The sequence below is a fragment of the Arvicanthis niloticus genome, chromosome X, assembly GCF_011762505.2.
Source record: "Arvicanthis niloticus isolate mArvNil1 chromosome X, mArvNil1.pat.X, whole genome shotgun sequence".
NCBI classification, from domain to species: Eukaryota; Metazoa; Chordata; class Mammalia; order Rodentia; family Muridae; genus Arvicanthis; species Arvicanthis niloticus.
The window spans coordinates 80,624,373-80,756,140 of NC_047679.1; the positions used below are offsets into that span (position 1 = coordinate 80,624,373).

Sequence of the window (131,768 nt, forward strand, 5' to 3'; positions counted from 1 at the left end):
TCACAGAGGATGTCAATCCATGGAGCTGTCTCTTCTCAGGCATTCTTTTTGTCATATATTAATTTCTATGTTCCAACTAAACTATTATAGGATCTTAAGGTTAGGATTTCTATTATACTTTTATTGGATTCCTCCGGGGCTGGTATAAATGTGTATGTTTCCTGACATCTGATTCCTCTCATCAACCAGCTTCTCTATTTTCAGTCTTAAGACTCTCTGGCACTCTAGGTCACTAAATCCTCTGGTCTCTTATTTCCCTGTTCCTTTGCCCTACTGGAAGAAACTAACAGAGTGTCCTTGTTTCTAACATTCTTTGATCCATCAGTGTATTAGTTACTGCTGTGATAAGATACCCAACAAAAACAGATTACGGGAGGAAGGATTTATTTGGGCTTACACTCCTAGGGGATGCAGTCCATCCTGACAGCAAGAGCAGGAGGCAGCTATATAACAACCACAGTCAGGAAGCAGAGAGCGACGAGTGTGCATGCTCAGCTCACTTTCTCCTTTTTATTCAGTCCAGGACCCCAATCCATAGAATGCTACCACCCACAGGAGGCAGGTCTTTGCATCCCATTAACTTCAGATAAGTCCTCACAGACACACCCAGACACTTGTCTTCTTGGTGATTCTAGATCCTTGACAACCAAGATTAGCTATCACAGTCAATTTCTTTGGGCAACTCTGCTCTTCTTAGGACAAGGGACATTGAAAATGCTGACAGTAATTAGACTTCTGAGGCCCAGAAGCCTTGTCCCCACTGAAAGCACAGATCTCTCAAGAGCTAGTTAAGTGAAATGAAGCCCATAGGTAGTCCTCTGACTTCTAGGTACTATTCAAGAGTCAATTTCCACCCTCTGTAAAGCACCAGAATTGTACAAAAGGGGGAGGCTGAAACTCTGACTCCTTACACACACCCAGTCCACAATTCAGCATGAAGAAAGACTGAGTCTAAAAGTCACCTTGTCTAAAAATTCTTGGCATCTTTACAGCATTTAAAACCCCTCAAACCATGTGATGCTTGGGAACTGTGTTGAACACGCCAAGCCACTGGAGCCAGAAGATTGCTCATAGGCCTTCCAGGAGTGGTGCTTATAAGGACACAAGGGAAGAAGAGAGGAAAGAAAGTAAGTAATCAGCAGCAGGTGGCTGATAGAGCACTCACAGAGTACCAATCTCCAGAAGGAAATGGCTAGAGAAGATCAATAGCTAGAATGGAAGGATGGCTTCCTTCTATAGAATGCTCATTTTCAGCTGCAGCATCCTTAAAAGATATCTAAGGCAAAAATCAATCATGTATCCTCTAGGACTTCTTTCCTTCCCTCCCTTCTTCCTCCTTCCTTCCTTCCTTCCTTCCTTCCTCCCTCCCTCCCACCCACCCCTCTCTCTTTTTTCTTATATACTCTTTAAGTATTAAGATTTTGGCTTTTCAGTTTGTAGCCCACTCCCTCATTAGTATCACCCACAGATAGGATCTGAGTCTGAATCGAAAACATGGGTGTGTTCACTCTACAACCTCACCCCTGGCATTTTACTTTTTAAAAAAAAATCTACTTAAAATGGAAAAAAATGTAGTTAAAGTGAGCATCTAAATTAGCTTTGAAGAGAAAGAAGTGCTCTCACAAAATGTGGAATGGAAATAAGGATGGTGTTGCCAGGCAGCTGGCAACATTGCCTGGTGCAGGTAAGAGAGGAGGAAGTACATAATGGATATTACTTATTTTTAAAATAATAACTTTAAAATATAATTCACATACCATATAATACAGCTATGTAAAGTACACAGTTCAGTGGTCTTAGTTCAAAGCCATTTATTCATTATAATAATCTAGTTCCAGAACATTACTTCACTCCCCCAAAGAAGCCAATATCCATTAAACACCCATTCCACATTTACCTTCTCCTAGATGAAGCAACTACTAATGTACTTTCCATCTCAATATATTTTCCTATTCTAGACTATATTCATCCATTTCTTTTGCCAATAGTACTATATCACAGATTCAGTGAATTATGAAGAAAATGAATTTATTTTGGCTATTAGTTCTGATTGAACGGAGATGGGTCATTTCTGATAATGGCTTCCTTGCCAGTAGTATTCCCAGGTGGCACAGGTGACAGCACTGGAAGACACAGTGAATGCTCATGTGTTTGTGTGTCCTCCTTCCTTCTTATAAGCAACCAGGAATCCATCCTGGAGCCTGAACTCTAATATCTAACCCAAATCACTCACTCCCTGGAGACTCTAAAACACCATAATTAGATTGTTTCCAGGCTCTTCATACCTCATGACAGGGATTAATTTCAATACATGAAAACCTAGAAGGCACTCGAATTACAGCCAAATCAAAGCATGGGCATGTCACAGACTTGTACAATACATGTGACCTTTTATGGCTTCTTTTACTTAGCATGGTATGCTCAAGCTTCATTCATATTGTAGCATGTATCAGCCTATCGGCATTCCTTCCAGATGAGTAACATTCCATTGTACAAATATGCCGCCAAGAAATAGGGTCAACTGGAGTTGCTGGTAGGTCTGAAATTCAGGTCAGGGTAGCAGTCTAAAAAATAGGGAAGAGTTAATGTTGTAATATCCAGTGCAAAGGTTTGAAGCTCAAACACAACCCTGGGATTCTTTGGGAGATGCTGGCTTCTCTTCTTCAGGTCTTTTATGAATTTGATAAGATCCAGTCACAATATGGAGGGTAAAAAGCTTTGTTCAACTGCCAAGATTAAACGTTAATAGCAACTGAAAAAAAAATTCACAGTAATATCTACACAGATGTTTGACCAATCAACTGGTTATCATAGCCTGTCCAAGTTGCCATGTAAAACCAACTCTTGGGCAGTTGAGATGGCCTTGCATGTAAATGCCATTCATCATGCACATCTGAAGACTTGAGTTTGATGTGCAGATCCTACAGTGAAAGGAAAGAACAATTTCCCCAAAACTGTCCTCATGATGCAAATCTACATGTTCTCACACACACAGAGGACAGGGACACACACAAGTGCTTGCACACACAGAGAGATGTGTGGGGGAAGGGGGAGAGAGGGGGAAGGGAGAGAGAGAGAGAGAGAGAGAGAGAGAGAGAGAGAGAGAGAGAGAAAGTGGGAGGAGATAAATAAAAATTTAAAATGGTCACAGGACATAGAATTGTCTCCATTCTCTTGGCTCTCATGAATAAAACAATTAGAAACATTTGTGTACAAGTTTTTGAATGGATGTAAGTTTCCTTTTTAAATTTTGTGTATATGGGTTCTTTCCCTTCATGTATGTCTGTGTAAAATGTGCATGCCTGGTGCCGTTGAAGGCAAGAAGTGGGCATTGGATCCCCTGAAACTAGAACTACAGATGATTGTGAGCCATTATGCGGGTGCTGGGGATCAAGCCCAGGTCTTCTGGAAGAGCAACAGTGTTGGGAGCCGACTTTAGCAGAAAGCGGCTAGATCAACTTTGCAGCCATCTGGAACCATATACCCTGACGAAAGATTTGGTTTTCAATAGCCTACAACAGCTGAAGCACACTCTGATATCCCACATATTTTGTGTTGCTGTTTACTGGCCCCAGCTGCAAGGTGCACGTGGTGGCCACGCCTGCAAGGTATTGCAGTTCACGTGCTGTCCACGTGCTATCTACACCATACATGCTTATAAGGCGCATGTGCTATCCACGCCTGCAAGGCATTGCGGTGCATGTGCTGTCCACGCTATAGACGCCTGTAAGGCTTACATCATATCAACACCTGCAAGGCACGTGGCAAAAGCCTATAAATAGCTCAGAATTCCCTTCAATAAATGAGACTTGATCAGAATCTCTGTCTTGTCTCCATTCTTCGCGTCTCTTCCCCTTTATCCCCACTCTCTCTCTCGCTAGACCCTGACCCTCGGACCGGAACGGGCAGTACGGGCTGCGACACAACAGGTTCTCCTAACTACTGAGATATTTCCCCAACTATGATTTGTGGGGTTTTTTTTATTTGCGTGTGACGGTATGTGTTTGTGTGCACATATGGGTGTGTGTGTGCATGCATGCATGTGGAGGCCAGAGGTTGACATCCAGTGTCTTCCTCATATCATTTTCCATTTATTTCTTAAGATAGTGTATGCTACTAAACCTGAAGCACACTGATTGCCTAGACTGGCTGATCAGCAAGCCCCAAGATTCCTCTTGTCTCTGTCTTCCCAGCTACATGCTACCAACCCCAGCTTTTTATCTGGTTGCTGGGGACTTCAGGTCCCCATGCTTTCATAGCATGTACATTAACCATTGAACCATCCTCCTCACCCTGAATGCACTTTCAACTCATTAGCAACAATGTGTAATCTTTTCAAGAAACTTCCAGATGTTTCCAAAGTGGTTTCATCATTTTATATTTCCATCAACTGTATATAAGAATCCCAATTTCTCCCTGTCTCTAACAACTATTATCAATATTTATTATAGCCATTCTACTAGATTTTAATTCACATTTATTTGGTAACTAGCTTCCTTGATTGAGTGATCAACTGATTGTGGAAGAGCATTTGACTATCAGTTACCGATATTCACACAATTATTTCAATAAACTTTTTTGAAGGTTCAAAATGTTTGTGCACAGTGGCACATACCTATATTCTCAGCATTTTGGAGGCTGAAGCAAAAAAAAAAAAAAAAAAAAACTGGATTTCAGGCCAGCCTGAGATGTATAGTGAGTTCCAAACCACTCTGGGATATGTAACACGTTTCTGTCCAAAAATGATACTTTATGGGTCAGCAAGGTAGCTCAGTGGGTAAAGGCACTGGCTGTCAACCCTGCAATATGAATTTGATCTCCAGCATAGACACAGTAGAAGGAGAGAACAGATTCCCTCAAGTTCTCTGGCCTCTAGTCCCAGGAGCTTGGTACCTAAACACTCAGACACCCAGACACACAAGCATATACTCTATTTATTTTTTTACAACTATTTATAATTAACAATGAACAAGACAAAGATCTTAAGGAGTCCATAGTGTATAGAGAGTATATAGAGTGAGCACTTGTCCTCTTCAGGAGCTTGTTGTCTACAATCCGAATTCCATTACTTATGGGAGAAGCTCGACAGATCCTGATGCAAAGCAACGCCCTTTTGCAATCAGGACACGTATGTGATTTAGATAATCCACTGATACATTCCTTGAATTGGGAGCTAGTGACCTACAGCGATAATCCATGGGCGCCTCCTGGAATTGGGAGCCAGTGACCTATGACAAACAAGCACCTTTGTTTGAGACTCTTATGAAAATGTACCTTCTAGTTGTCCAAATTCAGGGTGTGCAGTTAGCCATGGCCCTAGTTGCTATGGTCAAAGTTTGCTATCTTGCTCTGACACCACACTGCCCCCCTTCAATAAGCGAGCAAACAAGTCCAGTTCTTAGAAATATAGGACTGTTCCAAAGGTGACTTTGGTTATAGGACTCTGAATCAACATAGGTCAATAATTTGATTAGACTTGCACATCAGTCTAATACTCTTTCTATCCAACAGTCTTTCCCTCCCTCCTTCATAAAACTAAGACTTACAGTTGCAGTCCCAACAGCTTTCTCAAACACCTCTAGGGTGCCACCCTATTTTCTGTCATAGGGTTTTCTACCAACAAATCTGTTATATATCTCATCCATCCGGGTATCCACTAGTCAGAGGACCCGAGTGTAACAGCAGATGTGGTAGTAGCCGTGGCTATTATGATGTTGGTTTTGTAGCTTGGAGTCTCATTCTCCAGCACAACCCGTGATTCTGTGACCTACTTAATACACTTTCAATACATGTTTTTCGCTCCCAAGTAGTTATCAATTTCTGTTGCTAACAACCAAGAACCTTGTAGATTCTACAGGAAAAGCTCAAAAGCGTCATGTTATAACACAGCATGGATAAGAGTTGGGAGAGAAGCCCAGAATCTGGGAATGTAATCTGGTCTCTTGAGGGGAGAAGAGGATTTATTTCACTGTACAGTTTACAGTCCTTCACCAAAGCAACTCAAGGCAAGAACCTGGAGGCAAGAACTGAAGGAAAGGCCATGGATGGATGCTGCTTACTGGCTCAGGGTCAAATACAGACACCTTTCTTATACACCCCAGGACTACCTGCCTAGGGGTGGTGCCACCCCTACTGCTCTGGGCTCTCCTACATTAATTATTCATGAACAATGTCCTACACAATTGCCTACAGGGAATCTGATAGCTGCAATTTCTCAGCTGAGGTCTCCTGTCACAAATAACTGTTGGTTGTGTGAAGATGAGAAAAATAAAAAATATAAAAATTACCACATTTCTGAAAACAACACCAAAAACATCATTTTGTTTCTTTTTAAAACAAATATTATAAGCAGCATTGACTGAAAGCTATGCATGGAGGGTGAAGTTTATAAAATTCATAGCCAAAACTGACCATAGATTAATACACTCAGTGAGAAGAATAATTCACTCACTGTTTAGTAGGTAATTATTCGTTAAATTAAGTGAAACAGTATACTTTGAAATACAACACATTAAAGCAAAAAAAAAAAAACCCTTAACATTCAGATATAATGTACTGAGTAGGCAAATTTAACATAGCTTTTGTTCAATGTATTTGATTGGTTCTATTATCCAAGTTGAAATAAGCTGAGGAGTTCTTTAACTATAAATGGTATTAATACCAACCTTGGCTGAGAACAGACTCTGTGCCCAGTGCTACTGTAGAACTAATGTAATACTTGCACCCTTGTCACCTAGGAGCTATGGTGGGTTCCACTTTTAGACGAGGAACTGAAAGTACAGAAAATTTAATAGATTCATCTCAACTAGTAGAGACAAGATTCAGAACCCAGGAAGTCAGGTTCTGGTACCTGGGTCCCAGTCACTTCAAACAGAAAATGGTATTTAAAATGCTAATGTGGCTTGCAGAGAAATTTGAGTAGTTGGTTTGACAATTCCAAGGCTACTAGCCAGAAAAAGAAATACAGCTTGAGAAGTACAGAGCTGAAGTCAAGCCTAACCTCTTTCCTTCCTTTCAGACTGCACACCTCCCCACGTTACTATGCTTCTTCCAACAGCAATTCTATTGGCCTGTGTCTAACTTGCTCCCAACCCCAACTACCTTTTAGCATCAATGCTCTACTTTAGAATGACCGTTATACTGAAATGTCTCGGTGTATGGGTGTGTCTACCTCCAAGGATTTGCTCACCTCTTCCAACCTGTCTGAAAAAGTTTTCTGCCCTGTTTTCTCCTATATCCCAACTAGATCCATCCCTGTAAGTCAAACCTACATTTCTGCCATTCGGTAAGATTCAAATTCTCTATCCTTTTTTTTTTTTTTTTTCAGAACAGCTAAGCTTTTACTGTCTGCTGCCAATTCTTTTGGTATCTAAACTGATCTCAAGAGTACACGCTTTATTTCCCTAATTAGCCTCAAGGATTTCCCAGGAGCGGTGCGAGCTGTGCTCTCCATTATGACAGCAACTGTCCGCGTGTGGCTACGTAAAATTAAACTAAGTACAATTCAGTAAAACGGAAATCGCAATTCCTCGATCACATTAGTCCCACTTGAAGTGCTCAGCAGCCACATGTGTCGTTCAGACAGTGCGGGTACAGACCATCTCCACATCATAGAAAATTCTAGTGGACAAGAGCAGAGAGACAGTCTGCTCCAGCTCTCACAGGCGCACGTACCCTTGCTGTACTCTCCCTGTAAATATTGTTTCCTCTGAACTTAAACAAGCATTCTGAGCACAAAAAGTAAGGGATTTTCTTAAATGGTGATTCCTATTCCTATAGCCAACAAGGAGTTCAGAGGATAAATCTCAAAGGTAAACATCACTTCATATGTCTAATCGAATCTGAAAAGCTTTGCCTTTTCTCAGTTCTCATCCTTCCTGACCCCTCTGCTACCTTCAGCATTATGTAGAATAGGCTTGTATCTTCTCAAAAAGTCATCTTTTTTTTGCTTCACCAGCACTGTAACCACAAAAACAATGGCCACTGATTTACTTATTACATATCCCCTGTGTCAAGTACCGTCCAAAGTCCTTTAGATGCCTTAACCAGCATATTACGAAAAAACTATTACTATAAATCCAAAAGGTTTTGAAATCTGAAACTTTTTGAACATCAGAAGCATTTAGGATTTTGAAACACTTTGAATTTCAGATTTCAAGATTGGAGATGTTTACATCATAAAGTCTAGGTCTATGAAACTATTGCAAAATTGGGAAAACTATGAAATGTGGTCTCAAATATTTCAGAAGAGAGATACTCTCCCTGCATTATCTCCATTTCATAGATGAGGTATCTGAAGTTCAAAGAAGTTCATTTGGTTTGTTCAAAGTCACTGCAATAACAGAACCAGGACTACTACCCAAACCTCTTCCAAAGTTCTTCAAGTGAGTCACTACAAGATCAAATCAATGAAAGCAGGCAGGTGGGTTATAAAAAGCAACACCAAAGAATAGAAGCATCCTATGCAAAACTGTCTGCTCATTTCACCCTTTCAGACCTTTCCAGTAGATTTTTTAATTGTCTTAACAGTTGGGGGAAACCAAAGACAATTACCAAGTAATTGAACAATAAATAGCCACAGTGGGTCTAGGAAAGGAAATATCACACCTTCCATTGTCCAGAATTACGTTTTCTCCTGTAGGCCCTTTACACTAAAACGTGTCCAGATCAACTCGGGGTGGTGATCCAAACAAACACTCCATCAATGGTCCCCTTTAATTACACAAGAGACTGTCTGTATCTCTTTGGTTCTGTTTTGGGCTCTGTATCTGCAACTGTGGCCAAGACCTAGTCAGACGTGACTGAGATGTGCTGGAGGAGTTGGTGCTCAGGCTAAAGCCTTCACCTAGTTACTGCTGTCTCACATTATCCTGCTTTGTTGATATCCTTAAGCAGGTCACACTCAGTATTCTCAGCCAGGAGACAGGAAGTTAGGATGTGGGGGAAAGAAACCATTTATAGTAACCGAGTCCTTTACTTTCCTATAAAAAAAGATTAAATTTTTAAATCCATTCAACTCCCCAGGCTTCTATAATGTGTTCTGAGAGTTGTAAGCCTTAGCTACTGGAGAGAGTTAATGACTGCACACACTGGGTAGCCAAGCTTATACTTACAGGTGAATACAAAGAACTGGCCCCTTGTCCTAGTTCTGCAATGCTCTCTCTGTCTCTCTGTCTCTCTTTCTATGTGTGGTGGTAGTGATGGTGGTGATGGTGGTGGTGGGGTGTGTGTGTATAGATGAGATGGCTCAGTGGATCAAGTCTTATGATCCGAGTTCAATTCCCAGAACTCTTAAAAAGTCAGCTGCACTCAGACAGATGCAGCCAAACTGTTGATGGAGCTTGGGGACACTTACAGAAGAATAGGAGAAAAGATTGTAGGTCCCTAAGGAGAACTCCACAGGAAGACTAACAAAGTCAACTAAACTGGACCCTTGGGGCTCTCAGAGGTTGAACCACCAACCAAAGAACATACATGGGCTGGACCTAGGCCTCCCTGCTCATACATGTAATATGTGCAGCTTGATCTTCATGTGGGTTCTGAACAACTAGAACCTGGAGTAGGGGCTATCCCAAAAGCTGTTGCCTGTACATGGGATATGTCCTTCTAGTTGAGCTGCCTTGTCTGGCTTCAATGGGAGAGGATGCGCCTAGCCTCAACGAGGCTTGAAGAAACAGGGTGGGAGAGGATGCCCAGGGCATGCATCTCACACACACACACACACACACACACACACACACACACGCTCAGAGGAGAAGTGGAGGGGCAAGGAGGAAAGGATTGTGGGATTGGGTGACCCAGAGCAGGGCAGTGAATGGAATATAAAATGACTAAATTAAAAAAAATAATTAAATATAAAAAAGTCAACTGCAGTGAGTGATGCACAGGAGTAATCCCAGGATCCCTACAGTGAGAGTGAGATAGGAAGTGCACAGAGGAGAATCACCTGTATGCTCACAGGCCAACCAGCCTGAAGTATGCAGTGCAGCAGAAGAAAGAAGAGAGGCCTTGCCCAAACAAGATAAAAAGGAGAGAAACACTATGGAGGCTTTAGCCTGAGCACCAACTCCTCCAGCACATCTCAGTCACATCTGACTAGGTCTTGGCCACAGTTGCAGATACAGAGCCCAAAACAGAACCAAAGAGATACAGACAGTCTCTTGTGTAATTAAAGGGGACCATTGATGGAGTGTTTGTTTGGATCACCACCCCGAGTTGATCTGGACACGTTTTAGTGTAAAGGGCCTACAGGAGAAAACGTAATTCTGGACAATGGAAGGTGTGATATTTCCTTTCCTAGACCCACTGTGGCTATTTATTGTTCAATTACTTGGTAATTGTCTTTGGTTTCCCCCAACTGTTAAGACAATTAAACATCTACTGGAAAGGTCTGAAAGGGTGAAATGAGCAGACAGTTTTTCAAAGGATGTTTCTGTTCTTTGGTGTTGCCTCTCATGGTCTCAAGCACTTCAGATGAGAGCTATTCAACTTGTTATCTCCATTTTACAGGTGAGGTATCTGAAGCTCAAAGAAGTTAATTTGATTTGTTCAAAATCACAGAAATAATGGAACTAGAGCTACCAGACAAATCTCTTTGAAGGCTCTTCTTGTGAGTCACTACAAGATCAAAACAACAACAACAAAAACCAGGCAGTTAAGAGCACTTGTAGCTCTTGCAAAGGACCTGGGTTCAATTCCTATTACCCACATCATGTTTGTAACCCTAGTCCCAAGGAATTCAATGCCTTCTTTCGGTTTTTGCAGGCACCAGGCACAAATATACATACAAACTAACCCCTCATATACATAAAATAATAAAATCAGCAAATATAAAAAATGTTAAAAATAGAAATAGGTGGGGCCAGCCAAACTCTTCTTTCTACAACAGATGTAGTGCTGGCTACTTCCTCCTTTAGGTTTCTCTAGCTTCCTCACTTACTGTTTCTTCCTTTTCAAGGTTTTCTTTTATTGTAGTGTGTGTGTGTTGTGTATATAGATGCACCACAGTATGAGTGTGGCAGTCAGGGGCAAATTGCTGGAGTTAGTCCTTTCCTTCCACTGTGTGGGTTCCAGGAATTGAACTCGAGTCCTCAGAGTTGGAGGCAGAATAGAGTTACCTGCTAAACCATCTTGCTGGCCCTTTGAAGATTTTTAATTTTTTTTTAAGTTTTTTTATTTTATTTTATGTGTATGTGTATCTTTATGTCTGGTGTGCATTTGTCTGCTGCCCAGGGAGACTAAAGAGGACATCAGATCCCAATGAACAACCGGTACAGTCAGGATGTGAACTACCATGTAGGTGCTGAGAACTGAACTCAAGTTCTCTCTGCAAGGACAGCCAGTGCTCTTAACCACTAGAGCCATTAGATTTGTGTTTTGTTTTGTTTTGCATCCAGGGTAGGGGTGGACAGAGTCATTGTATATCTCAGTCTGGCCTCAAATCCACATAACTGAGTCTAGCTTTGAACTAACTAATTTCCCTGCCTCCTCCTCCTAAGTGCTGAATTTATAGGCACTATACCATCTTACTCCTGACCCCCTTTAAATGTCCTTGTCTCAAACGAGCAATAGTTTCTTCAGATTCAGGCTTGATGGCCACACAATGAACATGAAAGATCACAGAATGGAGTGGGTATTGTGGTATATACCTGTCATTCTAGCACTTGAAAGGTGGGGGCAGAAGGGTCAAGAGTTCAAAATTTATCCCCAGCAACATATTAATAGCAAGTTAAAGGGCAATCTAATATACATAAACCTGTCTCAAAAATAAAGATGCATTCTTTATAGGGTTGCTGAGGAGACCATGGGAAATACTGAACATAAAGCATGCAAAACACAACACATGGAGACAGTCGGGAATAAATGGTAGTTATTAGTATTCTGTAAACTGACACTTCTGCACATCCCTGGTTATCTGAAGACTACAGTTCTTGTCTTATCTGATGATTATCTGAAAGCTTTTCAAGAGCCAAGATTAATCAGAGAGAGAGAGACAGCCTGAATTATATTTAGTCATATTCTGTTAGGCTTATTTCATCGTATTCTAATTCTTTGAGAATTAAGACTTCATCTACATCAGACAGGGTCCTGCCAGGAGACAGATGGCATGCTCAAATTAGCATAATTAGTAAAAAGTTTAATGAAAGGATTATCTACAAAGGTGTTGGCAGAATAGTAAAACAGACAGAGAAGAGGGGAGAGAGAGAGAGGGAGAGAGAGAGAGAGAGAGAGAGAGAGAGAGAGAGAGAGAGAGAGAGAACAAGAACTTGGGGCTTTTTCTATTGTTTATCCAAAAGGAAAAAAAAGAGCAGTCACCATTTTAAGAAAAAGAAGTACATGGAGTAATGAGAATTCCCATGAGGAGAGATATGCCATTTATTTCCGGTGCAATAGCCAGCCAGAGGCAATCCTGCCAGGAGAAAGGCAAGAATGAACAGGATGACCACTGTTCCTTCCTTCTGATGTCCTGCCAGGGATTCCATTGCTCAGGCCTACAAGAAGCCAGAAAGGGAAAGAAACTCACAGGTTCATAGCTTCACTTTCCAAGATACAGAGCAGTATATGAAAGGGTTGGAAAGGGTAATCAAAAAAAAAATTTATGATACATATATGCTCAACCCAAATATGTTCAAACCAGAATATTGCATCCCGCTCTGACCAATCAAGAGAGAATGGACTACTATTTTCTATTAAGCTAAACTTGACTAGTTTATCATTATACAAGGAGCAGGGAATCTGCCCTTTGGAAATTCTGTAATAATGCAAAACTCAAGGTACCATGATGTAACTGGTTTGGGTATACTTATCATACCAACTAGATATACTTTTTTCCAGTTATGTGTGATATAGTGTGTGTGCATGCTTGTGTAAGTGAAGGCATGTCTATATGTGTCACACCATGTGTGTGGAGGTCATAGGACAACCTTGGGTACTGGTCTTTGCCTTCTACCTTATTTGAGACAGGGAGTCTTCATTGCTCACCACTTTGTAAGCAAGGCTACTGGAGATTCTCTTGGCTCCATCTTCCATTTCCCCATAAAATTATAGGGGTTACAAATAGGTGTACTACTATGTCAACCTTGGGATCCAAACTCAGGTCCTCATGCTTGTACATCAAGTGCCTTACCTGCTGAGCCATCTTCCCAGCCCTCAGCCACTCTTGATGGCAGGAACTTTCTAGTATTCCTCATCTTCATATTGTCTTCACTTCCCTTTTCTTATTGACAAGGCCAAATATTTTCAATGTGTTGCATTTTTAAAAGTTTTGTTTTTCTTTTTATTTCCATTATATTTTGCCTGCATGTATGTGTACCAGGTGCATGCAAAGCTCTCAAATGCCAGAACGCATCAGATACCCTTGAACTGTTATTGTCCAGTCATCAGCTGTCATCTGGGTGCTGGGATTTGAACCCAGGACCTCTGCAAGACAACACATTATCATTAATAACTATGCAAGGCATAACTGAAGAATGATTATATAGAAATAACAGCAGGGGACCTAGCCACTTATTTGTCCATGAGAGCTTCTCAGAGAAAGCCTAGATCCCTGTGGACTTCTCTGGCCTTAGGTGAAAATACATAGGTTTAAAGGACAGCTGTGTCTCCCTTCTATACACTTGACATTTTAAAAACCACTCTTCCAAACATACCTTCAGTTAAATAAAAATCAAAACAAATATTACAGACTGTTTTGAAAAGATCAGCAAGGAAATCAACATCCACCCAAATCATGATATGTAGCAAATATGATACTCATAAGAGTTGTTGTGTAAAAAATCACTTGAATATATTGAAATATATTTTGACTTGTTACATTAACTACCTTGATTGACAATAAATGAACTAAAAGATCAATTCACAAATACAGCAAGTGAGGCTAGAGAGATTGATCAATGCTTAAGACCACTGGCTGCTCTTTCAAAGGATCTAGGTTCAATTCCCAGTATCCACATAGTATCTCAAAACTCTCTATTAACTACAGTTCTAGGGGATCTGTTGCTCTATTCTGGCCTCAGTGAGTATCAGCCACAAAAGTGGTACACAGATGCAAGCAAAACACCATCCACATTAAAAGAAAAAAAGAACCCGTAAGGAAATTGTGTTCTATTTAGGTAAATGAGCAGAAACTGGGTGCTCTAGCAGATCAGAAAAGCTTTTTGATAATAGATTAAACATTACAGGAAAATCTGTCCCTTCTCTGCAGTGTCAACTGTGCCAGATACCTATGTCTAGTCCCAGTTGACAATGATCAGACAAGAGGAGTATGCCTTGGACCTCCTACACAGATATGGTATCTTCAAGATCAAAGGAAGTAAAGTGTAAAGCAAGATACAGGGTATGATACTAGTTGGCACTTCACTTTTTCCTACGGTTGTTTCATTTGGACCAGTCAGAAAGAAGCAGAATAAGCTAAGCATCCATTTTTATATTTTTTTCTATTTTTCTACTTAGTATTTGGAAGGTTCCTAGCAAGGAGCTAAACTTCTACATAACACACACACACACACACACACACACACACACACACACACACAGAGAGAGAGAGGGGGGGGAGGGGAAGGGGAGGCATTAGGGTAGAATGAGAGGCAACACTGCTTTTTCTAACCACAAAGACTAAAAGTATGGTTTGGGTTTTTCAAGACAGTTTCTCTGTATAGCCCTAGCTGTCCTGGAACTCACTCTGTAGGCTAGTCTAGCCTTGAAGTCAGAGATTAGTTTGTCTCTTCCTTTTTAGTGCTGGGATTAATGGTGTGTACCACCACCACAGGCTTTTTACAGGACGGTATCAGTAAGAAGTAGGAGAGAAAAATTTTCACATTGCCTATTGAAATAAGAAAGGATGAAATATTAATTCATTTTTGCAAGAGTCAACAGACTCCAACAGAGAATTCTGTATCAACCCTAACACAGACCTGTCCAACACATCTAAACATCTGCAAATAGAAGCCAAGTGTGGCTGCACACATAGTTAGTCCCAATATATAGCAGGCAAAAGTTGGTTAGTCTTTGTGAGTTCAAAGCTAGCCTGATCTACATAGTGTGTTTCAGGCCAGCCAAGACTACAAAGTGAGACCCTGGCTCAGAAGAAGAGAGAAAGATGAAAAGACAGGAGGACGAAATAAAATTCAGAATCTCATGACGATACCTCCAACATACGAAATGCAACAGAAAATATTCATTATATAAAAAAGAATGTAACTCTCACTTCTGTGAGTTTGAAGCCAGTCTGGTCTACAAAGTGATGTCCAGGACAGACAAGGCTATGTAGTGAGACCTTGTCTAAAAAAAAAAAAAAGGAAAGTTACTGAGTAGTGTCTTAGTTACTTTTCTATTGCTATGATAAAGACCATGACCAAAGTAGCTTAGAGAGGAAATGGTTTATATCATCTTACGTTTCCATATCATAGTCCATCACTGAAAGAAGTCAGTGCAGGAACACAAGGTAAGAAACTGGAGGCAAAAGCTGAAACAGAAGCCACAGAGAAACTGCTTTCTGGCTTGCTTCCCATGGTTTTCTCAGCTTGAATTCTTACACCATCCAGGGTCACCTGCCTAGGGCTGGCAGTCCACAGTGGGATAGACCCTCCCACATAAATCATTAATCTAGAAAAGACGTACCTATAAGATTCCTGTCCTATGGAGGCATTTTCTCAATTGAGAATCCTTCTTCCCAAATTACTCTAGCTTGTATCAAGTTAACATAGAACTAGCCAGCACGGTGGGATTACAGTGGAATCAATCTCTCTCTCTCTCTCTCTCTCTCTCTCTCTCTCTCTCTCTCTCTCTCTCTCTCTCTCTCCCCCACATCTCCCCCACAGTCCAGCTATGTAGCAAAGCTGCCATTGAACACTGAGCCTCCTGAGTGCTACAATTACCAACACGAATTAGCATATGTGACTCCAAAATGAATTCTTAAAAGGAATGGTTCAAGGGTATAGTTCCAAGGTGAGATGGTAATTTACAAATTTGCTATACTTTAATAAGCATTCAAAGGACATTAAAAAAATCGTTGCACTAATTGCCTATGTGAATAAAAACATTTAAATAAATTATGGCACTAGAATCCAACATAAATGTATATTCTTTGCAGAGAATAAAGTAGATTGACATTAGTTGACTCTGTGTTTCAAATGTTTCTTTGCTAGATTATAGGAAACATAATGAATGAACAGGAAAATGAATTAATAGCACATACCTGGGTATGTGTTTGTATGCAGTGGTTTATTATATGAACATGCATGAAAGTTGAAAAAAATATAAGGGTTTAGTGTGTTCAGATTTTGCGATTGTTTGGGAGAAACAGTGAACTGCTGGACAAGCCACGGGAAAAGATGAAAGGACAATGAAAACCTTGAAAACATATATATTTTGAATCTACTGTAATGCTTGGGTTTAAGGATATGTATTATCCTTGTACTTTATAAAAATTTATCATGAAGGTATAAGTAGAAAAATAATAAATCACTTCTGTTGTGTGAAAGGGGGAAAATGAGACATTTCCTCCAATTGATTCTATGAATGAGAAGAGTTTGGTTAACAGAGGGAATGATGTCAAGGATAAAGAGAGGAAGAACATACAGAATCCAGAAAGAGGAGACCAGACAGCTGGAATGGATAAAGAAGGAGAAAGGTGATGAAGGGCAAAAATGGAAATAGCTCTCATGTGTTGGGAGCCGACTTTAGCAGAAAGCGGCTAGATCAACTTTGCAGCCATCTGGAACCATATACCCTGATGAAAGACTTGGTTGTCAAAAGCCTATAACAGCTGAAGCACACTCTGATAAATATATTGTTTATCCCACATAGCTTGTTTTGCTGTTTAGTGACCTCAGCTGTATGGTGCACGTGGTAAAGTGTTTTCACCTGTGTTCTCCTGCTTGTGTATATAAATACCTCAGAATTCCCTTCAATAAGAGAGACATGAGAAAATAGAAGAGAGACTGAATCACACCCTGTCTTGTCTCCATTCTTCGCGTCTCTTGCCCCAAGAGCCACACTCTCTCTTGACCAGAGCACTTAGCCCCCAAAGCATTGACCAAAGTGTTGAGGCAAAGTGTTGAGGCAGAGTGTGGGCCTCAACACTCATGGCTCCAACCTCAGCACTATTTTTGAGGAGAGGAAACCAAAGCTTGCTTCATCACAAGGTAAGTCAGGCAGCCCTTGGAACAAACAACAGCTTGACAGTTCCAGCCATAACAAGTGCCAATAGTTCTCATACACTTTCAATCTGGTAGCGTGATGTGGTCTGACAGTGACATCTGTTACATGGCCGAGTGGTGCTCAAAAAGAAATCCACTGTGTTGCTTTTTTTCATCCTGGGATACTTAAGCTGGACATGTCTGTGAAAGGTTTGCCAGACAGGAGAAGACTCACCCTGGTTTTGGGTGGCATAAGCCTATGGGCAGGGATCCAAGACTCAAAAGGGAGACAAAGCCCCAGTGAGCATCACTACTCACTCATCACTGTGTTTCTGACTGCCAATACAGTCTTAGGCGCTGATGCTTTTCTCATCGTGGCTATTTCCTGCATCTGGGAGCCAAAATAAATCCTCCAGAAGTTGAATTTCTCTCATTTTTATTTTTTAACCACTCTTCCTACATTTCTATAATTCACACAATTTTCTTTATTTTCTAATTGGACTTTAAAAACCACATTGTTCATGTTTTTCTCTTTCTCACATTATTTTTCTTCCTTTTTCTAGTTTATTCTTCTCTAATACAATACATCCTGACTGAAGCTTTCCCTACCTTTCCTCCCAGCTCCCCCACCCCCAACAGCCCCTCTCCCATAGATCCATTCCTCCTCCATTTTCCTTCAGAAAAGACCAGGTCTCGAAGGAACATCAAATGAACATGGCACAAGATATAATAAGACCAGGCACAAACCCTCACATCAAGGCTGGACAAGGCAGCCCAGTAGGAGGAAAAGGTTCCCCAAAGCAGACAAAAGTGTCAGAGACAATACCAGTCCCATAATCAGGAGTCCCCCCAACCAAAACACCAAGCCAACAACCATAACATATATGCAGAGGATCTAGCACAATCCCATGCAGGTTCTGTGATTGCTGCTTCAGTCTCTGATCCCCTATGAGCCCTGCTTAGTTGATACTTCAGGCCATTAGTTGATTCTCCTGGTGTCCTCAACCTGCCTGGCTCCCAGAATTCTTCTTCCTTGTCTTCCAATTTCTTCTTCTTCTTTTCAATTACATTTTTAAGAGGGTAGGAGGACACAAGCATGCTGCCTTCCACGATGTGGGTTCTGGGGCTTAAATTCAGGATCTCGGGCTTGGCAGAAGGCACTTTTACCCACTGAGCTTTCTTACAGGCCTTCTTAACCTTTGGCTTTCTTTCTTTCTTTTCTCTTCTCCTGTCTCTTTCTTCATTTCCTATTTATTTTAACTTTATACTTTATTGTATATTACTCCACTTTATATTTATCTGAGGGAATAAATATTCAGAATAGATAAAGAACTAAAAAATATTAAAGACTGAAGTAACAATAGACAAGTGAACTAAACAGGCAATCCTCAAAAGTAGTACATATGGCCAGTAAATATATAAAACATGTTCAACAATTTTTTGAGACAGGATCTCATTATACAGTTCTCAGTCTGGCTGGCTTGGAACCCACTATATAAACCTAGCTGGCCTCCAATTCACAGAGATTTGCCTTCCTCTGCCTCCCTAGTTCTGGGATCAAAGGCCTGAAACACCACATCCAACCCTAGTCAACATTTTCTGATATCAAGGAGATGTATGCTATGATTGGGATAAACAGAATTATTCATTTGCATGAGATACCATGATTGGTACAATAAAGGCCCTTTTTTACATAAGGGACTGTGACTGATGTAAGTATGGAACTTTCCCATGATTGGTTCAAACATCTTTTGTAGGCTTAGATTTTTTTCAAAACCTACTTTAATAAGGGTTCTTGAATGCTTCAGCTGCCCTTCTAGACCACCACCCACCAGAGGTAATGGGACAAAAAGGTTAATAGGAAACAGGGTTTGTGGACCTATTTAGAAATAGTTCTTTGGGGCTATTCAGCAGTCCAGTTCACTAGTCAATCACTACTAACAAATCAGCAACAGCAGTTTGATGCAGAAGAAACCAAGAGGCTCTGCCAATCAGCCAGTGTCCACAGAAGCTGCAAGGACCTACTGGAAAGTCACGAGAAGTTCTTTAGCTAGTTACTCTCTATGAAATCAGGACAAGGGAAGATCAGCAACTGGATGTAAGGCTCTTATATTGATAAGAGCATCCTCAGCAAAACTAGTGAGGCAGAGCAAGATGATCCAATTCCAGAGCCTCCTCCCACTGTCTGTGGATTCTTTCTAAACATCATATGTCTTCTCACCTGCGTCTGCGTCAGCAAAACATCCTCTTACCAGTGTCTGCTTCAGCAAAACATTCTTTCACGTGTCTGCTACAACACATCATCTACAGCAGGGATTATTGTGATGGATATAAATGCAATCCTCCATTTTTACAAAGGACTCTGTCATCACTGGACAAATACAGATATTAATTTGGATGGCTACTATGATTGCTGCTAGTGTGTTCCCTCATTTGCACAAGGAACTATGTCACGCTCTGTGCAAATAAAAGCCTTCATTTGCATCAGGAACTGCTTTGATTAGTGCAAATAATATATCTCATTTGCTTGAGGGACCATGCTATGATTGACTTAAGCACATACCTTCATTTGAATGAGGGGTTGCTGTGATTGGGTCAAGCATGGTCCTTCATATGCATGTGGGTCTACTGTATATGTGTGTCTCAGTACAGAACCTTTGTTATAGCCACACCCATTTCCAATCACATAAGCAAACTGTTTGTCTCCCTTTCTGACCTACCTGGGAGACACCCTCTTATCCTGTCCCACAGCACTAATGCCAAACTAAAGACTTCTCAAAAAAGGTCTTTTCTTACCCCCCTCTGACTTTCATCCTTACTATACTGAGCTCAGTTGATAACATAAAGAAAGGAAGACAGCAACAGTGGTGAAGGCAGCAAAAGCCATGGCCCTAGCAGCAGCAAACACAGGCGCAGGAGTGAGATGAAGCACCAGGGAGCTGAAGAGAGTGGCTAGAGTCTAAATAACGGGGAACAGAAGCAATAGAAAAAAATAAGAGCTATGGAGACTGCCAACTTGAAGCTGCCAATGGCTTAGGGACCCCAGCCCCTGAGGCCTGTATAAAAGCTATGACATAAAAGTACCAGCTGTTGCTGATGCTTGTACTGTCTGATGCCACTAACTGCTGCTAGAGTCACATGATTACACTAGCTACCAGGACCACTGATACTGAAAGCCCAGAGTAGTTGCCCTCTATCAAGTTTTTGTTGCTGTGATAAATACTGTGACTTAAAAGCAACTCAAAGAAGGGGTAGAGTCCATAATGGCAGGGAATACACAGCATGAGAACAGGAGAAATAAGCAGAGAGATCACATATTCATACACATCCACACACACACTCACATACTCACATGCGCATGTGCTCACATGCATATGCACACACACACACACACACACACACACACACACAGCAGAGAGAGAACAATAAGTGGGATGAGGTTATAGGCCTTCAAAGCCTGTCCCCAGTAAATACTTCGAGTAAGAAGGCTCTGTCTCCTCTAGGTTCCGTGTAACCTCCCCAAACATTGCCACCAACTGTTCAAAATATGTGAGTCAATGGGGGACATTTCTTTAAAGTATTTTAAACCATTTTTTGAGAATTTAATACAATGTATTTTGATCATAATATTCTTCTTGCAATAAACAAACCCACCTCTTCCACTCCATGCTGGGATTTTGTCTGACTTGAGATTTCACGGGTCTGTACACCCTGTCAGAATCACTGGAAGTTCATAAGGCAGCTGGTCTGTTCTGGTTGGGAAAGTTTGTTTCTCTGTAGCCATTCACTGCCTCTGGCTCTTACAATGTTTCCACCTCTTCTTCCACGAACATCTCTGTGTCATGGAGGGAGAAATGTGTTACAGATATCCTACTTAGAGATGAACACTGCAGTCTCTTGTTCTTTGCATGTTGACCAGTTTGTAGATCTCTGTGTTAACTACTGTCTACTGAGGACAATCTTCTTTGATTAGGACCATTAGGGGATGTTTTAATGCTAAGCCCTTTTAACAGAATAATGGTAGTTGGCTCTCCTACTAGAGCCCATGTCCTATCTAGAAACAGGCTCTTGACCCTGATAATGGTGCCAGGTATAGGTTCAATCTCATGGAGTGGGCCTGAAATTCAGAGAGTGATCTGATACTCCTATATGATTTGTACCATTATTATACCAGTAGACATATCTTGCTAAGATATTTATCATTGTTCATAAGGTTTGCAGCTATCTAAGACTGAAGACTACTTTTCTTTTCCAACAGGATGCTTAGCACCTTCCAGTACTATGAAAGCAATTCAGTAGGGATGAAGCTTCTAGGTCAGCTTGATTTTTCTAGATTTTATCACTCAAGTATGTGGTGTCTTTATATACATACACACACATACAGACACATGTTTTTAAATATGTTTTGCTTGTATATATGGGTCTGTTGTCTGGGGAAGCCAGAAGAAGGTGTTAAATCACCTACAACTGGGGTTGTAGATGGTTGTGAGCCAACAAGTGAATACCTGGAACTGAACTTGAGTCTCTGTATAAGTGACCTTAACCACTGAGCCATCTCTGTAGTCCCAGAAATAGTTTTACAATCACATTATGGAGTGCAATCAAGAGTGGCAGCAATAGCCCGTAATGTGTGGAGATCTATGGGAGCCCACTGGTCAACAACTTAGAAGCAATCCATTCCTAGTTCTGGGGTTGTTATTTGCTAGCATGTGGTGTCTAGCTGTGATATAGTGAGGGACATTTCTTTATGAAACCACCATAGCTTCAAACTTAAGTGACTATAACCGTAACTATTTAGTTCTAAAACAGCAAGCAATATTAATTTTATAACATCAAGTGATAGACCTCTACTTCTCAGAGTGACAAATTTCCAGGACCAAAGCAATTTTTGAAGAAAAGGGTTTGTTTGGCTTACATAGCACTGTTCATCATTGAAAGAAATCAGGACAGGAACTCAAACAAGATGGGACCCTCAAGACAGGAGCTGATGCAGAGGTCATGGAGGAGTGCTTCTTACTGGCTTGCTGCCCGTGGCTTGCTGGCTGCTTTTTAAATAAAACCCAGGTCCACCAGCCTAGGGGTGGCACAACCCACAATGACCTTGGCTCTCCCCCATCGATCACTAGTTAAGAAAGTGCCCTACAGTCAGATCTTATGAAGGCAATTTCTCAGTTAAGGTTCCCTCCTTTCAGATGACTCTAGTTTGTGTCAAGTTGACATAAAACTAGCCATCCCACCAAGGAAGACTAAATATGAAAATCTATAGACAGATGAAATACAGAGAGGCCCAGAGCAGAGGCACCTTCTTTAGAACCTTGAATCCACACAGTCCGTGTAATACATAACCTAATACACAGACTCTGAAGCCAGACTGCCTAGGTTTGAATTTTGGCCTTCGCACTGGCTAGAGAACCTTTGTCGATCTATCTAAGCTTTGTGAACCTCATCTCTTAACAGTAAGAATGACAGTCATGTTGCACTAAGGATTAAATGAATTAACATAAACTACTTAAATAAGCCCAGTAAATTCTATATGTACTTTTAAAAAGAAATAAACTCTATAATAAATAAACGTTCATTTAGTAATTATCTATAATCACAGAAGGAATGGGCATGTGTTTGGTTGCTAAGAACTAGGAAGTGGTTACCATAGACATGCTAGAACCTTGACAGCCATTGTTAGAACATTGCCTACCCTTTAAGTGAACATGTGGGCTGGGTTAATCTATCCAGAAGGCTAAAAATCTCAACAAATCATTCTGAAACTCAACACGGCAACCATTTTTTTCAGTCAGAAAAACATCTTGTTATCAGATAAAGAGTTAACCACCTCCAGGTAAGCCAAATACATAAAGATCTTCACTTTACAGGCACCTACAGGCACAACTTTAGTGATTTTGCTCCTGGCTATCCAGTAGACGCCCTGGACATAATAGTATCAGTGATTTTCTGATAGCTCAGGTCTCTCTCAACGTCTGTCAGATTCCTGACCCAATATTACAAACTCTGAAGCCAGACTGACTAGATTTGAATTGTGGTTATCCCACCTACCTCCTGAGCTCTTAAAGGAAGAACTTCTATGGTGGCAATTTGGACAGAGACTAAGATCAAGATAAGAAGCTCTGCAAATGGTTAAGATACATGAATAGAATCCAGATGTTTTTTTTTAAATCAAATAAAAATAGAAAGGACATTAGGGGGTAGTGGGAAAGGTGAGGGGAAAAGATGAGAGGATTGTGATGAATGAGTATAAAAAAGCTCTTTATATACGTATATTAAAGTATACTGATGAAACTCGTCATCTTGTACAATTAATATGCACTAACAAAATGGATTTCAAAGGAAATCGACATGAAGCTATTACCAGCCTTATCTCAAAGGGAGATAGCTACCACGGAATGAAGACATCTAGGCTCTGTCCTTTTACTCTCTTGCTCTTATTAGCGTCATGGGCAAGAGTAAAAGTAGCTTTTAATCACAGCTCATACATATGGTTTGTTTTGGTTTGTTTTGTTTTGGTTTGGTTTGGTTTTGGTCTGATGCAAGCCAGAGCCATTCTCCAGTAAACCTTCAGGAAAGCCAATTTCCCCAAACAGTGACCTATACTTAAAGACAAGCTATGGGCTGTGAGTCTTTGTTTGAAAATATCAATGCTCCAAAATAGGGGATGACTGGATGACTGTGCAGAGCAATGCTAAGTCATCCATTAATAACTGACATACAGACTGCTCAACAAACAGTGACACACAGCCCATGTAGGTACAGAATGACATCTTTTCTTAACCCCACTGGTTCTTCCTGCAACCCTGGGCTCCAACAAAATAAACTACTAGAGAAATGTAAATCAAAATCAGAACGAGATTGCATTCCATGCTTGCTAGAATAGTTACAGACATCAAGATAGCAATAAGCTTTGCTGCACAGGTGGAGAAACTAGAACTCCCCAGCATTTGCTGGTGTCAGTGTAACATGTCATGGCCACCTTGCAAAACAATATAGTAGTTCTTTGAATGCTTCAACACAGGGGCAGTGTATGACTCAAACATTTCTCCCAGGGGCATACCCAAAAGAAATGAACACACACTCACACACTTACCCACACACATTTATAGAAGCATTATTTCGAAGGCAGTAAGTAGAAACAACTCAAATGTCCATTAGCTGATAAGTAAATGAATAAAATGTGATATACCTACTATTTTTTAGGTCACAAGAAGGAATGAAACCAGGGGTGATAGCACATGCCTTTAATCCCAACATTCAGAAGGCAGAGACTCTGTAAGTTCAAGGCTATCCTGGTCTAAGTAGTAAGTTCCAGGCCAGCCAGAGCGATGAACTAACAGCCTATCTCAAAAAAAAAAAAAAAAAAAAGGAGGATGGATTCATAATGCTACGTCATGGAATCTTGAAGCAGCTGCCTAAATTGTCTTTTACTTAAGCCATCATTTTCAAGTCAAACTGCACATTAAACTTTCTTGAGAAACACATGAAACTCCCTTGGAGTCTTTGACAGTGAGGATCTAGATTGGAGCTTAATATCTATTGCTCTACTCTACGTGATGTCTGAGGTCCCTTACAGCTTTTAGGAACTGGATGAAATCCATGAAAAATGAGTCAATACCACCTGTACCTTTGAAGCCTAGGCAACAAGAGAACCAAGTCCAATAGAGAAGCGTTACTTAGCAGAGGTCCTCCAATGGATCTTTAAACTAAGGTGGTTCTTTTCCAGTGTACCATCCCACCTTTCCCCAAGACCAAATGAAGATATTCCTAGTAGAGACAAACTATAGATAAAGGGATAGGGTCCATCTGATTGTTTCTGTGTAACAAGTCACTCTATTTTGTAGGAAGCTACACATTAGCACAGAACCATCACTGGATCTCCTCTATAGCATTTGCATCATTAGGCTGGGCCGAATGATACAATGGAATCACAGTCACAGCCTTTCTGTTTATCAGCATCTGTACAATGCCAAACTGACTTAATTCCCAGTTGATGTGATTTGTCGTGGATTTTTGTCCTTTAGCATTTAAGAACCAAGCTGAATCATGTTCCGACTTTTGAGTGCCTGCTGGTCTCGTCAAAAGGCCACAGAAGGAAAACAAAGGTAACTTTACAAGCACTTTTCAACACCCAATCTGGAATTACTTCGCACATATCTGCCTCAAGTTTCACAAGGGACAAATGATCATGATGCATTTGGGAAGTAATTAAACAGCACATACAAGATTGGGAACAGAGCTGAGAGAGGATGAGCATTCTGTATATTGAATGTATCAGGGATTCTTGGAGGATTTAGGAGGGGTTGCCACACCACTACTGCCACCATGATGGGGCTTTTTATGATGCATGAATTGAGACTATTGCAAGCAAAGCTTCAAACACAAAGAATAGAATTCTAAAAAATTATGTGAGGTTGTAGCTTTGACACATTTTTCTTTTCCACTTCCAGGAATGTGACTATCATTGTCATTGGCTTGGACAACTCTGGCAAAAGTCATCTTGTAGAGGCCTTTCAAAGATGTGAGAACAAAGAACAATAGTTTCTGGTGTGGGTCTGCCAGTATTCATTCCATCTTAGCCATACTTCCTGGCCCTCAGTTTCTCTCTTGTAAAGATAAATATCCCAGTCTCCTCATTAGGCATTAATAAGCTGTTTATATAGTGTGTGTCACTTGCTCCTTTTGTAAGATGTTCCAATTGAGAGTCCTCATGTGATGTCAATTATGAATGAGCTACAATATGTAAAACATTGGCATCAACCTTGAAGGATCGAGTGTTTGGAATGCTGTCTAGTTTCAGAGCTCAATGCATGTGTAATTTGGCCTAGATAAGAGACAAGTGTAGAATAATAAAGAAGTGTAATAACACAAAACTCTGTGACAGCTGATATTGGAAGTTAGAGCTTGAGAAATGTTGTCAGTTCAAGTATGGCACCACATCTCCAGCTTAACGTGCCTCAGCGAGTTGAACATGATTCAACTTGGTTCCTAAATACTGAAGGACAAAAATCAAATGACAAATCACATCAATTGCGAATGAAGTCCCTCCACATTTCCAGAAGCAGTCACACAGCATTGTGGCAATCTGCTATACTAATTGAAAAGCCCCAACTAGCTTTTAATCAATCAGAGATCAGCATAGAGTCTGGCCTACCATCCATGTCTATTGAATCAGTACAGGAGTGTGGTGACATGGCTGCATTTTTATATAACCTGCCAACCCTCAGCAAAGTATGGTTGCCTCAGAAAATGGTTGCCCTGACACCTGTGCCCATAGTCTCCTACCTGAAGTTTTGTCAGTTTCCTTGGACAACAGTGGCCTTTTGGCTGATCTGCTTATTTCTACTTGTTTCTCTAATTATTAGAGAGATGTAAAAGTCTAATCGTGACACTCCCCTGTTTGGTATTGCTCCATGTCTTCCCATCATTTTTGAAGCAAAATTTACCCACCTTAGCAGCATACAAGGTCCAGTGTGGACCTCCGACTCCTCCCTCAGCTTCATTTCCCAAGTCCTCATATACGGTACTCTAGCTAGAACAGAGCAAATGCTTTGCCATTCCTCTGTCACAGCACTGTACTTCACAGGGCTGCATTTCCTGCATTTTAGCCCCTCCATCATCCTCTTTGCCAAGTCCCTCCATTCACAGCCTGGCCACACGACAGCTCTCCTTTACTCACTCCAAGGGATGTGAGCCACATCCCTTGCTCACACCCACTAACATACACTTAGCCCAAGAGCCTTGCACAACTCCAACCCCACCACTAACCTTGGAATCCCATGAGAAGAAATAGATTCTTTCCTCTCTGAGTCTGTGCTGTCAATAGCGTCCATAATGAGCCTGGAAATTTAAGTCCTCCACCATTCTCCTGAGCCTGTATGTTGCTTCAGGTCCCAAGAGCACCTCCAAGTGCATTTCAGTCAACACTTCAGCCTAGTATGCTCCCTTAGATGCAACACACTTGACTCCCTGTGTCTCCCAGCTCAGGTAGACAGTAGCAATCAGAAGTAAACAGTTATAGGGACATCAAAGAACCAGGCAAGACAAGTCCCAAGATTACCAAAAAGAATGGGAAGAGTTTATGAGAGCTCCACCTGCCTCAGCCCTGGATTCCCATGCAGTCTGGGCAGGTCCTGGGAACCCATAATGTGAGAACTCCCCAGGCATTTTTGATGGCCTGCCAGCTGTGGGAAGCTCTCATCTGAAACTAACCACAAGCTATTCATCTGAGACTGGTGTCTGTTTTCCATTCTAACTCCTTGAGCATAGTGGATGAAGCTTGTTTTGCATTACTTGCCTTGTGCTCAGTGCATAACTTGAGGCTGCCTCATAAATGCATTGGTTTACTACGGTAGTGACTTCATTCTCAGTGACATTCTGATGGGCACTGATGTCACATTCTGAAGAATGTCTAGGGCCACCTCTGTTCGTGCAGGTTCACTTAGCGTCAATCTAGTAGCTTCCTCTCTGCTCAAAATTGAATAGCTCACTTTTCTTGTTCCTGCACTGTTTGTTTTAAGATGAATGCCACAAACATAATTGTCTAAGAAAGAAATTCCAGGCTATGGATAGGAACTTGTATGGACATTTAAAGATACCAGCTACAAAATAGTTTATGGCATCATCATTGATGATACCATCAATATCATGATGCCATGATCACATGGGGCAAGAAACCCAAACATGAGCAAAGACATGTGCCCTAAATATGAACACTGAGATCTGTGAGTCTCAGATCTCACTATACATTCTATCCATTTGGATACTTAAAAAATTATTTTATATATATGTGTGGTTTGCCTGAATGTATGTATGTGAACCATGTGCATGTCATGCAGTGCCCACAGAAGTCAGAAGAAGGGAACATATCCCCTGGAAGTGAAATTACAGACAGCTTTGAGCTGCCATCGGGGTGCAGGAACCCAAGTCCATCTAGAAAAGCAACAAGTGCTCTTAACTGCTGAACCGTTTGTCTAGGCTCAGCCTGCGTGCTTTAAAAACAGTGTTTGAGGACCATTCCTATGTAATCCAAATCCCAGAGAATGGAGACTAAGCAGTTTGAAAGCCTCAGAAGGTAAATTTGGAGAACAATGAGGCAGTGATCAAAGTCACCCAGGAAGCCTTCAGGCCTCTTAACCCAGCATCAGGAAGTTCAGATATCTGAGTTAGGTGCTCCTCATTCCCATCAGAGGATGCTGAGCTACAACCACACCTAAGTTTCCTAGTTCTCAGGAACAGTGATTCCCAAGCGTTAAAGTGCAGAAGAATCACTTCAGGATCATGCTAACCATAGCCAATTTGTTACAAATGGTACAGATGCTTCCATCCCAGGCTTAGAAATCCTGAGATCTAGAGTTATTTTGGTCCAGGGTAGGAGATAATAAGCATATCCATGAAATTCCGAAGCACACTACCCCCAAACCATATTTTATGAAACACTCAGCCAGGGATATGGAGATGAATGAGAGTTGGAACTTTCTCTCAGGGTGTTCATAAATGAAGAGAAAATAAGATAAATCTAAATTGACAAGGAACTACTTCTTGTGGCATCTAGTGTCATCAGCAACAGACTGAATTATTGAAGAAATTAGTTTTAAGTAAGAAAAAAAACATGAGAATGGTGTTATGTTCTGATTGAAAAAAAATAACAAAACTTTCTGAGATGAAAAAAAAACCCAAGATTTTTAAAGTACCATTTAGAATTTTAACCTAATCACTTCTTTTTTACTTTAATTGTTAAATTTTGAGGTTATAAGTACATCATTTTCCTCTCATTTTTTTCTACCTCCAAACCCTCCCATACAATCAATCCCATTTGCCTTTTTTCATTGATTGTTTTTATATACATATATTTAAACATATTCCTAGTTACAGTCTATATGCTCAGTCTGTATGTTACTTGTATGCATATTTTCAGTTGTGACTGCAATATATGTGCTTTCTGAAAGCTATAATTAAAAAGATCATTGACTAACATGAAAACTGAAATGTTATGAAACCACATTAAAGTATAGTTGCCATATTATACACACATACAGATATAGGTGTCTATTTATAACAATATATAAACAAGCTTTTCCAAAAGTCTGAAAGCATATTAGTAATTTAACCTAAGGATTTATTTTGGTAATGCTACGGAAAATGTCACAAACATATCTAAGACTACAAATAAGAAATTATTGATCCTCTCTCTCTCTCTCTCTCTCTCTCTCTCTCTCTCTCTCTCTCTCATTTTTAAAATTCATTTTATATCCCAATCACAGCCTTCCCTCCCTGCTCTCCTCCCAGTCCTGTCTCCCATTACAAATCCCCCTCCCATTACTCCTTCCTCTTTTCCTCAGAGAAGGGGAAGCTCCCCAGTGGGTACTACTTCACCCTGGACATCTATTTATAGTACGCCTAAACACATCCTCTCCTGCTGAGGCCCAACCAGGAAGTATAATTAGGGGAAGGGGATCCAATAGCAGGCAACAGAACCAGAGGCAGCTCCCACTTCAATTGTTAGGGGACCCACGTGAAGACCAAGCTGCACATCTGCTGCAAATGTGCACGGGGCCTAGGTCCAGCCCCTGCAGGTCTTTGGTTTGTGGTTCAGTCTTTTTGAATCTCCATGAGCCCAGATTAGTTGACTCTTGTGGTCTTCTTGTGGAGTCCCTATCCCTGACTCAGGCTCCCTCAATCCTATTCCCCACTATTCCAAAGCCCCCCCCCCACCAAGCTCCATCTGTGGGTGTCTGCATCAGTTTCAATCAGCTGCTGGATGAAGCCTCTCAGGAGACAGTTATGCTAGGTTCCTGTTTTCAAGCATAGCAGAGCATCATTAATAGTGTCAGGAGTTGGCTCTCTCCCATGAAATGGGTCTCAAGTTGGAGCAGTCATTGGTTGGCCATTCCCTCAGTATCTGCTCCATCTTTATCCTGTGAATTTTCTAGGCAGGACAAATTTTGAGTTGAAAGTTTTGTGGCTGGGTTGATGTCCCCCTCCCTCCACTGGAAGATCCACTTGGCTAAAGGAGGTGGCACTTCAGTTTCCATATCCCCCCGCCCATAGACTCCCTGGAACCTCCCCCATTCCAGGTCTCCAGCTAATCCCAGAGATGACCCCCACCAATTGCCATTCTCCCAGCCCTCTCCCACAATCCCTCTTCCCACACCTGAGTCCCTATCGCCATACCCCTCCTTACTCTCCTCCATCCACTTCCCTCCCTTCACCCACCTCCAGTGACTATTTTGTTTCCCCTTCGGAATAAGATTTATACATCATCCATTAACCCCTGCTTGTTACTTAGTGTCTCTGGGTCTGTAAATTGTATAGTGTGCTTATCCTGTACGTTATGGCTAATGTCCACTTATAAGTGAGTACATATCATGTATGTCTTTCTGGGTTTGGGTTCCTTCACTCAGGGTATTTTCTAGTTCCATCTCTTTGCCTGCAAATTTTATGACATCTTCGTTTTTAATAGCTGAATAGTGTCCTATCATGTAGATGTAGCACATTTCTTTATCCATTGTTTATCCATTCTTCAGCTGAAGAACATCTAGGTTGTTTCCATTTTCTGGTTGTTATGAATAAAGTTGCTATAAACATAGTGGAGCAAGTGGTCTAGTAGGGCATCTTTTAGACATATGCCCCGGGTCTTGGGGTAGAACTATTCCCAATCTTCTGAGAAACTGCCACACTGATTTCCAAGGTGGTTGTGCAAGTTTGCACTCCCACCTGCAATGGAGGAGTGTTCCCTTGCTTCACATCCTGGCCAGCATGTGCCATTCTGACTGTTATAAAATGGAATCTCAGAATCATTTTGATTTGCATTTCCCTGATGACTAAGGACTTTGGACATTTTTTTAAGTGACTCTCAGGCATTCGAGATTCCTCTGCTGATACTTCTCTGTTTAGCTCTCTACCCCATTTTTAATTGGGTTACTTGGTTTGTTGATGTGTAATTTCTTGAGTTCTTTATTAGTCCCCTGTCAGGTATAGGATTGGTGAAGATTTTTTTTCTATTCTGTAGACTGCTATTTTGTCCTATTGGTAGTGTCTTAGCCTTGAAATATCTCTTCAGTTTCACGAGGTCTTATTTATCAATTGTTGATGTTAGTGCCTGAGCTATTGGGAATCTGTTCAGAAATTTGTCTCCTGTGCCAATGAGTTCAAGGCATTTTCTCTTTTATTAGATTTAGTATGTCTAGTTTTAAGTTGAGGTCTTTGATCCACTTGGACTTGAGTATTGTACAGGGTGATTGATATGGGTCTATTTGCAATCTTCTACATGCAGACATCCAGTTGGACCAGCACCAGTTGTTCAAGAGGCTTCCATTTTCCATTGTATGGTTTTGGCTTTTTTGTCAAATATCAAGTGTCCATGAGTGTGTAAGTTTATTTCTGGGTCTTCAATTCTATTCTATTTATCAATCTGTCTGTTTTTATGTTAATACCATGCATTTTTTATTTCTATTGTCCAAGTACAGCTTGAAATTAGGGATGGTTTGATACCTCCAGAAGTTCTTTTATTGTATAAGATTGTTTCACCTCTCCTGTTTTTTCTGTGTGAAATTGACAATTTCTCTTTCAAGGTCTGTAAGAATTGAGTTGGAATTTTGGTGCAGATTGCATTGAATCTGTATATTGCTTTTGGTAAGATGGCCATCTTCGCTATGTTAATCCTACCGATCCACGAGCAAGGAAGATCTTTCCAACTTCTGATATCTTCCTCAGTTTCTTTCTCCAGGGACTTGAAATTCTTGTCCTACAGGTCTTTCACTTCCTTGGTTAGAGTTACACCAAGACATTTTATATTATGTTTTGTTATTGTAAAGGATGTTGTTCCCCTAATTGATTCTTTATGTTGTTCTCTTTGTTTCTAATTTATTGATTTCAGCCCTGGAGTTTGATTATTTCCTGCCATCAACTCCTCCTGGGTATGTTTGCTTTTTTCTAGAGCTTTCAGGTGTACATTTAAATTGCTAGTATGAAAACTCTTTAATTTCTTTATGAAGATACTTAGTGCTATATGAACTTTCCTCTTAGCACTGCTTTCATTGTCTACCATAAGTTTGGGTATGTTGTTTGTTTGGGTAAGTTTGTTTTCATTGAACTCTAGAAAGTCTTTAATTTCTTTACTTCTTCCCTAGCCCAGTGATCATTGAGTAGAGAGTTGTTCAGTTTCCATGAGTTTGTAGCTTTTTTTCTTGGTTCTGTTGTTAATGTCCAGCTTTAATCCATGGTGGTCTGATAAGATACAAGGAGTTATTTCAATTTTCTTGTATCTGTTGAAGCTTGCTTTGTGACTGACTATATGGTCAGTTTGGGGAAAAGTTCTATGAGGTACTGAGAAGAACATATATTCTTTTGTGTTTGGGTGAAAGGCTCTGTAGATATATCTGTTAGATCCATTTGGTTCATAACCTCTGTTAGTTTCATTATTTCTGTTTAGTTTCTGTCTCAATGACCTGTTCATTGGTCAGAGTGGGGTGTTGAAGTCTCTATTAATGTGTGAGATTTGATGTGTGATTTAAGCTTCAGCAATGTTTCTTTTATGAATGTGTGTGCCCTTGCATTTGAGGCTTATATGTTCAGAACGGAGATGTCATCTTTGTAGATTTTTTGATGAGTATGAAGTGTTCTTCCCCATCTCTTTTAATTAATCTTGGTTGAAAATCAATTGCATTAAATTTTAGAATGGCTACTCCAGTTTGTTTGGGTCCATTTACTTGGAAAACTTGTTTCCAGCCCTTAACTCTGAAGTCCATCTTTGTTACTGAGGTATGTTTCTTGTATACAGCAGAATGATGGATTCTGTTTTCACATCCAATTTGTTAGCCTGTGTTTTTTAATTTGGAAATTGAGTCCATTGATGTTGGGAAATATTAATGACCAATGGTTGTTAATTCCTGTTATTTTTATGGTGGTGGTAGCGTGTGTGTGTGTGTGTGTGTGTGTGTGTGTGTGTGCATGCTTCCTTCATTTTGTTTTTGCTGGTGTAGAATTATTTATTTCCTGTGGGGTTTGTGTGTGTGTGTAGTTAACCTTCAAGTATTTTCTATAGGGCTGGATTTGTAAGTAGATACTGTTTAAATTTGTTTTCTTGAAATATCTTGTTTTCTCCATCTATGCTGATTGAGAGTTTTGCTTGGCTGGATTTGTGACTAGATACTGTTTAAATTTGTTTTTTTTTTTTTTCTTGAAATATCTTGTTTTCTCCATCTAGGCTGATTGAAAGTTTTGCTTGGTATAGGAGTCTAAGTTGGCACCTGTGGTTTTTTAGAGGTTGCAGGATATCTGTCCAGGCCCTTCTAGCTTTAGAGTCTCAGTAATTCTTATAGGTCTCTGTGTGTTACCTGGCCTTTTTTCCTTGCCAGTTTTAATATTCTTTCTTTGTTCTGTACATTTAATGTTTTGATTAATATTTGGTGGGAGGATTTTCTTTCTTTCTTTCTTTCTTTTTTTTTTTTTTTTTTTTTTTTTTTTTTTTTTTTTTGGTTTTTTGAGACAGGGTTTCTCTCTATAGCCCTGGCTGTCCTGGAACTCACTCTGTAGACCAGGCTGGCCTCGACCTCAGAAATCTGCCTGCCTCTGCCTCCCAAGTGCTGGGATTAAAGGCGTGTGCGCCACCACTGCCTGGCAAGGATTTTTTTTTCTGGTCCAATCTAATTGGTGTTTTGGAAGCTTCTTGTATGTTTATAGGCATCTCTTTCTTTATGTTGAGTAAGTTTTCTTCTATGATTTTGTTGAAAATATTTTCTGGACCTTCTAGCTGGGACTCTTCACCTTCTTCTATTCCTATTATTCTTAGGTTAGGCCTTTTCATAATATACCAGATTTACTGAATGTTTTGTGTCAGTAATTTTTTAGATTTAATATTTTCTTTGCTGTATCAATTTATTCTATTGTATCTTGTACACCTGAGATTCTCTCCTCCACCTCTTGTATTCGGTTGGTGATGCTTGTGTCTGTTCTATTTCCAGGATTCCCTCAGTTTGCATTTTCTTTATTGTGTCTATTTCCATTTTCAGGTTTTGAACATTTTTATTATTTCCTTCACCTGTTTAATTGTATTTTCCTGTATTTCTTTGAGGGATTTATTCATTTCTTCTTTAAAGGCATCTGTCATCTTTATAAGGATTGGGTTGTGTTGGGATATCCAGGGCTTGCTATAGTGGAATAGCTTTGCACTGAAGACACCATGTTTGCCTCCGCTCTTGTTATTTGCATTCTTAGGCTGGCCTTTAGCCATCTGGTTGTTCCTGGATGTTCCTGGTGCTGGTATTGGGTATCAGGTATTGGGAAGGAGGGCATAATCTGGATGTTCCCCCTTCTGCAGGCCTCCAGCGGGAAGCCTTACACTGGATGTTCTTGGTGTAGCATGCCTGAATATTCTTTGTGTGGTGGGCCTAGTGGGGGCCAGTAGAGTGGCAGCCAGACAATGTAGCTCAGGGGACAGCACACAAATAGCTCTGAAACTTCTGATTCTATTCTGAGTACTGCTAGTGTCAAAAATCTATGAAATTATTAACTACTAATGTGAGCAAAAACTTAGACCATAATGATCAGTTCAACAAACTGGAAAACATATAAAGACTGTTATTGTAAGATGCATTTCTATTATGGGCTGAATTAGGTAACTAGTTCCTTACAGAATATTATGTCCTGGGCAAAGCTTTTTCATGGGAAATGTGTCTGCATCTGGCAGGGTTTCTTGGAAGAGACACTTCATGTCCTCATTCATAGTAATAGCACTTACTAAACCCCCCACTGTAAGGTAATGGGTAAGCACAAAAATAGGTCAATGACTACTTCAACAGTGTGCTGAGAGAGTGCAGTGAGAGGTGGGCAGGTCAGAGAAGGCCTTCTGAGGAATGTGCTGGTTGGGCCTTAAAGAAACAGTAAAAGAGAAAGAACTAGCATTTATTCATCAAACATTTATCAAGTGCTTATGTGCCAGTATCTGTGTTCAGCTTCATGAATATAATGCATAGAATTAAGATTTCACCTTCCTGTTATAGCATATAACTCAGTTAAGTAAGCAATACAATTTATGACTTTAATATGTGGTATAGTAATGGTAAACACAGGGATGGTGACACTTTATACAGACTAAGGATGGTGTGAGGGAAGTTTTTCTACAATAAACAAGATCTAAATTGATATTTTATTTTATTTTTTTAAAAAAGGTAAGGACCAAGCACAGAATGGTAGAAAGAATGGCAGTTTGTGAATAGCTCAGGAAAAGATAGTCTATAACATGTATGTAGGCTGGGATATCTTGAATAGAAACCAGGTCTACTGTGGCTACCATTCAGTTTACTCACTAAAGGCATAAAGCCAGGAAGTAGTGATTTAGAAAAAAGCATTTTGTTAGGCATGGTGGTATATGCCTTTAATCCCAGCACTCAGGAGGCAGAGGCAGGCAAATCTTGCTGAGCTCCAGGACAGCCTGGTCTACAGAGTGATTTCCAGGACAGCCAGGACTACACAGTAAGTGAGACCCTGTCTAACACACACACACACACACACACACACACACACACACACACACACCCCTAAGAATCAGAACGATGCACCCATAAATATGAGCAGGCTTGCAGGCTGTTTTAGTAGGATTTTTGAGAACAGGTTCTGCAAAAGGATGAACAAATTTACCTAACTACATTTTGCCACACTGTGGTTATTTCTCCTCTCCTTCCATTTGTAGTAATTCCTAGCAAGATGCACAGTGAAATGAGACCAACCCAAACAACACTTCTACTAGATGATTACCAAGTATCTGTCTATGACCTAACTGGAGACCTAAAGGGCCGTGAAAAATGGCCGAGCTACTATGCTGAGGCGCATGGGCTTGTTTTTGTTGTGGATTCTAGCGACATAGCACGCATACAGGAAGTGAAGATCATCTTAACTCGCATAATGTTTGACAAAAGGGTATCAGGGAAGCCCATCTTAATGTAAGTTTCTGCCTTCGGGGCCTGCTTTCCATTAACCAATTTGTGCCATGGCAAAGGTGACCATGAAAAGAGATGAAGGGCATCTTTTGTCCTTTGATGAAGGTTCTAGACCATTAGGCTCAATGAGCTGAAAAGCCTCAGTTCACTGGTGACTGTTTTTAAGAGCCCCTTTCTACCACACAGGCATGTGGGACATGATACCTAATTGTATAAATGAACTCTGGATCTTCAGCAAAGAGAAATAATATCTAGATCTCCCATCCCCAACCCTGGACTCTTCCTGAAGCCTCTAACTCAACTTGCCGGGGTTTGAGTCTCTGATCCTGAAACTTGATGGCCGAGAGCAAACCCTCTTTTGTACAATCAGTTCCAATGCATTCCTCCCCCAGTTGGTTGCTCAAGACTATGTAACTGGTACTCATTTCTGAGGTGGGGATGATTCCAGTAGCCTGTCACTCCTCCCCCTTCCAACTTCCCGTTTTGCCATGCTTATTTCTCATTAGCGACCCTAACTAGAATATGAACAGAGTTTCAGAGATATAAAAACTCTACATCTGTTCATATCCCAATTAGTGGTTGTAGTTAAAGTATGACTTATGATATAGAGGAAGTGGGAAATGGCCCCTGAGGGTTATCTTGTATTCAAATGATTTGCACCATTTTTTTCTTCCATTGAAAGTTGGCTAAGAAACTGCCTAGCTCATCTCACTGGGTAAGCTCAGGTCCTGGACCTATAGCAGTTAACACTGCAGTTAGTGCTACCCTACTCCATTTTTTGTTTTTGGTTTGTTTGCTTTTTGTTTATTTATATTCTTTTTGTTTATTTGTTTGAGACACGGTCTCACAACGTAGACCAGGCTGGCCTGTAACTCACAGAGATTCACCTGCCTCCCAATGCTGGCACTAACATCATGTACCACGATGCTGGGCCTTTCCCTTCCCTTTGACTTTACATTGGCTTCACTCTTCTTATCCCTACACCCTGTTCTAGCCTGGCAAACAAACAAGACAGGAAGGATGCCCTTTTGCCTGGTGATATCATTGAGTATCTATTTCTGGAAAGGCTGGTGAATGAGACTAAATCCTTGTGCCGAGTGGTAAGTGTCAGCATCTCATTTTGTTTCTATAAGTCCTGGATTATATAACCAGGGCCCTGTCTGTCAGCTTGGGGGGGGGGTGTCAAAGTTCCTCTCCCTGACAGGCAATATCTGCAGTGATTATTTCTAACTTGAGAATGACAACAAATATTATTCTCTGCCTTCAAAGCAGCTCTGTAAGAATTTAATAGCCCCATCTTATACATGAGAAAGCTAAGCGGCCAGATGATCTAAGTAAACTTGCTTGAGGTCACACAGTGAAGGCACTATACTCATTTTATTAAAGGGCCTCAGATTTTATGCTCTTCATCTGCTCTCTCAGATGTGAGAATGCTGAGTGTCTCCTTGAAGGAGAGAACATACTTAGGCACCGCACAACCACCTCTGCTATTTTAATGATCAGGCCTTTAGGCATCAATAGTCCAGGGATCCAGGTCTGAGGCCTCTTTTCTATTTCTTTTTTATTTAAAGATGTATTTATTTATTTTATGTATATGAATACACCATTGTTCTTTTCAGACACACCAGAAGAGGGCATCAGATCCCATTACAGATGGTTGTGAGCCACCATGTGGTTTGCTGGGAATTGAACTCGGGACCTCTGGAAGAGCAGTCGGTGCTCTTAACCGCTGAGCCATCTCTCCAGCCCTTCTTTTCTATTTCTTATAGGAGCCATGTTCAACCATAAAAAACCTTCCAAAGAGGCACCAACAGCCAATAGTTATAGGGCTGCGATGGCTATTAGCTGCCATTAGCGATCAATATAATGGGCTGTATACTCGACAACAAACACCCAGTGTGAGCATCTCAACCTCCAAGAACATCCGAGGCTGTGGAGAAAGATGCTCATCAGACAGGTACTGAGCTCATTTCATTAGCTTTCCTGATAAGAACAGAAGTGGGAGTCAGTCTTCAACATAACCCACGAGTTCTGAGAGCTTTGTACTCTGGGCAGCAAGTCCTTCAGAATCTGATGGCCCAAGTGGGGCTATGGCAGTGCCCACCAACATTGCAAGGACACTACTAGTCCTGGCACAACATCAGTAGTCACTTTAGTGGGATAAATGGCATATAGGTTTAAAAAAAAGGCAAAGTCAATCAACCAATCAACATTAGGGCTTCTTGAAAATCGGATTTCTAGTTCAAGGCCAGCCTGGTCTACAGAGTGAGTTCCAGGACAGCCAAGGCTATACAGAGAAACCCTGTCTCGAAAAATCAAAAAAAAAAAAAAAAATCGGATTTCTATTCTCTGAGTTGCCATGTGGAAGACAGAGGGAACAGGAGTCCCTTGAGCACTCTGTCTTAGTTAGGGTTTTATTACTTTGAAGGGACACCATGAACAAGGCAACTTTTATAAAGCCAAACATTTTTAAATTAATTATTTAATTCATTTTTACAGCCCAATCACTGCCCATCCCCGTCCCCCCCTCACAAAGTCCATTCCCTATATCCCTTCCCTTCTTCTTTGAGAGGGTGCCCCCCATATACTCCCATCCAGGCTCATCAAGTCTCTGTAGGGTTAGGCACATTCTGTCAAAGCTGGCTTACACTTTCAGGGGTTTAGTCCATTCTCATCAAGGCAGGAAGCATGGCAGCATGCAGGTAGACATGCTGCTGGAGGAGAATAGAATTCTACTCCTAGATCCAAAGGGCAGTCAAGAAGAGACTGGCTTCTGCAGGTTGCAGAATGGTCTCTTCTGCACTGGGTGGAGTTTGAGCCTTGGAGGACCCCTCAAAGCCCATCCCTACCGTGACACACTTCCTCCAAGGAGGTTACACTTCCTCCAACAAGGCCATACCTCCTAATAGTGTCACTCCCTGGGTCAAGAATTCAAACACATGTGTCTAGAGGGGTCCATACCTATTCAAACAACCATACACCCTATTGACAAGATTCTAAAGATGAATATTACACAGCTGCTGCAAATTCCCAGCCTCCAGTTCTCCGATCTACCTAGTCATGGTATGATAGGAGCAGACAGAAATGTAAAAATAAATAAATAAAAGAGAAGGAAGGTGATGAGGGTTCTAAGGAGTCAAAGGCCCAAATGTCTTCTTGCTATTTTGCTACTTTCCCTGACCAAAGCCATAAGGAACTGGAGAGGGCAGTGGCTGCACTGGGTAGAGAAGCTTGCAGGGTAGGGATACAGCTCAGTGGCAGAGCACTTGCCTCATGCATGAAAAGCCCTGACTTCATTTACCAGTGCCAAAACAAGAAGAAAAAAATCTTGAAATATGTCTGTTTCTACTACTGAGTTTTTTCTTCCAAAACGTTCTTAGCTTTCCTAACAGAGTGAGTATGGTCAGACACAACAGCAGACATCATTTTGACAAAAGACAACACATGGAGCATAGACAGCATGTGGAGCAAAGACATTTTGAGAAAAGACAGCATTTTGAGTCAAGACAGCACTTAATACAACGCTCACTGGATGCTAGGCCACTAAAACCAATTCTACAGGTAAATGGCTTTTTAAACACCATTGCCCGTGATCAGTAATTGAATTCTTGAGAATTAATTGACAATTTCCCTCTTTCTTCCTGGAATACAGAAAGATGGTTTTCGAATAAGGCCCAAAAAGAATATGTCAGTAACATTTGCTCTAGACGTAATCATGGAGGAAGGTGAATGTTCTCGGAAGACTGGAGCTCCAAATATCAGTAAGCCTTGCAATAGTCAATGTTACGACACAAAGACTCCAGCTCCTTCTGTTGATGCCAATCTTTTCAAAGGTAATATTGAATCATCATTACAGAAAAAAAGTTATATAGACCTTCCTTTATATTTTCTACAATAGCATTTCTATTTGAGAAGTAAATTCATTTCTCATACTATGGTCTGTTGTTGGGAGAAGTATGGGACAAAGTTGGAGGCCATCTTCTGACAGGCCAGCAAAGATGCCCTAGCATTAGTTGACACAAGATCTTTCTATGGCTATAGTGATAACTTAAAGGTTATGCTTGCCAATGGTGGAAGTACAAATTGGTATAACCTTTAGGGAATATATGTTGCCTGTCTCTCTCTTCCCCTCCTTTTCTCAATATTATTAAGAACTTTTAAAATGGAGCTATAGAGATGGCTGGGTGATTAAGAGCACTTGTTATTCATGTAGAAAACACAGGTTCCGGTTTTGGCAGCCTCCTGATGGCTCACAATCACCTGTAACTCCAACCCCATGGGATCCTATGCCCTCTTCTTACTTCACAAGTGTGAATGTGGTAAACACACACACACACACACACACACACACACACACGGGAAAGATGCACACACATTAAAATAAATCTAAAATGGAAGCCCTCTACACTACTAATCTCATTTCTTAGCTATGTACAAAGATAATGACAGAAATACACAAAATTGTAATAAAAAGTATTTAAATTATAATATTCAGTAGAAAGAGTTAAATGTTGCAAACAATGTAAATGTCCAATGACAGGGATAGCCAAATAAATTATTACGCATCTACACTATGGATACAATAACACTGCCAATGATAGGAAACTGGGGAAATGACTTAGTGCTTAACATGTATTCTAAGGAAGCATGAAAAACCAAGTTTGGATACTGTGCATCCACATAAAACCTGGATTTGTTGGTATACAACTAGCACTGGGGTTGGTAACCCTAGCACTGGGACAGGGGTAATAGAGAAAGGAACATCTACATTCCTTAGGCTACCCAGCCTAGCCAATCAGTGAGAGACCCTGTCTCAAAAGACAAACAAACAAGAACCAACCAATCAACCAATCAAACAAACAAACAAAAACCAAAAACTTAGAGTCTACCCCTAGCCTCCTCATACACATAAACACAAATACACCCATATACACATACACTATACACACACATACAAAAAGTTACATGCTAATGATGATTTCCATTTACTGACATGGAAAGTCTTCCATTACTTGTAATATTATACTGACTGTCAACTGTCAATAATCACATCACCTTTGGCTGAGTTCCTATGCATATATTGAGGGATATACATGTGGCCAAAGCCACTAATGAGAAAACAGGCACAGCATTTAGGGTAAAGGGTGAGGATGAAAGTTGAGTGCAAGGAATCTAGTAGAAAATAAAGCTGGTGGTACATGCTTTTAATCCCTGCACTTGGGAGGCAGAGGTAGGCGGATTTCTGAGTTCGAGGCTAGCCTGGTCTACAGAGTGAGTTCCAGGACAGCCAGGGCTACACAGAGAAATTCTGTCTTAAAAAAAAAAGAAAGAAAAGAAAGCATGATTTTCTAGGTGTCAGTTACTGCCCCTAAATCTTTATCCAAAATTAAAACTCATTTTCAAAACATCATTTTTCATTTAACCTTAGCTCGTAGGCCCAAAAAGAGAATAGAAACCTGGGACACTGAAGAAATGTTATTGGAAGATCCTCGTGGAGAAGCCTTCCGTTCCTGCGGTTAGTAGTCCTTAAATAGTCAAAAAATGTACATGGTTAGAATGGAGGGTGAGTGTCCTGGAGGGCCCTTGGAAACTAGCCAGCACCCTCCTACCCCAAGTGGGAAAGAATAGAAACCTGGTATTGGCTTCACTTGTAAAATGGGCTGTTTTCTTTCTCTGATTAGACTTAACAGACTACTAAAGAGTAAACAGAGGGACAGCAAAATAATCATTCCCTCCAAGACCTTATAGTAACTGGGCACATCTCCAGAAGCAGCAGGAACACCCAATGTTTGTTTTTCATTGGATAACGCCTCTACAGCCCACGTACAAGTTCACCTATTGTAACATCACATCCCTGAGAACCATTGTTTCTGCACACCAGTGTGGTAGCCAGTAAATTCATCTGTACTCACCAAGAGCCTCAGGAAGTTAGGTGCTGTCCACCTGAGCAAAGAAGAGCAAAGACTTCCCATTTGTACTGAGATGCTCCTGACAAAGCTTACGGATAAAAGGTCATGCACAACTGAAGTTGAGCCTTAGATGAACAAGGTTACTTTAGAATCACACACTTCTCTTTAAGGTTCTTGGGTATAAAGGGACTGGCAAAATAAATAAGAATGATACTTTACTCAATCATTTTCTTTTTGTTTTGTTTGGTTGGTTTGGTTTGGTTTGGTTTGGTTTGGTTTGGTTTGGTTTGGTTTGGTTTGTTTGTCACACCTCCAAGACCAGGTCTGTTTTAAAGACATAGCTACTGTCTGGGAAACCACATTACTTTGCTAGCATTTCAGAAACCGCAACTGCTGCCTCTTAACATATGTGTGGACCCCTACTTCACTGCGGGGTGCTGTGGCTGGGATCACGGTGGTCCCTTACAATTATGGTTATTTCATCTTCATGATGGGCTCCATTTATCGAGCGCTTTCTGAATACCAAGCACAGTGCTAACTCTTTCCCATCTATTGTTACATTTTTAACTTTCCTGGGCACATATTATACTTGGCATCATTCCCAGATAAGGATACTGTAAAGAGCAGAGCAAGGAATGGAATCCAAACCTGCATAGCTAGAGCTACTTTGGGCCAAAAAACTCCACATGTGCCTTTCTTCAAATCCCTCTAGAAAGAGAGAACTATAGGCAGGAAATAATGCTGAAGTACATTCATGTGTATGTGAGGAGAATTCAATTAACCAGAAGTCTGCCAATAGTGCCAGCAGGAGTTGATGGAACACTTCCGCTTTGTCAGATGCTGGGCTAACTCCTTTACATATATTATTGCCTCTCATCTTCAGAAGCTTATGATGTCTGTTCTATTATTACCATCTCGCAGAGGCAGAAAGTGATGTTCAGAGGGGTTAGAGAATCTGTCCCTGGGCACTCACTAGGAGGTAGCAGAACCAGTTTTTAAACTAAAATCCAAGTCCATGGGGGCTGTAAAGATGACTCAGCAGATAAGAGGACTTGATGTACAAGCGTGGAGACTTGAATTTTCATCCCAGCACCTGTGTCAAACAAAGCAGAGTCTGAACATGCATGTACCTGTATGCCCAGCACTTTAAGGGGCAGAGACAGGAGGATCACTGAGACTTGCTGGCTGCTTGTAATGTTCCAGGTTCAGTGAGAGAATGTCTCAAGAGTAATACAGAGCAGAACTCCCTGGATCTTCTTCTGACATCTATATGTATGCACACACACACACACACACACACACACGTGCACATGTATCAAAGACAAATACACCACATACACACTCATAAATAAATAAATACCCCAACTCCATATCCCATGCTCCTAATTACCCTAGACTGCTTCACTAAGCAGTATAAGCCAATCAATCCAAACTTTTCAACTAAAAACTTGTCTTAAAACCCTGCCTAAAAAATGCTGCTGCTGCTGCTGCTGCTTCTTCTTCTTCTTCTTCTTCTTCTTCTTCTTCTTCTTCTTCTTCTTCTTCTTCTTCTTCTTCTTCTTCTTCTTCTTCTTCCTCCTCCTCCTCCTCCTCCTCCTCCTCCTCCTCCTCCTTCTTCTTTTTCTCCTTCTCCTCTTTGTGTAGCTCTGGCTGTCTTGGAACTCTCTATGTAGATCAGGCTGGCCTCAAACTCACACAGATGTCCCTCTCCTGGCTTCCAAGAGTGCTGGGATCAAGGCTGCTTTCTTATATCCGAAGGAACCACTTTAAATGCCTTATAGGTCTTTGATATGCTTCTAAGCTCAGCTAATTAGCTGTGACACTGAAAAGCATTTTACAGAACCTCTAGTCAAACCTATATCATACAGATGAAAAAATAACTGCCCAAAATGGTAATGACTGGAAACTGCAAGCTGTTGAGTATCCAAGGAAAAATGTTGCAACCGGCTCTGCTCTACCTGGCTTGAGACAAAAGACTTAACAAGCCTGAATAGTTACTATGTTGAGGCCTGCTCCACTCTGCCTGGCTTCAAACTGCCACTCTGGTCTTCTGGTCAGGGTCTAGAGGGAGAGTGAGGACAAGAAAAGACGCAAGGAATGGAGACAAGACAGACGTTCTGATCAAGTCTCTGATCAAGTCTCTCTATTTGAAGGGAAATCTAGGGTATTTATACACTTTTGTCACGCCCCTTGTAGGTGAGTGGATATGACGTAAGCCTTGGAGGCGTGGCTAGCATGTGGATAGCTGCTTTCTGCTAAAGGTTGGCTCCCAAAAGCAAGCAATGTTTCATAAATTCCCATCTTCTGTGTGTCTAAGACTGCATCCTCCCTAGGCCATTTCAATCTTTTCACTCTACCCACCTTGCCTGTTAAAGAGTTCTGGAGTCCAGCAGTTTCAGCCTGAGAAGCAACAAATGCCTCCATTGAAGAAGTATTAGTGCTGGGGCTGCATGGGAGTAGAGCACAAGGCAACAGGCTTGATGCTCAGCACAAAAGAAAAGTGTCTCATAAGACAGGAGACTGCAATTCAGTAAATCATGCTTTTTTTCTTTGGTTGGTTGGTTTGGTTTGGGTTTTTGAGACAGGGTTTCTATGTATACCTCTGGCTGTCCTGGAACTTGATCTGTAAACCAGGCTGACCTCAAACTCTGAGATCTGCCTGCTTTTGTCTCCTGAGTACTAGGATTAAAGGTTTGAGCCACCACAGCCAGCTGATAACACCATGCTCTTTAAGAGAACTGACCATCTATACACATTTCTTCATGGCATGTCTTTTTGGGCAGGAATCTGTTCTTAGCCAACAGAGAAAGGTAAATACAGTAAGTAAGCCTATGAAGGTAGAGAAGGTCCAGGACCACCCCACTAGTACTGTTTCCATGGAGATTCTAAATTCAGTCAAGTTGACAATGATGATTAACTGTTACATCCTGTTAGCGATAGCTTAAGCACATGGCCTTGGCTCACAATTCAAATTCCACATAGCTCATGTACTTAGTTCTTCCCAGGGATCTCCCTAGGCTTTAAGACTACAGAAATTACTGTGGCTAAGTAGGGAGAGCCCTTTGATCTAAATGGTTTTCAATTCTGCACTCCAGCTCCCGATAACTATGCATGACAGCATCACACAGAATTAGGCATGAGAGTGTATGCTTATAATCCTAGCGCTCTGGAGGTAAAGAGAGGAAGGTCAGAAGTTCAAGGACATTTGTGGCTGCAGAGCAAGTTTGATACCAGTCAGGCTACAAGAACTCCTATCAAGCCAGGCGGTGGTGGCGCACGCCTTTAATCCCAGCACTTGGGAGGCAGAGGCAGGCGGATTTCTGAGTTCGAGGCCAGCCTGGTCTACAAAGTGAGTTCCAGGACAGCCAGGGCTACACAGGGAAACCCTGTCTTGAAAAACCAAAAAAAGAAAAAAAGAAAAAAAAAGAAAAAAAAAGAAAAAAAGAAAAAAAAAGAACTCCTATCAAAACAACAACAAAGATAGAGAACAAGGAAATTGAAATTGAAGTGATAGTTTAGGGTGGGATAACAAATCTTTTCAAGGCAGTTGCTGCTGGGCTGACATAATAATGAGATATAGAAAACACCATTTTCTTCAGGAGAATCCTGCACACCATCTATTGTTCTTGTCCTGAAGATGCCATGGCCATGGCTAGGTTAAGGAGTCAAACTGAGGCTCACTGTTTTATCACTCAACCCCACAAACCTTTCATCTTTATCAGAAGACCAAATATTAAGATTTCTGCCCAAAAGAGGTATGAAGAAAGACAGCCATCACTCAACCTTTTGGAATTTCGAATGGTCCCTTCAGCTCACTACATCTTCACAAATGTGCCTAGAGCTGTGGCCATGGCATCCCTGTTCACTACACCCCTCCAGCTGTAATAACCCATCCCTCACTCCTCTTCACATTGCTCACACTTCAGACTCTGTAGGGGACACCAGTGGCACTGTGATCCCAGGAGAGCGGGGAAGCAGCAGATATTTTATGCTGTTCTTATGTTAGAATTAGATCTGGGTCAGAATTTGTGGAAGCTGAGAGCTTACACTACTGCCTCTGCACCCAGGAGGAGTCCGGCTCAGGTCCAGGCAGCCTGGGGAGGCTCCTCCGTGGAGTGGGCAGGGCAACGTTATCAAAGCACCCAGACTGTGCTGTGTGCTGATGACTCAAGAGTCCCACTGGATCCCACGCTCATGCTAGTTGCCACTTCCAGGAACTAAAATAAACCTTTAGTGCTAAGAGACAGCAGGCCTTTGGGTCTGTTCATGAAAATAAGCCCAGCCCTAAGAATCGGTATGCTATTTCACACAATGGAATGCTGCACAGCCATTAAGCATACAATTATGTGCACTGCAGGGATGGAAATCAGAATGTGAAATGATGTTAAGTGAAAACAACAGATGACAGAGAAAGCATGGCGATTGCAACTATGGAAAACATATGTGTGTGTGTGTGTGTGTGTGTGTGTGTGTGTGTGTGTGTGTGTGTGTGAGAGAGAGAGAGAGAGACAGAGAGAGGGGGAGGGGGAGGAGAGGGGGAGGGAGGGGAGGGGGGAGAGAGAGGGGGAGAGAGGGGGAGAGACAGAGGGGGAGAGAGAGAGAGGAGAAGAGGGGGGAAGAGAGGGGAGAGAGGGAGGAGAGAGAGGGGGAGAGGGGAGAGAGGGGGAAGGGGGAAAAGAGGGGGGAAGGAGAGGGGGGAAGAGAGGGGGGAAAGAAGGAGGAAGATGGGGGAGAGAGGGGGAGAGGGGGAGGAGAGGGGGAGGAGAGGAGAGGGCGGGAGAAGAAGAGAGGGCGGGAGGAGGAGAGGAGAGGGGGAAGGAGGAGAGGAGAGGGGGGAAGAGGAGAGGAGGGGGAGAGGAGGAGAGGAGGGGGAGAGGAGGAAAGGAGGGGGGAGGAGGAGAGGAGGGGGGAGGAGGAGAGGAGGAGAGGAAAGGGGGGAAGGAGGAGAAGAGGGGGAGGAGGAGAGGAGGGGGAGGAGGAGAGGAGAGGGGGGAAGGAGAGAGGAGGGGGAGGAGGAGAGGAGGGGGAGGAGGAGAGGGGGAGGAGGAGAGGGGGAGGGGGAGGAGGAGAGGAGGGGGAGGAGGAGAGGGGGAGGAGGAGAGGGGGGAGGAGAGAAGAGGGGGAGGAGGAGAGGAGAGGGGGAGGAGGAGAGAAGAGGGGGGAGGAGAGGAGAGGGGGAGGAGGAGAGGAGAGGGGGGAGGAGGAGAGAGGAGATGGGGGAGGAGGAGAGGGGAAGGAGAGGGGGAAGGAGGAGAGAGGGAGGAGAGAGGGGGAAGGAGAGAGAGGGGGAGGAGAGGAAGGAGAGGGGGAAAGGGAGGAGAGGGGGAGAGGGAGGAGAGGGGGAGAGGGGGGAGAGAGGGAGAAAGGGGGAGAGAGGGAGGGAGAGAAAGAAAGAGAGAGAGAGAGAGAGAGAGAGAGAGAGAGAGAGAGAGAGAATGTCTCTAAAGAGCTTCAGAAAGGAATGGGCGCTATAATTCTGTTAGAGTCCATGGCCTTTTCCATAACACATTTATCTTTCTTACTATTTTTTATTGAAACGGCCGCACTATTCAGCCCAGACTGGCCTAGAACATATTCTTCTGCCTCTGATATAAAGCACATGCACCTGCATGCTAGTCTCCCAAACATTTTGGGGGAGAAAGGGTATGTCCTGGCTAGTTTTATGTCAACTTGACACAAGCTAATGTCATCTGAGAGGAGGGAGCCTCAATGAAGAAAATACCTCCACAGAACTGAGTTGTAGGCAGGTCTGTAGGGTATTTTCTGAATTAGTGATTGATGAGGGAGAGCCCAACCCATTGTCGGTGGTACCATCCTTGGACTGGTGGTCCTGGGTTCTATAAGAAAGCAGGCTGAGCAAGCCATGAGGAGCAAGCCAGTAAGCAGCATCCCTTCATGTACTTCTGCATTAGCTCCTGCCTCTAGGTTCAAGCCCTACTTTGGTTCCTGTCCTGAATTTCTTCAGTGATGGAGTATACCATGGAAGTGTAAGCCAAATAAATCTTTTTTCCCCATCTTGAAATTAATCATGGTGTTTTATTGAAGCAATAGAAACCCTAACTAAGACAAAGGGTCTCATTATAGCTCAGGTTTGCCTTAGGCTCACCACATTGACAAGGATAACCTTGAACTTCTAACCCTCCTGTCTCTACTTCCCAAGTGCTGGGATTAAAAGCATGTATTTTTGTGTCTGTTTTACACAGTACTGGGGATGTAACCCACAGCTTCCATTCTTGTCATATGTGGTTCAGAGACACCTGCTTTTTAGCTTGCATAGTAGTAAACTCCATATATGATTTGATTCAGAATGTAGAGAATCGAATGCCAGTGTGAAAAATTCCTTCCAAACCTCAAGTCAACCAATTTCATGACCAGAATCTATACACATCTGGATCTCTGTTAAGTCAAGCTACTGTGTTTTGAAACACAACCACTCATTCTGAAAGAAAGGAAACCCACTCTCAGTTCAGCAGGTACTTATTTGTAAGACATTGCTATCTGCCTGGTAGCTATGTTGTGAGCTGCTCACATCCAGCACTTGGAATCAGTCAATCTTTATCTACCATGCATCTGGGTATCAAGTTGAGTAAATTTCTCTCTCAGTATAATGTGGATAGACCTTGTTTTTCTAGAACAGGCTTTCAGTCAATACTTAGTTTTTGTTTTGCTTAAAAAAAAAAATAAATGGGAGAGTTGTTTGAAGGAGGGTATAGATTAAGACAGAGTTTTGCTATGGAGCCCAGGTTGAACCTGAGCTCTTGCCTCTCCAGTGCTGGGATAGCAAGTGTGTGACAATGTGCCCAGCTGTTTATGGTGTTTTGTTTTGTTAACTTTGTATACTGAAACAGGCTTTAGATATACTGGAGTTTCCATTATAGTACAAGAGTTGATAAGAGACCTTTCAACCTACATAGCTCTAATGGTTGCCTCTTATCTACTTCCAGTACACTGACCAAAATTATCATATTATCATCCAATGAGTACAACACTAGTTACTAAAGAGTTACTCAGGTTTCACCAGTCTTTCCCACTAATGCCTCTTTTCCATTCAGTATGTAATCTAGCATCATATACAGTACAGTGTTTAACCTTCCTCATCTCCAAAACAAACTTTCTCTTGGAGGCCAAATGAGGGCAAGGTAGTATATGTTCTGAACAATATGGTGCTGAGCTCTTGAATCCAAAAGGAAATTCCATCATATGTGTCTGAAAGTCCTGAATCCAAGGTACCTCATCAGGGTTAGTGTCAAAAAAGAAAAGAAGGGCTAGTGTCAAAAAAAAGAGAGAAGGAGGAAGAAAAAGAAGAGAAGGAGGAGAAGGAGGAGGAGAAAAAGAAGTCTTCCATTAGCACTTCTTACAACTATACGAAAGGATTTGACAAGTAGGTTATATTTAGCTAGCAACATTCTGAAGGTGACAAAGTGAGAGGGATGGCCTTCCCTGTCTCTCTGCTTCATTTCTGCTCAAGCTGCATTTTAAGTTTTCACTAGAAACTGTAATATTTAAGTATAACAGAAATGCTGAGAAACAAACACCCACACCAACGGGGAAGGAATGCTGCTATGTGTGGTTTTGTGTGCCCGAAATTAAGTACCAGCTTTCAATGGTTCAAGTTAACAATTTCTCAGCTTTAAGGTGATGCAAACAATACACATTCGGTAGGAAATATATTTTGGATTTTGAGTTCAGATTTTTCCCTAGGCTAGTGACTTGTAGCCCCATTCATCCTAGTGATGGGGACATCTCCCAGGCAGTCGCGCCATCATGAAAGTGAACAGCTGCTACTCCATTGTGTGCAATGGCTGCTAAGCTAGTGTTAGTAGGTCAGGTGGATTAAATGCAATTTTTTTTAGCCTATGATGGATGATAGAGACTTGGCATCTGTATGTACCACCATTATCCTTATTCTACAGGGAGAGGGATAGGAAACAGAGTTGAAGAGGTTAAGTAAGTTGTCCAAAGTCACAAGAGCTTGTAAATGATACAGATAGGATTCAAGACCAGGTCAGCCTGACTCCAAAGCTGCTCCTTTTAAGTATGTCAAAGTCCTTTAGTATGTCAGCAGTGCCACAGGCAGTGCTGACTGTTAGGGATACAGTACTCAATTCCTACAGGCCACTGGGCAGCAACTAGCTACGAAGCAGCTAAACATACACCGCCCCATCTTGCTCTCAAACATTCTTTGGCTTGGTTACAAGCAAAGAAATTTAGGAAATACAAACGATCAGTGACTATCCCCAGATGCAGCAGTGTTCACCTACAACCCTAGCCCCTAGAATCTAGAAGCAGGAGGAACACTGAAAGTTCAAGGCCAGCTTTTTCTCCATAGCTAGTTCCAGGTCAGCCAGGGCAACATAGTAAGACCCTGTATCAAAAATCCCAAAACAGATGGTTTAAACCAGCATCTTGAAATATTATATTTTCTTCAGGTCTTCAGAGTAAAGACCTCTGCCCTCTAAATATCTTGAGGCTAACAGTTATACATGGGCTTTTAAAGTAAGATGTATTTATTCTATGTGTATAAATGTTTTGCCTACATATATGTGTACCACAGGCTTGTCTGGTGTCCACAGAAGAGAGGGTCAGATACCCTGGAACTAAAGGTACAGATGATTATGAGCCATCATGTGAGCACTTGGAACAGAACCCAGGTCCTCTGCAAAAGTAACAAGTGTTCTTAACTGCTGAGCCGCCTATCTCTCACCCCACAGATGGGCTTGGAGAGGTTTATAATACTCGTTCCTACATTGTGTGGCTTGTGGCCAGGTGTTGATAAAGTCATCCAGCTGGGTTCCTCTGGTGAAAATGAATGAGAAATACAATGTGGAAATCTATATATGGTAATGGAATAGAATCTGCTGAGAAAAAAAAATGTATGTTTCAAAAATAATAGTTGTATTTCATTTCAAGTGTCCCCTTGAATTTGGACTAATTGGCAAGTTCTAAGAGAGGTGCCAATGGTTCACGACTGCACTTTGTGGGCAAGCCATTCTGAATTATATTCCCCAGAAAAATGACTAATGATCCTAGGAGTTATAAATTGTAATTTGATCTTAAGGGGGAAGGGTTAGAGGCCTTAAATCTCAGCAAATGACAATTACTCTCTTTTCCTGCATGAAGACAACCAAGCATATCAAATACTCAAACCCCGTGGTTCTCAGTGCTGGGAGGCATACACTGTAACCTTCAGTGTCTATGTGGTACTTCTAGAGACTACAACACAACTTTTCTTTTTTTTTTTTTTTTGAGACAGGGTTTCTCTGTGTAGCCTTGCCTGTCTTGGAACTCACTCTATAGACCAGGATGGCATTGAACTCAGAGATTCACCTGCCTCTGCATCCCAAGTGCTGGGATTACAGGTATGTGCCACCACCACTGTCCAGACTATGACAATTAATAAGTCAGGATGTGGCCTAAGCCTTGAAAGTTTGAAAAGAATCCCTAGAGGAGTTTAGGCACAGATTGGGGACTGTTGCCTTAAGCCAATTGTGGCTGTCTACTAGAATCACTTTGGGGATCTGTTAAAAACTCATTCACACAGTTGGAGATGGCTCAGCTGGTAAAGGTTATTAGGCTCACAACCAAAACAGTCAAAAAATTTAGATATTTGAGCCATGTGATATAACACGCGCCTCCCGTGTCGCCCCACGCCCATGGAAGAGAAACACGAGAGACAGTATTCGGGTAGTTACTGCAAAACGAGGACTTTACTTCTTGTCACGGTAAAGCGGAAAGCCGCGGAAGGACTGAGACTCGGAAGGGGCCTAGCTTAAATACAGCCTAGAGTGACGTATTCACTTCTGATTGGCTGTTCGCTCACCACCCAATATTATGCCTCGGGATTGGCCAGTGACTTTGGCGCGCCTTTTGCCTTTTGCAACTGCGCAGTCAGTTGTTTACAAGTGGGAGGACAGGATGTCCACGCCATCTTGGAATGGCAAATCACTGCGGCTCCCAACAATGTCCTATATTAATTTAATCGGAACATCTGCTTCAAGTCCATTGCATAAAACAGTAGCTTTTCATATTATGTACTGTCCTAGGAAACTCCATTTCTAAGGTAGATTTCAACTCCTTTTGAGGAGAAAGGATGACTGTAGCCCTTGAGTAGCTCCAGAAATGGCAGGAAGCAACCATGGAGCATAGACTGATAAAGGACTTATTCTTCAGAATAGAAACTGATCCATCTGATACATTTTATGTGGGTAAAATAAAACTGCAGGGGCATATTAAAATCATATCAGAGACATGAGGCTCAAGAACTTACCAAACAAAGCAACCAAGGAAAGGGTGTACATTTATCACCTGGACCCCACAAATTGATGGACACCTAACACTGTGATGGCATGACCCTACACTAACCTATCATCTGATACCTAGTATGTACATGTCACAGACCAAGGATTCCTTGACTTGGCTTGGTCCCTTATTGTTGATGAAGACTAGTTGACTTCCTGCCCATCCACCTGTTTGCCCATCTGGGCCTGAGTCTAACCCACCATTTCCTCCTCCACCCAGTTCTGCCTTTTAACCTCACAGATGCACACTGTAGTTGTGCTCCAAAACTTGACTTGCACAGCTCCTTCCCAGCACAGGTTGGTTCACTCTTTTATCAATACAAACACTCCTGAGCCCATTCCTGAAAGCTCCAGAAGTCTGCTGCAGCCTCTTTAACTTATATTCATTCTGTAACACATACACATAGACAGAGCTGTATCGGTGTATTGATTGTGTGCAGTGTGCTATGAGAGTTAGTGAATAGGATTGGAATAAAAGAACTTGTATTCACTTCACCCAGGCTTCCAAGCTAGGAAGATTTTTTTTTTTGAGACAAATTGCCATTGAAACTGCTAAACCTTGTGAATTGATTCAATAAATTCTGACATTGTAGAATGCGGTGCAAATGTGTTTTCCTCTACGTTTCTGGTATAGTGCAGTCGCAGCAAGATAGGGGATTTTCAAAAGCATCACAGGAGGGCCATCAAGATGACTCTGTGGGTAAAGGTGCTTGCTGCCAAACCTGGCCACCCAGAACTTACATGATAGAGGGAGAGAACTGACTTCTACGTGTTGTCCTCTGACCTTCTATATGCAAGATGTGGCGGGAGGACACACATACACTTAATTAATGCAATTAAAGCACCACAAGGGATTAGAATGTGCAGATAAGCCGGAGAACCACTGTGGCAGCTAAACCTCCAAAAGTGGCATAAGAGCAATGGCAAAAGCAGGCAATGGTGGCTCACACCTGCAATTCCAGCACTAGAGAAGTCGAGGCAGGAGGACTGCTTTTATTCCCACATTAGCCAGGGCTACATAGCAAGATCCTGTCTCAAACAAACGACAACCAAAAAGGAGCCATGGCAAAACTGGCACTGGCACTTGGTAGCAACTTGAATTGCTTAAAATGGACTGCCTTGATTACGTACGTACGTGGATTCAGGGGGCATGCATGTGGAGCTCAAGACAACGCCTTGCTGGAGTCAGTTCTCTAATTCCACCATGTGGGTTCTGGGAATTGAAGTCATCGATTATCTGCCTTAGCAGCAAGTGCCTCTATCTGCAGAGCGATCTCGCCTGCCTTTCAGCAACTTTACAATGAGACTTCTCAGCAGCCAGTTCTGAAAGACTGGAAGCAGACTGAGGATAAATCCTTAAACAATTGTTTTACTTTAAGATTAAAGTGACCTCACATTCCCCCATGAGTGTATAAGAGTTAATTTTATGGCTCATTTAGAATCACTATCCACTAATGGTATGAAACACTGTTTCTTCCAAATCTACTGTCTGTTTTTGACTGCTGTGGTAAAGGCCATGACCAGAAGTAACTTGGGGAGGAAAGTTTACTTTAGCTTACAGAGGAAGCCAAGGCGGGACCTGAAGCAGAGACCACAGAGGAGTGCTGCTCACTGGCTTGCTCCTGTGGCTTGTTCACTTTGCCAGGACCACCTGCAGGGATAGCACCACCCACAACAGGCTGAGCTGCCTGATCAATCAAGAAAATGCCCCCAGAGACAAGCCCACAGGCCAATTTGATGAATGCAATTCAATATTGCTCCCCTCTTCCTATACTACTCTTATTTTGTGTCAAGGTGACAAAAAGAAAACCAAAACAAACACACCAACAAAACCTTTATCAGAACATCACCCCAACAATTATGGCGGACATGAGAAATTAAATGCTTTACAGGAAGAACATCACAATTCACAGCTCTTGGTTCTAGCGAAGAAGACTATCACCAATCTGATGTGCAGTTTTATTCATCACATCAACCCCTTCTTGGAGACAAAAAAACAGAGACAAGGACTACTACCCCACCCCACTCCACCCAACAGCATACATGCACTTAAGAGTTGTCTGCTCGCGATGAATGATGTGCATTCAGAAATATCTGAAGATGTTATGCTCAAGAGTCTGTTTTAAGAGATCTTTAGGGGCTAGCAAGATGGCTCAGAGGTTAAGGGTGCTTACCACCACGTCTGACAATCTGACTCCCATCCCTGGTACTTACATGCTGGGAGGAGAAAGTCAACTGCCAGGGATTGGGATTACAGGCATGAACCTCAAAACCCAGATCTCTTCTAATATTTTAAATAATTGTGTGCTGTCCTGTATAGTGTATACACTGTGTTGTTTTGACATCTTGATAACCTTCTGGCTAAAGACTCTACCCCCTTTCAGGCACCCAATCCCCCAGAGCTAGTCAATTCTCACAGACAGCAAGGGCTAACCTCCACATTCATGTACACATACATAAACAAAGAAGTAAAAACAAATGTAATAAAGTCCTTAGGTGATTTGTATGTAACCAAGGCTGAGTATATTTTTAGCAGTTAGTGGGTCTCTAACTTGAGTGTGCATTCGTATCACCAGCAAGGGGTGGCAAAGCACAGATCTCTGGATGCCAGCCCCAGTGCATCCAATTCAGCTGAATGATGCTTCAAATGCTGTGCTTCTAACTGGCTCAAGGGATGCCAGAGCTGCAGGTCCATAGGACACACTTGAAAAGTAAAAATCCACCTGTAAAGCACTGGTTCTCAACTTTGGCTGCACAGTAGAATCACAAGATGTATGGAGGGTACACGTTAAGAACACTAATACCTGATGTCTAAAAGCAGAGACACTGATAAAAGGATGATATATAACTAAATGTTTTTAGCCATAAAGAATAGTTTTATAATGTCAAACAGATTAAGCCAGTCTCAGAAAGACAGATACCAGTTTTCTTTCATATAGGACCTAAAATTAGAATCAAAAACTGTCTAGGTGATCAAAAGAAGATGTGCATGAATAGGCCAAGGACATTCTGCAGGGGGAAGAGACGGTCAACATATAAACATATGTACTTGAATATAGATACCCTATGTAATGGTATCCTATATACTGGAAAAAGACAATGAAACAGTTCGGAAAGAAATCTCCAAGAGATTAGACAAAAGAGAAAAAAAAGAACTAAAATATACATATGTAATACATGCAATAAAATGTATAGCAAATATGTGCTATGAAAAACCAAAGGAAAAAAATACTGACCCCTTAGCCTTTCCCTATGACAATGAATCTATATGTAGTCCAGACTGGCCTTGAATTCACAGCCGGTCTATTGCATCAGTTTTTCAAATATTGGAATTACAGGCATGAACCTCAAAACCCAGCTCCCTTCTAATATTTTTAAATAAGTATGTACTGCCTAGGTAGTGTGACTATTTCTGCACACTGTGTTGTTTTGACATCTTGATAACTTTCGGGCTAAAGACTCCAGCCTCCAGCTGCCCAATCCCCCAGAGCCAGTCAGTTCTTAGAGACAGCAAGGGCTGAGGCCGAAGCTACCCATCAGTCAGCTTGCCATCACTGAAACAAGATGCCTACCATAAGCGACTTGAAGAAAGTTTGTTTTGGTTTACATTTCTGCTCCATGACATGTAGCCAATTGCTTTTGGGCTGACAGATCCTAAGGACAAGGGAGCACAAGGTGGAGAAAAAGCTTATGAAGTAAAGAAAGACAGAAGAAAGGGTCAGATCTCACTATCCTCTTCAATTATCTAACTTCCTTGCACTAGACCCTACCGCCCAAAAGTCCCATTATTTTCCAATGGTGCCACAGATGGAGAATTAGCTTTTGACATATGGGCCTTTAGGGACTCTTTCCAGATCTAAACAACAGCAATGTCTCTGAAGAATAAAACAATCACTATAGATCATACTTCCTGTAACTGCCCTGAATACCCAGAAAGGCAATACTCCTCTACCTTTAGCATCCCAGGGCCAGGTAGCAGACAACTAGGGACCACTCCTATAGCTCAAAGCCTGCAAAAACTGCCCCAACTAGTTAATCCTAAGGTTTTGTTCCTTCCCTGCCTTTCCTGAGGAAAACACAATAAGGTACATTACCCAAACCTTTACATTTATCCATCTCCTGCCTTCTGATCATTCTGGTGCCTTCCCTATGCAGACCTGTGGCATACCTCCTATTCTAGCATTGTGAATGTATAAAATGCTGTGTTCTTGAACCTTAGTGTCTCTTCTTGATGCTGCACATATCTCTAACAACAATGTACAACGTTAGCTTGGAATAGTGGCACGTATCCATGATAACCAGTACTTAAGGGGTAAACACCACCAGCCTTAGCTACATAAGGCATTTGAGGCCAGCCTGGGCTATGTGAGATCTTGTCTCAAACCACCAACAAAAACTGTCTTGAAATATATACCTCAATCAGTAGAGTGTTTGCTTAGTATGGGCAAAGTCCTGGATTCAATCCTTCACCAGTATGACACAAAAATTGAGTATGGTTGCATACACCTGTAATTGAGGCTGAACTCAGGAGAGAGAGGCAGGATGATCAGAAAAAAAGCTCAAGGTCATTCTTGGTCACATAATGTGTTCAAGAACAACCTGGAATACTAGACACCCTGTAGTGGTTTGAATGAGAATGGACCACATAGCGTCAAATATCTATGTGCTTAGCACCCAGTTGATGAGCTATTTGGGAGGATTAAGATGTGTGGCCTTGTTGGAGGAGGTGTGTCACTGAGAGTGGACTTTGAGTTTTCAAAAGCCTATATCAGAGCCAGGGTGTCTCTGCTGCCTACTGCCTGCTGATCTGATGTAAACCTCTCAGCTACTGCTCCAGTGCCATGCCGTCCTTTGTGCCTCCATACTCCCCACCATGATGTTGGACTCACCCTCTGAAAACTGTAAGTGATCCCAGAATTAAATAATAATAATAACTGTAGCCTTTGTCACGGTGTCTCTTCACAGCAATAAAACACTAAGACAGATAAAACAACTTCAAATATGTATGACATTTGATAGCATTAACTACTTCTTTTGAAAAAAACAGTCTGCTTTAGGAGCATTTAGGACTGAGGAAAATGTAAACTTCCTGTTGACCTGATTATTATTTTGTAATTCTGGCAACACACATAAGTTCCGTGTCTTCAGACCATTAGAGTATTCAAAAGAAAAAGTTAGACAAGTACTCAAGGATAACTCCAGAATTCAAAAAAAATCATGGACTAGAGACAGTGAATATAGTTAATTTCAACACTCACTTTATTATAATACATACTGGATTACTATAGGATTACTGGCACTTTCTTCCTCTATAACACACAGGACAATCTAAGTATCCAGCCCTTCCTTTCAGAGTTTCTTAACCCCTCTGGATATCTCTAATGACCAATCCTCCTTCTACAGGTAAGAGATAAATGGTGTTATTGTCCCTAGAGATGACCACATTTTCTCTTTAAGTTTTTTTTAATTATTTTTAAGTTGTGTGCATTTGCCTGTGTGTGAATATGGGTTTGTGCATGAGTTCAGTGTCCATGGAGGTCAGAAGAGGGTATCAGATCCCCGGGAACTAGTGTCATAGGCAGTTATGAACAACTTGACGTGGATGCTAGGAATTAAACTCAGGTCCTCTGCAAGACCATTATATGCTTGTGAATGCTGAGCCATCTCTCCAGCCCGAGATAACCACATCATCAAACGACAGTCTAGAGGTATCCAAGTCTAGAAAGCCCAACAACCCTGTAATCACTATATAACTTTGTCTACATTGTATGTGTATAGTATGTGTACACACACACACACACACACACACACATCTGTGATTATACTTGTGGAGGACAGATGCTGATATCAGGTGTCTATTATTTTTTTCAACTCTTTTTTTTGAGACAGGGTCTCTCATTGAACCTGGCGCTCACCTATTAGCTAAATTGACTGGCCAGGAAAGCCCTCAGAATCTCCCCGCCACCCATATACTTCTCAGCACAAGAACAGGCAGGTGGCACTATGTCCTGTTATTATGTGCTGGAGATCCAAACTCAGCTTCTTGTGTATGTGCAATAAGCTCTTTACCCAGCTCATCATCTCCCTAGCCTCTTATTCTGCTTTGTAAAAAGCTCAATTTGGTTCTACTTCCTAAAAACAGTTGCAAGGGGCTAGAGCTGTAGCTCAGTTAGTAAATGGTTTTCCCTCGCATGCATCCTTCCCTGGCTTTGATACCCATCACTGCATAAAGTTATGTGTGGTGGCACATGCCTGTAATCCCAGCACTCACAAAGTGTAGGCAGAAGGATCGCAAGTTCAAAGTCAACCTCAGTTACATTGTAAGTGCACTGTGAGATCCTGTTTCAAAACAAAACAACAACAACAACAACAAAAAAAAAAAACCCAAACAAAAAACCTGCAAATGGTAAAATCTCAGAGTGAATATACAGATCCTGGTCAATATGAAATTATTGCCAGCTGATCAAAAGACACTTATCCCCACAACAAAAGCAAAATCCCATGGCGGGGAAAAGACTGTATATTGAATGATGTATAGACAGCAAAAGGATGGAGCAACACAAATTCAGGCTCAAGGAATTAGGAACAGTCAAAGCTAGGGAAATATGGATAACTCCAAAGGAATAGGACAAGCTACAGTTCAATCTGCCTCAGAGAAGAAGGCCAGACAAATTCAAATTCAAAGATTGGTCTTTCTGGTGATGCTTCCACGGTCTCCCATGGCAACCTGGGTGTCTCTGAAACCTCAGCCTTATCAGCTTGCAGTCTCCTGGTCTTAGCGAGTGAAGAGGAGGACCAGCTCACAGTGTGGGGTGTGGGGAAACAAATCCACAGGTACAGCTTCTCTCAGGACGAAAGGGTCACCTAGAAGCTTCTTAGCAGAGTTTGGAGGACAGCATAGTCTGCAGAAATAGACCAGAATGTCAGTTTATAGAAACAAAGAGAAGCAAGCACACGAGCACCGGCATTTAAAATTGAAGTCCTTTGTCTGTAGTCACACAGTCCGTGTGTTTCTCATCCCCATTTCTCATTATTTTCCTATAACTGGTTTGCTTAGCCATCTTCCTTACTAGGGTACAGATGCTCAACTTACAGTGAAGCTGTGGCCCAACAAACACACTGTAAGCAGACAATATTAAATCAAAATTCATCTAAAGGACTGCAGAGATGGCTTTGGCTGGCAAGGCACCTGAGTTCAACTCCCAGAATTCATGGAAAAATGTAAAGTGTATTGTTGGCACATTTGAAATCCAGGTCTGGAAACTAAAACCAGGCAGATCCCTGGAGCTCACTGGCCAGTAGGTCTAGTACTGGGTGAAACCCAGGCTAGTGGGAAATCCTGTCTCAAAAATGGTTTCTGAAAAACAATACCTTTAGGTTGTGCTTTGGCCTAAACACACACACACACACACACACACACACACACACACACACATACATTCTTTTGTGCTTTAGCACTATTGCACTTTTCTACCATATGTACATAGTGTCTTGTCAAATAAAAACTGCCTTGCCTTTTTAGGGCCATGTTTAGAAATTCGCTCACTGTGCTAGCTGAATTCTAGGTTTAGTCTTGTTTTTGGTTTTTTTGTTTGTTTGTTTGTTTGTTTTCTGAGACAGGGTGTCTCTGTGTAGCCCTGGCTTTCCTGGAACTCTCCGTCTTAAACTCGGAAATCAGCCTGCATCTGCCTCCTAAGTGCTGGATTTGAAGACATGAGCCACCATGCCCAGCTAGGTTTAGTCTTAACCTAAGTTAAGTAAAAAATGAAATAACATTAAAAGGTACAAAAGGTAATCTTATCTGCCTCTCATATGTCCCTGGTTCTTTCATTTTAAAATATATTTTAGATTTAATTTTTGTGTGTATGGGGGGTTTTGCTTGTATGTACACATATGTCCCACATGCATGCCTTGTGCCTGCAGAGGTCACAAGGGGGTGTCATGTCCCCAGAAATTAGAGTTCCACAGGGCTATGAACTACCATGTGAGAGCTGGAAACCAAACCTGAAGCCTCAGCAAGAGCATCAATTGCTCTTAATCCCCGAGCCAGCTCCACAGTCCTGTCTCCAGTTATTAGGGTCTATTTCTGAGGAGGGGCCCTTAATTAAAGACAACAAATAAAGTAATGGGGCTTCTTTGTGGTATTTTCAAAGCTGTATATCACACATCATTCTCATTTATTTTCCTCTTTCTCTATCCTTCCCCATGCTTCCTGCCTCTCTGACTTTCCCCAGGGAGTTCCCGCTTCTGCTCATCAGTCCCAAAGATCCCCCTGATACTTTATGACCTATACACAAACACACACATATATGCACAAGTATTTACAAGGTAGGTTCCATGTATAAGAGAAAAGAGTTAGCATCTCTCTTCCTGTTTGGCTTCTTTTCCTTAACCTAATATTCAGTTCATCAAATTTCCTGCAAGTGTGATTTCATTTTTCAAGACTTACTTTTTCATCATGAGTGTGTGCATGTGTGTATGTGTACACATGTGCATTGGAGGGTTGCCCAAGGAAGCCAGAGCTGTAGATCCCCTGGAGCTGGTGTCACAGGTGGCTGTGAGCTGTCGGATATGGTTAAAGGTAACGACACCCAGTCCCTCTGCAAAATCAGTACATTTTCTTAATCGTAGAGCCCCAATTTAAATTTTTCTCTCCCAATTTAATTTTTCTTGCTATCGGTGTCTCATATAACTTACCAGAGTCTTTCTATAAATATATAAGCAAGCACAAATATACATCTTTCTCATCCTTTAATCTCATTACCATATGAACAATTCTATCCCTTACTAGTTCTACTTAGTAACAACATTATCTCAGAACCTAAATCAAAAGCCACAAAATATGTACTTAGTTATACTTTAGAAGATACTATTGAGCCAAGTGTGACAGCATACACTTTTAGTTCCAACATTTGGGAAGCAGACGCAGGTGGAACTTCTTGAGTTTGAGGCCAGCCTGGTCTACAGAGTTAGTGACAAAAGTGCAAAGCTACATAGTAAGACCATGTCTCAAAAATACAGAAGGAGAAAGAGGAAGAGAAAGAGAAAGATGATGATGATGAGGAGGAGGAGTTGGAGGAAGAGGAGGAATTGGGGATGCGGCTCAGCAGGAGACCACTCAGCAGCTTGTGTGGGGTCCTGGATTTGACATCTAGCAACACTCCTGAACACAGACAAAGACACACACTGGAAGCAAAGAGAGAACAAGCAGAAAGGGGGGGGGGGTTCCTTTTAACTCCTATAGTTGACATTGGGGGTTTTTATCAGATATACAGAAGAATTCTAAAATCTCAATAGTAAAATGTCAACCCACATAAAGATGCACATAAGAGCTGCATCTCGTGTTAACCTGTAAATATCTAAAGATTTGCAAATGATCAAATAAAGGAGCTGGAACAGTCACTCAAGCAGGGTGCTAGCCTAGCATGCACAAAGCATGAATATCACATACGTTATGCTAAGTGAAGGAAGATGCAAAGAAATCCATAGTGTATGGCACAATTCAAGGAAATGCCAGGCAATCCTCAGCACTTCACAACCAGATTTGGGACATGAAGGCTGCAGATCACAAATTCAAGGCCGTTCTGGGATATATAGAGAGTTTGAAGCCAGTTGGGAATATATGAGACCCTATCTCCAAAGAAAACTGACAAAAAAAATATTAAAAACCAAAACACTCAAAAATCTGTAGCCACTGGGGAAGTGCAAAGAAAAACCACAATGAGATACCACTTTCTGTGAACTACAAGAAAAAAAAAGGCAGAAACAAGACCTTAAGATACACATCTCTGGAAGGATACCTACCTAGCATGCAAGTGGTCCTGGGCTTGATGGCCAGCACTGGAAAATAGTTTTTTTTAAAGCCAATAACAAGATTTGGGGAAGATACAGAGACTCTGAAATGCTCTTAGACCACTCTTGGTACAATAGGACAGCTGCTTGGAAAACCAACTGAAGTTCCTCAAAAGGTTAAACTAGTTGCATATGGTCCAGCACTTCTCCTTCTGGGTCTTTCTCGAAGAAAAAATGGAAGCAAAACTTGCACATGGGTATTTATTGAGACATCAATCATGAAAGTCATAAACTCATGAGTAGATAAGTAAGAGAGTATATACATACAGTACAATATTATTCTTTTTTAAGGCCAAAAAGAAAATGAAAGAGAGATAAACATTTAAACACAGATAAATACCACAGACATTATGCTAAGTGAAGGAAGATGCAAAGAAATGCATAGTATTTGGCACAATTCAATTCAATTAGATGCCAGGCAAATCTAGAAACAAAGCACATTGCGGGTTGCCTAGGATCAGACAGCAGGGGTGGACCTACACAGTGATACTAAAAAGTGCAGTTTCTTTTTGGGAAGACAAAAAAATGCTCCGATTTAGACAGTGGTGACAGCTGCATGAGTCTGAAAACAAACCACCCAAAACTCACTGAACCGTCTTCTTTTAAAACAGGAGATCTATTTTGGTTTATGTGTACTGGGTGTTTTCCCTACATGTTTGTCAGAGGAGATAGGCCCAGGAAAACAGGGCCCTCTGAATCAACTCATGTGAGCTCACAGAGACTGAAGCAGCAAGCACAGGGCCTACACCAGGTCCTCTGCATACACATTCTAGCCACTCCTACACCGAGAACAAGTGGGTCTCTGACACTTGTGCCTATTTTTGGGACCCTTCTCCTATTGGGTTGCCGTGTCCAACTCTGATATGATGATTTTTGCTTCATCTTATTATATTTTATTGTTATCTCTTAGAAGCCTGTTCTTTTCTTTCTTTCTTTTTTTGTTTGGTTTTGGGGTTTTTTTTGTTTTGTTTTGTTTTGTCTTGTTTTTTTGCAGGAAGGGTGGTGTCAGGGTTTCTCTGTGTAGCCCTGGCCTTCCTAGAACTCTCTCTGTCAACCAGGCTGGCTTTAAACTCAGAGATCCACCTACCTGACTGGTCTTCCAGGATAGAACTTAGAGAAGGTTTTAAATTGTCATAATTTATATTTTTTGAATTATTGGGTTTCTTTAAAAACACTTTGAGGGCTAATTTTGAAAAAATAGAAAGTTTCTATTTTGGGAAAAATGGAAATAACTTTAATTATTTCCTATTTTTTATCTTAGTAAAATACACTTAACATAAATTTTAACCATTTTTAAATCTATTTTGTTTTTTGAGATATAGTCTCATTATGTAGCAGTGGTTGTCCTGGAACTCAGTATATAGATCAGTCTGGCTCCCTCAAACTCACAGAGATCTGCCTGCCTCTGACTCCCATGTTCTGATATTAAAGGTGTGCACCTCCACACACAACAATTACAAGTTTCTTATTTACCATGACCAACCCTGCAAGAGCAACAAGTGCTTTTAACCACTGAGCTATCTCTATAGCCTTATAAATTATATTCTTTAAATGATAAAATTATGTGGATTATGAAGTATATCTCCATAAAGCTACTGAAAAAATAATATAATATAATATAATATAAATAATATACTGTCAAGATTTTCCACTATCAGTACATTATCGTGTATTGTGTTCCATCTTATGGATTTTATATTATAAATAATTTATCCAGTTGTCTTCTGGTGACTTTTAGAATATTTTTCTTTTGATGTTAAAACATTACAATAAGCAATTTTATATGTCACTTTTATGTATGGAAGTGAGCTGCAGGATAAAAATCTGAGGAATAGGAGCTGAAGCAGTGGCTTCATTCATTTCAAAATCATTAAGAAAATGATTTTTGCTTCATCTTATATTTTATTTTGTTACATTTTTTTTTTTATCTCTTAGAAGCCTTTCTTTTTTTTTTTTGTTTTGTTTTGTTTTGTTCTTCCAGAAGACCCAAGTTCAAGTCACAACACCTATTTGGCATCTCAGAATTGTCTGTAACTCCAGTTCTAGGAGATCTTTTAACTTCTGTAAGCTCAGGCAACAGAAGTGGTGTAGACATGCACACAGGTAAAACACTCAGTACACACAAAATAAAGTAGTTCTAATTGAGGCAGGCAGTTCTGGATCACCATGCATGCATACATCTAAATTTTTCTACATTGTTAAATTTACCTCCAAAAGGATGGTATTCACTTATATAGATTAGTACTCAATTTATACCAGCAGCATTTTAATTTTTTTGTCCCTATATTGTCAGCAATGCATTATCAATTTTTTTGTATTTTTCCCAGTTTGAAATGTAAAAGGTGTTTCTTTAGGGGTGTGGCTGCTGGTAGGTTGCCTGCACTGCAGTAGGTAGCCCCACCCCATGGGCATACAGGCAGCATGAACTGGACTCAGTGGATTATTTTTAAAAAGAGAACAAGGAATTGGGAGGGGGATATTTTGACAGTCTAGAAGGAGTTGAGTAGGGTAATGGGCTGGATATGATCAAAATATACTATGTCTATGAAATCCTCAAATGTTTTACATGTATATATGTAAATATATGTGTGTATGTATGTATGTACACACACAGATGTGTATTTCTATGTACATTGTTACGGGTTTTAGACAGGCTGTTTCTATGTAGCTCAAACTGGCTTCAAATACCAACTCACTTGCTATGTAGACCAGACTGGTACTGCACTCAGAGATCTGCCCACCTGCACCTTCCAAGTGTTGGGATTAAAAGCCTGTGCCACCACATCCAGCTCATATTTCTATTTTCACAGAGGAGGCAGCATCACTTCAGAATGCATGAACACATTAATACTACTTCCTTTTCTTATTTTCTGTTACTTTTCCAACTGCAGATCCTGTTTCTTGTTCACTTCTTTAGGGCTTGATTACAGACGGAGGAAAACAGTTTGTAATATTTACTGCAAATGGTTTCTGTAAGTGAAACTATTGACTGTGCTTTGTCTCATGTAAAAGTGCCAGTTTTTTTCTCCATAGTTTTCTCCATATTGAATCATTATTGGATACACTATAATTTACCGTTTCTATAGCCCAGCGGTTGCTAGTATATTTGGAGCATGCACTTACCTACCATCAGTGCTTTTGGAACATTTTCATTAGCCCAGCAAGATCCCATGCACCCCTTAACAGCCACACCTCACACTTGACTCAAACCAACAGTAGCTCTTGGTAGCCACAGACCTTTCTGTTTCTATAGACTTGTCTATTCTGAACATTTTCGGTTTTTGTTTTGTTTTGTTTTGTTTTGTTTTTTGAGACAGGGTTTCTCTGTGTAGTCCTGGCTGTCCTGGAACTCACTTTGTAGACCAGGCTGGCCTCGAACTCAGAAATCCACCTGCCTCTGCCTCCCAAGTGCTGGGATTAAAGGCGTGCGCCACCACCGGCCCAGCGAACATTTTCTATAAAACAATTATTCTCTCTTCCTCCCTCCCGGTCTCTCTGTCTCTGTCTCTGTCTCTGTCTCTGTCTCTGTCTCTGTCTCTCTCTCTCTCTCTCTGTGTGTGTGTGTGTGTGTGTGTGTGTGTGTGTGTGTGTGTGTGTGTGTGTGTGATGCCTTTCTGGTGTATACTTGTATGTGGAAAGTGCATTTGCCCATACAGGTACATGTTGGGGTAAGGGATGATGTTGGGACATCTTCCTCAATGACTTTGCATTTTAATTTTTGAGACAGGGTATTACTCAATCTGGAGCTCATTAATTGGCTAGGTGGCTGGTTAGTGAGCCCTTGGGATCTGCCTGTCTCTGCCTCTCAGCATCTGACTTAGAATGTGGTCTGGATACGAAGCCTTTAAATGACTTATAAATATCTTCTCCTGTGCTATGAGCCGGGTTTTTTGTTTTGTCCTGACTTTAGTGTTATTTTTATTTTTTCCTTTGGGCTTCTGATAACTGTATTAAAAAAGAAGACTTTGCTTAACACAAGGTCATGAAGATTTTAAATGTATTCTTCTAAAAATTGTATAGTTTTAGCTCTCACATTTAGTTCTATGATGTATTTGTTACTATTTTAGTTTTGTTTTATTGAGACAGACTCTCAAGTAGCCCAGGCTGGCCTCAAACTTACTATGTAGCCAAGGATAGATGACCTTAAACTCCTGCCTCTACCTCCCAAGTGCTAGGATTATAGACATTTATCATCAGTCCTGGCTTAGTTGTTTACATTTTTAATTCATTTTTGTGAACACTACATAGATAATAACAGTCCCATCAAATTAACTTAGCAATAAGCATTAGCAAAGCATTTGCTTTGCATCCCTACTCCCCACAATGCTCATGGAATAAAAATCACTGACTGATCAACTTCTTAGAAACTATTTCCAGGGTTGGAGAGATGGCTCAGCATTTAAGAATGCTGTCTGCTCTTGCCAAGGATCTGAGTAAGGTTCCCAGAACCCACATGGCAACTCACGACCATCTGTAATTCAAGTTCCATAGGATCCAACACCCTTTTCTTGGGCACCAGGCACAGACATGGTGCATGCACACATACATAGGTGAAAACTCATATACATACAATAAAAATAAATCTTTTTTTAAAGCTACTGTGGAAATCAATGTGGAAGTTTCTCAAAAAAAAAAAATTAAAAACAGAACTACCATATGACTCAACGATACCCACTGGGTTATAATATACCTAAAGGATTCTAAGTCAGCATATTATAAAGATATATGTACATCCACGCTTACTGCAGCTTTAGTCACAATAGCTAGGAAACAGAAGCAGTCTAGATGTTTATCAAGAGATAATTTAAAAATGTGAGATAGAGCTGGGGTGATAACTCTGTATTAGGACCTATGTTTGGATCCATGGTACCCACATAAGAGCTAGGTGGCAGCACAAGTCTGCAAACTCAGCACTGTGGGTAAGGAAATGGAGAATGGCAGATGCCAGGGCTCACTGGCCAGCCAATCTAGCTTAAACAACAAGCTCCAGATTCAGTGACCTTTTCTGAGAAAAGATAGGATGTCAGTGAGGTGGCTCACTGGATAAAGGTGCTTGCCACCAAGGCTGATGACCTAAATTTGGTCCCCAGGATCCACATGGTAGGAAAGAACCAACTCCTTCAAACTGTCCTTTGACCTCCACATATGCACACATTAGCACAGAGAAAAGACAGAGCAAATGAGGTGGACAGTAATAGAGGGATACTCTCAGCATTGAAGTCTGGCTTACACACACACACACACACACACACACACACACACACACACACACACGAAAGGAATTTTATTCAGTTAAAGAGACAAATAAAATTACAACATTCACAAGGAAATAGATGGAACTGAGATCATTCTTAAGTGAAATAACATGATTTGTCGGGGGGATAGATAGAAGGGGGACAATATTGGGGGGGAAGGGGCATAATGAAATTAAAAGCAAAGATTGAAGGGGTGCACACGGACAAAGCATGTGACAACACATGTATGACAGTGTCACAGCAAAATAAACAAAAGAAAACTAAGTTAGGGCAGCAGAAGTGGCTCAGCTGTAAAGGGATTTGCTACAAAGCCTGATGACCTGAGTTTCATTCTCAGGATCCACAGGATAAAAAAAAGAACAAACTCATACAAGGGCCTCTCCACTATAATAAATAAATGTAAAAACCAAAATATTCTTTAAGCTTACAATGAAACCAGTTCCTCTGTGCACTAAACAAAAAACAATCATAAATAAAATAACTGCTTTTTCTTCTATGTCTTCTGAATTTTCAGTTAGAAATCACAGAACAATTATTTATTTAAATTCTATGATTTCCTAGAGTACATTTATGGATTCCCATTTTTTCACATTTACCTTGTTGAGTTAATTTAGTCTAGATATGCATCCAACTATTTTGCAGTGTCTATACAGTTGTCCATTACAATTTATTGAAGTACATTTTTACCCACTGATAAAAGATACAATCTTTATATCATATTCAAAAACAAGAAAAATGGAAGAGTAATTTACAGAGACAAACAAGCAAATAAGATGGGGAGATGGAGCCCATTTTTTTATTTGGGGTGGAAGTTTTTCATCCCCTTGGATTGTACAAGACAGGAGTCTCGTCGTGTATTTTGAATTCATGCCTTCCCTCCAGGCTTAGTTTCCTGAGTTCTGGGATTACAGATACTCATACCATACCCATCTTGAGTGGGGAATCTTCATTTATTTCCATGCTCACTAATCTGTTCAGGACTTACCTTATTTTCAGGAATTAACACTGGCCATTTGTGTTTTCCCAGAAAAATTACAGATTTTCACATGCATTATCTGTCTATGTATCTACCTACATTTATCATCTATCTATCATCTATCTATCTATCTATCTATCATCCATTCTTCCATCCATCCATCCACCCATCCATCTAGGTTTTCCTAGATCTATCTGTCTGTCTGTCTGTCTGTCTTGGTTTTCCTAGATCTATCTATCTATCTATCTATCTATCTATCTATCTATCTATCTATCTTAGTTTTCCTAGATCTGTCTGTCTGTCTTGGTTTTCCTTTCTATCTATCTATCTATCTATCTATCTATCTATCTATCTATCTATCTTTTTTTATTTTTCCAGACACGGTTCCTCTGTATAGCACTATCCATCCTGGAACTCACTCTGTGGACCAGGCTGGCCTGAAACTCAGAGATCCGCCTGCCTCTGCCTCCCAGCACCAGGATTAAAGGTATGTGCCACCACTGCCAGACTCAAATATTTGATTTTAGAGCAAGCTCTAAGGAGTACTTTCTTATAACTGGAAAAAATATCAGAGAGTGTGATGGCATATTTTGGGAGACATTGCCATAATATCACGGCCAGTCTGGTCTATGTAGTGAACTCCTAGCCAGACAAGGCTAGTAGAGTGAAACCTTGTCTAAAACACAAATCTTTATAATGTATAGTTAGTCTGCGTTATTATTTATGGCTATATTTTTATGTTTTTACTCTTTTATGTTCTTATTTACCTATTTTTCATAACATTTATCTGCCATATCTTTTACTCTGTTTTGTAATTCATTGACATATAGTAACTTTTGAGACAAGGTCTCACTATGTATTCGTGCCCAGCCTGGAACTCACTCTGTAGGCCAAACTGGCTGAAAACTCAGAGAGATCTTTGGACCTCTGCCCTCCTGATTGCTGCATCACAGCACCTGGCTGGATTTTTTAATATTAACACTTGAGACAGGATGTCACTATAAAGAATTTCATATATACGCACAACATATTCTGCTTATATTCAGCCTTCCTACTCCTCCAAAACCTGTTCCATATCCACCCCTTGGCCCTCCCCCTCCCAACTTCATGTCTTCTTTTTTGTAATAACCCATCAAGTCCCATTTGTGCTGCCTATATACACATGGCTGTGGGACTATCTACTGGAGCATGATCAACATAACAGGGACCATATCCCCAAAGAAAACTTACTCTCCTTGTCCTGACAATCATCAACTATCAACAGCTCTTCACGTAGGGGCGGGGGCTCATAAGTTCCTCCCTCTTCCATGGTAGAATGTTGGCTGGCTACAACCAACAATCACAGATGCTGTGAGTTCATGAGTGCAATGTGGTCCCGTCATATTGAGAATACAATGTTCCTCCCAGTTCCTCCCTAAACTCTACCTCTTATCTTTCCCCTCTTTTTCAAAGTTCCCTAGGCCTTGGTGGGCTTATCTTCGGCTAAGCATTCCACCAACACATATTCTCTGCACTTTGACCAGTAATGAGAAAACATAATTTAAAATTTTAAAAACACACAACAAAGTACCATCTCTTCCCTGTTAGAATGGTTAAGGTTAAAAAAGAAAGTTAGGGGCTGGCAAGATGGCTCCAAGCCACCAAGCTTTGATAAACTAAGTTCAACCTCCAGGACCTACAAGGACAGCAATTCCCACAAGTTGTCCTCTGACCTCCCTACATACACTGAAGTACACACACACACACACACACACACACACACACACACACACACACCATAAATAACTAATTAAATAAATGTAAAAATACTTTTTAAATAGAAATGTGGACTTGGTGGCATACACTTATAATCCCAGGACTTGGGAGGTAGAGATAGGAGGACTGAGAGTTCAGAGCCAGCCTTGGCTACAGGAATCCTTGTCTCAAAACAAACATACACAAGCAAATAAGATAGTTCAGCAGGTACAAAAACTTACAGCCTAAGCCTTGGGACCTGAGTTTGATCCCCAGCACCCAAGGCTGAAAGAAGGACAAAGCCAAGTCCCAGAAGTTGTCCTCTGACCTCTACACATAAGCCTTAGCGCGCGTAACTCTCTACCTCCCCGCTGACATTAATAAACTATTTCAAATTAAACTGAATACCAAAACACTACTAAAAATAAACAGATGCAATATAACATGCTAACAAATACCTGGAAAAGAGGGAACTTTTTAAACACTGTTGGTGGGAATGAAAATCAGTGCAGTCATAATGAAATACCATATCGAGTTTCTTCAAAAAAAAAAAAATGAAAAATAAATCTACCAGATGACACAACTGTACCACTTCTTGGAAAAGCTGAAAGGGAATTAAATCACCATATCAATGAGATACCTGCATTAAACATTTCTTGCTACATTATTCCCAACCAAGCAAGATTTCTATCAATAGATGAATGGATAGAGAAAATGTGGTAAATAAACACTGAGTTATTATTCAGCTATAAAAGAGAACAAAAGCCAAACATTTGTAATAAACTGCTGGCAGAGGAAATAATGTTAGGTAAAATAAGCCAAGGAGTCAGTCATATAATCTCTTATATTCAGAATCTTTTAAAAGGTAACCAGATCCCTACTTTTCAACATGTTTTTTGGGTTGGGAATTCACTAGTGTCACGAGCATATCTCTCTCTCTCTCTCTCTCTCTCTCTCTCTCTCTCTCTCTCTCCCTCTCCCTCTCCCTCTCCCTCTCCCTCTCCCTCTCCCTCTCCCTCTCTCTCCCTTTGTGTGTGTGTGTGTGTGTGTGTGTGTGTACGAGCATAAAGACCAGATGGAAACTTCAAGTGTCATCTTCAGGAATGTCATCCACCTCATTCGAGATAAGGCCTGTCATTAGCCAGGAGCTCACTGATTGGGCTAGCCTGGCTGGAGCAGGCTAGCCCTATTTATATCTCCTTAGTGACGAGATCACCACACCTAGCATTAAATTTTTTTTTTAAAAAATTGTCCTTCATGATTTGAGAGAGTTGATTGTTCTAAAATACTATATTAAAATTTTTCTTGATCATTAAGATTTTTGGTGCTCTCTTAAAACATTGTGCCCAGACTGAGTATCTGAGTTGTCTTACCCTTGACAAACCCTTATAATGAATTCTTAACATGATATAAATCAGTGACTAGAGAAATGGCTTCCCAGTTTAGGAGCATTAACTAAGGACACAAGTTTAGTCCCCAGCATCAGTTTGGTAGCAAACAACAGTCTGTAACTCCAGCTCCAGGGTGTCTGGTGCTCTCTTTTGGCATGCATGGACTTGTGTGAATATGCGGTGCACATAAACTTATTAAGGTTCATACACGGAATTTAAAAAAAATATTTTAAAGTGGTATATTGAGCAGGGTATAGTGGCACACACCTTAAATCTAAGCACTGAGAATTCACAGGCAGTCAGATCTCTGTGAGTTCAAGGCCAGCCTGGTCTACATAGTGAGTTCTAGAACAGCCAGTGCTATATAGTGAGACCCTGTCTAAAAACAAACAAACAAACAAACACAGATAAATGAAGTAGTATAATGTTTATTTTTCTTTGTTTCTCCACATTTTCCAAATTATGCACAAAAAAGCATGGATTACTCTGATTTTTTTAGAAAAGTAATTTTGGTTTTCAATTTCTCTTAATGACACTGGGTCTTTATCCCATGCTGGCTTCAAACTCACTTACTACATAGCCAAGGGTGATCTTGAGCTTTGAATCCTCCTGCCTCTACCACCCCTGCTCAGTTTTATATGGTGATGAAGGTAACCCCATGCGTCATGCATGGTAGGCAGTTACTCTACCAACTGAACTATATCCCCAGCTCATGGAAAAATAATACTGAAAAAAAAAAGCAGAGGCAAGACTCACTCAATGAAGTTCCTTGTGCTTTCACCATGGGGCTTGCAGGAAACAAACACTAGAGTGTGGATGGCCCTGCAGTTCCGGATGGCTCGCACCACTCTGTAATCTGAAGGAGTAAGCACCTTGTTAATAAATATACTTAACCCACTGCAGTCCCTATTATTCCAAACCTCACTAAGGACTACTGAGGAATGGAGAAGCTACTTCAGGGCTACCTCACAGGGAGCCCTTAAGCCTGCTATGGGAATAAAGACACAGAACTGGTGGGCACCATGGGGGAAGTGGACAAGCCTACACATGGGGAACAGCCAAGGTGTCCACTCTCCTTACGCAGTCCAGCACGTGCAGGGTTCACCACAGCAACAGTCAACTTCTCATCTTTCTGTGACTTTAACAGCTGTGGCAAAATCGTCTCTGCTCTGCCAGCATGAAACTCACAGTTGGTGACACCTGTGGAAGACACAACTATGTGGCATAACTGGAGCCCACCAAGTGGGAAGCTGTTGGCTTTAGAGAACCATACAGCAGCCAGAGTCCTGCCTGTCCCTTTGGCTCCAGTGTACCTCTGAAGAGCAAAGAAAATGCCCTTGGACCTGCTACGGGTACTTCTCCTTGGAAAGGCTGAATGAGCCTTCCAGCTGAAATGCTGAGACAGATAGCAGGAAAGTACCCACACCACAACAAAACCTTTGCCTTTCACTCAAGTGCACTTCCTGGGCCATCAGTTTTCACTTGGGACCTCAAGACCTGTCTAAAAGTTGGGCATGTTTGCACACATCTATAATCCCAGCACTTGGGAGGCAAAGAAAGAGATAAAGGCTTTCAAGCCAGTCATAAAAGACAAAAAAAAAAATCCTGAAAGGTTTGCCTGGAAGAACAATAAAGGACAGAATGCAAACGATTTTCTACATTGCAATTTGTCATTTTATTTAAGGAAAAGGTTCTGTTTTTTTTTTTTTTTAACTTTGTAGGTTTGTTTGGCTTGTTTGGTTTAAGACAGGGCCTCACTATGTGGTCCTGGCTGGCTTTCAACTCACTATATAGACCAGGTTAGCTTTGAACATACAGAAATCCACCTGCCTCTCCCTCTGCCTCTTGAGGACTGGAATTAATGCCAGGCTGAAACTCTACATTTGAACCTGATTGTATTGGCTCTGATGCCTTCAGAGTGGAATTAAAGCAGGTTCTTCTATTATGTTCAACACTTCAGCACTTCCCTTCCTACTAACTAGGCTCGTACTTGCCTTGGGCTCATTTTGACAATAAAAAAAGAAAAAGTCATTAGGACCTCTTCTAGAAAACACCAAAATCTTTCTATGGCTACTCTAGAACTCAGGCTCCCTATACTTTGGAGCTACAGTAAGTCCCCCTTTGCATACTAACAACTGCACTTCTGTTTCTTTGTTTTTGCGGTGCTGGCGAATGACCCCTTGAGTGTCATACATGCTAAGCAAGCAGTCTGCCACTGAGCTATATCTCTAGCCCCTCACTCAACTCCATCTCTTAATTTCACCTTAGACTCTATCTAGGTACCATTGAAGGCTGCAGTCCACCTGGCATCCTCTACTGCCTGCTCCACCAGCTCAATGCCATGAACCTGAGAGGCCCGCCGTGCCAGAGAGAGGCCGATCACACCTGGAGAAGTAAGAAAGAACAGGAGATTATTTTTGTGTTTTAAACCAACATGGTTATATTTATACCATCAACACTGCCGCCCACCTGCCACCCTTGAAAAGACTGTAAGTTCTGGATAGATGGCATTCGAGACCTAGACAATACATAGACTCTTCTTAGGGAGGCCCCTTGCCTGTTCCACAGCAAATGTCTAGGAGGATGCTGTCAGAGTTTACTCCACTCAGCTCCCCGATGGTCCGATACAGCATCTCTGCACCAGCAGTGTTAATCTGGAAGAACGCATCTGGAGAGATTCGAATCTTCAAACCCAGAAGATCTTCAAAGATGTGGGGCTCCCCAAACAGGAGCTGGTAGGGGGACTGCTGATGGCTGCAACGGGTCATGGTGCTAGGAAAGAAAAAAGAAAGGCAGCATTTTAGACTGATAGACAGTAATACATACCTCTTACTGCTTGGTTGGAAGGGGTAGCCCAAGACTCTTATCTGGGAGACACAGCTTCCTCACCATGGCCCTGAGACTTCTGTATGAGTTCCACTCTTGAGGGATGGGAGGTACATGTATACACTCTTTTTATAATTTTTTGTTTTGATTTTGAGAAGTTAAAGGCAACCATATGCCACTTCCCTTTATAGTCTAGCCTGGGTTATGGATGTGGCTAGCATCTGAAAGGCAGATCTAACTAGCTTATGAGCCTCCACTCTCAGTAGGATCAGCAGCAGCAAGCAAACTATAAACCCAGGCTATGGCAAGCCTGCAGCCTCCTACTTCTGGTCTGGCTGCTCCAGGCTTACCTTTCCTGGAAATAGAGTGAGGTCAATTCACAGACCGCTCCAGGGCCTTTAGTGAAAAAATCCTTCAAGGTCACCTTCTGAACACAGAGCTCCTCCTGCCCAGAACAGGAAACCAAGAATCAAGTAAAGACTCATCTATGACAAATTCTCTTGCCGTTAGCTACAGTAACCAGCCCCGCAGGAGTCAGACAAGACAACACATTTCTCAAATCTTATTATAAATAACACTTAGCACAAAGCAATGTTCCGCAGGACAAAAACAACAACAGGCTATTTTCACATCTCAGTAGAAGAGCTGCTTGACTTTTCAGCTTTTGACAAGTCTCATACAATGGAACTGGCACTTTCTCTAGTTTGAGGCTCTAATAGTTTTCTACAGGAAGTGTGAGTTATTCTTATAAACAAGAAGCTAAACTAAGCTCCTGTCCCATCACGCACAGAAAATAACCTTTCAAATCCCTTCATATTTCTCTGCTTTTGCTATCCCAACCACCCACACAAGTATCACCTCAGAAGATGTGAGTCCTAGAAGAAATGAAACAGGAAACAGAAAAGAAAGAACATGGTGGGCGCCTGCCGGCCAGAAGGCTGAGTAGGTAAAGGTGCTTGCCATCAAGTTGAATGACCTGTGTTTAATCCCTGGAACCCATATGGTGGAAAGAGAGAGAACCTGACACACAAGCGATTCTCTGACACCCATTGAAATGTAAAAAGAAAATAGTGAACATGGTAACTCCTTCTTTCTGAAAACAGAACTATTAAAATTCTAATATTGCTATAATCACTAAAGACTAGCTTGGCCCACAGACAGAGTTATAAACCAAGTCAAAGTTATAGAATTTAAAACACCAACCAGGCCAAGAATCAAAGGACTCAGAGCCAAATCCTAGCTTTGTAGTTAACTGACTCTTTCACCTTCCATCGACTAAGCCTCCATTTGTTAATCTAGAAAACGAAGGTGATAGCATTCCTCTTCCGTCTACCTACTTCATGAGCTGGTGGAGATAGCCGACTCAGTATAGGGATGTTTCCATATGAGGCTGCCTGTGTTGATTAGGGTTTTGTTGTTTTATCAACAGGGCTGATGACAGTGTGATCTAGGAAGAAGGAGCCTCAGTTCAGAACCTGCCTCCATAAGAATTACCTATGGTCATGTCTGTTGGATATTTTCTCAATTGATGCTTGTTTTGAGAAAGCCCAGCCCACCACTTTGGGTCATATGATCCTTGGCTAGGTGGTTTTTAGGTATATAAGAAAGCAAACTAGAGGCTGGAGAGTTGGTTTTGTGGTTAAGAGCACTTGTTGCCATTGCAGAGGACCTGGGCTTGATTCCCAGTACTCACGTGGTGGCTCACAACTGTCTGTAACTCCAGTCTCAGAATCCAAAGCCCTTTTCTAACCTTCCTGGACACTAGGTATACACATGGTACATATGTATACATGCATACACTCGTACACATAAAACAATTTTCTAAATCTAAAAATAAAAGCAAAATTTATCTAAAAATATCTAAAAATTATCTAAAAATAAAAGCAAATCATAGGAAGCAAGCCAGTAAGCAGCCTTTCTCCCTGACTTCTGCTTCAAATATTACCTCTAGGTTCCTGTCTCGAATTCTTGCTCTGACTTCCCTTCCTGTTACTCTGTGAGCTATAAGGGGAAATATATCTTTTCTTCCTTAAGCTGCTGTTAGTCATGTTGGGTTTTTTTTTTTTTATCACAGCAATAGCTAGCAGACCAGAACTCAGTCTGAAAGTGTTACGTGTATTTACAAATGTAAAGCATAATCTGGAAGGCTGCTTGGCTCCCTACTGTACTAGTAGAGTGTGTGAAGTATTTAGATTATAAAAGTCAGACATGCAGATCTCCATGAAAAAAGCTCTTGGATTCAATTGAGTCTACTACTGTGAGTAAAGTTCATGTGAAAATACTTGGGAGTTCATGTACAATAATTATGTGGGGTAACCTAGCCAGTCTTTGTGATTTGATTATGTCAGTTATATTCTTACCAACACTTCATCCTCAAACCTACTCTCTAACCTACACAAATATTTTATGGCTGTGTAGTTTCTGCCATAAAACTTCAACAAACAGAAGAGGGCTTCATACCTTGCTAGGCTTACCTGACTTAATCCCTGGGGATGAAAAGTGACAATAGCCATTGTGTGGCCTTGCCTATTGGTTCGAACTATGAGTTCACGCCAGTGTCCACCTTCATGAAACAGAAGGCAGGGTTCCACTGAAGACTGTCGAAGGAATATTTCGTAGTACTAAGAAGAAACCAATATTAAGTTAAATATAGACAGAAGAAACAAGTCCCACAGCTCATTATTCATTCTGACTCCCCAAAATGCATATGTTGAAGCCTTTACCCCCAGATTCTCAGAACATGACTCTATTGAAAACAGATCTTTAATGAGGTGAGAAAGGAAGTCAGGCATGGTAGTTAACATACTTAAAGGACTCAAGAGGCTGAGGTCAGAGAATCTCAAGTTTAACATTATTCTAGGTGACCTAGTGAGACACTCAAAAGTACATGAAATTAAGAGGAGGCTGTTAAGCACTCTTAATTCAATCTGAGCAGCATATTTGTAAGAGGAGAAAAGGTAGGGGCAGGAATATAGGTCATCCGGTAGAGTACTTGCCTGGTATACAGGAAGTACTGGGTTTCCCATTTCCAGCACTGTATTAAAAACTGGGCATGCCAGCACATACTTGTAATACCAGTCAGCACTTGGGATCAGAAGTTCAAGGTCATCCTTTGTTGTAGCAGAAAGCGGCTATCAGCTTTGCAGCCATCTCGAGCCATATACCCTGACATGAGACTTGGTTTTCAACGGCTTACAACAGCTGAGCACACTCTGATAAATATCTTATTTATCCCACATATCTTGTTTTGCTGTTTAGTGCCCCCAGCTGCAAGGCGCATGTGGTACCCACGCCTGCAAGGCATGCGGTGCACTGCTATCCACGCTATACACGCCTGTAAGGCTTATGTCATATCCACACCTGCAAGGCACGTGGTATCTAGCGCCTACAAGGCACATGACAAAGTGTATAAATACCCCGGACTTCCCTTCAATAAGGGAAGACAATAGAAAGAGACAATAAGAGAGAAGGGAGACAATAAGAGAGACATGAAGAGAGACAATAAACGAGAAACTGGACTTGATCACACACCCTGTCTTGTCTCCATTCTTCGTGTCTCTTGCTAGGTCCTGACCCGTGGACCAGAGCAACAGAGCAGGCCGGGACATTTTGGCACCCAAAGCGTGGAGCAGAACAGTCTGCAACACAGTAGCTCCAAGCTGGGCAGTAACGGCCGCAACAATCCTTGTCTACATAACTAGTTTGAAGCTAGCCTGGGCTACATGAGACCCTGTCTAGAAGAAAGAAGGAAGAGGGAAGAAGGAGGATGAAGAAAGAAGAAGAGAGGAGGAGGAAGAGGATGAAGAGGAAGAAGAGGAGGAGGAAGAGGAGAAGAAGAGGAAGAGGAGGAAGATGAAGAAGAGGAGGAAATGTGAGCACACAGGAAATCACAAGGACTAAATATGCAGAGAAAAGAGCATGTGGGTCCACAGCATAAAGATGGCAATAGGCCTGAAGAAAAAACAAACCTGCCAGACCCTGCTCTTAGATATATAAGTTCAACACAGGAAAGAACTAAAGTTCTGTTGTTTATCCCTCTGGCCTGTGGTGATTTAAGTAGCCCTAAGAAGAAAAGTGACATAAAAATATGTTCTTCACCAGCTGTGTTAACACATATCTATAATCCTAGCACCCAGGAGGCTGAAGCAGAAGAATTCGGAGTTCCAGACTTGCCAGGGCTACGCAGTCAGCCCTGGCCCTATGCCCTTATGGAGGAAATCACCATTCTTTACATTCTAAACTCCTAAGTGTCATGAGGGTTTAGCATTATATCCTTAATCTGGCACATAATACATGTTCAATAATATTTTTGAAAGTAGGTATGGATGGATAAATAAATAACCTATTCATACGCAAGACCTTGGGTTATTCTATATGTGATACTGAATACAAAAGGTTTCCATTTCTATGGATTATTCCTGGCACAGCTTCCTAATGCTTTACTAAGCTGACATGATTCATTCTTACTTATAACTTCCTGGTGCAAGCCTATCATTTCTGTCACGTACAGTCAGAAAGCAGCTGTATTAGAGCTTAGTTCAATCCTCCATATCCTCCTGGAAAATGCAAGTGGAACACAATTCTACTTAGTTGCTGTGATTTCAATTCCGTAAAGTAAAAAACAGGGATGGAGCTCATTGGTAGAAGACTTGGTAACTTGCACAAGGCCCTGGGCTTGGCTCATTAAACCACACCAAAAAAATTTGTTAACACAAAACTTGGTACTACAATAGGGCACACTGTCTGATTTATGCATGTCATTTATTCTCACATTACATAAAATCTAAGTCTACTACATTTTCAATCAAATCCAAGATTTGCAACTTCTATGGAAGAAGTTACAGCAAAAAACAGTGCTACCTGCAAAGAGAAGATCAATGAAGGCTATGCTTTATAATTTTTTCTATAAGTTCCTATACAGAAGACATGTTTAACTACACTGAACATATTTTTCAAATCTTGGGTGTTAAGGTGTGGTCTGTTGTATTGTAATGCTAAATTCTGTCTAGTTGCCTCACAACCAGTGAATTCTCACAGTTTCTAGCTTTTGTTGTCTCAACCCTGTTCCTTAATTTAAAACTATTGGTTAAATAAAAAATGACTACAGCCGATTACTGGAGGGATTAGAGGTAGGTGGATTTTTGAGTTACCTGGTTAGGGGTTGCAGGTAGAAAAGAAAGGACACTTGGAGGGGGGAGGAAGTCGCCATGAGAGGACATGGACCATGAACACATGGCCAGGAGAAATAGCAAGTATTTGGGGTACATCACTGCAAGGTAGCCAAGACATCAGTTAGAAGAGTAGATTGAGGACCAACTCCAGTAATTGTCAAAGCCAAATAAAATAACCATAGTCTGACCCTCATTAATTCACAACCTAGGTGGGGATACGTTTAAATTGGTTCAACTACACTTGGGATTGAAATTTTTTTCTTGACTCTATACTCCCTATCAGACAAATTGCTGCTTCTTTTTTTCACTCTGTAACCAAACTCACAAGGACTATATACACCCCCTGTCCCCAATCCTCCTCTTTAACCACTTGAGTAAGGTTCCAACCACTACACCTAAACTGTTCGCATTGAGATCACCAACTACCTGGTCCTGAAGTCCAAGGGCCCACACTGGACACAGCTGGGAAGTGTGTCTTATCATGTTTTGGCTCCCAGAACACAGCTATCCTACTTCCTCTGATAACTCCATTTCAGCCCTGTTTACCAGCTTCTCCTCTCTTCTCAGATTGCTGGCGCAAGCAAACCCTACTCTACTGGCAGTCATATAAAAGAACACCACATACAATGACGTATATCATACTTGATGATGATAATATATGATTGCTAACTGCCTTGTGTATTCCTTATATTATACTCTTTATTATTTCATAGTATATTACATATAAATAATGCTCATTGTAAAGCATAACAATGAATGACCGTCATTTATCCAGTGTTTACAACAGCTCATGCTTGTATCATTTTCCCTTGTGCTTGATTATTCTTGTGTTCTTTTGTTTGCTCTGCCTCTACAGACACCAGGCTGAACCCATACCGTGGAGCTTAAGTGTTAAATAGGCCACACCACACAAGTTTGTATAAGTACACTCTACAATGTTCACATTAGAATGAAATCACCTAAGGCTGCATATCTCACAAAATCATTCTGTTGACTCGGTCACATTAAAAGTCTCTGAACAATAAATGCCAAGGACAATGGCACAAACCTTTAATCTCAGTAATTGGGAGGCAAAAGCAGGCAAATCTCTGAGTTCACGGCCAGCCTGATCTACAAAGAGAGTTGCAGGACACGCGGGACTACACAGAGAAACCCTGTCTTGAAAACAAAACAAAAATGGATTTCTAAACAAGAAATGGAACAGTCACTGAGTGAAAAGAAAGCAAGAGAATATGAGGCACTCTTTGCTATCTGTGCATCTGACAGGAGACTAATACCCAAACTATATAAGGAACTCAAATATTAAAGACCCAAAGAACAAATAACCACACAACGAATGGTCAAATTTAATGGTCAAAATTACAGTTCTCAAAAGTATAAATGACTCAAAAGTATTTTTAAAAAGTATAAATAAAAAGCAAATATGGGGCCCAAGCCCATATTTATAACGTTCAGTATCCTTAGTATCACAGAAATGCAAATTAAAAGTATACTGAGACCGTATCTCACCCCATCAGTATGGTTATCAGCAAGAAAACAAGCAGCAAATGCTGTCAGGGATGGGAGCACTTACACACATTGGTGGGTGTGTAAATTAGTGTTGCCACTATGAATTTCGGTATGGTTCCTCAAAAACCTAAAAATAAAACTACCATTGACTCAGCTATTTACCACTGCACAAGGTATATACCCATAGGAACCCAAATCAGCATAAAAGAGAGATGACTGCACATTTATGCTTAATGCTGCACTATTCAAAATAGCTAAAGTGTGGAACCAGCCTAGATGTCCATCAGCAGAGGGACAGACCACGCCTACAAAAGATGGTATATAATACAAAATGGCGCTTTATTAAGCTGTAAATAAGAATGAAATAACATCATTTTCAGAAAAATGGATAGAATGGGAGGTTATATTAAGCAAAAGATGTCAGACTCAGAAAGGCAAATATTATGTTTTCTCTCTATATGAAATCTAGATATTTTAAAATGCATGAAAGTAGAAGGGAGACTATTTTAAGGGATAGGGGAACTAGAGAGAGAAGATGCACACAACCTGAGTGATCTTGTTAAAAACCATTCAGATGATGAAATCCCCTAGTCAGGTGCCATTTGTAGCTTCTCTGAAGCAGAGGAGAGAGAGAGAGACAGAAAGGGAGAGAGAGAGAGAGAGAGAGAGAGAGAGAGAGAGAGAGAGAGAGAGAGAGAGAGAGAGAGAGATATCAGGGTCTGTTGGCAGATTTCCCAGCCTGCTGAGGCATGGAACAATAAGAGGAGGTGCACTTGAGGCTCAAGGCTAAGGGTTGAAGATTCTATTGACCTTGGTGGAAAGAACAGGGAGGTTTCTGGGATAGAAACCAAAGTCTTGTGTATAATTTAGCAAATTGTTTCTGTTAGCTTGTGGCATTGCTTTACACGGTAAGGTAGTATAAGAAGGCTATGAGAAATACACTTGCTCACTACTGTGGTATAGACCTGCAGCCTTCCCATATCTGTGTCTTCTAACTTTTTCCAATCTTTCCTATAATCAGCCTCCCTCCCCCCTCAGAGGACTGTTCAACTTTGCCCTGGCTGGTCCAGTACATCCCCCTACCCATCACAACTTTCGACAGCTTCCTATTTCACTCATAATAAAAGTTAAGGAACCTACCTATAATGACCTCTCACATGATCTGGCCCCTGTTAACTTTTACTGTATTTGCTTACTAAATACTCACCTGAGTCTATGTTTACTTTCTAACCAGATCTCAAATGCCCTTAGCTGGCCAGGCACACACACACACACACACACACACACACACACAAGCAAATCACTCATACACAGAAAGGGAGAAATAAATAAGTATTTAAATGAAAACTAAAGGACTTCAAGGACAGTCAGGAAGATGGAGAGATCAAGTCTGGCATAGGCTACATAACAGGATCCTGTCTCTCAAAACTAAAGTGCCTCCCAAGGGGAACCTGAAGAGATACAGGTTTATCATCCCACATAATCCAGGCAAGGCTCACACTTGAAGGTATAAAGTACTACAGAAGAGAGGCAGGCAGTACTCAAACTTCTTCCCAGCCTACTGCTTCCTTACAGCGGACTCACTAAAGTACTCTTCCTACAGAACAAGACACTGCAGAAGGCAAAAACAGAATAAAGTACATGACTAAAATCAGTGTTTGACCAAAAATCTGAACACCAAACTGGGAAATAAGTGGTAATGGGATACACACCTCTAATCCCATCACTTGAGAGACTGAGGTAGGAGAAGTAGAAGTTGGATTCCAGTCTAGGATACATAGTATGATCCAGGCCAGCCTGAGCTAAGTGGCAAGACTGTACATCAAAAAGGGGGAAGCAGAGAGATAGCTCAGGAGTTAAGAGCACCAGCTGCTCTTGGAGAAGACCCAAGTCCAATTCCCAGCATCCACATGGTAGCTCACAACCTAACTCCAGTCCCCAAGGATGCCCTCTTCTGGCCTCCACAGGCAGTATGCATATGTGCTGTGCAGACATGCACGCAGGCAAACACCCATACACATCCAGTAGTTATTCTTTTTAAAAAAGGGAAACAAATCTAGCCCTTCATCCTACGGAAAAAAATCACTCACGAGTGACATTCCTCTACCAGGTGACTGGAGGCTTTTTTTCTTAGGAAAAAAACAAAGCTGAGCCACAAAGGCACTGGACATTTTATACCAAGCACAAAGGTAGTAGTGAAGAGATAGATCCAGGAGGAGTCTATGTAAATCTGTCTTAATAATAACAGGAGCTCTGGTCCCCTTTGCACACAAGTAGCCAAGCAGGTGATTTGCAGATGAGTCTTTGGAGAAAGCAACAGTGCCACACTAATCATCTTAGCTGAAGAAATATGAAAGATACCCCTACAATCACCACAACTGAACCTAAGAAACAACCAGGCAAGCTGAGTAAAGCCTCCATGATAAAATACAAAATTAAAAAGGAAGAAATCCCAAAGTGGGTAAATGATAGATAAATGAATGCATGGATAGGTGTATGGGCGGGTGGATGGATGGATGGATGCTGCCTTACGATAGACAGCAGTGTGCTAAAGGAACAGAGATAAAGAAAATGGTTTTGAAACTAATAATAGGAAAATAGAAGAAAATCAGCCACTTGTTTTGGCATTTACTCAAGATTTTTTTCATAATGATAAAAAAGGCAAAAATGGTGGAAAATGTGAGGTGAGAAATCCCTAGAGGTTATAAAAGCAGCCAGTGAGGTCTGAGATCCAAAGAACAGGAGGTAGACAAGGAAGAGAACATAGAAAACAGAGTGGACACAGGTACTCAAAGAAAGAAAACTTCCTACATCCTGAAGCATTAGTTTCTAGATGGGCAAGGCCTAAGTGTTCCATACGATGAAATAAAGAAAGACCCAAATGATCATTAAATTCGGGGCATAAAGACTGATTTCCTACACTAGGCATAGTACCTCATGCCTGTAATCCCAGAGCTTGGTTGGTAAAAGTAGCAGGATGGCCACAAGTTCAAGATCAATGAATATCCAGGTCAGCCAAGGTTACAGAGCAAGACAGCCCTCCCCACTCCCGGCCCTCAAAGAGAGGAAAGAAAAGACAGGCTCTCAGAAATCAGGGAAGGAATTCCAGAGGGTTGAGATTCATTATACTCACACAATGCTGCTGATCAAATAACCATGCAATACAATCTGTATACTTTGCAGGGTTGTGGTGGTTTGAATATGCTTGGCCTGGGAAGTGGCACTATTAGGAGGTGTGGCCTTGTTGGAGTAGGTGTGGCTTTGCTGGAGTAGGTGTGGCCTTGCTGGAGGAAGTGTGCCACTGTGGGGGTGGGCTTTGAGACCTTCTTCCTAGCCACCTGGAAGCCAATCTTCTCCTAGTTGCCTTTGAAACAAGATGAACTCTTAGCTCCTCCAGCTGCCATGCTTCCCCACCTTGATGATAATGGACTGAACCTCTGAACTGTACGCCAGCCAGCCCCTGTTAAATGTTGTCCTTTATAAGAGTGGCCATGGTCATGGTGTCTCTTCACAGCCATGGAAACCCTAACTAAGACAAGGGTCAAATGATTTCAAACCAGAAACATTTTAAATCTAGAAATATTTTCAGTCATTTCAGGGTAGGAAAAAGTGTTTATATATAGACATACAGAAATCAAACCATTATGTCCTAGATAACATTCCTCAAGAAGCTAATGGAGATTGTACTCTAGGCAAAGGAAGATACAAACCAAAAGAACAAGACAAGATATAAGAAACAGGAAAGATAAGACTGTTGGGTGTGGTGGGGCATGCATGTCCAGAGGCAAAGGCAGGATTCTGCCAAATTCAAAGCCAGCCTGGTCTCCATAGGAAAAATCTATCTTAAAACAGATAACAACAAAGACAAGACTATACAGCAATAAAAAGTTCCAGGATGATGGGACGGGGCAGATGGTTCAGTCAGTAAAGTTCTTGCCACACAATCATGAGGACCAGAGTTTGGGTCCCCAGCACCTACAGAAGAACTGGCTGCACCAATATACGTCTGTAATCCCAGCACTGGCTTCGGTAAAGGGAGGGCACAGACAGAATTTCTGAGGTTGGTTGGCCCTAGCCAAATAAATGAGCTCCAGGTTCCATGAAAGAATTGGTCTAAAAAAATAAACTGAGGTGTGATTAAGGAAGATCCGTAACATACACCTTTGGCCCTCCCATGCACAGTGACAACATGCATGCATCCACAGGCATGTGTGCTTCTGTGCAGCAATCTCCTGAAATAAAACTCTCCATCTTGGAGAGTAGCTCATTAAAACACGGGTGTTAAAGGGGACATAAAGCAGTAGGTTATCTTAAGAGGAGGTGAACTACTGAGAGACAATCTCAGACAAGCAGGGATACCTAGAAGACTCTCAGATCAGCCAAGCTGCCTAGAACCAGAGACACAGCCAAGCCACCTCTAAGAGGCTCAGATCAACTGTGCTGCCTAGAAAGGACACTCTCCAACTTGTTGAGCTGCCTGCAGCTTATGCAGTACACTCTAGGTTTCCAGCTTTCAAGGGCTGTCATCCATGCAGGAGTGAACGTTTTGTGATACAGCTGCCTTAAGTCATGTATGCTTCTGTAAGCAATCCCTCACCCATATTCCTATAAATAACCACAATAAAACTCTTTGCTTGACCAAGCTCAAGTTTGGTGGTATACTCATGTTGGTCTAGCATTGGTTCCCTTCCTGGAGTGAGTAGACATTTGATCATGTCTCCCCAGGAATAGTGTCATGTGTATAAGGGCCCCCAATACACACATACACAGACACACACACACACACACACACACACACACACACACACACACACACACACAAATACACACACACATACAGTTAAGAGAAAATAGTTCCAGGACAATAGTTATGCTGTGACCAGAAAGGCAGATTCCAGAGAAAAGGTCTTTGGGGAAAACAAATGGAAACTACTGAGCAGATGGGAAACACTAATGGATACTTCACAATGCTTTTTAAAGCATCTGGGAAAAATTAGCAAAACGTTCATAGAAAACTAAGCAAGTATGGAAAAGGAGGCAACTGTCCATACCAATAAAAACAAAAACTTAAAATGTGTCTATACTACATAGTGCTATGCAACTATAAAAAGGAAGCAGAGAGGACTTGAAGTTTGAAGAGAGATGTACGGAAAGAGTCTGGGAGGAGTTAAGGAGAGTAAAGGGGTAGAGATGATCAAGGTACATTGTATAATTGTATAAAATTCTCAACCATATAAATAATACTCTTAATGGAAGCACAAGCCAGCTGCCTGTAATCTCAGCACTTTGGACATATAAGCAGGGCGTTCAGGAGAGATCAAAGTCCTCCTCAGTTACATAGTAAATTTGAGGCTGGGCTACATGAGACTCTTTCATATATATATGAAAATAGTAAGTGTCCAAGGAAGTAGAAACAAGAGGATAAGCAGTTCAAGGACACCCTAGCATGGAGGGACACATCTTTAAGCTCAGCACTCGGGAAACAGAGTCACACATATCCCTGTGAGTTCCCAGCCAGCCAGGGATACATGATGAAATACTGTCTCCCCCCCCCCAAAAAAAATAATTCAAGGTCATCCTACTACCTAGTAAGTTTAAGACCAGTGTAGGCTACATGGGGCCCTGTCTCACATAAGTGAGTAGATAAACCTACCAAATCTGAAAGCCAAAGAGAAAAAAGATGAGCATGTGTGTCAAGCATCAATTTGTAATTATCTACACAGAGATAAATTATTTCAAGGGCATAATTTTTTGACAAAAGAACCAGAAAGAAAAGCTCAGCTCTTTTCAATAATCATTTCTTTGTAATCCAATTGATACTATTACAAAATTATTAAAATACACAGCAGTATCAAACAAACATATAATTCTACTGTGTTCAAAAGTAAATTTTTCATTAAGGAAAAAGTAATACAAATACAAAATCAAAGAAGAACTAAAACTCCAATTGTGAAATTTTAATTTCCATGAATCATTATGACCATTTGAAATACTTTCTCTTTTTTAAAAGAAAATACTTGGGGGTTCTGGAGAGATGGTTCCCTCAGTGTTTACTGAAAAGTGTCAAGACTAATTGCTTTTGGTTTTCTTGTAGTATCCTATGTGTATGGGTGTTCTGTCTGCACACATATCTGTGCACCATAGATGTCTAATACCTATGGAGGTCAAAAGAGGGCACTAGAGTCCCTGGAACTGGAGTTACTGGGAAAGAAGGTTGTGAGTCACTGTGTAGGTGAACAACTAAAGATGATACTAAAGGTTGACCTCTGATCTCCACGTTCATGCACACACACATACACATGTGAAGATATCCACACTTCTGTACACACACACAAACACACACACACACACACACACACACACACACACACACACATACTTGGGCTACAAAGGCAATTTAGTTGGTAAGGTGCTTACCTTCCAAGTATAAGGACTTAAGTTCAAGTAAAAAAGTAAGTAAGACATGGTGCCTTGTGCTTTTCATCCTGGAACCAGGGAGACAGAGAAAGACCCCTAAAATCATTGGCCAGCCAGTCTTCCTACTATACAAGTACCATGCCAGTGAGTGAAAAGAGCCTGTGTCCATGTTTTAAAAATGTGGATAGCACCTTAAAAACACCCAAAATTGTCCTCCGGCATACACACACACACACACACACACACACACATTCTCACGGCTCAGTCCATGACAAAGACTTCAAAATATGAACCATCCATATTAAATAGCACAATTTAAATCTACACTGTGACCTCAAAATATTATTTATCACTGAAAGAAATTAAGAATTCCTTGAAGAAGCCGGGCAGTGGTGGCGCACATGCCTTTAATCCCAGCACTTGGGAGGCAGAGGCAGGTGGATTTCTGCGTTCCAGGCCAGCCTGGTCTACAGAGTGAGTTCCAGGACAGCCAGGGCTATACAGAGAAACCCTGTCTCGAAAAACAAAAAAAAAAAAAAAAAAAAAAAAAAAAAAAAAATTCCTTGAAGAAATAGTAGGTTTCAAGTCTCAGACAGAAAAGGAACTGAATGGGCTGGTAATAGCTTACATTTCAAAATGATGATGGCCATCTATGGCTCCAGGCATCTTAAAGAAGTTCCACTATCCCCAAATGGAAATTTTCAGATTTAAAAACAATCCAAGGGTTGGATATTTAGTTTTGTAGGTATAATGCTAGCCCAGCATGCACGGGGTTTGGGCCTCAGCACTATATATACATTCCATGGTGCCCTACACCTGTATTTCTAGCTCTTGAGAAGTAAAAGTGGAAGAATCAGGAATTCAGGTTCATCCTTGGATACAAAGCAAGTTTCAGGCCAGCCTGGGCTACACAACCCTGTCTTTAAAAAATAAAAACAAGTTTTCATTCCTCGCCTGAGAAACTTCTTTCTGCAGTAGCTAACAGCAACAAAAATTGTAAAAGCCAGAGTTAGAAAGGGCTGCTGGGAACCACTGTCTCTTGGATATGACAGAACCAATCAGTGCACTTATGAACCCACAGAAACAAGGTTATCTACACAGGACGTGCACAACATCAAACCAGTCAAGAAACCAGCAATGAAGGGAAAAGGGCTCCCAAGGTGTAGCCTATAGCTGAGGATCTACTGACAGCTGATGGCTGCTGGAGAAGAGACAGCTTTCTTCAGGAAGGTGGCACCTGGTAGGTTGCCTATGCTCCCATGGTTGGCCCTTCCACCATGCACATACTGGCTGCATTAATTAGACACAATAGGCTATAAAATTAAATAATTAATGGAGATGGGGAGATGGATCAGAGGTTAGCAGCACTGGTTGCTCTTGCAGAGTACCTAGCCTCAGTTGCCATCTCCCACGTGATAACTCACAACCATCCTCAAGCATCCTCAAGTCCAGTTCCAGGAAAGAGGATGCCTTCATATATATATATATATATATATATATATATATATATATATATATATATACACAAAACACTCATGTGTATAAAATACAACAAATAAATCTTATTTTTAAACTAATTGAAAATAAGAAATTAAATGGGGACATAACAACAGACACTGAGGAAATCTAGAGACTCATAAGGACTCATAAGATTTAGTAACCCTGTACGCCACAAAATTGGAAAAGCTAAAAGAAATGGATAATTTTCCCATGCATACCATTTACCTAACTTAAATCAAGATCAGACAAGCAGTTTAAACAGACCTATAAGCCTTAGTGAAATAGAAGCAGTAACTAAAATCCTACCAGCCAAAACCAGCCCAGGACCAGATGATTTTAGTGCAGAATTTAACTAGACTTCCAAAGAAAAGTTAATCCCAATCCTCCTCAAATTATTCCACAAAACAGAAACAGAAGAAACAGTGCCCAGTGTGTTTTATGAGACTACAGTTGCCCTAATACCCAAACCACATAAAGACCTAACAAAGAAAGAGAAATATAGACCAATTTCCCTTAAGAACATAGATGCAAAAATACTCAATAAAATATATGCAATCCAAATCCCAGAACACATCAAAAAGATCATCAACCATGATACAGGGAGGGTTCACTATACATTTATTGATAAATGTAATACACCACATGAACAAACTGAAAGATGAAAACCACATGATCCTCTCATTAGATGCAGAAAAGGCTTCTGTACCTAATTCAACAACCCTTCATGATAAAAGTCCTAGAGAGATACAAGTAACATACCTCAATATAATAAAGGCAGTTTACAGTAAGCCAATATCAAATTAAGTGGAGAGAGACTCAAAGAAATCCCACCAAAATCAGGAACAAGAAAGGCTATCCACTCTCTCCTTATTTTTCAATATAGTACTTGAAGTTCTATCTAGAGCAACAAAAGGAGATCAAGGGGATACAAATTGGAAAGGAAGAAGTCAAGGTATCACTATTCACAGATGATATGATAATATATATATATATATATATATATATATATATATATATCCCCAAAAATTCTACTAAGAAACTCCTAAAGCTGATAAACATTTTTAGTACAATAGCTGGATATAAAATTAACACACCAAAATCAGTAGCCTCCTATATACAAATGAATTGAGAAAGAAATCAGGGAACCAACACACTTCACAATAGCCTCAAATAACATAAAATATCTTGGGGTAACTCTAACCAAACAAGTAAAGGCTTGTGTGATAAAATGTTTAAGGCATTAAAGAAATTGAAGATCTCAGAAGATGGAAAGAGATCCCATGCTCATGGATCAGTAGGATTAATATAGTAAAAATGGCCATCGTAAAGAAAGTAATCTACATTGAAACTCAATCCCCAACAAAATTCCAACACAATTCTTCACAGATCTTGAAAGGACAATTTTCAGCTCCCTACAGAAACACACACACACACACACACACACACACACACACACACACACACACCAGGATAGCTAAAAGAATCATGAATAATAAAAGAACTTCTTTAGGTATCACTATCCCTGATTTCAAGTTGTACTACAGAGCCACAGTAATAAAAACCCAGCATGGTATTGGTATAAACACAGGCACATTGTTCAATGAAATAAATTGAAGACCCAGACATAAATCTATACACCCATAGACACCTGACTTTTGATAAAGCAGCCAGAAATACACACTGAATAAAAGACTTCATCTTCAAATAACAGTGCTGGTCAAACTAGATAGCTACATGTAGAAGAATCCAAATAGAGCCATGCTTATCACCCTGCACACAACTCAACTCCAAATGGATCAAAGACTTCAACATAAAATCGGACACAGTAAGCCTTATAGAAGAGCAAGTGAGGAATAGCCTTGAACTCATTGGGAAAGACGTTCTACACAAAATACCACTTTCACAGGCACTAAGATCAACAACTAATAAATGGGACCTCATGGAACTGACACACTTCTGCACAGCAAAGGACACCATTATTTGGACAAAGTGGCAGCCTACAGAAGGAAAAGAGTTTTAACAACTGTATATCCTATAGAGGACTAACATCTAAAATATATAACAAATTCAAAACTTGGTGTCAAGAAAACAAATAACACAATTTAAAAATGAGATACAGATCTAAACAGAGAATTGTCAAAAGAGGACACGCAAATGGCTGAGAAACACTATATGTTCAACATCGTTAGTCATCAGGGAAAAATGCAAACCAAAACTACTTTGAGATTTCATTTTCCACTTGTCAGAATGGCTAAGATAATAAAACAAGTGACAGATCTTGCTGGCAAGATGTGGAGTAAGGGGAACACTCATTCATTGCTGGTGGGAGTGCAAGCCCATATAGTTACTATGGAAATCAGTGTGGTGGTTCCCCAGGAAAGTGGAAGTCAACCTAGCTCAAGATTCAGCATATCACTCCTGAGCATAAACCCAACCTACCACAGAGACACTAGTCTAAACATGGTCACTGCCACTCTTTTCAGAATAGCCAGAAGCTGGAAACAACCCAGATGTCTTTCAACAGAAGAATGGATAAAGAAAATGTGAGACTGCCGGGCAGTGGTGGCACACGCCTTTAATCCCAGCACTTGGGAGGCAGAGGCAGGCGGATTTCTGAGTTCGAGGCCAGCCTGGTCTACAAAGTGAGTTCCAGGACAGCCAGGGCTACACAGAGAAACCCTGTCTTGAAAAACAAAACAAAACAAAACACGAAAATGTGCTACAGTTACACAATGGAGTATTATTGAGCTGATAAAAATGACTTTATGACATTTACAGGCAAATAAATGGAGCAAGAAAAATATCACTGAGTGAAGTGACCCAGACCCAGAAGAAAATATGGTATATTTTCATTTAGATGTGTCAATGACAATCAAGCTACATCTGTAGAACTGCAGAGGTTAGGTATAGAGTAAGGGACTGGGGTCAGGGAGGGAAGCAGATGGATCTCTAGGAAATGGATATAAATAAAGTTATAGTATGGATGAATGGAGAGGGGCTGGGACAGGAGGATCAAGTGGGGATGGTGAGGAGAGAGGGGGTAGGGGAGTATGAGGAGAGACAGCTAAAGTGAAGAACCATTTGAAGGGTAGTATGGAAACCTAATACAGTGGAAGATTGCTCAAATATATACATACGTGAAAGTGATATAAGTGAAAATGCCAAACAATGGGAAAGACAGTCCCAATGGGACATCTCTTGCTATGAAATAAAGTTTCCAGTACCTGGACTGGGTTACATCTAATTGAGTTGTTGGCCAAAGGAGTCCCATGGGAACCCCTAAATAACCCAGGCTGTTGCCAAGACAATAAGTTACTCTCCACAAACTGATGGTAAGGCCCATTACTGAGAACAACAAACACCTACACAACTCATTGAACAGAGAAGTCAAATTGGTGTCTACATACAGCCTTTACCCCTACATCCTAGCATCTTTGGTACATGTCTTAGGGTTTTACTGCTGTGAACGGACACCACAACCAAGGTATCTCTTGTGATCAAGAGATATGTTGTGGTCAAGGACAACATGGGACTGGCTTACAGGTTCAGAGGTTCAGTCAATTATCATTAAGGTGAGAACATGGCAGCATCCAGGCAGGCATGGTGCAGGCAGAGCTGAGAGTTCTACATCATCATCTGAAGGCTGCTAGGAAAAGAATGGCTTCCAGGTAGCTAGGGTAAGAGTCTTAAAGCCCATATCTACTGTGACACAATTCCTCCAAGGCCACACCTACTCCAACAGTGCCACTCCCTGGGGCAAGCATATCCAAACCATCACAGTCCAGGAAAGTATTCTGCATGGTAGCAAAGGAGAAATGTAAACACCAATCGACCCACAAACCTTTGGTCTGCAAAGGTATCCACCCTGCAAGGTATGCTAATGAAATGTTGACATAAAACTTGTGGGAGTAGGCCAGGCAGTGGTGGAGCATACCTTAAATCCCAGAACTCAGGAGACAGAGGCAAGTGAGTCTCCGAGTTCAAGACCAGCTAGGGCTACACAGAGAAAACCCTGTCTCAAAAAACAAAACAAAGCAAAAGAAAATCTCTTGTAGGTGTAACCAATATCCAATTTGACTTAAGGAGCACTCCATAAGACAGAACCCATAGCTGACACTACTTAGGTGATCAAAAACTTGAGACTAGATAGCCCAGGGACCAAGCATGAAAACAAATCCTTCTGGTTTTAAAAGAAAAACAACTCAGTGATAAAATGACTCCTAATGGCATTCTGCTATACTCATAGATCAGTGCCTGACTCAGCCATCATTAGAGAAGCTTCCTCCTGCAGCAGATGGGAACAGATACAGAGTTCCACTGCCAAATATTATGCAGCGAGCCTTGGAACTTAGCCCTAAATGGGATGTCTCCATCAAATTCCCCCCACCCCCAAGTCTCAGGGAACCTTATGGAGGAGAAGGCACAAAGAATATAACAGTCAGAGCGGATGGAGGACACTAAGTAAACAAGGCCCTCTGAATCAGCATGACTTGAATTACATATGAACTCACAGAGACTGAGGCACATGCACAGGGCCTGCATGAGTCTGTACCAGATGGGGCCCTAAAGCTGAAAGAAAGGAGAAGTGAACACTTGCTTCCTTCCCTAACTCAGAATCAATATCCAATCACACCTTTAATCCAAGCACTCGGGAGGCAGAAGTAGGTGGATCTCAGTGAGTGAGGGGCCAGTCTGATCTACAAAGTGAGTTCCAGGACAGCCAGGAAACACAGAAGCCCTATCTCGAAAAATAAAAACAAAAATCCAACTGATAACCGCTTGGCAATTGAAATTTAGTTTTCTCCAAGGAAGTCTCAGTGGGAAACAAACTAGTCTTAAGAGCAGGCTGCATGCCCAGCAGGAGATGCCAACAGAAAACGAACTTAATGGCAGCTTTGAAGGTTCCTTAACTCATAATGTCCTTCCTGTCAGGGCTTTTCCTTTTTCTTCTTTTTTAATTTTATCTTATTTATTTTTATTTTATTTATATTATTTTTCTTGTCCATTTTTACCCTACAGGTCCTTTGTGTATATACTATGGTATTTAGTCACATTTTGTTTATGGGATTCCTAGGTGTGAGAACAAGTCAGGTCTCTGTGTCTGCTTCTTGTGCCTTCCGGGCAGTTTTCCATCTGTTTGTTTTGTCCAATTACAATGGGTTACTTTTTGTTTTATCTTATCATATTTTATTTTATTATATAAAAAGCAAATAAGAGTAAGAAATATTGCTTGGCTTAAAAGAAATGTACATTCATTTTTCATGCTTGCGTAGTTTTGTTAATAAAATACTACAAGGGGTAGAAGTACAGCTGGTTCTGGAGATTTTAATTTGCTGTTTAAAGCTCAGTTCATGTATTGCTGGGCAGTGACAACTCAGTCACTTTAGACAAAAAAAGAGCATCAATTCACCTTTCTGGCTATAAGCATCTGAGCCTTCACATTTGGGATATTAATGAATATCTTTTTGTGAACATCTTAGACATGTTTGCTGTTCTAAGTATGTAACTAAGTATGTTCTAAGTATATAAGTATGAGTATACACATAGGATTGGAACTGCTTAATAACAGGGTATGCAGTTGCTCTAAGTTAATACTAGTTAATGGTCTTTAAGTCACTACATTATTTTATATTTTACCAAAAAAGAAAATAAATAAATCCAGCATCTCCAGTAGGTTGAAACATAATAAACATGTTAAGAATCCATGCTCTTGCCTGGCAGTGGTGGCACACGCCTTTAATCCCAGCACTTGGGAGGCAGAGGCAGGCGCGTTTCTGAGTTCAAGGCCAGCCTGGTCTACAGAGTGAGTTCCAGGACAGCCAGGGCTACACAGAGAAACCCTGTCTCGAAAAAAAAAAAAAGAATCCATGCTCTCTTGGTCTGGAGAGATGGTTCATTGGTTAAGAGTATATACTGCTCTTATACATAGAACTGAGTTCAGTTCCCATCACCCACATCAGATGGCTCACAACTACAGGTAATTCAGGTTATAGGAGACTGGGCAGTCTCTTCTAGACTCCATGGGCACTGCACAAATCATATGCACATAAATGTACAAAGGAATATACACATACACATTAATTTTTAAAAATAAAAATTTTTAAAAAAATACAGGAGCTCATAATGATATCAAAACAAACTGATCACCTTTTGATGAATGTGAAAAAAATCAATCAGTTCCTTTGTTTTTTCTTATATAAATACAATCTATAACTATACAGTGGACAAGGAAAAGTTAGTTTTAGAAAAAAAATTTAGGACTAGGGATACAGCTTAGGGGTAAATGTGGTTGCCTACAATGGATGTGATTCAATGCCATATAAAAGAAACAGGAAGAGGTACAGGAGGAGGGAGTAGAAGAAGAGGAGAAGAAAGAAGAGAAGAGAAAGAAGAGGAAGGAGAAGGAAGAGAGGGAGAAAAGAAGGAGGAGGAAGGAGAGGAAGGGGAGGAGGAAGAGGAGGAGGAGGAGGATAAGGAGTCGGAATTGAATCATTTTAACTAATACATGAGGAGAATATGGTAGAACATGTGACCATTCCCACATAGCAACCATTCAAGGAATGATGGACACAGGCAATGATCAACTGCTAAGACCATTCAATGAAATATTGATGGCAGCTGGGAACAGGAGCATGCACACTTAGGAATCTGAGAGAAGAGGATGATGAGTTCCAGGGATATGTGGCGTGATCATGACTCAACAAAAACAAATGGAATGGGAAACTTTTTAATGAGTTCATACAGCTGGCAGCATATGGATCCACTGTTTGATTTTTGATATTCTGTCATATTTATATGATAGTTTGTTTATATCACTAAAACCAAAAGCTATCATATATACAAGTCAAAAATAGAAATCTGGGGCTGGCAAGAAGGCTCAGCAGGTAAAAACACTTGCCTAGTAATTTTGATTGCCTGAATTCTATCCATGGAACAGGCATAAAAAATAGATGTGGTGCTTCCAGTCTGTAATTCCAGCCCAAGCATTCCTATAACAAGATGGAAGTTAAGAGAGTCTGCCAGAAATTTGCATAGGAAGCTGTCCAGTTGCAGAAAAGACAAGAGATCCTCCCTTAAAAACAGGGTGGAAAGAGACAAGTCCCTCTTAAAAAGTTATCCTCTGACCTCCACACTCACTCTATGGCATGCATGTACCCCTTCACTCCCCAACACACATACATACACACACACACAACTATATAAATGCAATCTTTTCAAAATAAAAATCTTGGTCTGGTAGGGGCACTTATATAAGCATAAAGACCTGAGTTAGGGTCCTAGTATCCACATTAAACAAACAAGCAAACAAAGCTGGGCATAGTGACTTGTACCCCTAATCCCAGCAATGGAGGATCACAAGGAAAACCAGGAGGGTCTTTGGAGCTTGCTGGCATCCAGTTTTGTCAAAAACCTCAGAAGCACCAAATTCAAGTAAAAGCCCCATCTCAAAAGAATATGGCAGACACTCAATGCCCCATGGCCTTTGCAGGCACGGGCACAGATACACATACACCCACACACACACAAAATTAAACCATCAAGATTTTTTAATGTGAAAAAGTCAATCTTAATGGCCCTGACCTATAATCCCAGCTGTCAGAAGCAGAGGCAGGAAAATTACTGTAGGTCTGATAAGAGCATGAGGTACAAATGAGTCCCAGGTCAGCCTCGTCTTCAGAGAAACATCCTCACTAAAAAAGACAAAATGTCTGGCAAAATGTCTCCAGAGGTAACACTGCTTGCCACATAAAAGCCTGAGAATCTGAGTGTAATCCCCAGAACCCACATGGTAAAAAGAGAGAAGCAAATTCTCCATGTCATCCTCTGATCTCCATACTCATGCTATGGCACACACCCCTGCACCCCCGTACAAAAAAAAAAAAAAAAAACCAAAAACAAAAACAAAAAAAAAACAAAAAAAAAAAAAACAAACAAAAAAAAAAAACAAAACAGACTTTTTAAAACTGTTTTTAAAAGGTGTCTGCACTGAACAGTTTTCTCTTTTGTCCCCAAACAATGCAGTATAGCAACTATTTACAGAGCTGTTGCCTTACTATTTACATACCATTTACATTGTATTAATAATTACAAGTAATCCAGAGCTCTAAGCCTACAGGAAGACAAGTGTAAGTGATATGCAATCACTACACCATTTCCCTTAGAAGGAACTTGAGCATCCACAGATGTTGTATCTATGGGGAGTCTGGACCCAAAGACCAAGGATACCAAGAACAAATCTCGTGAAGATCCTGACTTGAGAAAACTATAAAAAAAATAAATAAATCAAAATACTGGGGACTGGGGAGATAGCTCAGTGGTTAAGAGCACTGGCCACTTTCCCACAGGTTCTGAGTTCAATTCCCAGCAGCCACATGATGGCTCACAACCATCTGTAATGAGATCTGATTCCCTCTTCTGGTGTGTCTGAAGACAGAGCACTCGCATACATAAACAAACAAACAAATATGTCTTTTAAAAAAATACCAGATAAATTAATGTCAAAATCTAAACAGCAGATATTTTATATTATGGATAAATGTCTATATTTAGGTGTGACAGTGGTATAAGTTTATATTTTTTAAGGCAATTTTCTTCTCCTAGAACGCATATCAAAATGTTTACATTTTGTGCTTCAAAATACTCTAAAAGAGATAAATGGAGAGTATTTGAGAATACTGATAAAACAAGAAGTATTACTTCATCAAACATGCACTAAACTCACACACATTGTGTATGATTCAGTACGAGGTGCTATACAAAGTTAGATAATGCAGAGCTGCTACCTCCACAGGCTAGTGTGGGAAGCACCCCCAGACAATGAAATATGCTGTACCAGGTGCCGTACAAGAGATGCACAGTAGAGATAGCCATGCACAGAGGACAGGGACTCTTAATCAGACTGAGGAGCTGAGTATGGTTTTCTATAGAACTGGCGTTGAATGGAGTCTTAGAGAATAAAGAGCCGTGGTGGTGGGGATGGGTTGCAAACTGAAGGCATTCTAGAGAGGGCCAGCGGGCAGAAATGAGATAGCATGGTAGTGTCACACGGGTTCAGTACAAATAGAAAGAAGAAAGCAGGGAGGCATAGGGCAGAAGATAAGGCTGGGCTCCTTGTTAGGAAGATCCTTAAATGAAATGGTAAAGAATTTAACTTTGCATTCCAAAGGATACTTGGCAAGGCTGACTGAGATGCCTCAGTGGATAAAGGTGCTTGACTGCTAACCCTAACAACCTGAGCTTGATCCCTGGGACCCACGTGGTGGAAGGAGAGCATTAACTCTAGCAAGCTGTCCTCTGATCCTGTGTGCGCGCATACCCACCCAAACAAACACATACAAACACGAATACATGCATAATTGTTTTCAAAGACTTCAAAGTGACTGGGAAACTCCTGCAGAACTTTCAGCAGGGGAATGGCACTGCCTTCAGTTTACAGACAGCTGGGGCTCCTGAGCAGGAATGCTCTAAAAGAAAGGCTGGGGCCATGGACGTCAGGGCAGAGACACCATGGCGGTAGTCCAGACTACAGAGAATGGTCGTTTGAACTCAAGTGCTGACAGTGTAGAACTGAGTGGGTTCCAGATAGTTCTAGAACAATAAAAGTGACAAGGACTTAGAGATGGATTGGATGGCAAGGAGGAAGGGGGGATTGTGACAGGAGCTAAGATGACACAAGGTTCTAGTCCACTGTAATGCCAGTAGCTAAAGTATGGAGGAAACATTTGGGAAAACAAGAGAATAAGCTTAGTTCAGGGCTGTGGTTACTAGCATGAGGAGACTGTGTTCACCAGGGGACGTGTAGGAGCAATTTCGCTTACTACCAAACTAATGGTGCTTAGTAGACCGCCACCACAGCTGCTGCTAATCATGATACAATGGCCCCAGTAGTCCCTCCCGAGAGAAAACAATACAACACAAAATACCAACAGCTCAGAAGTCTAGAAGACCTGACTAGGATGACTCTGATTTCGAGATCTCCAGAACCTAGCTTTCTCGGGATGCTCGGTGGCCTCTGGAAACCTCTGCCTCAAACTCTAGAGGGCAGCAGAATGGAAATACAAGGTAACAGCTGTCAGTTGATTAAGTAGCTACCCAGGGTAAGTACCAGTTAAGCTTGGTGCTGTCTCCCAAGAGTACATTTAGAAAGAAGAAGGCCTCGGATAGAGTCCTCAGGGACACAAATCTTGATAATGGGAAAGGAGAATTGATTTTAAAAAAATCCCATGTGTAAGACTAAAAAAAGAGTTGACAAGATAGGAGGAAAGTTGGGAGTGGAGAGATGGCTCAAGGGTTAAAGAGAGCTTGCTGTTCTTCCAGAGGTTCCAAGTTTGGCTTCCAGCACCCAGGTTAGGTAGCTCACAGCTGTCTATGACTCTAGCTCCAGAAGCTCTGACACTCTTAGCTTTGGCAAGCAACTGCACACACTGCACCCACCCACACACACACACACACACACACACACACACACACACAAACCAAATGAAGAGGGAAAGAAAAAGAAGAGAGATACAGGAAGTGAAAACAAGAGGAAGCTAGAAGCAGAAAGCTTCTATGGGCTTTGACAAAACTGACTCACTGATGGCTTCGGCAAAATCAATTATAGAAAAATGTTCAGGACACATGGAAGACCCATTAGGATTTCTTAAGGATGGGAAATACTAGTCATATTATTAATTTAAAGGAGCTGTGAGAGGCTGGAGAGATGGTTCAGAGGTTAAGAGTACCAGCTGCTCTTCCAGAGGTCCTGAGTTCAATTCCCAGCAACCACATGGTGGCTCACAACCATCTGTAATGGGATCTGGTGCCCTCTTCTGGCATGGAGGTGTACATGCAGATAGAGTACTCATACATAAAATAAATAAAGAGCTATAAGGTGGGTGTGGACAAAGAAACAGGAGAATGGGTATGTAATGCAGGACAGGGAACCTAAGAAGCAGGAAATGAGTCCAAAGACAAGCTTCAGCTCTGATGGGAGCCAGGGGAAATGACTACCTCTTTCACTGAGATGGAAGTAAAGAACGGTCGAATTTCAGTGACATTTGTAGATAAACTGCCAAAGGAGTTTATTTCTGAGAGCTGTAACTTCTTCAGTTCATCTTCAAAAATCCAAAGGTAAAAGGTAATAAGTTCAAAACAACATAAAGAAGGGTAGAGTTTTAGAATAATTACTAACAAGAGGTCAGTGACATGGCTCACTGGAAGACTGCTTGCCACCAGGACTGACAACCCGAGTTTGATGTCTAAGACTCTTGTCCTCTGACCTCCCCAAGTATAGCACAGCACACGTGTACATGTGAACACCCACATGCCATGCACCTAAATATAAATGACTGACTGACTGAATGAATGAATGAATGAGGGCTGGAGAGGTGGCTCAGAGGTTAAAGTCACTGACTGCTCTTGCAGAGGACCTGGTTTCAATTCCCAGCAACCACATGGTGGCTCAGAGCCATCTGTAACTCTTGTTTCAGGGGATCTGATTCCCATTTCTGACCTCCGCAAGGAGCAGGGACATACATGTAGAACAGACCCACATGCAGGCAAAACATTCATACAGTAAAAATGAAGAAACGATTTGAAAATAATACACAAATAGAGAAATAGATGTAATAAAATACAAAAGACCCTCAGGAAAAAAATAGGACAAGGTGGTGCTGAGGGGCATGGGGATTCTAGAAAGTGAGCCTACAAAAACAGCTGTGGAGAGTTCTGGAACTTAGCACGTGTCCCATTAGCATGCTTTATTAGTATACTAAATACAGCAGCACTCCAGCATCAGAAGCAAAAATCATTAAAAGGGTGCTGGTAAGAATGAAGGAGAGGAAGAGCATCATTCGGAGTCTAGTTCAATCCTCAGTAGGGCTTCGGCTTTTTGTTGCTCAGGTCTGTGAGCACAGGCATTGTTTCTAATGACAAACGGAGTCACCACTGTAGCCCCACTCCAGGTGCAGTGCCTGAAAGCCAGTAGGCATTCAGTAGTTGGACCCATAATCTCAGGGGGTCAACCCCATGAGAAGTTTTGTCGTTTGTGGTGCCAGGAATCAAACCAAGGTCTTCATGCGTGTTACATAAGCATTCTACCGCTAAACTGTGTGCCCGGCTCAGTCTCATGATGCCTTCCCTCCTTGCCTCCAGCTCTCTTTGTTCTGCTGAAAGCATTAACCTTTCAAATATTTAGAACACCTGCGGTACCACAGTGGTCTCAGCAGTACCTCTTTCCTTATTATTCCCGATTCCTAATGTCCTTGGACCCTTGACATTTGCAATATAACAACAGCAGTTCTGCCTCCCACTCAACACCATCTCCGGAACAAAACCCGGGCAATGTTCTTTCCACATTAAAAGGTAGACTTTCAGTACAGGGCCCCTGCTTTCCTCCAGCAATCACGACAAGCAACCATATTAAAATGTCAGGGACAATGCAGTTAGAGCGTACAATGCCCCAGGTCATCTCCAGCCAGCCCTTGTTCAATTTTACCTGAGCCACTTGACTGTGTTTCTCTGGGATGTTTTTCAGATGATTACATGGTACACAGACGACATTTCCATCTATGTGAACAATAAATGGTTTTATTTATGATTTTCCTCCTAACCCAGCAGCTGGAATCTCCTCCTTTGGAGGCAGATGTTAATACAAAGCAGCAAAAGTACATAGCTTTTTTTTTTTTTTCAGAGAAAATCTAATTATTTCCTAGTTTAGGCTTTCATCAGCTAACTCTTCTTCCATTTTTATTGGCTATTTTATTTAGTTGCATTTCAAATGTTATCCCCCTTCCCAGTTTCCCCTCCGCAAGCGCCCTATACCCTTCCTCCCCTACCCCCTGCCTATATGAGGGCATCAGTTAATCCTAAACGCTTCCTCTCATTGCCATGAGTGTGCCATGTGATGATATCTGCTTTCTGTTCAGATTTTAAGAGAGAAATAAAATGTAATGGGTTTTGTTTTTCTACTACTGAATAACAGAACCTTGACGTCAGAAAGTCATTTAATTCAGCCCATGAAGGGAAAAGCCAAATGTATTGCTTGTCCAAATGAACTGTAGTTCAAGGTATATGGATATTAAACAGTGTGAGTAATATAAAATGATGGGGCTTTGAGTAGATTTACTGAAAACGGGCAGATAAAAAGCTCAGGGATGGAATCTGGGAATGGATGCGGGCAGTGAGTTTTGGAAAATGCCACTGTGACTTCCCTCCCGTGTACCCCATGCTTTCCCTTCCAGTTCTTCTAAGGCAGAGTCAGCCATCACAGAGAGCTCCACTTTTTAAGTCTCTGACAATGGGAAATTGATAGTGACTCACTAACAATGAGGGCACTGCTCCCAATATGGGCAGGAGCAAAAATAACGATTACAACGACAACAAGGAGACAGCAGCGGTGACAACAGAAGCATTTACTCGAGGCCTTCGCTGGCTTAGCAGGTAAACTGCATTTAGAGGAAGAATAGGCAAGGGCAGTAATGTCTATCCTGGTTATAATCATCAGAAATTAACCTAGATCAACCTTGTGAGCCTGAGCTGCACCGATGTAGTCAGCCTACTTTACAGTCACCGTGAGGTCCACTCCTGTTGACACTGCTACGTGTGCCTCCTCTTCCTTCTCTATCACTGTTTTGCATTATTTTTTGGTTTAGTTTTGTTTTGAACTGACCTTTCCAAGTTCCTAGGTAGTAGCCCACGGTCTTTGGATTGCCATCTGGGCTCCGGTTCACAGAAAAGGTAGACTTGTTCCGGTAGCCAATGGTGATAGGCTAGAGGGGACAAAAAGAAAGGAAAGGAGGCCAGGAGATGAGGACAACAAGAAAGGTAACAAATGGTGAGCAATGATGCTGACTTTTAAGGTACATGTTAAAGGCTCTGGCTGGAGTGATCCACACAGTCTACCATCCCGAGAACTCTGCCATGTGATGTGCTGTTGCTCTTGACAGCATTATTTCTGATCTGTGCTGTTGCTTTGCTTTTGAATAGAATTTCTTCGCTATTTGAAAAAGAGAAAGAAATATCCTGTCTTCCCATAAGGCAGGAGCTAGCAAACCTGACGTGTCAAGAGCTGGAATCGATAAGCTTGACAGGACATATGGCACCTGTCATAACTACTTGAGAGTGACACTGTAGCCCCGAAAGCAGCCACAGCCACAAACAGGTGGGTTCGGCTGTAATACAAAAAGACAGGTTTGGTCTAAGGGCCACGATACTCTAAGCTCTGCCATAAATGGAATGCTGCTATTTGGAAGTGCCATTAGGAAGGGGTTTTTTTGGGGGTTTTTTTGTTTTTTTTTTTTTTCAAGACAGGGTTTCTCTGTATAGCCCAGGCTGTCCTGAACTCACTCTGTAGACCAGGCTGGCCTCGAACTTAGAAATCCACCTGCCTCAGCCTCCCAAGTGCTGGCATGTGCCACCACTGCCCGGCAGGAAGGGTTTTAAAGCCTGGAATCTGCCTATGGAGGTAAAAGGGTCGAGGCTGTATCAGACAGTGCAGCGTAGATGTAAACATTAGCTCCAACACTTTCTAGGTGTGTACCCTAGGTAAACTGCTTAATCTCTGTATTCTCTGATAGCTCCATTTACAAAATGACAGCACCTATCCCGCAGGACCATTGTAAATAGAAGAAGGAGCAAATGATACCTGATAATCACCTGATCCCAGCAAGTGCTCAGTGAATATTGCTGATATCATTTCGAGGCCACAGAAGGTAAGAACAAGGGAGGCGGGGACTTACGGAGGGAATGATGGGGTGGAGGAGACAGCGAAGCCCCTCAGACTGGGGTGCAGCCACCGTGCTACTGACTCCATGCAGCACTTGTAGGTATGACTCTAGGCTTTGTAAAATGTTCTTCTGAGCTTCAAATTTCACCTGCAACAGAAAGAATACAAGCAGTGAAGCAAATGTAGTTTCACTGCAAAGAATAGAAAAGACGGCAAAAGAGGTCTCTCTGAGATTCATGGGTTATGCTCTTAGCAGATAACAGAAGCAAGAAATCCAGCACAGGCAAAGACTTAATAAGATGCTAAGGAAAGGTCAAGAGGGAGTTCTGCGTGAGCTCGTCTTTTTATCTGACCTTTAAGATTAAACACTTAAAGTCTATGTCAGCACTGCCCGGTAGAATGTCCTATAATGGAGATGCTCTCTCTGTGCTACGTTCTTCACACATTAGCCACTAGTCACGTGTAGCTAGAGCACTTGAAATGGCCCCAGTCAAAGTAAGGGCTCATGGGAGAAATAGGGCTAGGCACACGACATTCTACAATGCATTAGTAATTCATCCAAGTAAACTGCTTTCATAAAAGAAAGCATAAAGAGGGGTGGGAATCTATTACATCGATCTAATGGCCACTCTTCAGAAAGTATCTGTACTCAACCTTGTGCTGAGGCCGTACCGCACAGTCTGAATTTAGCTTTCTTTACAGCCACTATATATTGCGCTGCTCTTCCCACTCCCTGCACTCTTCCCTGCCTCTCAGCCCTTCTGTTCGTCTTTCTACTGGTCACAGCCTTCGCCTGACTTCTCCAGGGTCCCGGGGAGTACCCACAGTATATGGATGGTCATCTGGGCCTTGGATCCTTTCTTGCTTTTTTTTTTTTCCCTGTCATTCTTTGTTTGGGGTTCTTCGGGATTTTACATTTTTACTTGTTTTTATTTTACTGTGTCCGGGTGTTTGCCTGCAAGTATGACTATGTACCATGTGTGTTTCTGGGGCCCATGGAGGTCAGAAGAGGGTGTCAGATCCCCTGGAACTGCAGTTAGTGTTCTGCCATGTAGGTCCTGGGGATTAAACTCAGGTCCTCTAAAAGAACAGTAAGTGTTCTTAAGCAGAGTCATCTCTCTCCAGCCCCTTGCTCTTTGTTTTGTACCGGCTGGCCTGGAACTCATTATGTAGACTGGGCTCACCTCCAACTCAAGAGCCAATTGTCTCTGCCTGCCAGATGCTGGGATTAAAGGTGTATACCACCATGGCAAGTTTTTTATTATCATTCTTACAACTGAGTGTATGTAATTGTGCATGTGTGCATGTGCGTGTGTGTGTGTGTGTGTGTGTGTGTGTGTACATGTAGGAACACGCTGAGTGTATATGTATACATGTAGAAACACCTTTCCAACACAGAAGGTAACAAGAACAGTACCACTTTATGCATGTCAAATGGCTAAAATTAAAACTAGAGTATGGGGCTGGAGAGTCGACTCATCAGTTAAGAACACTTATTCCTGCAGAGTACCCAGGTTCAATTCCCAGCACCCATATGATGGCTCACAACTGTCTGTAACTTCAGTCTCAGGGGATCTGATGCCTTCAAACCTCTGACAGAACTAAGCATGCATGTGGTACACAGAAGAGACGTGTAAGCAAAAATAATGACGCATACAAAACAATAAATAAACCTAACAATTTTATGAAAAGAAAGAATATGACAATAAGGCTAGAATGTTCTCCCGAAGACCTAAGATTTGGTTGTAGAAGCGGGTGCCAAAAGGGGTGCCACTTAGGGTATAGTATGAGAAACTAAAAGTGTATCGGGTGGTGTATTCGATCTCCAGTACTGAACGGGTGCAGTCCATAATATCCTCAGAGAACGGAGGGAGCCAGAAGCTGGCTGACATACATGGACACGCATTCTATGTATTCTTATACAGCCTGCTTCAACTGGGTACAGTTTCCTCCTTTCACCTAGCACTTCTCATGAAATAAATTGCTCCCGGCAAACACAAAATCTCCATTATGCTCAAACTGCTCCCTCATACATCAATCCATTGAAACAAATTTGTTTCCAAAGCACGCATTATGGCAAAATTGGCTATACTTAAATTTAAACAGATACATGTGGCTGGTGGCTCCTGTGTTGAGAAATTCAACTGTTCTATCACTCATACACACAAGAATGACAAGGACAACAAAGAAAGAACATCAGCACTTGGATATACAAGTCTAGAGTTCAGAAGCTATAAGGAGCCTCAGGTTCAAACATCAGAGTTATTACAAACCAAATGTGAAGACCTACAGGGTAGGCTGGGAACATGGTTTCCTTGACACAATGCTTGTTTGGCATTCAGGAAACCCTGGGCTTAAGCCCAGAGACTGCATAAAGTAAGAATGAGAGTCCACTTCTCTAATTAAGGAGGCAGAAAGACCAACAGGTTCAAGGTCATCCATAGTTACTTAGTGAGTTGGGACCAGCCTGGCCTACATGAAACCTTGCTTCAAAAACAAAACCCAACAACAACAACAAAGAAAGAAACTACGGGGCAAGTGGACTGAATTCTCCAATCAAGCTTCCGATGACTCTGGTGCCATTGTGCTAGAGGAGTTGGGGGAGAAGATTTAAGCTGGACACCTACCTTGAGTTGTTCTTTATAACTCAGCCTCCAGAGTGGAGTCACAACATCAGCCAGCCTTGAATAAAATAATTCAGATACACTGTCAATTAACCAAATATGTACTGGGCACCTACTATGCATAAGTACCCCCTGTCACCAGTCTCTCTGAGGTTTTACTTAAATTCAGAAGATACAACTGACTCTCATTCCCCTCAGGAGATGGGAGTCTGTGAGAAGAGCCCATTTTGGTGACGTCTAGTACTTAACAAGGTAAAACAGATGGGAAAATTCAATATAAGAAAATTCCAGATTTATCAAGCGGTAATTAGTTATATTACAAAAAGCTTTCCTTCTGAGTTCCTCTCAAAAGCTCACCTCCTTAATGATTTTAAAATATAATTTGACCTTAAAAATACATTTGTCACATAAAATGAGGTATATTGTGTTTGGCCTGTAGCTTTGTTTGTTTGTTTGTTTGTTTGCTGGTTGGTTGGTTGGTTGGTTGGTTGGTTGCCTTTGAGACTGGGTCTCACTATGTAACCCTGGCTGATGGATAATTCTAAATGTCAACCAGGCTGGCCTTGAACTCACTCACCTGCTTCTGCTTCCCAAGTGCTGAGATGAAAAGGCATTCACCACCATGCCAGAATAGAATTTTGATCTTGATTTTCCTGGTTTTGAAAATTGTTTTAATTTATTTTTAATTTACTTTGGTTTTAGACACAGGGCCTCATGTAGCCCACGCTAGCCTCAAACTTACTGAGGGTAACCCCAGATCTTCCTGCCCTCGTCTCCTGATTATTGCAGTTCCAACTGTGTACCACCACACCCAGCTCTACAGGCCTTCTTAAGAAGCACTATTGTAGTTTAAGATCTCCTTTCTGACAAAGATGTACTCTAAAATAAAAATATTTCCTACAATCCAGAAGTAGTTCTATTACTGTCCTGCACAAGTCATCAAGACTGCCCTGATCACACTACTTCCGGTACCCTCAGGAATCTTCACAAGGCACATTAGTCAGATTAGCAAGAGAATTTCAATGGACCCCTAGATTCTGACCTGCAGAAAACAAAGGGCATCAGCTTGAGTCTTACCTCTCCTGCCATGAGGCATCTTGTGGTCTACAATGCCTTTGTTTCTTCTGATATTTTTGTCTGCTTGGGTGCTTCTTAGCTATCTTGCTGGTGAAACTCCCTTTATATGCTCTGCCCAATAAGCACTGTGACAAATCTGGTGGTCTTGCACTATCCCAGGGAAGCAGTCCTGATTTGGAGAAGAAACCCACCCTGGAAAGGAATAATCTTGGGTTCTGCATTAGGACTCTTCTCTTGATGCCTGCCAATCAAAGACACATACTGTAATTCACCCACTAAAAGGTGGCTGTAGGGGCCCCACTCCTAAAGCCTTTAGTCATTTACAAACCCTTATGGAAGCCAGCACCAAACACAGTACTAGCACCATACATTCAGTAAAACATACCTCTTGAACACAACTTAGAACATGCAAGATAAGGTGTTAAGGCAGACTTGATGGTGTAGACCTAAAAACTCCCTTTTCAGAAGGCTAAGGCAGAAAGACCATGAGGCCAAGGCCCATCCAGGCTACACAGTGAGTTCAAAGTTAGCCTGGCTAATTTAATGAGATTCTGACTCAAAATTAAAATAGTAATAATAATAATAATGAGCTAGGGATATAGCTCAGTGGGCAGAATGCTTGCTTAGTGTGCAAAAAGCCATGGGTTTAATTCCCAGCACTCGGGAAGTAAAAGCAGAAATATCAGAAGTTCAAGGTCATCCTTGGCTATCTATATATTGAATTTTGAGACCAGCCTAGGCTATATGAGACCCTGTCTCCAAAGACAGAGAGAGAGAGAGAGAGAGAGAGAGAGAGAGAGAGAGAGAGAGAGAGAGAGAGAAACATAGGAAAGATTGGGTGTGGTTGTGTACATCTTGAATCGCAGCACTTGGGAGACTCGGACAAGCAGATCTCTGAGTTGGCAGCCAGCCTAAACTACATAGCAATTTTCAGGTCAGCTGGAGCTATATAATAAGACCATATCTCAAAATAAGAAGGTTGGAGGTACACCTCAGTAGTAGGATGCCTTCTTAGAATGTGTGAGGCCTTTGGTTTAATCTCTAGTGCCACAAAAATAAGTAAATAAATAAATAAATAAATAACCAGCTCCCAAAATAAAGATGTGAAGAAAATAAGATTCTGTCCCCCAGGATACATTTCTTCAGCCAATCCCTTCCCTCTCCTACCCCTCTATCCAATGGCCAACCAACCAACCGATATTTAGTAAGTGCTTACTGTGTACAAGGCAACGTGTCACAGAAGTGCAGAAAGAATTACAATGTTATCAGTCTAATTAATAGAGAAGATCAAATGAAGAAGCAGGGAAAATGTTAGTAATATGATAAACTTGTTTCTTGATGCATGCTCAAGAAAGGCTTCTTGGAGCAGACAGCTCTAGTATGGGGAAGTAAAGATCTGTCGGAGCAGTCCTGTAAGTAGAAGTTATCATACAAAACAAGAACATTGACTACGGAGAAGAACCAAAGGCCAGGGACTCCACCGAGAAGAGAGCAAGAAGAGCTTGACTTAAAAAGAGGACCAGGCAGTAAGGCCAGGCATAATGGCACACCTGTAATCCCAATGCTAAGGAGGCAGGGGCTCGGTGAGTGAGTTCTAGACAGCCAGGGCTGCATCATCAGATCCTGACAAAGAAGGAAAGGGAGGGGCAGTGGGAGGAAGAAAGAGAGGAAGAGAGGAAAAATGGGGGAAAGAGAGGTTGATTTTAAAAGGAAAAGAATAATTAGGAAGAAGAAGCCCCACACATGGACCTAGAGAGGTCAAGGGAAGTATCTTTGACACAGGCACTGACACAGCCAGGACAATGATGTCTGATGCACAAAAGGAAAAGAAGGCAATGGGTGGAGCCAGATAGCAGGGACAAATGAAAGCTTCGGCCTTCCGGGAAGGAGTGTAGGTAGGCCCTGGAATCAAGAGAATGATATAGAATGAGCTTGTGCTGTCTGCTGGCTCTAACACTTATTAGCCAGATGGCTTCTAGCAGGTTAGTCATTCCTCTGACATTTCTTTCATCTGTTAAACAGAAGAAATCATAATGATACCTACTTAGCAGCTATAAGAGCTAAGCAAAGATAATTAATTAAAAATAAAATGTACTGCCAGGGGAGAAGATCAATGCTACAGCTCTTGCCTAGCAGGTACAAGGCCTAAATCCACCCCCACACTACATGAAAAAGTACTCAACTGAAGATTAAAGAGAGATGGCATCTATAAAGCTCTAAGCACAGTGCCCAGCACCTAGTGGAAGCTCTTCTGTGTTATTACTGCCCCAATGCATTTAAGGCCATTATCAACCTGAATACAGATGGAGCACAGTAGAAAGGAATCATATGACTAACTCCAAGGACAACACAGTTGCTTCAAGAGTTACAAAATATGACTCTCTGAACACTGTATCTGTCAGTGCCTTTATCAGTATTTAATAGGGAACGCCTCCTCCTCCATCACAGGATGTCCCTTCTGTCTGTTTATCCTAGGGTATGCACTATTTACAGTTTTGTTTGTTGTTTGTTTGCTTGTCAATTTTACACAAACACTAGGGTATTCTGGGAAGAGAACTCCGAATTGAGAAAATGCCTCCATTCAGACTGCCCTGTTGGAAAGTCTAAGGTGCATTTTTTTTTTTTATTGATGCAGGAGAGCCCAGATCACTGTGGGCAGTATCAACCAAGGGCTAGTGTTTCTGGGTAACATAAGAAAACATAAACATCCTTAGTCATCAAGGAAATGAAAATCCAAACAACCCTGAGATACCATGTTACACCAGTCAGAATGGCTAAGATAAAAAACTCAGGTGATAGCACATGCTGGCAAGGATGTGGAGAAAGAGGAACACTCCTCCATTGCTGGTGGGGTTCCAAACTGGTACAACCACTCTGGAAATCAGTCTGGCAGATCCTCAGAAAATTGGACATAGCATTACCTGAGGACCCAGCTATACCACTCCTGGGCATATACCCAGAAGATGCTCCAACATATAACAAGGACATATGCTCCACTATGTTCATAGCAGCCTTATTTGTAATAGCCAGAAGCTGGAAAGAACTCAGATGTCCCACAATGGAAGAATGGATACAGAAAATGTGGTTCCTTTACACAATGGAATCCTATTCAGCTATTAAAAATAAGGATATCATGAGTTTGCTGGCAAATGGATGGAACTAGAAAATATCATCCTGAGTGAGGTATCCCAGACCCAAAAGAACATGCATGTTCTCACTAATAAGTGGATATTAGCCAAAAAGTTAAAGAATACCTAGGATAAAACCCACAGACTGTAGGAAATATAACAAGCAAATAGGCCCAAGTGAGGATGCTTTGATCCCACTTAGAAGCAGGAAGATAATAATCAGGGAAGCAGAGGCAAGAAGGGCCATGGTAACACACGCCTTTAATCCCAGCACTTGGGAGGCAGAGTCAGGCAGATCTCTGTGAGCTCAAGGCCAGCCTGGTCTATAGAGAGAGTTCCAGGACAGCTAGGGATCTGCAGAGAAACCCTATCTCGAAAAACCAAACCAAACACACACACACACACACACACACACACACACACACACAACCTACTTAGTGATTCCAGCTCACCCTGGTCAGAATGGTTATCATTAAGAAAACAAACAACAGCAAATGTTGATAAGGATGGGAGAAATGGAAACTTTTATTCAAAGTTGATGGGGATGGATACTCTTGAAGCTACTATGGAAATCAGTGGGCAAGTTTATCAAAACACTAAAAACAGAACTACCATAAGACCTAGCTCTTCCACTTCTGGGTACACAACCAAATGACTCTGAAACCTACCATAAAGATACCTGTGCATCCATGCTCATTGCTGCTATATCAAAACAGGGAGGATGAAACCAACCTCCCCATCCATCAACTGATGGATAATGAAAATGTGCTACATATACACAATTGAATTTTACTAGCCAGAAAAATGAAATGTGTTCTCCTGTAACCAGGCAAGCCTTCCAGCGGAGGGACTGGGATGCCAACGCAGCCACAAAATGTCTGACCCACAATTTTTCACGTGATGTGAAAGCAGAGTGGGAGAACACTGAAGGTGGAAGGGACAGGATGAAGAGAGATAAAGAAAGGGGGCAACCTAAACAAGGGTATATGAAAATCCTACAAGGGAGCCTGCTAGTTAGTAGGCAAATTTAATCTCTAAAGTTTCATTACTGTTATCAATCTGAACAAAAATATCTGATATTCGGGATAATTTCTTCTTGTAGTTTTTTTCTGTTTTAAATATAAATGCTGATTGTGTGCGTGCGTGAGAGAGAGAGAGAGAGAGAGAGAGAGAGAGAGAGAGAGAGAGAGAGAAAGAGAGAGAGAGAGATCCATTCCTGCCTCAGGAATAATCTCTGACTAGAAAATCCAAGAGTTTATGACGACTGCCTATAGTTAATGTTTCCTTTCCTGAGCTTCAGTAGATAATCTGCCTCCAGTGCTCAGAAGTTCAAGTCAAAGACAATCTGAAAGTTCTACGCTTCAGAGAGCTAAACATTGCTTGGAGCAAAATATTCAGAGACCCATAGGTAGGAACTCTGATTACCTGCCTTTCCATTGGCTGGACCCCAGCCAGTGTTATTGACTAAAGCTGAGAAGAAAATGAATTTACTAATGTGTCCCACTGCAAACCACAAGCAGTCATGTCCATCCTTCCCCCAAAGAGGCCTCCAATGCCCTCTTTGAACAAGTCTGTCCCACAAGCGTCTATAAGGCGAGTGTTGTGATGGTTTGTTTCTATCATCATCAAGGCTATAGCTGGAGGGGAGAATAGCCATGAATAGATATCTAAGGAGGGGTGGTCTAGATCGGTGCTTCCCAACCTTCCTAATGCTGGGACCCTTTAGCACAATTCCTCCTGTTCTGGTGACCCCCGACCATAAAGTTATTTTCATTGCTACTTCATAACTGTAATTTCATTACTGTTATCAATCTGAACAAAAATATCTGATATTCAGGATAATCTTAGGCGACCCTTGTGAAAGAGTCGTTTAACTCCCAAAGGGGTTGCTACACTTACAGGTTGAGAATCACTGGTTTAGATCAAGTCTGCCTGTATATAATGTGGGAGGAGTTTATCTTGATTAAATTAATTGTAGCGGAAAGGCCCGGCCTGCGGGTGCTATTTCTGGGTTTTAGTCCTGAACTGCAGGAGAAACTATGCTGAATACGAATCCTGTGTACACATTCACTCTCACTGTACCATAGGCTGTGGATGTGGCTAGCTGCTTCAAGTTCCCGTCTTGACTTTTTCGTGACGAATTGCTGGGAGCTGCAATCTGAAGCCTAATAAACCCTTTCTCCCTTACAGCTGCTTTTGCCAAGGCATTGTACCACAGCAATGGGAAATGTAACTAAGTGAGTTAGCAAACAGATGCTAGGACAAGCCACCAAAACGCCACAAACCGCCACAAGCCGTAGGCAGGTGGCAGGGCTGCCCTAGGGATGGGAGGGGGGAGGGGGACTGCAATGGCTGGCTGCGACCTTCAAAGCCATCTTGGGTGACATCCCGGCCCGCCTGCCTCCTCCCTGTCCCAAACACTTGGGCGCGGAACAGTTCTCTCTACTCCGGGTTTTCCAGGCTACTTACCCAGGACTCCTTCCTTCGGAGCCCCTAAGGCCTCAGACGGACGTACAAACTAAAAGACCGGCGGAAGGTGCTAAGGGGTGTCAGGGGCCAGTCACTTCCTGGTGCACTGGGCTCCAGCCCGCCAGGCTCAGGCTCCTCCCAGTGCTGCGGGGCTCCTCCTCCCGCAAATGCGCGGCCAAATCTGACCGACTCTAAGGAGACTTTCCCAGGAAGTACTCCTGTCTCAGCCGCCTGCGGAACTTTTATTTGCCAAATTCCTTTTTGAGATCCCGCCAACCACCGCTCTTTTCTCCTTATCAACTAAGGATCTGGATAAGCCAAAGGAAAAAAAATCCTAAAGAAATTCATATCGCAGCATGCTGCACATGAACTCTTTCAACCCAAAGAATATTTTTCTGTTCTTAATTTTTTAATTACACTTATTTATTTACCTCACGAGTGCCATCACCTGTGAGTGGAGGTCAGAGGACAACCTGATAAAGTCCTGTCTCTTTCTACTGCGTGGGGTCTGAGATCGAACTCAGTCAGTTCATCATGTTTGGCAGCAAGCTCCTTTACCAGCTCATCTGTTTCACTTTGCTCTGCAAAGAAGGAGTTTGCTGCCAAATCTGACAACTGAGTTCCAGCCCCCTGACCCAAAAGGTGGAAGAAAAAAAAATGGACTGCTGCAAGCTGTCCTTTGACTTCCTGATGCACCCACACATGAAACCCCCACCCTCCATACACAATTGATCAATTAATTAATTAACTAAAATGGGATTTTTTTAAAAAAAAAATTTGGAAGCAAGGTCTCACTATGCAGCCCTGACTGACCTGTAACTCACTCTGTAAGCTTCCAAGTGCTGGGATCACCTGCCCAGTATAAAGCATTTTCAAAAGAATTTCAAGCATCCTTGGAAGGTCTGGACAAAAGGGAAAGGTGGTATGAAGGTCTGTCTGTCTTATGGTAAAAGCCCTACTGTGAGCCAGAGAATTTTTCAGACATTCCTTTCTTCTCTATCTTAATAAAGCAATGGGAAAATGTTTTGTTTTGTTTTGTTTTGTTTTGTTTGGGTTTTGGCAGGTTTGTTTGCTTGCTCTTTGTTGTTGCTGGGGGTTTGTTGGGTTTTGTTTGGGTCTCTTGCAGCATAGTCTGGACTTGAACTCTTGGAGGCGCATGTTTTTCTCTTTTATTTATTGACAAATGGAAAATTTTAGTTTGTATTCTTCTCCCGTATATTACATCCCAACTACAGTTTCCCTTTCCTTCCCTCCCGGAGTCTCTCCCCACCACACACATACCTCCCCTCTCTCCCAGTTTAACCCCTCTCCATCTCCTCTCAGAAAAGAGCAGTCCTCCCGGGAACATGGGCCATACATGGCATACAAGCTACAGTAAGACCGGGCACATACAAGCTACAGTAAGACCGGGCACATAGCATCACATCAGGACTAGACAAAGCAGCCCAGTAGGAGGAAAGGGTCCCACAAGTAAGTAAAGAGTCAGCAGCAGCTCCAGCTTGCACCATTAGGATTCCTACAAGACCACTGAGCTACTCAGCCATAAGGAATATGCAGAGGACCTAGGTCAGAGCCCTACAGGCTTCCTGATCTCTCTGCCCAGCTCCCATGAGTCCCCATCAGTTGATTCTGTGGGCCCTGTTTTCCTGGTGTCCTCCAATCCTTCTTCCCCCTCCTCTGCAGGACTCCCTGAGCCCCACTTAATGTTTGGCTGTGGGACTCTGCATTTGTTCCTATCAGTTGCTGGATGAAGTCTCTCTGGTCTCTTTGATGATGATTCTGCTAGGCTCTGGTCCCAGAACACTGTACAAGCAGAACAAACTGTACTAAGGTTTTGTGACTGAGTTGCTGTCCCACTCCCTCCACTTGAGGCCTTGCCTGGTACAGAAGGTGGCCAGTTCAGGCTTTGTTGAACTTGAACTCCTAATCTTCCTGCTTCCACTTTTCAAGTGTTAATATTAAAACCCTCCCCCCTGTGCATTTGGCTAGTTTTTATGCTTGTGTAATTGATCTTAAATTGGAGGTATATCCTGGAGTTTCACTTTGTTCAAGGCAGTGCGTGCTTATTACATACAAGGCAGTATATTAGTCCCGTGGAAGGAATGAAACAAGGCCCGGTACCTCAAATAATAACAAATATTGAGTCAGGCCAACTGAAGTGTTGACTTGAGTCTCTAATACAGGATGTTGAAGTAGAAGGGTAAGATCATCCTGGCCTATGGAGTGAATCCCAGGTCAACCTAAACTAGGGAATACAGTTTGTCTCAAAAACAAACACACAAACAAAACAACAGCAGCAAAAACCAGGGCTAGAGCATATTTCAGGGTGCTTGCTAGCATGTACAGGGCCCCGGGGTTCATCTCTAGCACATATAAACTGTTATATATGGTTATATGGTAGCTCACACTTATAATCCCAGCACTCAGGAAGCAGAAGCAGCTCAAGGCCTTCCCAGACTACAAGAGACCCTGTCTCAAGAAAACATTATACTCCAGGCCAGTGAGATAGCGCGTTAAGTAAAGGCACTCACCTCTGAGACTGCTGAACTGGAATTCAATCCCCGAAGCCCCCATGGGGAATGAGAAAACTAACTCCCAAAAGTTGTCCTCTGACTTATACACAAGCACTGCTCCATGAATGCCCACATCCCCCACCCCCACCCCCGGTACACACACGGAGTAAATAAATATAAAATGTTTTAAATGATGCTTTACATAGTAAACAACTGTAAAAAAACCAAAAGGACCACATTGATACTTCAAAGCTATGTGCACTTTAGCTGCTTCATACCCGATCTGAATCCTACTCGTATCTGCCTCATGTGATTGTGGGAAGGTTCAATAAGTTAATACTGGAAAGTGAAAGCACTTCAAACACAACAAGTGTCAGCTATTATAATTCAAGAAATTTTAGGGAGCTGGAGAGATGTCTGAGTGTCTGCCCTTCCAGAGGACCTGGGTTCAGTTCCCAGCACCCACACAATGGATCACAATTGTCCAGTTTCAGGAGATCCAATGCCCTTTTCTGAACTTTGAGGGTTCTGAGCACACATATTGTACGCACACACAAGGTGTGTATACAGGCAAAAAAACACTTATACACATAAAATAAGTAAAGATTTAAAAGAACTACAAACAGAAACTGGAGAAATGGCTCAGTGGTTATAAATACTTGTTGCTCTTACAGATAACCTGGGTTCAATTCTCAACATCTACATGGTGGCTCACAACTTTCTGTAACTCACATAGTGTACATTTATACAATATCAAATAAATCTATCCCTAAAAAACCCCAATAGTCAGGTATGATAGCACACTCCTTTAGCCCCAGCACCTGGGAGGCAGAAGTAGGTGGATTTCTGAGTTTGAGACCAGCCTGGTTTACAGAGTAAATTCCAAGACAGCCAGACCTACATAGTGAAACCTTGTTTCAAAACAAAAACAAAACACAAACAAAAAATTTTAGGGACTAAGGATTTAACTCAAAGGAAGATTGCTTTGATTTGATACTCAACATAATATTAGTAAAAATGTACATATTATGTACATTATTAGAACATATAGTGCACATATGTGTCCTTATATATGTACATATGTATACATATGTGTATATGTGTGTACATGTGTACAATAATGGATATATAGTGTACACACAAGGAGATCTTTGACTTCTTATTAAACCTCCAGCGGTAAATCTGACTGAAATTGTGACCACCCTAACTGCTCTAAAGGTTCTAAAAAAATCCAAGCTCAACCCACTGCTGCAGTGGGTCTTGGGCTCTTCTGGTGCTAGCATGTAAAAGCAAGCCAGAGCGCTCACCTTTGCTCCTTCCCGTTCCTCCTTTCTAGTACCCTCCTCTGTGCATTGCCAGCCTACCCTTTTCTCTACCTCCTAAACGTTCCTAGTTCCTTCCCCCGTCCTTCCGCTCACTCATCCCTCCTCATCCTGGTGCTCTCTGGATGCTGTGCACAGAGCTAGGTGCCCAGAAGGGCTCAATAAGTATCTGATGAGCTGAATCTCACCACCTTCCCTACTGCAAGAGAAAAGACATTTCTTTCAGTGTCCCCACCTACTCTGCACATCCAAGCAAACTCATTTAAAGCACTTCCGTCCTTCAGGGAGACAGAACCCTGAAGGGTAAAGAGAGAAAAAAGATTAAGGAAGCCAAAATGAAATTATTTAGCCATTAACCCCTTTATATTTATTTAATTCAATAAAACATGCTCTTCTAGAAAAAGAGAAAGCATTACATTTGTAGGAGGAAAAAGAAATATCTCATATTATAGTAAAGGTTAGACTCTTCAAGCAGAAAATCTGTAAGTGGGTCTGTCATAGGTGATAAGCAGTTTGGTTGAATTAGATAAACACAGGAACCAAGATAACCTTTCTGCTTAACCTTGTTACCAGCAAACAAAATCACAGTGAAACAAAATATCTAGAAATTTGTCAAACTTTCTCAATTTGGTGCAAGGAAAGATATGTGAGAGGCTACAGAGTGTATTAGGGGCTGGAGAGATGTCTCAATGGTGCTTACTGCTCTTACAGAAGATTCCAGTTCAGGTCCCAATACTCACACCCGGCAGCTCACAACTGCCTGCAACTCCAGTTCCGGAGGATCTGATGACCTGTGGCCTCCATGGGCACCTGTAGGTACATGGTCCACATAAATTCACATAGACACACATATGTATACACATACTATATATGTGTGTGTGTGTGTGTGTGTCATATATATATATATATATATATATATATATATATATATATATACATAGTGTGTTAAAATAATTTGACACAGCCAGCTTAGTTCTACTCAACAGCACTTCCTCATGCCTAGAACTATGATAGAGGCTGTGAGAGATAAGATATACATACCATGCTCCCTCAAGATTGAATTTGAGAGGAAGACAAGATTCACTGAATTAAAATCCATACCAGTCAGAACATCACTAGTTCTAGGAAGGCAACTATTATTTTAGAAGTCAAGAAAGGATGTGAGAACTGGGTGGACTCTGAATCCTCTGGGGATGTTCAAGGCTTCAGCATGACAACCATGAGGACAGGAATGAACAATTCAAGGCTCATCACTATTCAGGCCTGGCTACATGGGAAAGTGCTGATGCAGTCATGGTCTTCTGGCTCATTAGATTGATCCCAGAAGATAGTTGAGGGTCTAGAATGCTGTCTTGGGGAGTTGGAGATGACCCTGTAGCAACAGGAAGCTAAGGTAGAGAGTTTTCCTGAGATGTCTCCACAAGAGAACTCCAGTAGACATCCATACGATGGATTGTAGCATGTAGTGACCTAGAAGCTGAGGGAAATTGCCACAGCCATTAAACAGACTATATACTATATACTGTTATAGTTTCTAAAAATACTATCAGGGCCATTATGCACCACAATTAGAAGGAGTGATTGAAACAAATGTGGATTTGTGATCCCTATCCACATTTACCAAAGTGAAATCTCAAGGAGGGGAGGTATCAGGAATTCCTAGGTTTGTAACAACTATCACACATGGTGCACATATTAAACTATGATCCCAGTAGTCAAGGGAGACGGGTCAGTGGATAACAGGTTTGCCATGCAAGTATGAAAACTGAAATTTTGGATACCTAGAACCCATGTAAAAAAAAGTATTCAGGTGAGTGTGACAGCAGCACTTAGGTGATAGAGACAGGAGATCCCCGAGGCAAACTGGGTAGCTATACTAGCAGAATGGGCAAGAAATTCTTCCAGAGCAAGAGGAACTTAGCCTCCACACACATGGATACATATAAAAATGTATTCACACATTTGCCCACAAAACATACATCTACACACTCAAGGGGAAAATATTTAAAAAATTGAGCCCCAACATCTACCAGATAAAATTTCATATGACTGTATTGAACTCAAAAAAAAAAAAAAAAAATTAAACCAGCCAAGCATGATGGCTTGCAAATCCCAATACTTGGAAACTGAGTCTGGAAAGTTCAAGGCCATTCTTGGCTACATAGAGAGTTGGAGAACACCTGGGCTACATAAGGCCTTTTTTAATTTTATATACTCTTCCCCAGGTACTGGGAAGATGGCTTAGTGGGTACAAGCGTTAGCCGTCATGAATTACAACCTGAGTTTGAGCCTTAGAACCCACAGAGTGAAGAAAGAGAACTAACTTCTGCAAGTTGTCTTTTGACTTTCACACATGTGCTGTGGAACACATAAACAGAGACACAACATATGTAAATTTAATAAAACCAAATAAATCAAGGAGCTGGAGACATGGCCCAGCAATTTAAGAGTGATGACTAATCTTGCAGAAAACCTAGATTCAATTCCCAGCACCCACATGCTCCAGTTCTAAGGGATCTAATGGCCTCTTATGACCTCTTCAGGTACTGTGTGCACTTGGTACACACACATGCAGACAAAACATTCAAATACATAAAAGAAAATAAAAAAAGAATGCCATGGAACAGGAGCTAAAGAGATGGACCTATGGTTAAGAGCACTTGCTGTAGCTGACCTGAATTTAGTTCTCAGCACTGGTACTGGGAGGTCCACAACCGTCTATATTCCAGCTCCCGGGAATGTGGTGTCCTCTTCTGGCTTCTGGTGACATCCACAGTCTCACCTGGCATTCACACAGATCATACTGTTACATTTAAATTTCAAAGCTAGAATAAATGTTATTAAATGTACTAGAACAAAGACTGAAAGGAAGTACATGAAAAGTTCACAGTGGATAGTGGGCTCCGGAGTTGTGGTTGTCTGAATAAGAATTGCTCCCACAGGCTTACATATTTCTATGCTTAGTCATCAGGGAGTGGCACTATTTGAGAAGGATTAGGATGCATGTCTTTGTTGGATAAATTGAGTCACTTGGGGTATGGAATTTGAGGTTTCAAAAGCCCATATTTCTGACTGTTTCATTCTCTCATTCTCTCTCTCTCTCTCTCTCTCTCTCTCTCTCTCTCTCTCTGGATTAGGGTGTAACTCTCAGCTCCTGATTCAGCACCTGCCTGAATATCACCATGCTCCCCACCACAATGATAGTTGGCTAAACCTCTGAAACTGTAAGCAAGCCTCCAGTTAAATGCATTCTCTTATATAGTTGCCCTGGTCATGGTGTCTCTTCACAGCAATAGAACAGTGACTAAGATGGGGGTTATGTTGATTACTTTTCTATTGCTATGATGAAACATCATGACTAAGGCAACTTAGAGAAGAAAGCTTTTATTTGGGCTTATGACTCCAAGGGTTAGGGTCCATAACGGCAGCAACAGCATGGCAGCAGGTGAGAGACATGGCAACAGGTAGTAGACAGGGCAGCTGGAACTGAGAGCTCACATCTCAAATCACAAGCAGGAAGCAGAGAGAGAAAACTGGAAATGGCACATGGCTTTTGAAACATCAAATTTTGCCCCAGTGACACACTTCTACCACCAACGTCATACCTCCTAAACCTACCCAAACAGTGCCCACAACTGGAACCAAGGATTCAAATGCTTGAGACTATGGAGGCTATCTCATTTAAATTGCCAATAAGTTATCTCCTATAAATTGCCTTGGTCATGTTATTTTACCTTAGCCGTAGAAAAGGAACCAAGGTGGGTACCATTCATTTGTTTACTGCATTTCCATTTCTGCACATCCCACTATTTCTGCAGTGGACATGTATTACAATGATAATAAAGAAAAATATAGTTGTCGAATCTTGGTGAAGCTCCTTGAGAACAAAATTTTATCAGTAAATATAGAAAAGAATAGACTCTGGAGAACTAACTTGTTAAGTAAATTTATAAGAGACTCCCTTGTAAGCTAAATCTCAGTGAGGAGTACCACTTCTAGTAACAGAAATATTCTTACCTATTAATTAGGGTCATCCCTATGGCTATTAATGCATCAGGGAGACTAAACTAGTAATCAGAAACTCAACTATCATTTGAACAGATAGAGCACAATTTTTTAAAATTTCATTTATTTGTATTTATTCACTTTACATCCTGCTCACTGCCCCACCTCATGGCCACCCCCTCCCACAATCCTTTTCCCTCCCCCATCTCCTTCTTTTCTGAGAGGGTGGAGCCTCCACCCTGGGTATCCATCCACCCTGGCACTTCAAGTCTCTGCCAGACAAGACAGCCCAGCTAGAAGAACATATCCCACATACAGGCAACAGCTTTTGGGATAGCCATTGCTCCAGTTGTTCAGGCACCACAAGAAGACCAAGCTGCACATCTGCTACATATGTGCAGGGAGGCCTAGGTCCAGCCCGTGTATATTCTTTTGTTGGTAGTTTAGTCTCTGAGATCCCCAAGGGTCCAGGTTAGTTGACTCGGTCTTCCTGTGGAGTCCCTGTCCTCTTTGGGGCCTCTCAATCCTTCCCCCAACTCTTACATAAGAGTCTCCAGGGTTGCACTGGGTTATTTGTAACAAGTTGACCAGTCTGGTGTTCCTGTGACTTTAAAAGTTGTGCATAAACACTGACTCTCCAATGTTCTTTTTTTTTTTTCTGCCACCTCTAACTAGTTACTAGAATCTTCTGTCATTACAATATTACCTGCCTCCTATCCTCATTATGCGTCACTGTTTCCAAGGTAACAGCTCATCTTACATGAATTACACTGTAGGCTGGTAGCTCCCAGGTGAGATATTGGGAAGCATCGTAATCTCACCTTCAGTCTATCTACAAATTATATTTACCAGGAGTAGCTTCTGGGAAGAGTCACAGATGGTTGCTTTCATCCACTGTAAGCTACCTTAAAAAATTGTTTCCAGTTGAGAAGTCTATCATTTCCTGATTTCTTTGTCTAATCTTTTTTTTTCTAAAGTGTATTTCTTAGGTTTAGAGACGCACATTAAATTGTGGCCCCTTTGGCTCTCTGATAAATATCAAGGGGTTTTAATGAGAGCACATGGGAGGATGGTATTACCCCTTAGCAAAATAAAGACTTTAGAAAGGGGATCTTTTAAGAGAGAAAAAGGATAATGGAATATGGAGAGAGGGGCTAGTGGACATGTATATAACAAGTTAACTTAATACAAAAGCTCTTACATGTTGTGTAGGAGGAATTACCCTGGAAACTGTCGCCCAACTAACTAGCTCCTTTATATTTCTAGTTTCTAGGGCAACACAGATATTTACTATATTACATTTACACGGCTGGTGTCAATGTTCATTTTCTCACCTCCTAGGGGCTCTACCCTTTGCGTTTTTTAATCGTGCTAAAATTTGCAATTCAATGTTCCCCACATTCCAGCACTGACAGCTCATCCCTCACAGCTAGAAGGAGAGAAATGACCTGGGAACACGGATCCCATGCTCTGCTCCACACTATCAGTACAAGTATCTCAGACTTAGCGACGAAAGCAGAAATCCTCCACCTACCCTGAGGCTGTAATTTCTGTTCTCTCCAAATCGCCATCCTCAGCAAACCCATAATAAAGACCCTAGCCTCTCTTCTCTTTCCTGATGATGTGTTCCTCGGTTTCTTTCAAGTGCCATTGTTAGGTTGCCAGGGTTGACAAGACTAGCTTGCTTTAGTCCCTCAGTGCTTGTATGTCCCACAATTCTATGAAGATACTGGTAGGTGAAGAGAAATTGGTGCCACTCTTCCAGCTGAGTTATTAAAGTGCGCCATGCAGCGTCTAAACATTGGGAGAAACTAGAAGTATAAAGGATCTAGTTGGTTGCGTGACAGGTTCCAGGGTAAAAAGTTGCTAGGGGTTTCACGTAGCCCAGACTGACTTTAAATCCTCATGTAGTAGTTGAGGATGACCATAATCTTCTCATCTTTCCTCTTCCGTTTTCCCTGTATTGTGGTTAGGGGTGTGAATGGCCACACCTAGCTGTTTCTTAGTTTTACTTATTTATTTTTGAGATGAGGTCTTGCCATTGCAGATGCAGTTGGCCTGGTACTCCAAATGTAGGCCAGGCCAGCCTTAAACTCACCTATCTCTGCCTGTCTCTGCCTTCTGAGTGCTGACACTATGTTCCACCACACCCAGCTTTTACATTTGTTTTTGTTTCCTAGATTTCTAATTTGGATATTTTCTATCCTGTAAGAACCCAATCCTGTTGGACATGAAAATGATCATCCACGACAGCTCTTGTTGTCATAAGGGATGCCCAGCATTTACTGGACACTTACAGTATTGTGCCACACAGTATCCTAAGTGCCCCATGAGAAGCTGCTCAATTTACATGGAAGAACAATGATTGCTGTATTTTATGTACAAAGTAACTGAGATATACAGAGAAATAAATAATCCTATCCAAGATCACACAGTAAGTGACAGAAGTAGACCTTAGAGTCAGCTGCCAGATACCCATTTTCCCACTTCAATTCTTGAAATTTTAACCAGTGATCCTCAAACTCTGGTTTGGTTTGCATCAGCATTCCCTGGAAGGTTCTTTAAAATTCAGACCACTAGTGCTTGTCTATAATCCCAGCATTTATGAAGCAGCATGATCACCAAAAAAATTTGCAGTTTAAGGTCATTGTAGGCCTTTATAGCATTATATATCCAGATATAGAGGTCAGAAATGTGCTATCTTGCAAGCACGAAGACCTAAGTTTGACATCCAGAAGTCACTTTAAAAAAAAAAGGCCAGGCATAATGATGGTCTTGGTAGTACACATCTTCAGTCCCAGCCTTCAGGAGGCAGAGACAGAGGCAAGTCAATCTCTGTGAGTTTAAGGCCAATCTAGTCTACATAGCAAGTTAGAGGCCAACCACATAGTGAGGCCTTGTCTCAAAAAAATAAAATGCTGGTGTCCATTTGCAATCCCAGTACTGGGTAGATGGATCCCTGGTACTGCTGTGTCACATTTGGAAGACCTGTGTTTTGTACACCATGAAGGGCAAATGAACCTACCATTATATGGCATAGGACGCTAAGACACACTCGTGTGACTCTTCTTTGTGCTCTATGCTCAGTGCTCAAGGGTCATGGAGAACTGATCTTTTTCTCTGTCTTCAAAACAACTAGGAATTGGCTAGCTATTCCACCTTGGAATGAAACACAGTGCATAGCCTTTGCTCACAGAATACAAAATTTGGAGGAAAAGAGCTGGCCATATGCTGGGGTAAGCTTAGTTTCTGACCTAGTCCTTACTGCTGTTAAATGCTGCTATCTAGACAGTATAATCTTTATCCTCTTTGAAGTCACTCAAAGAGTTAACACTGAAGAGAAGTACTTGCCAAGCATAGCTACCTGTCAGCTCAGGATTTAATACAACTGACACATCAGCCTGATTCTGTGGAGGGTCTCGATTAGCACTACCTTGGGAAGCTGAGGAGAGAGCCATTACTGTGCAAGCTCTCCTTGGAGCTGTTGTTCACACCCTACCTTGTAAAGAATATACATTGCCTCCAGCAGACAGGCAGAAGCATGAGTTAAATATTTCACTGAGACGCAGCTGAGTTTTCAGGCAACAAAGCAAGCTACACTTGGCTACACATTAAGACGTACGTTCTTGAAAATTACCAATACTCAATTACAACATTTCTCTGTGGATGCCGTGTGTGTGTGTGTGTGTGTGTGTGTGTGTGTGTGTGTGTGTGTGTGTGTGTATGTATCATATATATGACGCTAATGCCAATCAACATAGTTAGGAGCTAACAGCAGGCAAGGAAATAGTTTCTACAGCTCGGTGTGGCACTGTATACCTGTGATCCCAGCATTTGAGAGGCTAGGCAGGAGATCACAAATTTTAGGGTTGTCTCAAAAAAAGAAAATACCAGTAGCTCTGTTACTTAGGCAAATATGACCTGAGATAAATGACCTAAAACTCTTCGAGTCTCAATTTCCCATTTTAAAAAGTCAGTATAGGGATGGAGAGGTGGTTCCCTAGTTAAACTTACAGATGGTGGCCTGGGCTCAGGTCCCAGCTCTCACACTGTAACTCACAACTATATATAATTCCAGTCCCAAGAGCTGTGACACCCTGTTCTGACCTCCACAAGCACTTTACACATATGGCCCGCATCCATACATATAGGCAAAACACAGCAAAAAAAAAAGAGTCAGCACAATGATAGAACTCAATGGACTTCTTCCAGAGCCTTTTTTTTTTTTTTTTTTTTTTGGCAGTGCTGGAAATGAAATTCAGGGCCTTTGTCATGTTAGACAAGTGCTCTACCACTGAGCTGCCCACTCTGGGCTGTTATGTTTCATGCACTGTAGTTACACAGTACCCAGCACAGAAGATCTCCCTGGAGATAGTGATGGAATTAAAGCATGCCCCTCCAGCCTATACAGCAAATCATGAATGAGTGTTGCTGTGTAAGATATGGAATTGTACCTGTTCTGCTGTGGATCTCATGGTCTTTCTATTAAGATCTGTTGTAAGGCAAACAACTGGAAAAAATGCACAGCGAGGCAGAAGAGAAAGCATGGAGACTGTGTCAAGTGGGATCCATTTGGGGGTGGCACAGACATAACCTTAAATATCTGTCCTCATGATCAGTACCATTCACACATCCTTCCCAGCTTCTCTCCCTTGAAACAAAAGGCAAACACATCGAGATGGCGTGAAGGTCTGTCTGTCTGTGGGTTGCGCTGCTGCTATCAGTCACTGATTGAAAGTACAGGAAGACCAACCAAAGTGCATGTAGGGGCTGGACCTAGGTCCTCCACACATTTGTAGCAGACATGTAGCTTGGTCTTCCTGTGGGTCCCCTAACAATTGGAGCAAGGGCTGTCTCTGACTCTGTTGTCTGCCACTGGATACCCTTCCCCTACCTGGACTGCCTGGTTGGGCCTCAGTGGGAGAGGATGTACTTAGTCCTGCTGGAACTAGAAACCCAGAGTGGGGTGACACCCAAGGAGGAGTTGCCCTTATCATAGGAGGAGAGGGGGTCATGGGGGGGAGGAATTTGTAAGAACTGGACTGGGGGGAGAGGAGGGAGGGGGCTGTGAATGGGAAGCAATGTGAGGAAAAAATAAATTATGGAAAGAAAAAAGTGCAGGAAGAATGTGGGTAGCAGAAGTGCCTGTGAAGAGAAAAAGACAAATTACCTTGTCATATATTTCCTTTCCTGATAACAATAGAGTTCACAGCAACGATTACTTCCAAAGAGTAATAGGCATGGCTTCCCTGCTTGTCTTGGTGCTCCATTTCATGGTTCCTTTGACCAGTGGCAAGTGCAATTCCATTGGTTGCTGCAGGGCAGGCAAATGTTAAAAAGCAGATTTTTAACAGAGTAAGATATAAGAAAAGAAATGAGGTGTAGTTATTGGAAGGGAGACAAAAATCATTATTTGCAGTTGATTTGGTTGTCTATCCAGACAATACCTGGGGGGAGGGAGTCAATTGAAGTATGAATAGATTCAAGGAGAGTGTTCAGAAGAGACAACAGGTTGCCTGTAAGCCAGCCACAGACAGTGGATAAAGTAGGTGGGATGTATTCATGACGATGACTCAAAGATAAAATCCCTAATAATATGATTTCTAGTCTCACATGTGGTTTTGTAAGCTTTTAGGTACAGCTAGTCGGGAGGATGCAACAGGAGGATCATTTGGGCTCCAAAGTTTCTTGTCATTCTGGGCAATACAATGAGATCTCATCTTAAGGAAAGAATGGGCTCTCTGTTAAGACTTTTCATCTCTGTGATAAAATGTGTGGCAACAAACAACTTATATAGGAGGAAAGACTGACTTTGGCTCATAGTCCAGTCGGATCCACTGTTGTGAGTCTGATGAGAGGCTAAACATTATGGTGAGGGCATACAATGAAACACGTAGCTTCACCACCCCCAATGTGGAAAAGAAGCTCAGACAAACTGGAAGGAACCACGGCAACGTCTAGACTCAGCAAGGACATTTCTTTTGTGACCTGCTTTCTCTAATTGAGCCTTACTTCTTAAAGCTTCCATCACCTCCCAAAATAAGGCCACCAGTTGCAAACCAAGCTTCTTACACATGAGCTTGCGAGAGACTTTTCATATTTAAAAAAAAAAAACAAAACTAACAGCACTATATGAAGAAAACAAGGGAGCTGGGCATATAGCTCAGTTGGTAGGTAGAATACTGACCTAGCATAGACAAAGCCCTGCATTTGACCAATGGCACTGTATAAATTGGGTGTGGTAGCACACACCTATAATCCCAGCACTCAGAAGGTAGAGGTGGGAATATCAGAATTGCAAGTTTGAAGCCAGCCTGGACTACAGGAGACCCTGGAGAGAGAGAGAGAGAGAGAGAGAGAGAGAGAGAGAGAGAGAGAGAGAGAGAGAGAGAAAGAGAAAGAAGAAGGAGGAGGAGGAGGAGGAAAGGGAGGGGGAGGGGGAGGGGGAGGGGGAGGGAGAGGGAGGAGAGGGAGAGAGACAGAGACAGATGCAGAGAGAGAGAGAGTCAGAGAGAGAGAGAAGGGGGGAGGGAGAGAAAAAAGACAGCATTTTGTATGTATTACTTAAAATGATTTATAGATTCTTCATATAAATCCTAAAATTCATATGGAACCAATATGATAGGTCAACTTCTCATTTGAGGTTCCCTTTTCCTGGGTAACCCTAGCTTGTGTCAAGTTGAAAAAAAATAACAGAATAAAAGTACAGAATGGTTATTATTTTTGGCATACTAATCCTTATGGAGACATACCTTAGGTCTCACACAGAAGTGGAATGATGGCTTCATACTCAGGATTGGAGCTCTGGCCACTAGCCTACAGAGCTCTTCTTGGGGACTCCATCTTTATTTGATTCCCACCCTTTTGAGTTCTCCTTCCTTTTTCTGCTACATCTAACTAGGATCCCGCTGATACCCAAACTTCTCCCTAAGCAAAAAGAGAACATTGCACTGTGTGACTCATGTGGAGTGAGTTACCCAAGATAATGATTAATCAGACAATGGGCAGGCCAGGATGGTCTGGACTACACCAAATGTGGTTGGTGGCTTGAATGAGAGTGGTCTCACTAGCCTCAGTGGGTGGAACTGTTGGGGAAAGATTAGAAGGTATGGCTTTGTTAGAGGAGATACATCAAAAGACTTGCACTGCTCCTTGTGTCTCCCTCTTCCTCCTGCTTGCTCAACATATGAGCTCTCAATTGTTCTTGCTGCCATGCGTTTGCTTGGTCATCAAGGACTCTAACCTTCTGAAACTGAAAGTCTAATTAAACACCTTCTTTTTATAAGCTGCCTTGTTAGAGGTGTTTTACCACAGCAATAGAAAGGTTACAAACACATGGCAACCCCCAATTCTTGCCTTTGTTACTCTTACCTATATGCCACTGTTAAAAGCACTTTGAAGATGTAATACGAGCATTTGGAGGCAAGAGTTTCAAAAGTTCAGTGCCACACTAGGCTACATAGCAAGATTGTGTCTCAAAAGCAAGAGGACAACAACAACAAACACAAAAACCCCACAAAAGACAGATTTTAGATCATCACACTTTTGTTATCACCAGTGCAATGATACAGCTGATAAGATTCTTTGCAACTCAGTGTTCAATCCTGGCTGGATCCTATTGAGATTCCCTGAAGGTAGAACTTTTGCCTTAACTCAGGAATATAGCAATAATGTTAATAAGGTAATAAAATGTGGGTATAAAATATACTAAAGTGGTCAAATTTTGAAAAAGTAATAATTTATATATGGCTATTTCATGAAGAGGCAGTTAAAGAAAAGGTCAATTTGAATACTGACCAATAAAAACACCAACAATAATATCTCTGCATAGTGGAATCATGAGTTATTTTCCCTTAAGACTATTTCAGTTTTAATATTTTTATGAGTATGTATTATTCCCATTATCATATATTTGACATTGAAATGCATTATATATAACCAGCACATAACTATGAAACATAGTCTTCCCTGCGTGCTCATCTTACTGACATATTCAATGTAGGATGTTTGAAAAATAAATTATAAAGATTAACATTTCATACTTTGGTACATTCTTTTCCAGTCATTTATTATGTGTATGAAAATAATCAAATTCTACTGTCTGCTATGTAACAACAAGCTCATTGTTAGCAGGATCTGTATCTCACTTTCTGTGTATATCTACAGTGCCTAAATCACAAGGCTTGAAGCAGTGGGGATGAGTCCATGACTCTTCTCTACCAGACTTATCCAGGGGATGGGAGAACAATGACAACAAAAAGACCCATTCTGATACCCTGTGCTTGTGATGTAGATCTAGGTTGAGAAGGGGGTCTTATGTGACCCAGAATTATATGTAGAGGAACATACCTAGGCCTAGGTACCAGACTTAACTAACATGAGTACCAGCATCTTCAGTCTAGATCCTTTCATAGACTCAGCATTCAAATCAGTGGTGATCGTTTTTTTTTTTTTTTTTTTCTGAGCTCAGACATACCTGGGAAAGATGAATAAATATCTCCAGAATGTCAGCGGCAGGGTGTGAACCTGCCCTACAGGGACAGCCTGGAAACCCCAATGCCCTTGGAGTTGTAACTCTACTGGAGCAATCTCTGGTACTCAGGGTGCCATGATGAAGTTGGCTTGTGGTAGTACCCAGTGTTCAGGACCCAGCACACCAGTATGCTGGCTTCAGGAAAATGTGGGGGCATAGAGAGAACACTTGTTACTGCTACACCACACACTTAAAGCTGATGGGAGATGAGTGGCTTCTAGGCGTGACTGTCTAATCCAAGAAAGCTGAACTGAAGGAGGTCTTCTGCTTCTTTGGCCTAGTAATAAGAAAAGAGCTGGCTTAGAATGGAGTCCTTGGGCAACATGCTTTGGATTATTTCTGATGGGTGTTCCTTGTCATTTAGTCACCAAGGAAAGTCACCAAGAGCCTAATCATAAAGGGCAGAGGGCCCAATTTGCCTTGATGGAATTGATCATGGTGACACATTGGAATATAAATGATGATGATCAGAGTGGGAACATGTATTTCAGAGGGCTCAGTGTACCTGTTGTGATGGTTAACCTTCATTATCAACTTGGTGGGATTTAGAATCACCATAGAAACACATCTCTAGGTGTGTCTATTGGGCTATTTCTAATGTTCTTCTTTTCATTTTCTGTGGTGTGTGTGTGTGTGTGTGTGTGTGTGTGTATGTGTGTGTGTGTGTGTGTGTGTGTTTTATATGTGCCTGTATGGGTACACTTGGAGGCTAGAGGATGATGTCATAAAATCTTTCTCAGCTGCTTTTTCCACCTTCTTTTTTGAAATAGTCTTTACTGCATCTGGAACTTAGCATTTTGTCTAGGCAGACAACCAGCAATCCCTTCAGGATCTACCTGTCTCCAATTATCCTGGATTTTCTTATCCCATCCTCCTCCTATGCTTATTACATCTTGATGGGGTCACAAAGTGTGTGCTATCATGCTTGGCTTTTGTATATGTGCCCGGGAACTGAACTCAGGACTTCATGCATGTACACCAAGTACTTTACCCACTGAGCTATCTTATCTGCACAGCCCCCAGAAAGGTTTAACTGAGGACGGAAGACACAACTGAAGTATGTGAAACTATTCCATGCACCGGAGACTCAGAAAAGGAAAAAAAAAATGGAGAGATCAAGCTGAGCATCACCATCATCATCAGTCTCTGCTTCCTGACTCTAGACATAATGTGACCAGCTACTTCAGAATCCTGCCCAGTACCTTAAGTTGCTTTTCTCCAGTATTTTATTAGAGTAATGAGTAAGGGAACCATTACATCTGTGGATGGAAAGGAGGAATGTCTGGGATGATATAGGGAATAGGGAACATGCTTTGAAGGGAATGTGTAATCTTTCTTTCTTTTTTCCTTCCTTCCTTCCTTCCTTCTTTCCTTCTTTCCTTCTTTCCTTCCTTCCTTCCTTCCTTCCTCCATCCCTTCTTTCTTTCTCCTCTCTTTTTCTTCTTAAAAATACATTTTGTTTGTCTGTTTTTGAGGCAGAGTCTTATACTATAGCCCAGGCATGTCTGAAATGTATTATGTAGCCTAGGATAGCTTTGAAGACAGAAATCCTCTTAAGTCGGCTTCCTGATGATTGCTGGGGTTAGAGACAGAAACCACAAAACCCAGCTTGGGTTGGTTAGGTGGGAGGAGTACTAAGGATAGGTGACCAGGATGGAAAGAGACCTTTACATCATAGTGAGAGTAGAGACTTGTGGAGGCTACTCTTGGATGTCAACTTGACACATCTGGGAAGAAGGAACCTTGCTTAAAGTATTGTCTCAGGCAGATTGTCCTGTGGGTACATCTATAGAGCCTTTTCTTGATTGTAAATTGATAGAAAACCCAGTCCCACTGCAGGAAGTGCCACCCCTGAGCAGGTGGTCCTAGGTTGTACAAGGAAGGTAGCCAAGTAAGCCAGGGGAGTGAACTAGTAATGAGCTTTTTCTCCAAGGTCCTTGCTTCAGTTCCTGGCTGTAAACTCCTGCTTTAGTTCCTGCCTTGGCATCCCTCAATGATAGGCTGTAAAGTAGAAGCTGAAATAAACTCTGTCGTCCCCAAGTCACTTTTGATCTCAATGTTTTGCATAGCAACAGAAAGCAAACTAAAAGGCTCAAGATTTCCACCTCTCTGCTTGAGCAGTGCCACTGGAGTCCTGCTTGGTCTCTCTGGGGTGAGTTCCAGTCTCACCTGGAGTGGTCACCACCCAGCTTGCCCAATGTCCCTCTGCTCTAACAAAGAGACACAGCATCCTCTGATCACTGACCATTCTTGTGCAGTCTATAAGGCTTTTCATGATCCTGGTGTGTTATCCCCCCCATTCATTTTCAGTGTGAGTTCTACACTAGCCATGTACTACATGGATGTGACTTCTGAACACAATTTTGGGCAATAGAGCAATAAATCTTACTAGATAGAGGCTCTGGTGCTCATTTTACCCCTTCCCAGAATAAAAAAGGACTTCATGTGTCTAACAAAACCAACTGACCCTGGC

At 41.6% G+C, this 131,768-nt stretch overlaps 2 protein-coding genes across 11 annotated transcripts; one reads left to right on the plus strand and one right to left on the minus strand.

The window, feature by feature from the left end:
- Positions 1–20,795: 20,795 nt before the first annotated feature.
- Trmt2b (tRNA methyltransferase 2B) lies at positions 20,796–113,060 on the minus strand. Of its 10 annotated transcripts, none has more exons than XM_076918843.1 (13): positions 112,923–113,060; positions 107,326–107,566; positions 106,252–106,306; positions 103,638–103,772; positions 102,569–102,668; positions 101,396–101,466; positions 76,795–76,941; positions 74,671–74,765; positions 74,052–74,266; positions 73,778–73,879; positions 72,575–72,694; positions 72,251–72,350; positions 20,796–20,973 (listed from the first exon to the last, which is right to left on the minus strand). In XM_076918843.1, the coding sequence occupies exons 2-13, from the start codon at positions 107,544–107,546 to the stop codon at positions 20,859–20,861; spliced, it is 1,476 nt and encodes a 491-aa protein (XP_076774958.1). In that variant the 5' UTR covers positions 107,547–107,566; positions 112,923–113,060; the 3' UTR covers positions 20,796–20,858. The 10 variants fall into 10 exon arrangements, 5 of the variants coding, with proteins under 5 accessions (XP_076774958.1, XP_034342169.1, XP_076774959.1 ...); XM_034486278.2 differs by lacking the exon at positions 20,796–20,973 and adding an exon at positions 54,106–59,188; XM_076918844.1 differs by lacking the exons at positions 20,796–20,973; positions 112,923–113,060 and adding exons at positions 54,106–59,188; positions 106,826–106,901 and having other exon boundaries at positions 107,326–107,497.
- Arl13a (ARF like GTPase 13A) lies at positions 22,825–42,209 on the plus strand. Its single transcript, XM_034486069.2, has 10 exons — positions 22,825–22,974; positions 25,166–25,246; positions 25,592–25,662; positions 35,833–36,082; positions 37,074–37,179; positions 37,849–38,036; positions 39,460–39,640; positions 39,732–39,912; positions 41,508–41,594; positions 41,761–42,209. The coding sequence occupies exons 2-10, from the start codon at positions 25,188–25,190 to the stop codon at positions 41,775–41,777; spliced, it is 1,140 nt and encodes a 379-aa protein (XP_034341960.1). The 5' UTR covers positions 22,825–22,974; positions 25,166–25,187; the 3' UTR covers positions 41,778–42,209.
- Positions 113,061–131,768: the final 18,708 nt, after the last annotated feature.

What these genes read in the sequence shown, in the direction of transcription:
- Trmt2b (XM_034486278.2), bottom strand. Translation starts at nt 107,546, where the DNA reads ATGCAGAACCCAAGATTATTCCTTTCCAGGGTGGGTTTCTTCTCCAAA. An exon ending in TCACTCTATTTCCAGGAAAG is followed by an intron (nt 74,267 to 74,670) that starts GTAAGCCTGGAG and finishes TTTCTTTCCTAG; the next exon opens with CACCATGACCCGTTGCAGCC. An exon ending in GTGGACTGCAGCCTTCAATG is followed by an intron (nt 72,695 to 73,777) that starts GTACCTAGATAG and finishes TGTCTTCCACAG; the next exon opens with GTGTCACCAACTGTGAGTTT.
- Arl13a (XM_034486069.2), top strand. Translation starts at nt 25,188, where the DNA reads ATGTTCCGACTTTTGAGTGCCTGCTGGTCTCGTCAAAAGGCCACAGAA. An exon ending in GCCACAGAAGGAAAACAAAG is followed by an intron (nt 25,247 to 25,591) that starts GTAACTTTACAA and finishes TTCCACTTCCAG; the next exon opens with GAATGTGACTATCATTGTCA. An exon ending in TGTAGAGGCCTTTCAAAGAT is followed by an intron (nt 25,663 to 35,832) that starts GTGAGAACAAAG and finishes TTCCATTTGTAG; the next exon opens with TAATTCCTAGCAAGATGCAC.